General features: G+C 38.1%; 9 protein-coding genes and 1 pseudogene across 15 annotated transcripts; 7 read left to right on the top strand and 3 right to left on the bottom strand.

Moving 5' to 3' along the window:
* The first annotated feature begins 6,786 nt into the window (after positions 1–6,786).
* On the top strand, positions 6,787–28,674 carry LOC146512428 (5-hydroxytryptamine receptor 3A-like). The gene is made up of 12 exons (XM_085169700.1): positions 6,787–7,216; positions 8,048–8,286; positions 10,929–10,997; positions 15,432–15,595; positions 16,270–16,314; positions 16,476–16,585; positions 17,892–18,061; positions 20,115–20,278; positions 22,874–23,084; positions 23,161–23,337; positions 23,424–23,503; positions 23,718–28,674. Exons 2-12 carry the CDS (start codon positions 8,250–8,252, stop codon positions 23,943–23,945), a joined length of 1,455 nt encoding a protein of 484 aa, XP_085025826.1. The 5' UTR covers positions 6,787–7,216; positions 8,048–8,249; the 3' UTR covers positions 23,946–28,674.
* A 17,039-nt stretch (positions 28,675–45,713) lies between these two features.
* Positions 45,714–49,903, top strand: LOC146512427 (5-hydroxytryptamine receptor 3B-like; annotated as a pseudogene). Its single transcript, XR_014875808.1, has 4 exons — positions 45,714–45,717; positions 46,518–46,733; positions 46,846–47,842; positions 48,078–49,903. The product of XR_014875808.1 is annotated as a 5-hydroxytryptamine receptor 3B-like (transcript).
* Positions 49,904–55,115: 5,212 nt separating this feature from the next.
* Positions 55,116–61,492, top strand: LOC146512426 (5-hydroxytryptamine receptor 3A-like). Its single transcript, XM_085171003.1, has 9 exons — positions 55,116–55,328; positions 55,615–55,659; positions 55,796–55,905; positions 56,552–56,721; positions 56,850–57,007; positions 58,537–58,747; positions 60,131–60,316; positions 60,447–60,508; positions 60,724–61,492. Exons 1-9 carry the CDS (start codon positions 55,116–55,118, stop codon positions 60,967–60,969), a joined length of 1,401 nt encoding a protein of 466 aa, XP_085027129.1. The 3' UTR covers positions 60,970–61,492.
* A 6,945-nt stretch (positions 61,493–68,437) lies between these two features.
* Positions 68,438–76,598, top strand: LOC146512425 (5-hydroxytryptamine receptor 3A-like). 2 transcript variants are annotated; one of them, XM_085169523.1, is made up of 8 exons: positions 68,438–68,876; positions 69,551–69,595; positions 69,742–70,945; positions 71,070–71,230; positions 73,450–73,660; positions 74,337–74,516; positions 74,680–74,750; positions 74,921–76,598. In XM_085169523.1, the coding sequence occupies exons 3-8, from the start codon at positions 70,876–70,878 to the stop codon at positions 75,155–75,157; spliced, it is 930 nt and encodes a 309-aa protein (XP_085025649.1). In that variant the 5' UTR covers positions 68,438–68,876; positions 69,551–69,595; positions 69,742–70,875; the 3' UTR covers positions 75,158–76,598. The 2 variants fall into 2 exon arrangements, with proteins under 2 accessions (XP_085025649.1, XP_085025648.1); XM_085169522.1 differs by lacking the exons at positions 68,438–68,876; positions 69,551–69,595 and having other exon boundaries at positions 70,850–71,230.
* A 103-nt stretch (positions 76,599–76,701) lies between these two features.
* Positions 76,702–81,703, top strand: lrrc59 (leucine rich repeat containing 59). Of its 4 annotated transcripts, none has more exons than XM_085169519.1 (8): positions 76,702–76,855; positions 77,001–77,110; positions 77,268–77,327; positions 78,299–78,457; positions 78,758–78,862; positions 78,945–79,017; positions 80,222–80,413; positions 80,598–81,703. In XM_085169519.1, exons 2-8 carry the CDS (start codon positions 77,009–77,011, stop codon positions 80,876–80,878), a joined length of 972 nt encoding a protein of 323 aa, XP_085025645.1. In that variant the 5' UTR covers positions 76,702–76,855; positions 77,001–77,008; the 3' UTR covers positions 80,879–81,703. The 4 variants fall into 4 exon arrangements, with proteins under 4 accessions (XP_085025645.1, XP_085025643.1, XP_085025646.1 ...); XM_085169517.1 differs by having other exon boundaries at positions 76,703–76,855; positions 80,595–81,703; XM_085169518.1 differs by having other exon boundaries at positions 76,709–76,855; positions 76,972–77,110; positions 80,595–81,703.
* Positions 81,704–83,898: 2,195 nt separating this feature from the next.
* Positions 83,899–88,128, bottom strand: nat9 (N-acetyltransferase 9). Of its 2 annotated transcripts, none has more exons than XM_085169524.1 (6): positions 87,931–88,128; positions 86,886–86,995; positions 86,657–86,797; positions 86,465–86,524; positions 86,203–86,297; positions 83,899–86,114 (listed from the first exon to the last, which is right to left on the bottom strand). In XM_085169524.1, the coding sequence occupies exons 1-6, from the start codon at positions 88,005–88,007 to the stop codon at positions 85,965–85,967; spliced, it is 633 nt and encodes a 210-aa protein (XP_085025650.1). In that variant the 5' UTR covers positions 88,008–88,128; the 3' UTR covers positions 83,899–85,964. The 2 variants fall into 2 exon arrangements, with proteins under 2 accessions (XP_085025650.1, XP_085025651.1); XM_085169525.1 differs by having other exon boundaries at positions 86,886–87,014; positions 87,931–88,092.
* A 2,544-nt stretch (positions 88,129–90,672) lies between these two features.
* On the bottom strand, positions 90,673–95,962 carry syt15 (synaptotagmin XV). The gene is made up of 7 exons (XM_085169528.1): positions 94,122–95,962; positions 93,318–93,460; positions 92,721–93,013; positions 91,990–92,157; positions 91,770–91,878; positions 91,441–91,623; positions 90,673–90,846 (listed from the first exon to the last, which is right to left on the bottom strand). Exons 1-7 carry the CDS (start codon positions 94,403–94,405, stop codon positions 90,707–90,709), a joined length of 1,320 nt encoding a protein of 439 aa, XP_085025654.1. The 5' UTR covers positions 94,406–95,962; the 3' UTR covers positions 90,673–90,706.
* Positions 95,963–100,707: 4,745 nt separating this feature from the next.
* LOC146512421 (uncharacterized) lies at positions 100,708–104,791 on the top strand. Its single transcript, XM_085169505.1, has 2 exons — positions 100,708–101,031; positions 102,496–104,791. The coding sequence occupies exon 2, from the start codon at positions 102,511–102,513 to the stop codon at positions 104,476–104,478; it is 1,968 nt and encodes a 655-aa protein (XP_085025631.1). The 5' UTR covers positions 100,708–101,031; positions 102,496–102,510; the 3' UTR covers positions 104,479–104,791.
* Positions 104,792–107,211: 2,420 nt separating this feature from the next.
* LOC146512420 (elastase-1) lies at positions 107,212–110,750 on the top strand. Its single transcript, XM_085169521.1, has 6 exons — positions 107,212–107,663; positions 107,744–107,853; positions 108,619–108,713; positions 108,801–109,081; positions 109,425–109,588; positions 109,687–110,750. The coding sequence occupies exons 1-6, from the start codon at positions 107,528–107,530 to the stop codon at positions 109,864–109,866; spliced, it is 966 nt and encodes a 321-aa protein (XP_085025647.1). The 5' UTR covers positions 107,212–107,527; the 3' UTR covers positions 109,867–110,750.
* Positions 110,102–115,076, bottom strand: timm23a (translocase of inner mitochondrial membrane 23 homolog a (yeast)). Its single transcript, XM_085169526.1, has 7 exons — positions 114,507–115,076; positions 114,329–114,387; positions 114,143–114,236; positions 113,129–113,213; positions 112,980–113,038; positions 112,710–112,820; positions 110,102–110,962 (listed from the first exon to the last, which is right to left on the bottom strand). The coding sequence occupies exons 1-7, from the start codon at positions 114,610–114,612 to the stop codon at positions 110,847–110,849; spliced, it is 630 nt and encodes a 209-aa protein (XP_085025652.1). The 5' UTR covers positions 114,613–115,076; the 3' UTR covers positions 110,102–110,846.
* Between the last annotated feature and the right edge of the window lie 1,177 nt (positions 115,077–116,253).

Here is a 116,253-nt window from a genome sequence, read left to right as displayed (position 1 = left end):
AGGTTGCTGGAGCCAAACCTGCTTAGTGATCGAAAAGAAAGTATTTTTACCATCAAATTCCGGTCCATAAGTCTTCATTAATAGGGGTTTTTGACCAACAAAGATCATGCAAAAACTGACAACAAATAAAGGTCTGTTGTTTGATTTAGTTAACTGGCTTCGAGTTATCTGGCTAACTTCCACACTGTATGCCTGCTGGACCTGCTAGCCGCTCCTTCCTCGCCAGACTGCTGTTACACTGCGCCTTCTTCACTGTTTTGGTCATGTGAACTGACCATGTGAGATCCTCCACCAGATGTACACCTAGGAAATGGAAGTTGCTCACTCTCTCCACAGCAATGCCGTTGATGGTGATGGGGGTGTGTGCTTTTATACATCTCCAGAAGTCCACTATCAACTCCTTTGTCTTTGTGACGTTGAGGGTAAGATGATTCCTTCGGCACCAAAGTGTCAGGGTGCTCTCTTCCTTCCTGTAAGCCAGGGGAGTTTGGACACCAAATTTGGACACCATTTTATAAATAGAATAGAATATGGCCTTCAACTTTTGCTTGAATGTATTGCACTTCTTAGTTTTAACACCAGGGGGAGCTGCTGTTGATCAAGGCAGTTGCTCCACCAAAAAGGACAATCACAGAAGAAATTTACCCCAAGTTAGTTACAAACATGGCAGAACCAAAGAAGCGAAAGGTAGAAAGTGAATGCAGAAAATTTCAGACATGGTGGGAGAGTGAATATTTCTTCAAAGAATTCAAGGGGAAGTGTGTCTGTTTGATCTGCACTGAAACTGTGGCAGTTAAGAGTATAATGTACGACGTCATTATGAAACCCAACATCAGGTCTATGCATCCTACACTGGTGCTGAGCGAGAGCAGAAATTAAAGCAAAGGGTAGCTCTCCTGCAGGGTCAGCAACAGTATTTTTTTCGTGCTCAGACGGTCCAGGAAAAGGCTACAATAGCCAGCTATGAGGTCACCCAACTCATCGCAAGACATGGCAAGCCTTTTTCAGATGGAGACCTCATAAAACGCGGCCTCGTTAAAGTCACCGAAATAATGTGCCCGGAAAAAGTGCAGGACTTCAACAACGTCAGCATGTCCAGAAATCCAGTTGTGCGAAGCATTGAAGACTTGTTAGCCAACATTACACTGAAACTGTCTGATAAAGCTGTGCTTTTGATTTTTACTCCATCGCATGCGATGAGAGCACCGATGCCACAGACACCGCACAGCTGCTATTTTTTTCCGGGGAGTGGACGAGAGCACGAGCGCTTTAGGTGAGTAAAAAATATATTCCACAGTACCCGTGTGTTAATGTGCAGGTACACATGCTTCAAATATTGCGCACCAATTCTGTCACTACCCTGCTTTTGCACACCACTTTCTTATATGCGTTTTTCCTGTTAACACACAGAGTACACACCGCTGTGGACAGCACACGCAAAGTCAGCTGATCTCATCTGATGCAGATCTGCTCCTTGATCAAGTGACATTTGTCTGGATTTTTGGCACGAGTGGCGATCAGCACTGCAGCTGGATGGCCCGATTTACGTACCCAGCGCAGCTGATACTCACCAGAATAATTTACTAAAATTATATGCACTCCTGTTATTAAGTCCAGTTCAGTCTGTTAATGTTGATAACGGTTTCAAACGAACGTTAATAGGTGTGTTGCTAAGCCTAATAACTTAAATAACAAACTTGAAATGTGTCCGTCCCATTTTCCCCTTTATTGTTTTTTCTCTGTGCTGTAAATCTTCTGTCTAAGAAGAAATCTGAGGCTGCTGTTCTGAGAATGAGCTACCAAAGCTTTTTCTGAATAAATCAATAAAGATCCATTTATGGAAAGCTGTGATGAAGGCAGTTTTGTCTTTAATTATATTCAACAATATAATATATTCGACCACTTTTAAGTGATTTTTCTAACTTTAATACACTAAAGTTAAGGTTATATACCTAATTTCTAGTAAGTGGCCCAGCCCCTCCTATATTTTTATGTATGTGGCACTCAGTGAAAAAAGTTTGGACACCCCTGCCCTAGCCTCTTGTGTCACTTAGCAGTTTTGTCTTATTATTGTCTTATTTTTGAAATGTAGGGACTGTGAGCACAAGCAGACGTATTTGCTTGAGAAGTGAACATAACCTCATTTTCAGAGGCGTCTCTAACATTTAATGGTTGTGAAATTTGTCAAACATATGCACCGTTCTTCAAGGGGTGTGCAAATGATGCCATCTCATATCATATTGCAATTGATTCAACTGTTATTGTATCCTTCCCTGTATAAGACATTGTTGCTGTTGATAAACCAACATTATATGCTGATGCCTAATGGAAAAGTATTATTTTAATGTCCTTTTAAGATATTTGCCCAGTAACCTAAGTAGAGCTGATAATGTCAGTAATTGACTAAAGTGGATGCATTTATCGTGGTGAAAGTAAATGGCAGCATGAAGGGAACTTGGAAATTGCCATGAAAGATTTTGTGCTTGATGAGGGAAAAAAAAAAAAAACATAGCTGTCTTGCCTTTCTTAAACATGACCCAGCTGGCTCTTCTGATGGAGCACTTAACTGTGGTCTCTCCCACTTCCCTGTTCTTTCATGTTGCTATTTTGACTGTATGAACTTCTGGAAGCTTTTGCCCACATCTTGAAATCTGTGGCCGAATAGATTTTGAAGTTCTGTATGTGACTCAGGACCATCGACATGGACACTTTTTACAACCAGTTCCAAAAGTGTTGAGACGTTGTGTAAAATGTTAATAGAATCCAAATTTGGAATTATCTCATAAATCCAACTAATGTTTTTCACAGCTAATGATAGAAAATATCATGTGTTTAAACTGAGAAACTGTACGATTTTAAGAAACGAAAAGAAAACTATTAGGTCATTTTAAAAATGATGGCACAAACATTGCACAAAAAGTTGGTAGTTTTACAGTGTAATATTACAAAGAAACAGCAGGGGAAAAAGTTCTCAAATCGTTAGGTTAACTGGCAAAGGGTCAGTAACAGGTTGAGCAGAGATTCAATCAGCAAGAACCGTGCCTATAAATCTGCAATGTAAAATTGTTAAGACTTTGAATATATAATCTACGCATATTATATCACGGTACCTAATATCAAAAGTCCACTACATTAAAATAGGTATGGTTAACTGGGTATCAATACACTGGCAGAGAAACATTTCCAGACACCACTGGGCTTCATTCACTATTGTTCTTACAAACAAATTCGTTTTCATAGAAAAGCCATCATCAGAAACATGATCTATGTACAGTGGCCAGTTTGGTTCTTATAGCTGTGCCTATGTTAATGAATGAGACTCATTCAACTCGATCCACAGGCCTATGCTCTCTGCCTACAATTTCCAGTGTGTGCGTCTGATGGCCCAAAGCTGACTCAGAGCCGTAACACCATCAATGGCTGCAGTATGGAACAGATGTGGGTGTGTCCTCATCTCCCAGAGGAGTCCAAATTGTCATCAAACAGCCCTACAGACACAAAAACGTGAAAATATAAACAACCAGACTATCAGCAGTGATTTAACTACTTTAAGACCTCTGTGAAAATCATTTACAGTATATATCACAGAATACTACAACTTGAGGCCAAACATACCTTGCTAACCAGTGTACTCCTCTGGATTATGGGGGTCAGATATGTTTGGGCACAGCAGCCTAGTGTAAGCACACCGTAAAATTAAACATTAAAAAAAAAAATTATGTGTGGGGTACATATCAAGTTGAAATAACAAAAAATTAGAAAGACATGTCACGCCTAAGGCAGCAGAAATGTGGAGATGTGAGTGAAGGACCCAAAAATGCAGGCACTGACTTAGATGTGATGAGTGAGCTTTATTTACACATGGTGAAAATATAGACAGAAATGGAGAGGCTGAGGACAGAGAAGAAATAACCTAAACTGGGAAAATCTAACAAATGAATCTGAACCCTAAACAGGATTACTTGCAGAAGAACACAGAGTGGAACTTGGGACGATATGCAGAGGTAATACAGACAGACCAGTGACGAGCACAAGAGAGCACACACTATAAAAACACATTCGAACAAGGAAACGAGGAAACTGCACACAGGAGGGAGACATGGCTGAACCTAATTAACATGACGAGACGGGTTGTATCCCAATTCCGGGTCTGCAGCCTTAAAGGCCGCATTTTAAGGCCGATTACGTCACAGCGACGAAGGCTGCTCGAAATGCAGCCCTCAAATGCGTCCTTCATTTCCCTGAATTTTAAGGACGTGGCGGTGTAGACTTCGTGGCCCAACATATCCCAGAATGCTTAGCGCGGTGGTGGGTGTGGATAATTTTGCCGAAAAAGAACGGCGAATAAGGGGCGCCCGAAGATTAAACTTTAAGTAAGTACTGAATATTATGTCACTTATTTATGTGCAAATGTTTAATAACGAAGAACATTAAAACATTACTGTTGGCCACATGTCGGCAAAGTTATGTGACATTAGTGACGTTTGTACTAACTTGGTTTTAAAGCCTTTACTTTAAAATATACGCCGTTCAATAGCTGACCTTAATCTTAAAGAGAATGATCAAAGCTCATGTAGAAACAAACAAACAAATGAACAAAAGATTTTCTCCTTCATTTCTGTCAAACAAAGCTGTATGAAACGTTTCCAGCTGTTAGTATCATGGTTGCTAGGCAACCTGGGCAGCGCAACGGAGGCTAGACCGTCCCATTTCACAAGCCTCGCACTTCCGGCCTTAGCGGTCTTTAAGTACGTGGCCCTTGAGGATCGTTGAGGCTGCGTACTTTAAGGCTGCAGACCCTGAATTGGGATACAGCCAGGGAGGACACAAACTGAACACGCCAACATCAGACACGGACCTTCAAAGTAAAAGAGGAAAGATACACTGACAGAACTCAGAAACACGATACTAACAGAGAACAAAGGGAAGACATGGGCAGATATGACTGGACACTAAACCAAGAAAGCACAGTAACCAAAACCAAAGAACTAGAAAGTCTTAACCAGAATAAACCCGAAATCAAAAGATAATAATAATAATCAAAATAAAACGACTGAGTCCACAGTCTGTCCTGAGTCTGTGGACAAAACATTATTTTTGACATACTCAAGATATATTTATAGAGTTTAGTTTTGCATAAAAAAAAAATCAGCAAGCAAAAGATTCCAAAACATTTTGTATGAAGAGGAAAATCAGATATATAAATTATTTTTTGTATATTTCAGCTGTGAAGTACAAATATTTTTAAATGAGGAAGCACTCACATTTGGGGCTATCCTCCAGTGGCCACTGAAGGAACTACAATTTTGTGTTGGCTTCTTTTTTCCTCTGCTTGATGTTGCTTGGGTGTACAGTTTACAGCTGACTGATGACTTGTGAACAGCATCTCTCGCAGGCAGGGAGCAGACTCAACATTGGGCAAATGGGGTGATACAGAATGAGCGACCTATGCTGTGGTGTGATGCTTTGGTGTCCTTTCATTTCCACTTCTGCTCAGGACATTCAGTTGTAGCCAAGTGACAACTCTACAGAAGCGACAGAGTGGTCTCCTGATTTAATGCGGACACAATATGAGTGGCTGTTCATAAACATGACAGTCACTGCCAACAATGCCAGTGATTTAGTTGGCCAAACAATCTTTGCTCTGATGATGGTCACTAAACGGCTAAATATCAAGGCACAATTGTACACATTTTCAAACATACTTGTGAGGTACAACAAATATCAGCACTAACAGGTAGCGGCAGAGTGTAGATGTTACTTAGATAACTGAGGTGAAGATTAATTGTCTGGCAAAACTGAAAATATCACAAGTGGAGAACACAAAGGCAATTTGGAAAACACTTACCTTTGACCAGGTAACAAAGTCTGTCAGGACAGCACGAGTGGGACCAAGCAAATCCAAACAAAGTCTAGAACAGAAACCTAGGAACAAACATGGAAAGTGATTTAAGAAGTAAGGAGAACATACACGGGACTTACAAGAGATCTGAACAGATAGACAGTAGACAACAACAAAAAGAAATCACTGTCATTAACTTTCTCACCTTTTCTAAACAGGACCTCACTCCCTCTACTGATGGAGCACTTGCTGTGGTCTCTCCCACACCACTTATTACATCTCAATATGCTGAAAATAAAGATGCAAACATGTAAAAGCATTTACCCATATCCTGATTTTACCCGAGCTAGTGAGGAAATGATTTCCCAGATACATTACGAACATCTCTCAACTGCAATTACTGCTGTTTTCAAGTCGCTTTGCATAAATATTTCAAACACACAGCGTGAACATCAGCCTTGAGTGGTTGTTGTGAATTCAAATACTTTTACATTTTAATGTATCATAAGTGCTCTTCAACTGTTGTTTGGATGGTTACAGGAAGTTCTGTTATCCTCTTAGAAAAATGCAAGACATGAATGTCTGTTTGTTGCTTGAGCTTGTTATCTGATGTATTACTTTTGAAATTCTACTACTACCTCTACTACTACTACTACTACTAATAATAATAATATTAATAATAATTCTTATTTAAGTAGCCACTGCATCACAGAATTTCCATCATCCCCTGCAGTAATTCAGCCAGCTTAAATCAAGGGTGTCAAACTCTATTGCACAGGGGGCCGAAACTCAAGGCGCACTTTAAGTCGCGGGCCAAACAAGATAAACATTTATTGAACACACTAAAACAACGTTTTTAAACATAAATATGAATAAAAACAGACAAAAATATTATTCCAGAATAAATAAACTTAGAAAAATTAAACTTTAACTTTGACTTTAAATATTTTGCTTTCCATAAAAATATATCCTGTCAAATTTATGCAAGGATTTTAGGGTTAGGGTCTTTTTTATTTTTTTTTTAAGAGGTTATGTAACTGAGATTAAACTCTGGGGGAATATTTATGCTTAAATATTTATGGTTGCCAATGTGAAGAAGGAGAGCAGGGTCCTGACCTGGAGATTGCATCCTCAGAGAGTGACATTATGGTTGATTTATTCCAGTTTATTGTGTATGTAACCCAGAGTAAAATCTGATTTACTAGAATTTAGTAATTTCCTGCACATATTTCCTGCCATTGAACGCATCAGAAATACATAACTCCAACCACATGACTTTGCTCAGCCAATCGGATGGCATGTAGGTCATAGTAAGCATGTCCCGGCTTCCTCCCGTCAGATGCGTGAAGGTAAGCCAGGTGACAGCTGTTGTAGGTTTGTATTGGCAAACACTTGCTTTTCCCGTTTTAATGCATTTTTTTTTTTAACACTAGCTAACTTATGCGATGTAGTGATTATTAAGGTTTTCCTATTCTTTTCTTGTTATTTTTCTTTGCTTTCGGTTAAATACATGGTACCTGCAAAAGCATTTTGTGTTGTGTGTATTTATTAATTACTGCCCATCAGCTCCAGTAGCATTCCTAAATCTTCTGGTTAATAATAACCTAATATACCTAGCCTGTATTAATTCATTAGCGCTTCATCAGTTTTACATGTATTTCACTTAAAAAGCAAGATGCACTGCCCTGACTGCTGGCTGGAGCAAATGGCCCCAAATGTATCTTTCGCTGCAGCTTTTCTCATTGTCATTTTATTTCTTTCTCATCTGAACTCTGATACATACAGAATCAGCTTTTCTTCATGTTTTCATGCATTGTGTGGTTGAACTTGGCATGACTTTAGACATTGTCTCTATTGGTTGCGGTGAAGTAATACTGCAGTGGTAAAATGCTCACCCAGTCTAACCTTTACGCGACATGCATGAGTACCCCTCGCTGGCATGTTTGCATTTCTGTCGCACTATGATTGGTTCATTTGGTAACTGGTTTAGGATGGAGCAAGCAATAGAAAAGAATAGGTGTCGGAGCACAACGTACTGCTTTGTATGTTAAAGGGGCTTTTGAGATTTTGGAGAAGTCATTGATTATACTGAAAGTTTCTTGTAATGAGTTATGTGAATCTGATAGAAATAATAAATTTGCATGGGACTAATTTTGTCTTGTGAATTCTTGTCTTCTGCTTTATTGCTGCAACAAATGGACAAAGGAGAGAGAAAGTATTTCTGTCTGGTTCCCAGTGAAGTGTCAACCTTTGTATTCCGGCCCACCCTCTGCTGCTGTTTGCTAGATTCTTTGGACAATCGTTTTTACATTTGCCCCACCCTCGTGAGGCATTGACTTAAATGCAGCAAGAAGCATCTTAAGAACCCATAGAGGACAAGGGTGCATACAGATCTCTGTAAGCAAAAATGATTGCTGGTTTCTTCTTTCTGCTCATAATCACGGGTAAGCAAACATTATCTTTTAATTCAGTTATTTCAGCATTTTATTTATATACAAATGTATAAATATGAGGGTTGGGACTCAAAAAAATCTCGATTAATTGCATTTAATCACAGAAGAAAATCTGCGACAAAGTGCAAATGCTTTGCTAATCTACACAATAACTGCCAACTATAGAGCTTTTTGAAGAAAAAGTAACAGTAAGTTAAAAAAAAAGTTTTAATTACCTGAATGGCTACATGAAAGTCATCAGCTTTTTGCGTTTTACCAGCTGTGATGGAGTTATAATGACTGGCTTGTGCTTTTGTTTGACTAAAGCAGCAAAAACAGCCTCTTGCTTCTTTAGTAGATGAGAAACCATATCCAATTCCACTGTGTGGAAACATCCTTCATGAGTGACTCTTTCTGTTGCCCCAGTGTTAAGTTTATGTTTGGCACAAACCTGTTGCTGGAACAGCCAAGATAATTCTACTACAATGGCAAACGCGTTGGACACCAGGCAGAACTCTTTGTGTGATCTCGTGCACGAGGGAGATAAACGAGATGAGTGCTGTTCCTGTTGCTCAAACCGCGGTCACTCTCAGTCAGCTCCCCTGCAGCACTGCTCTTTATTGAGGTTACATGAATATTCATAGCTTCATTAACATACGACATCTTACACAGGTATACACGTGAACAAAGAGTACCCGTGTTTGTGTGGGAGTCAAGATATGACCCTGTGATTGACTCCCCAAAGCTGGTGTTAGCAGTCCAGCGGACCACCTACACAAAAGGCTCTTATACTTAAACAGATACAGCGTAGGTGTCCTCCCATACCATAAATCGGAAAGAGAAGGCACAACCTCTCTCTAGGATGTGTGTGTATGCCAGAGTGCTCTGGAATGCACACAGTCTTTGCAGACAACTAAGGATCAGACATCCTATCAATATGCAATCGATTATATATCTCTAAGTATATATGAGTATATGTTTCTAAGCATACATGACAATCCAACAATATAAATCTGACTCCTAGTCTTGCTTGCTCCTGGTGTAGTTATTTCGAGTTACTTTTCTCAAAATTTTGAGTTAATAACTCGAAATTTCAAGTTAGCTCTGCCAATCAGTAATCTATGTGAATGACGTAAATTTCTTGTTAGCTGGAAGGATCTGGCACAGAGGAATGTGCACTCAAAACCAGATTGTGAGCTACCAATGTATAGCAACAAATTGGTGCTTTCAATAGTATGTTTGCTGATAGTAACACCATGTGATTCAGCTAATAACACAAGGATTTCATCATTTGTGAAGGTCACACTGAAAATACTCAGCAATTTGTGCATTCATGACTGGCTGTAATACTGGTAGCTTAGCTGTAGCATTTGTAACTGAGGGCTTCAGCGTCCGGGTAAAAAGGAAATGACGCAATTCATGTAGATTACTGATTTGCAGTGTTAATACAAAATTTCGAATTACTTTTCTTAAAATTTTGAATTAATAAGTCAAAATTTTGAGCTACACTTCTTGAAATTTCGAGTTATGGATTTTTTTTTTTTTTTTTTGTGGTGGAAACGGGCTTCCATAGCATGTAAAGTGCAATTAAATGCTTCTTTGTTTTTTAAATTTTGCCTTCATTAACAGAATTCAGACAAGGTTTTATGTATTTACTCTTTTGGAAATCTGAATTGAAGGACTTCAGTTGTTTAAACTGGTATGAAATCGAGAAGGAAGCCACTGTGGAGAGAAATATAAGAAGTAGAGAGCAGAAATGAGAAGGGAAACTGGTGTTGCAAGAGGTCTGGATGCTGGGACTGGCTCAGTTGAGGAACAGCTGAAGTAGACACCATGCTTTTGCAACAAGTAGGGGTGATTAAAACAAAAACAGTGCATTAGAAAAATATGGTAGTTGAAAGATGGCAAAAGCAAGTCGTGTGGTTAATGTGCAATGTATGAAGGTATTTGGAACTGTCGTACTTTTATTTTGTAGTCTACTATGTGCAAAATGAGCTATGTAAAAGTATATTTAATGAGCCATTTTGAATTATTAAACATATAGTTGTGTATTGAAAGCGGCTAGATGTAATGTATCCTCATGCCCATAGAACATTGTGTTTGTTGTTGAATTAAAGCTGGCATAGCTGGCATAGTTTTACTACTGCCCATCCCACAGTTTCTTTTATGACCTATGTTTTGTTTTGGAAAGGAAATGTTGCACCACAAGTGAATTCTTTTGCAGTTTTGATGATCATGATAATGTGTCACAAGATGTCCAAATGTGAAATAAATGCATCAGCTTGTGGCTGTGTAAGGGTTGAAGTGACATCTCAAGTACAGTATTAGTCTTTCTGTGAGTTCTTTCGTTAGTGATTCCTCAGGACACTATAATATGTTATTGCTTATATATGTCCAGCGGTTGCTGTTTATTAAAATTCCCAGGTCTGTTTCCAAATCTTGAAATTTTTGGTTTGGTTGTTTGAGCCTTTCCATTTGGCGGAGTCACTTATTTATTTTAATTGTAAGCTGAAAATCTATTTAATTGTTTTTTTTAGGTTTCTGTTTTTCTCATCATGTGTTCTTTCAGTTCATCTATAAATATAACCAACACTTATGCACCTAATTTTGTACATATGTATAACTTGAACTTCTTTTATGTTCTCTCATGTCAGGTGGATATGTCTCCAATGTAGAGCTACCAGATGCTGATAAGCAAAAAAGCAATGGGACAATTACTGGAGGTATTATTAATTTATTATCTCAAAGCTTATTCGGTGGATTTCAGTTAAATTTGGCTAAAATCAACATGGATATGCAAAAACAGTATGTATATGAGACATTTACTGTTTTTCCATTGTCATGTCTACGTCCCTGAGTTTATAAAGTGTTTTTTTAAACAAAGGAATAAATGGTATTAACATACAAACATGTGACAAAGAAACCTGATACATTAAACCTTAGAAATGAAAGATGTTGTAGATGCTGTATCTTTTATTTTTAAGGTGTAACATAACCAAAAAAAAAAAGAAAAATCATATAGTCCATACCAGGTGCTAACGTTAATTAAACAAAACATCAGATGAACAAAAGCATATGATATTACACCATATTCTGCTAATTATGAGGTCTGCCATAATGTATATCATGCCTTCCTGAGTTGATTGATCTAAAATATAAAACAATTTTATAAAGAGTACGTTACATGTATTCTACGTCCCATTTTTAATATTGACTGATAAGATAAACCTTGCAGACATGGCCTCTTAGTCAACAAAAAGTCCTGTGCATATCAAAAGGTTCTAAATTGGTGCCTACTGCCACTTCTCAGGAATACAGCATTAGTGCAGATGTACATTAGCTTTGATGGATGTAAGCATCCAGTGTATGGAACGCCAGGACTGCAATAATGAATTAATTAAATACACCATTAAATAATTAATTAAATGTGGCAATAATTAATTTAAATTGGAATTAATTAATTAAATAAATAGTTATGACACATGTAATTAATTAATTATTGACACATTTAATTAATTATTTATGTATTTCACATTTTAATTAATTATTGACACATTTAATTAATTATTGACACATTTAATAAATTAATTATTGACACATTTAATTATTTATGTATTTCACATTTTAATTAATTATTGACACATTTAATTAATTATTTAATGATATATTTATTTATTTCATTTTGGCAGTCCTGGCGCCTGGCTCTCACCATGAAATAATTTTATCTGTCAACCTCACCCATCAAACGCAGGGGGCGGGGTTAACGCTGCCCATGCAGCTTCTCTAACATTTGATTGGTTGCCGTGCAAAGTAAGTCAAAACAGGTCGATCCTAGATAATCGATTGCTTGTGTAGACTTGGGGCAGCCAGGTATCCTAGAATGCATTTCAAATCACAGGCAGCAATGTTGGTGGTGTAGTTTTAAAATAGCCCGTTTTTCTGTCACCAACTACACTTTTAACAGTGTTTTAGCCGCGAATGTCGAGCTGTAATCTTCACATGTCTGGTCAGGTTGTCAACATAGAACGTGTTTGCAAAAGTGCTCAGATGTTTTCAGAGATGTCACTTGCTCTGCTAACAGTCAGCATGCAGAGTGCACCGAGGGGGTTACGTTAACCGGTTTGTTTACATATTCCACTTTCCGTGTTCCACATGTTGCATTCGCAGATTCTCATTTTCACCAAACGATCGTCTCTTTCCACCTGGTCTTGTGTCTCTGTGCTTCTGTAACATAAAGAACGAGCTGACATTTTTCTCACGAAACCAGCGATAAGCTCAACAGACCCTCAGTTTACCTGCGTGCATCCTCCTCCTCACCTGTCAGCTGTTTAACACCTGCTGCTAATTCAAGAAACACGCCCACGTTACCAGTTTAACTGGGCAGCCGGTGCTCGATATTATGCAACGTCAGCACATTTTTCTGCACAAGATGCAGAGCTTGGGAAACAAGCTCCAGCAGCTCTGAGCTTGGGAAAAACTATATTTACTTGTTTCCCAACAGAGCACTTTATAGGCGAACCCACTTTATCAGCGGCTGATGTCCAATCACCGGCACACAGCTTTGAAACCTCACCTGAGTTTTAGCTCTCAGTGTTAAACGCTGGACTTAATTCACTCAGGTTTTGTCTGTCGGGTCACGTTTACTCGCTGTTTTATTTACAACTGAGCAAATCGGTTTGGCTGAGGTTAAAGTTACGTTTCAGAACTGCACAGTTTTACAGACGTTTAATGGTTCCCTGGCACATGTGTTAGACTGAACTATTTATCTGGTGTGTTTTGGATTTAACAGTGAAGTTTGAGATTAAACTGACTTTTAAAATGTTTTTATACAAAGAGGAAAGAGAAGGCGCATTTCCACCGATAGGAGCAGAGTTTCCAACTACATGTTCATAATGCAGACTGCAACCTGGACAGAAATATTATATCATCTGTTTTTTAATAGTTATTCAACTGTATTCTAAGCACCAGCGATCTGTTAGAATTTTTAGAGTTTACTTAACTAAAAATAAATGAGGTTAACATATAATTTATGTGATTTCTTTTCTCTCTCTCTCTATTTATTTTTTTGCTTTTTCGGTCATGTTATGTTTACCTGTCAAAGGTTTGTACAAACTATGAAACACATCGTGCAGACTTCTGGATGTTAGAAGAAAACTAATACTGCTCATGAATGAGACGAAAGGCAGGAAGGTGTCCTTTAAAACTTGCTTTATGAAATAGCACGTGTATTTCATTAATAGCCTACTGATTTTGGTGTAGTGGTGAACAGTCACACAGCTCACGTGGGTGTTATCTGTGATACTCCTTAACTATAATTTATCCAGGTTAACTTCAGTTAACTCTGAGCGGCTGGATCGACGGAGGTCAGACAACAATTTTACATGTATGATCTTAAAACAGGACACAGCCATTATCCGTCCTGGCCTCATATCAAATGTGAACGCAGACTGAGCTTTATATCTAATCTTCCTCTCAAACATTTAAACAGCAGCGAGTCTGCAGCTGAGGGAACACAAACTCAAATTGTCGGAACCGGTTTGCTCGTTTCTTGCGTTCATTTGGTAATTTATTAAATGTATAACTGTTATAACCGCTGAGTCTCTGACGCTGATGAAAATGCAGAAAACACAGATCACGAACACCTGTTCAACTAATCGCTTTCATTCCACTTTGATGTGTGACAAACTGACGGTTCATCTCCGTTACAGTGTTGCGTTAGACTGCTATATTTTTGTGTTCTTTATGCTGTAGATTTTCACGTCTCTGGAATAGTTGGCAGTATTAAGGATGCTTTTCTGTAAAATCATATTGATATGACCCGTGAATTATTCGTAGATGACAGTTAGATTAGTCAGCTGGGAAACTGGGTTAACTCATAGAGCTGAAGATATCGTGGATATGCTGATCTTGCTCCGTGGTGTACAGGTCCGTTTACCCTCATGATTAATATTCACAATAAAATATTAGCCGAACATCATAAAGTCTGTATGTGTGTCATAGTTTCGAACAACCTTTGTACAGTTAAAGCAGTTACTACATGAGGAAACACCAACGTTATCTCTTTTATGCGTTTATACACAGGTCACGCTGATTACTGAACAAAAGCCCAAAGATCAGCTGTTAATCGAATTTATTTGCTCTCTCTCCTCCTTAAACATGTTTTTAATGTTAGTTATAATTCAGAATTGGCGACTGAAACACGTAGGACACATAAGAACATCAGGAAATAAATCCCCGATAAATATAACCTCAGTAAAATAAGTCCGTGTCAGCGGGGATTATTACAGCTGTGTACCGGGGCCTGCGCTTTGTCGGCGGTAATAATAGCTCGATTGCTTGCGAGGCGAGCGGGTCTATCCCCCGCTTTGCCGTGAGACTGGGCAGACATCTCCGAAATCATCGAAGCACTATTGCAAAGAGGCTGTATCTTGACAAACCGACCAGACACATGAAGATTAAACCACTACATTCTCGGCTAAAAAAATATTAAAACTGTATTTGGTGACACACACAAACAGGGTTTTTCAAAGTTCAGTTCTGTTAGTTTCCACATGCTGGTTGTTGTGTGCTAAAAACAATGGCCACCAGGCCAAAGCAATGGTTTTGAGTCGATCAGCGTTAACCCCGCCCCCTTAGTTTGATGGGTGAGGTTGACAGATAAAATTATTTCATGATGAGAGCCAGGCGCCAGGACTGCCAAAATGAAATAAATAAATATATCATTAAATAATTAATTAAATGTGTCAATAATTAATTAAAATGTGAAATACATAAATAATTAATTAAATGTGTCAATAATTAATTAATTAAATATGTCAATAATTAATTAAATGTGTCAATAATTAATTAAAATGTGAAATACATAAATAATTAATTAAATGTGTCAATAATTAATTAATCACATGTGTCATAACTATTTATTTAATTTATTATTTCCCATTTTAATTAATTATTGCCGCATTTAATTAATTATTTAATGGTGTATTTAATTAATTCATTATGGCAGTCCTGGCGTTCCATACCAGTGAGCATGTGTTTTTTTTTTTTTTTTTTTTTTTTTTTTTAATTGAAAATCAGGAATGAAAAGCACAGACGTTGTCTATTGTTATTTTCTAAAACAAATCTCTAATGGAGAATGCATTTTGATATCATTTCAGATAACAAAGATGAAGAGGAGAAAGTCTGTAATTTTCAGGCTATTGTCAATCACCTGAATCTGAAAAAAGACGAATTTAAATACACTATGAGCCGGCCCATTATAAACAACAAAGATTATACAGAAGTGTTTGTTACAACAAGACTCTATGCCATCTTAGATATGGTAATTTGTTTGGGAATTCTTTTATTATTAATGACAATTAATGTTTTCTTTGGCAAATGTGTTTGTGGATATGTTTTCTTGCTCATGAAACATATGTCACAGCACTCATCCACAAAAGAACAACTCATTATTATTATTATTATTATTGTTATTATTACTTACTCTGGCTTGTTTCTTGCCACGACCCGTTTTCCTGTTTGTAACTTACAGTTTCTTAGATCAGTGCTGTTTCATTTTTATTTAGGTATTTTTTTTGTTTTAGTTTTTTCTGAGACATTTATTTGACACACAGTACAGAGATATAGGTTGTGAGTTATGACTCCATGCTAATACATGACAGGTATCACTGGATTACTTCTGCTGAAGAAATCTTGAAAAAATTTTAAGCACTACTGTCCATCACTTCCAATCAGAGATGATATATGTAGTTAACTGTCTTTGGTCCATGTCTTTATAATATTATTATTATTATTATTAGTAGTAGTAGTAGTAGTAGTAGTAACAATAATTATATTGCTGCATGAGGAGTTGGCTTGGAGGAGAAACTGTCTATTTACCAGCAAAGGATAATTGCTGAGGCATTATCTGATATGAGTTAACATTAGCTAACCTGCCTGTTGAGCTTGACATGTGTCTGCCTCAATAAACACTATGTTCAAATTCTTTATTTACAGAGAGAAATTGACCAGACCTTAATTACTTACATTTGGGTTAATTTGGTGAGTTTTCTCTTAAATATATCATAGGTATATATGGTTTTCCCTGTATTGTTAAAATTCTATACTACTATTACTATACTATTTTTTTTTTCAATTATTTATTTTATTTGTTTTTCATCATCTCTTCTCATCTCTTTGCCTTTTTGTACCCTTGAGTGTAGTTGTGGCGCAATGAGTACATTAAATGGAAACCAGATGATTTCTGTGGAATTAAATATATAACAATTCCTACTTCATATCTGTGGATACCAGATATAACTATTGAAGAGATGTAAGTTTGACATATACAATATGCCCATAAACTCACACTCACATGTAGTCATTTTATAATCATATATTTATAAACATATGCTACTATTGAAACCATAGGGTGACAGAAAATGTTTTCCTTATTGTAATCCATGAAATAATTTACAAATCGAAGAAGGAAAAATAGCAAAGACATGGTTAGAAATAACCATTTTTACTTTAAATAACTTTATTCAAACAGAGTCGGAGGATTTGAGCAATTATCAGCTGTCTGATGAATTTATAAGTAATTCATCTCAAGCTGTTTTGAAGCACCTTTCACAAGTTGGATTGGTTTAATAGGCAGTTCACACACTATATTGCCAAAAGTATTAATTTGCCCATCCAAATCACTGAACTCAGTTGATCCAATGACTTCCATGGCCATGTGTGTAAAAAAATAAATAAAATTAAGCAACTAAACAAGCAGACTGTTTCTAATCTGCTCTGATGAACTCAGTGAATTTCACCATGGTACCATAATAGGATGCCACTTGTTCAACAAGTCCAAATTAAACTTGCTTGCTACTAATTAATCCCCAGTCAACTGTATTATAACAAAGTAGGAACAACTGTAACTAAAATTACATAGGGAGGGGAGGTAAGCAGATGCTGAGGCACATAGTGTGCAGACGTCACAACCTTTTATGCACATTAAATTGCTACAGACCTCCATACTTCATGTGGCCTTCAGCAAAGCTCGACAACAGGGCTTTCCAGTGCAGCTTTCCAGTTGCTGCTTCCAGCTCAGCACAACACATGCAGCTCTCCTGTCGGGTCCCGGCATCCTTTCGAAATGGGAAAGGTATGACCAGGTGATGGAGAATAGCTGTGTGCATCAGCCTCCTCTGACACCACACCTCGAACCCACGGATCCACCCCTCTTTTGAACTTTAAAAAATATATATATATTTCAACAAAATCTATTACGATTGGATTTAAAATAATATTGGATCATGTAATGGAAGACGTTTCAGCATACAAAAGCAATGACAAAATATAACACATCCGTCTCTACTGCAATAGATCCAAATACTGGTTGGAGGATGTGTTTGTGTCAGAAAGGGGGGGATTTTCTTGTAAAATAAAGAAGGGCCTAGCAAAAACTTAGTTTGGGAACCACTGGCCTAGTCAATGGTATCTCTCCACCTCTAGTACTAGCAGGTTTTACTAAGGTAAAATAAGATATAGCTGCAGACATAATAAATAGTCATTTATTGCATGATGCAAACTTTTTTCCATAGTATGATAATACATTGTTTTCATTACAATCATATTCTTTTATACAGGACAGAAAAAGATAAAGCGTCTCCGAGTCCATATCTCAGCATAAATCACAATGGCTGGGTTGAGTTCAAGAATGACCAGGTGGTGCAAAGCACCTGCAAGATGCATGTTTACAAATTTCCTTTTGACACCCAGAGCTGCAACCTCTCCTTCAAGTCTATCTTTCACGATGGTGAGTCCATAACAGTTTCTGTTTACATGTCCTTTGTATGGTCTTAAAAGCACAACATTAGATATTTTAAAATGTACTGCCTGGCCAAAAGGAGGGGCTCTAATTTTCTGTTTCTGCTTCAATGATCTCATGCATAATTTCAGGAAGGTTATCCAATGCCAAAAAAATAATTTTCATCCAAATTTGCACATATTTTGGGCCAACATCTTATTTTGATGATGTTAGAATTGGACAACTGTGTGAAAAGCAATTGGGAATTTCCAAAGAGTCACATGAATCCCTGGAACTGCTATAGAGAGCCGTACACATAAGCTGGATCCAGTTCTGTTTAATATTAGTTTTTTCTTGTTAAAAACTCCCATTAGAAAGATTGGATGTTGCAAGTAAGCAATAAAATTTGCATTATACAAATGCTGGGATTTCATTGCTATTTAATCAATATTCCACACTAAACAGAATGAGCATGTTTTTATAACATTTTAACTTTTAACTTTAGTGATATTACTGTTTTTCTTGTAGTTGAATTAGCTGATCTGCAGTTTTTTTTTTTTTACTGAGTTTGGATAAGAACTTTAAAGTCAGGTTAAGTGTCTGAGGTGGAACTGCGAGACAGTGGACAAGTAATCATCAATGAGTGGATCTGTCTGGATTCGTTAGGTTGCATCTGCTTCAAAAGTGAGACATTTTCCCTGGAACAATTAATAACTCCAACATAACAATCACAAGCATTTATGGCTCAAACACAGATGACCGACCACACATTCTATCATAACTTCTTCACATCATTACAGGATTTCTCCACATCTGCCATAATCATAGGTAGAAACTTTAACACAGTTATCAACCCAACAATAAACAGCTCAACAAACTCACATCATACCCAAAACTGGCATTCAGCCCAAATCATACCATAGCATACCAGCGTTATTTATAAATCACTTTAATATAAAGCCAGGGTTCACAAAGTGCTGTACAAATAGCATAAACACAATAAAATAAAATAAAACATGTTAAAACAAGTTGATAAAACAAATTGAGTCAACCCCTTAAAGAGTGCCAAAGGCTTCAGCAAATAACTATGTTTTAAAAAGAGTTTTAAACTCAGAAACAGAAGAGGCCTGCCTAACGTGCAAGGGCATTTCATTCCACAACTTTGGAGCAGCTACAGCAAAGCCATGGTCACCTCTAAATTAATACTTATTTTTGTTACCTTAAGGAGCTGCTGATTGGCGGGCGCAGTGTTGGGGAGTAACAGAATACATGTACCAGTGTTACGTATTTAAAATACAAAATATGAGTAACTGTATTCCGTTACAGTTACCGTTTAAAATGGTAGTATTCAGAATACAGTTACTTTGTTGAAATAAAGGGATTACATGGCGGTCTTTTCCTGTTTCCTGTTTTCCTATGCCCTCTCTATTGTTGGTAATTTTCGCACCGGTGGAAACCCAAACAAAACATGTATTACAGTCGCTTGCAAAAGTATTCGGCCCCTTTGAACTTTTCCACATTTTGTCACATTACAGCCACAAACATGAATCAATTTTATTGGAATTCCACGTGAAAGACCAACACAAAGTGGTGTACACGTGAGAAGTAGAACGAAAATCATAAATGATTCCAAACATTTTTTACAAATAAATAACTGAAAAGTGGGGTGTGCGTAATTATTCAGTCCCCTGAGTCAAAACTTTGTAGAACCACCTTTTGCTGCACTTACAGCTGCCAGTCTTTTAGGGTATGTCTCTACCAGCGTTGCACATCTAGAGACTGAAATCCTTGCCCATTCTTCTTTGCAAAACAGCTCCAGCTCAGTCAGATTAGATGGACAGTGTTTGTGAACAGCAGTTTTCAGATCTATCTCAATAACATCACACTAACATCATTACCAAAGCAACAGTTAGAACAACAGAATCTTAGATACCCCACTTACCCCAGAATAAGAAAGAGCACTACAAAAAATGTAAAACAATATAGCACTTTGGTCCTTGTTGGTCTGCTCACATTTATATTATTTGTCCTTTATCACATTTCTTTTTATATTCAATTTCAGATAAAGAAATATATTTGCAGAACGGATATATTAACAATTCAACGGTCACAGAATTGTCTCGTAAGATGATGCACACGCAGTATGAGTGGCTGTTCATCGACATGTCAGTCAACAACGAAATTGTTGAAGATTTTGTATACAATCAAACTGTGGTCATTTACACTGTAAGTATTTCTGGAAACAGAAAGGAAAACTCGTTCTTTTCCCTTTATCCATCTACTCTAGCCACCTGGTTTCAGGTCAGCACTGATCACGTTTTTCCACAGCAGGTGATGGATGTGCTGAACCATGCTGCTGTGTTTGGCCCAGTTCAGTTGTAGGGCAATCTTTGAGTTGCCAAGTTTGCAGTGGACAATATGCTATGATGTACTTCAATTAAAATAATTTTTATTCAACAGATTTATCAGCCGTATCATTTAAAGTTATCATAATTTGCAGTATATATTTAGGTGTGTGTAGGATCAGTAATAAAAGTAAGTGTAAAAACAATAACCACAAACAGTAAACAAATTGTCCTATGCAATAAATAAATAAAAAGATATCTAATTTGTCAAACATTCTCACATGCACCCTATCCTTGGGCTGTGCATTTAAAGCCATCCTGTTTCACTAAAACAGTACAGGATCATTTATGCACAGTATATTGTACACTATAATCTGAAAATCAGGCGGTCTCCCTGATTTTAACCATTGATAGCAACGAGTTATCATTGTTAATGTGAGGTTTAAAGGACTTGTATTCAGCTTTAATGGAAGATAAGTCAGGTTTTACTTTTGATACTTTATACTTGGTTTTTAAATAAGTTTTATTTGTAGTGATATTTTTACACAGTGTTGTTTATTTCCTAAAGGAGTGGTTTGAATTCCTACACCACTTGTCACTGACAGCTAATAGAAAATATTTTTTTGGTAATATATCAGATATTTATTTAACTATAGAAGTACTTTTTTGCAATTTTTCAGCCAGGAAGGAGTGCATGACGGTGAAGAAGTCCATGTAGAGTGCAGCAATAATTTGTCAAAGGCCACTGCACGCCACTGCCTTATATACAGTTGTGTTCAAAATCATAGTAGTGTATGTTAAAATGTGAGTAAAGTTCAAAATCCATATATTTTTTTAATTTCCCTTCATTTGGAACACTGCACATTATATTTTTCATCAAAACACGGAGAAAAAAGTATCAATATTTCAATTACTTGTCTGCATTTTTTCATTACAAACTCAAATATTTACTCAATAAACTAAAAAAATGTTAGGATTTAGCATTCCTGTGTATCACTAAAGTAATATTTAGTTGTATAACCACTGTTTTTGAGAACTGGTTCACATCTGTGCTACATGGAGTCGAACTTCTGGCACCTGTAAAGTATGCCAGCCCAAGATGATTTGACAACCTTCCACAATTCCTCTGCATTTCTAGGTTTTGCCTCTAAAACCACATTTTTGATGTCACTCCCCAAGTTTTCTATTGGATTAAGGTCCGGGGATTGGGCTGGCCACTACATAACAATCCTTTTTTTTTTGTCTGGAACCAAGATGCTGCTCACTTACTGGTGTGTTTGGGGTTGTCTTGTTGAAACACCCGTTTCAAGGGCATTTCGTCTTCAGCATAAGGCAGCATGACCTCTTCAAGTATTTTGATATAAGCAAACTGATCAATGATCCCTGGTATAAGATAAATAGGCCCGACACCATAGTAAAAGAAACAGCCCCATATTGTGATGCTTGCACCACCATGCTTCACGGTCTTCAGAGTGTAGTGAGACTTGAATTCAGTGTTTGGGGGTCGTCTGACAAACTGTCTGCGGCCCTTGGATCAAAAAAGAACAACCTTTCATCAGCACCACAAAATGTTTCTCTAATTCTCTTCAGGCCAGTTATGTTCTTTGGCAAATTGCATCCTCTTCAGCTCTTCTGTTTTTTTAACAGTGGAATTTTGCGGGAGCTTCTTGACTCACACAAGCGTCCTCTAATTGTCACAGTACTTACAGGTGACTTCAGACCATCTCTGATTTCACTGGCTGAGTCATTCTGGCTATTGTTCGATCCATTCGAATGGTAGTCTTAAGTTTTTTTTCCACATCTCTCTGGTTTGGCTTTCCATTTTAAAGCATTGGATATCATTTTAGCTGAGCAGCCTAGCATTTTCTGCACTTCTTTATATGTTTTCCCCTCTCCAATCAACATTTTTGATTAAAGCATGCTGTTCTTCTGAACAATGTCTGGCACAACCCATCTTTCTAAGGTTTTCGGAGAATATTGCATGTACAACATGTGCTGGCTTCATCCTTAAACAAGGGCCACATGAATGACACCTGTTTCTTCACATAATGAATGACCTCACTGGTTGGACACCACACTGCTATTATTGTGAACACGCCCCTTTCACTTAATTATTCAATTACACAGACTCAGGTGCATTCATATTGTGAATGTTGAGTCTGTTGGTTTCTCTGACTCTACTCACCTACTGGTAAATTATTTGCCATATAAATTATAATAAAATGATTCATATCAAAAACACTGATCTGATTCGTCATGTTGGACTGCTATTATTTTGAACACAACTGTGCATCCTGTGGTGGTGTTACAGACACCGAAAAAAACATTAATAACACTGCATGGTTTGGCACATTTACACCACCCAAAACTTGCTAACTCCTTTCTCTTGACTATTTTAATACAAATTCACATAATACTTCTTTGAGTGTAAATCTGTTTCTATTGTACCTAACCACCTGGGGAAACAAATTCACAGATTACCATGAAGAGGAGGTCTGTCCTCTATGTTGCCAATTTCCTCCTGCCAGTGCTCTTCTTCTTGCTTCTGGACTTATCCTCCTTCCTGATCTCAGACACTGGGGGCGAGAAACTCGGCTTCAAGGTCACTGTCTTGCTTGCTGTCACAGTGATGCAGCTTCTTCTCAATGAGATTCTGCCGAGCTCTTCAGACAGTGTTCCACTTATAGGTAAGGAAGCGTGTTTGACTGCACATATAGTCAATACTTTGTCCACAAATGTAATAATACTGTCTGCCCTCCTCAGCTGTGTACTGCATGGGAATTTTTGCTCTGATGCTGCTCAGCCTCCTGGAGGCAATTTTGGTCAAGCATCTGATTGAAAAGGATTCTGCAGTTGAAGATGAGACAGATGGAGACCGAAGCCTGGGGGAGAACTCTGGTAACAACCAGGGCAGCCACAACTTCTACAGCTGTTTTAGAGGTGAGCTTAATCATAGCAAACATTCCACAAATCTGCATGCAGTTTTAGTTGTGTTGCATTAATCTTTATGCCTACTGTTTTCCCAGAGATTAAGAGATGCAGTCACCATACCTCTGTTGATGAGGTATCTTCTCATGAAACACCATCTGTGTCTCTGTCCCGAAAGGTTGGGAAAAATGCACATTTTTTCTCTTTTCAGAAACACCAGGAAAGGATGTTTGCATTGCAGAGATTATCCTGTATCTTAAACTGTATATCGGAAGCAAACATTTTTATTAAATCAATGTAGAAACAAACCAGTGTGTCAAATGTTAAAGCTATCATGAACCTTATTGGCCTAACATCTTGTTGATTGCCTTTCTACAAAACCACTCTTTCAGGGCAGCAACAGTATACTGACAGAGGTGTCCTTTGCTCTGGAAAAAGTGTCAGATGAGCTGCAGGAGACAAGGAAAACAATGTCTTTGCTGAGCAGCAACAGGAAGCCTGGATACTGGACCAGAATGGCTAAAAAAGTCAACAAGGTTTTCCTAATTTTTTATTTGACTGCAGTCACTGTGTTCTTAACATATATTGTTTCATTGTGGAGCAGTGCTGAGGGTGAGTAGGGCTAAAGTTAAAAAACCTAAAAGACCTAAAGCAAAAAAGAAAACACACAAACTTATTTTTTACTCTGTGTTATATATTTGCAGTTAATTTCTATTTGTCCAAAACAAAAACATTTTAGAAACCAGAAAAAAATTCTGAAATTGTACTCTGATCTCAAGTGTTAGGAGTGTTGTGATCAGTGTCAGGTCATGGTCGTAAAGTAATGTATTACATATATTACCCAGAACACTTTTCTTAAAAGTAATGCAATAAATTACTCCAATTAGAAAATAATTAATTATACTGCTATTAACATTATTTTCATCTTATTCTGTAAAATGACCTGAAACAAACTCTTTCATAATAACCATTTAAAAGTATAAACTGAGGCTACAGTCCGACACAGCAACACAAATCCCTATCGCGATAAGGACGCGCATATGATCTTTCTCTTAGTATTTAGGTATGAACACAAAGCTGACAGTACAAGCAAAGATGAAAACCAGCATAAAGATTGTAAGTAAAAAAAAAAAAAACATCGCCACAGTGATTCTAGAATTCAGAGAAAAAAGTACGCATTGTTTCACAATTTATAACATGGCGCATTAGTTGTATATTCATAGAGTTTATTATTTAAGTGTAGCTCCTGACCTGATGCTTTCTTGTACAGTTTGCCCCTGTCGAGTTTGAGTGTATTAGCTAGTTCCAGTTTTATTTTTCCTACTTTATTTATTCTTGTGGTATTGTGTTTAGTTCCCTTCCTGTTTCCACTCTCTGTATTTGCAGTGTATTTATAACCTTACCCTTTCTTTGATTAGTATTAGAGTATTTTGTATCAGTATATTACCCAAAGAGCTTTTTGTCTAATTAACATGGAAATCAAAAATCATTTAGTGGTCATTAAAGTGTGTTCAGATTTATTTATTTATCACATTTAATATATTTAACTTATTGATGATGATTTATCTCATAATTTGTGAAACAATGCTGACTTTTTTTCTTGGAATTCTGGATGAAAAAAAGACGTCCCCACTTTGTTTTGTTTTTTCCAGTGTCTCCAGTTCTCTTTTGTACATAAGCTGGTTTTAAAAGTTAAAAAAATCTAAGAAGTTCTAAATCATTAGTTTCAGCCTATCTGAATAAAAGACTGGGTATAACATGTTCTAATATGCTAGTGCTTTCTCAATAGAGAATGCAGGACATAATGTTCAGAGTGAAAATATAGCAGATTGTTATTGTTACATATTTATTACAATATTATTAGAAGAAAATTAGCCTTTTCTCTTACAATTGTAAAAGAAAACAACAAACAAAACAAAACAAAACATACGTATACAAATACGTATACGTAACAATTACACATCAGTCATATAAAAAGGTTCTGTTCAAAATGAATCATAGGTGTTTTCATACTGGCTTTGGCCAAACTTTCCTTGAGCAGTGTCTTTGCATGTTTTATGTACTTGTATACATGTATCCCATAGTCCTTAATTATGTGTCTGTTTGCAATAGTATGTTTAATATACTCATCTTAAGGATATAATAAAAGGATATGATAATATTCACTTGTTAAGAAATATACAGACTGTTGATGTTCTTTTAAATACATAATGAATATGTTTAAAGTATACTGTACTGGAAGTTTAGCCTTTTAATAAACAATTAAACATAAACGTGGCAATATGAAGTAATGTACTTGCGTGTGCTGTATATCTTTCATTTACATGTGCATCCTACTAGAACATTGCAGTAAACGTTAGAAACATCTTGCTGCTCCTTTCATATATTTTTGTGTGTGTGTGGCACAACCAACAGATTTAGAGTAATTAGAGTGTAAATTTCCATGAAATGAGGTGCTGCAGGTAAAGGCAAGTTTTTAAACGCACAAATTGCATAATTCCTCCAAACTTAACTACCTTTCATAGCAGTACATCCTGGTTTGAATCGAGGTGACGAAGAAAACGTTCATGTTCTCCCGGCTGCTCTCCTTGGAAAGTGACAGTATGATGGAGTGAGTGAGTGTCCGCTGAGTCTATGGTAGCCTGATTGTTCTATCATGTACTAATAGAATGATGGACTCACTCATAGGACACTGGGAAAAGGTTAACACAAGTTTATTTACAGAATGTGATGCGGAAAAAAAACTAAACTAGAAATACACCGTCTCTAGTGCTGTGGGTTGGAGGGCAGAGGAGATGCATCTCAGACAGAAAAAAATAGAGGACAGTTTTCCAAATCTTTAATGAATGTATGGTTTTATGATAAAAGGCAAACATTTTCAAATGTGACAGCTTTTACATACTGGAGAGATAAGACATTTTTAAAAAGGAATAATGGAATGCAGATAATTAATGTAAAATAAGCTGCTATGAACAGATCCAGATGTGATGAGCTGAGAAATGATTGGCGCCAAAAATTAATGACCTATTTACCTTTAAAAGGTACTTGTAAGGATGTTTGTTTCCTAATATTAGTTTTGTTTTTTGCAACAAAGAATAAAATACAGTCAGTCTCTAATCCTGCATGCCACATCCTTCTTGTTTCATGATTTGGTTGGGTCCAGGTGCCAGCGTTCTTACATTATGCTGAGCATTAGAGCGCTAAGACAGTAGGACGGCCCTGTTAAAAGTAAGATCTGTGTTTCAAAAGAGAGTGAGTCAGATGGACATTAGAAAATTTCTTAAAAAGAGCAAAATCTCATGAGGTTCATGGATGTACTGCAGTAGGACATGAAGCAGGTTGGTGTGACAAAAGAGGATGCTAAGGATAGAGGTCCACATTCAGAGGTGCAACCTGCCCACCAAGTCTATTGTTACGAAATAAAAACTGTGTATGTGACGTATAGCAGAAGTATAGATATGTATTTTGCCTGGCAAGGCTTTCAGAACTGGGGAACGTCTTCGCAGAGACAAAGACGTACCCCTGTCGCCAAAAGAATTCAAAAGAACGGAATTGAATACTATCCAGCAGTGGTGAGCCCATAATATGTTCTGTTTGCATGTGTTTTTCATGGTTTCTTAATCACACCATCATATATCATGACATATATTCCATCTGTAAGATAAACAGAGTTAGAATTAAAATTCATTCAGATTTACCTGCTTAGAGCCTCGTCACATGATGCTGACGTAGACACAGTACAAGTGGTTATTCATCACCATGACAAAGAAATTATACCTGAACCCCCAATTCTGCCATTAGCCACATTTGTTCACACCCTACCAAGTTGTGATCACACATATTTCCAATTTAACCTTCATAATGAAAACAAGTTGCTAACAAAAGTTGCTATAATTTAAGTTCATTTGTTTATCCATTTTCTTCTTATTCAATTCAGGATTGTAGGCAGGCTAGTATTTAAATCCTTAAATACATCAAGGTGATGAATTCATGGAATGTATGTGTGACGGTCAGTTGAAGGATGGGAAAGAGCCAGTCCATCTCTCCACCTAAGAAAGAGGCAAGAGAGATAAAACAAAAGGAAATAAAACCAGCCTGTCTAGAAAAGTCTATTCATTTTACAGACAAGCTGCACTCATAAAATTTTCATACTAGCTCTCACAATGGAATTATCTTGTTATTATTAAACCACCAGCTTCTACTTGAATAAAAAAAACTTATAGGCAATTAATTTAGGTAAAAATCAGATAACTGCAAAGGTAAACAGCTAAAGGTAATATGTCTATCTGCCAGGTCATTTTTATTATAACTGCTTCGTATTTTAATGTTGTTGAAACAACACTGCACTGCTTGTCACAGGAGTCACTTTTGCTTCTAGCAGCATGCAAGGGGCTGAGTACTGTATGGCAGCTGCTTATTCCTTTCTACTCCAGGCTTTTTTGGTTTTCTTTTTACTTCAGCATAATGTGTCATTAATTCATTGTAAAATGACATTCTGTAAAAATACAGTACAGTGTACTGTATAAATGTGAAGGAATTTTCTCTGTTAGTTATCTACAGGTATTGTATTTCTTAAATATTGCATTGCGGTAGCAAACCCCAAAAGGAGGCAAAAGTAAGAGGGAGGCCAGCCATTGCACTGACAGGCTTCATTTTAGTGCTAAATATTAAAGCTTTTATTAAAATAATGTTTTTCAAAAGACTCGGTGTTTTTATCTAGAAATAATTGTTAATATCTTTGTTAACTGGATCTGCCAGATAAGTCTGGAATATTTTGCTGTCTCTTTTTGAAAATAGTCATGATTTAAGTTTAAAATGACTTAATCTTTCCATTCTAGCCAATACTACAATTTTTTTTTTATTTTATTGTTTATGATACCACTAGTTTTAGCCGTGAGAGGCTGGTGTTCAGTCATTTTAGCATACAACTCAGAGTAGCATACATTGCATTAATTCGCATATGCGTTGTACAATAATTTCACCATGTCAATAGGAGCTATCAGTTTGGCATACAGATGACAGACGGTAAGTAAATTATGTTTATTTTAATATAGGCACATTCTTCTTTGACTTTACAGAACACTGGATAAAGCGCAGTATTCATAAATACTATAATTAGCTGCCTGCTTCTCTCTGGGCTTTAAACAGCTTTGACTGCTAGTTGGCTAATGAGCTAAAGTCAGTGTTGTAGATCAGTGTTTCCCAACCACTTGTGCCGTGAGAAATGATCAGGTGTGCCGTGGAACATTACCTGGTTCCACCTCATTAGTACTCTAAGCCAGTGGTTCTCAAACTTTTCACAGTGAGTACCACCTTATAACATATATGGCTCTTCAAGTACCACCCTTATGACCAGTGTTGGTCAAGTTACTTGAAAAAAGTAATCAGTAATTAATTACTGATTACTTCCCCAAAAAAGTAATCCCGTTACTTTACTGATTACTTGTTTTCAAAAGTAATTAATTACTTAGTTACTTAGTTACTTAGTTACTTTTTAAAAACATGATTTACAACCTGAATAGGTGATAAAGCGATAGATCTTTCAGCCCAATTCTACTTTTTACAGCAGGTGGGATTATCCTGGTGAACCCTGCTTCTGGCTCAAAATTACTCTGCATTTATTAAGGCAGAGTATTATTATATTAAAGGGGGAAATGATCAATATGTTTTTTGTGAAAAAAATGTTTTTCGTGGTGTGCTGTGTAATTTTTCTAATGTGAAATATGTGCCCTGACACATATTCCCAAAACACTAATGTAGATAACTGGGAAAAATTATCGGCTTGTCTGCGTTTCATGGTGTTTTGGTTCTCTGTTTTCTCTCTGCCCTTCACCCTGTTTTGTCATTATTTTCAGGTTTGCTCTTAGTTTTTCCCAGTTTAGGTTCCTTCAGTTATTTGTCATGCCTCATTGCCTGTTTTGTCACTCCGCCACTTTGTAAATAAACATCACTCATGTCAACAGTCTACTGCCTGCATTTTGAGTCCTCATTCTCACAACACCCCACGGCTCGCCCCGACAGCCGTGACAGTCTTCATTCTAACTTTTGTTGAAAATGTGTTGTTTGGTATAGTAATCTGTCTTTATCTGTTTTTATTTTAATGTTTTATTATGTGGTTTATTATTATTATATGGGGAACAAGTCAGGCTTGTGTTGAGAGGGCTGTGGTCATCCATCTGTTTTGTTCTAATAACCCAAATTTCAGGAGTGCCTTCTTTAGATCTGTTCAGTTGTATAATTTTCCATTGTATAGTTGAAGTAAATGTCCATAAATAGTACAGAGAGTGTACTGTAAATCTACAGAACTTTCCATTTTTACCACTTATGGCATAGGTGTCAAACTCTGGCCCGCGGGCCAAATTTGGCCCGCAGCCTAATTACATTTGGCCCGCGAAGCCATACCAAATTACTATTAGAGTTGGCCTACTGGTATTATACAGCTAATATATATATTGTTTAGTATTAAGCTTTGCTTGTTCCATATTCAGTTTTCCAGCAAAACTTATTTGAGTCCATAAGAAAAGATTCATTCTTATATCTGGAGGAAGATTTTTTTTATTAGCCCGCAACTTTGTTCCAGTTTTGAATTTTGGCCCACTGTGTATTTGAGTTTGACACCCCTGACTTATGAAAAGGTCCGTGAACTATTCTAAAAACATAATTTTTAATCTATTTTTTTACAGTGTAACATATGCACCGTTCTTCAAGGGGCATGCAAATACCATCTCATATCATATTGCAATTGATTCAACTATTGTTGTATCCTTCCCTCTATAAGACATGTTTTGCTATTAATAAACCAACATTATATGCTGATGCCTAATGGAAAAATATTATTTTAATGTCCTTTTAACCCTCTCAAGGCAGGCGTTGCCGATTTGCAACAGTTATAAACTAACAACCTGATTACCCCACATACATATTTTATGAGGTTTTTTTTACTCAGAAATACCACTGCAGGACTTGGTTGTGCATTAGCAACACAAAGTTTAATTTGAGACTGAGAGGGTTGATATTTGCCCAGTACCCTAAGTAGAGCCGATAATGTCAGTAATTGACTAAAGTGGATGCATTTATCGTGGTGAAAGTAAATGGCAGCATGAAGGGAACTTGGAAATTGCCATGAAAGATTTTCTGCTTGAGGAGGGGGGAAAAAATGTAACTGTCTTGCCTTTCTTAAACATGACCCAGCTGCCTCTTCTGATGGAGCACTTAACTGTGGTCTCTCCCACTTCCCTGTTCTTTCATGTTGCTATTGTGACTGTATGAACTTCTGAAAGCTTTTACCCACATCCTGAAATCTGTGGCTGGACAGATTTTGAAATTCTATATGTGGCTCAGGACCAACGACATGGACACTTTTTACAACCAGTTCCAAAAGTGTTGAGACGTTGTGTAAAATGTTAATAGAATCCAAATTTGGAATTATCTCATAAATCCAACTAATGTTTTTCACAACTAAAGATAAATAATATCATGTGTTTAAACTGAGAAAATGTACGATTTTAAGAAAAGAAAAGAAAACTATTAGGTAATTTTGAAAATGATGGCAGAAATTATTGCACAAAAAGTTGGTAGTTTTACAGTGTAATATTACAAAGAAACAACAGGAGAAAGACTTTGCAAATTGTTAGGTTTACTGGCAAAAGGTCAGTAACAGGTTGAGCAGAGATTCAATCAGTAAGAGCCCTGTCTATAAATTGTGGAACAGAATAAAGTTCTGCAATGTAAAATTGTTAAGACTTTGAATATATAATCTACGCATATTATATCACGGTACCTAATATCAAAAGTCCACTACATTAAAATAGGTATGATTAACTGGGTATTAATACATCGGCAGAGAAACATTTCCAGACACCACAGGGCTTCATTCACTATTGTTCTTACAAACAAAATAATTTTCATAGAAAAGTCATCAACAGAAACATGATATATGTACAATGGCCAGTTTGGTTCTTAAAGCTGTGCCTATGTTAATGAATGAGACTTGTTCGACTCAGAGCCTATGCTCTCTGCCTACCATTTGTATTTTATTCCAATTCAAACAGTAGGCAGTGATTTAATACTTGTTGATCTCTAATCTGGAACATTACGTCTGCAGCATAAATAAGTATGATGATCTACCCCAGTACCCCATCTTTGTGATGTTGAAAGTTACCTGTTTAACATGAAATCCTGCTGCATAGCATAGACCTCTCAGTGCTGTACACTATATAAAGCACTTTGGCTTGCTTTAATACAGATCTTACTTGCTGTCAAATCTTGTTTATTTAGGGGTTAAGCTAGCTTGGAAGTTGTAGTGGGGTGAGCTAACTTATCTCAACTGTTTATATTTGGTTTTAGGAGCAGGCAAGTTATTTACTTGGAGGTCTTTCTTTTTACCTTTCATTATCAGGTATGTCAAATTTTGTGTTGGTGTTTTTTCATCTTGTGTCAAATATGTTTCATGTAAGTTTGTACTTTATGTTTAATGTAAAAATAATACGAGCCCTTTTCTACAATTACCCTGCGGGAGAGGAGCTGGAACGGGCAAGTTATTGAGTTGGAGGTCTTTCTTTTTATCTCTCACCGTCAGACACAACCCAAGAACACATTGGTTACATAAAGACATCAGACAAATATATGCCTACATCCAGATAATATCTTTTTAGGGAAATACCTTGCTATTTTACAAAGACAATAGTAAACAACAGTGGTGTGCAATACTGCAGATCTTGGTAATAATTTAGCACCAGATACCCAAACCGATACTTATACTTTTAACTTATAAAGGCAGTTTATGCAGGGTACCTTTCAGGTTTTCATGCATTCAATATTTTAATTGATCTGCCCGCCTCTAGTAAACAACATGCTTTATCTATTACAACAGCATGGCCTTTGAAATCCATTGAAATTTCACTATGCTACCCCAGTACTGAAGTCACTTTATAAGTATAATATATGAAATGCACTATATAAATAAAATATCCATTGGACAGTCCTGCCCGCAGTCCAGACCTTTCACCAAGTCAAAACATTTTGTGCATCATGCAAAGAAAAGTCCTTGAAAGAGTCAAGAGTGTTAAGAAGATAGAATCTTATACTATGTCCGACAAAAATGGGACAACATTCTGCTCCCAAAAGTCCAATAACTGGTATTTTATCTAGATTTATGGACTTTAAAGAGGGGACACTATACAGTGGTAAACATGGCCCTGTCTCAGCATTTGAGTTGCTGTAATCAAGTTCAATTAATGGATCAAATGCACTGAAAAGGCTGTTTTGTTGGGATCAATAGAGGACAATTACTGTTGTTTTTTTTTTACATTTGCCCTGCCCTAGAAGAGGGCAGGGCAAATGTAAAAAACAACAGTAATAGAACAGCAAGCATCTCGAGAAACCAGAGGACGAGGATGCTCATTAATCTCTGAAAGCCATGATGATAGCAAGTTTCTTCTTTCTGATCTTCTTCACAGGTAAGCTGATAATTCCATCTAGCTTCATAGAGCTGACTTATGGTGCTTTTAAAATGTAAGTAATCAACACTTTATTTTAACTTCATAAAAGTAAGTAGTAAGTATGTATTTCAGTATAAAGACTGTTTTCCTCTGAAACCAGCCATTTACCACCAAAGGACAGAAATATCCTGTTGATAAATTACACATTTTTCCGGCTCCTACTAAAACCAGATTTTTAAAAAAGAATATTAATGGATCAGGGCTTTTAAACACATTAATAAAAACAAAATGCATTTGTGGGAGGAAGACAAAACAAAAAGCAAGATATTTGATTAAAAATTCAAACGTGACAAGAACGTAACAAGAAAAAGCACAGAATAATGGCATGGAAACACATAGGGACTTACTAGATGCTACCAACTGAGAGGAAGAACAAGACTATTTACACACAGAGTAATCAGTAAGTGAGCAGGAGGTAAACAATACACAGCTGAAATCAACAGACAATGGCAGGGGAGGAAATATAACTCCATGTAAGACACCGGGGACAAATAATAATTTTTCAAAAGGTTGTAAACAACCAAGACTAAATAAAGTTTATCTTAACCATGCTGTTTAAAACAAGAGATAGTGTACACTTGGGAACAAAGCAGACATGGAGACAATTAAAGCAGGGCAGACATTCACAGAAGAAAGTGTGAAAAGTCTTTGTTTGGTCTTTGTTAATCTGTCTTTGTCACTGTAATGCTGGGGTTTGTCGATCACTTTAAAACTGGACGGTGTGGAGGAGGGGTTGTTTAATTGAGGTGCACAAGTGGTTCACCAAACTGACAGGCTGAAGTCAACTCTGTTCCCTCTAAATGTGCTTTTTGTTCAACGATTTAGCTGTACAGACCAAAAGTGGAATCAGCTGTCAAAGTATATCTCTACAAGATGCGATCAGTACTATTATAAGCAATTTTAAGATATGACTTAACCACCATTTATATCAGGATTAAGTCTTTTCCTAGTTATACCCAACCAGTTTATAACATAATAGGTTACTACATGTAACTACACAACCACCTTAAAACTCTACAATTTCTTTGTCTCCAGCTTTGTCTTTTTCTCCTCATATACCAGCACTGATTTAGAGCTTTTGTCTAAATGACAACACAGTCATTCAGGACTAGGGATGCACCGATACCGATACCGCTATCTGCCTCGATACCACATTTTCTAAAGTACTCGTACTCGTTAAAAGTCCCCCGATACCAGGGACCAATACCACGGTCTGAGACATGTCTATGTTTGAGTAAGAAACAGTATATATGTCATAAAGACAATACATGTATATGAGAAACTTGTTTGTCACACACATATATTTCAGATCATCAAGCAAATACAACATTAACATTACACAACAATAACCAGAGTAACTACAAAATGCAGTTTTTAAATGATGATTTCAGGAGTGCAAGTTATGGACAACCTACCTTTGTCCCACCCTCAACAGCAAGAATTGCAATCAAGCGTCAAGCAATCACTGTGGGGGGATTTTGGTTCACTCCTCTTTGCTGAGTTGTTTTAATTCAACCACACTGGGGTCTGATTTAAGTCTGGATTTGCAGTATGCAACTCCAAGTCTTCATTTTATTATTTGAGCCATTCAGAGAAGTACTTGTGTGTTTTGGATCAAATACTTCACAGTGCAAGTCTGGTGGCTAGAAATTCTCATTTTGGGTAGAAAAGAGAATTTATGGTTCTATTGATGATGACAAATAAAGCAGCAAAGCAGCCCCAGACTGTCATACTACCACCACCATGTTTCACTGTTTGTAAGATATTGTTGGAAGAGGACCAGGTTTGTTTGGAGAACCTTTTTTCCCCTTGATGCATTTCTTATTTATTCAGGTTACTGATCAGAAACAAGTAAGTGTGACAAATATGCGAAAAACTAAGAAATAAGACGGGAAATAAAGACTTTTTCATGGGATTCTACATACATACAGTTGTTATATACACTCATCGTATGCAATAGTATCTATTTATTTATTCCAGGTGGAAATGCCTCTGGTTTATTGCCACAAGATGTTGATCAGCAGATATCCAACGGGACCTTTAACAGAGGTACAGGTCTATTTTTAAATACGTGCAATAATTTGCTTTCTCTGCCAATTTATTTTTGATTCATTAAGCAGACTATCTGAAAATAAACTTCAGATTCAGTCAAAGATTCACTTAAATTTTGTGAAAATAAACTCTATTTATAATTTTCCATATTTTGTTGTACATGACTATCAACAATGAAGGGTAATGTGCAGAGTGGTGATGATTAAATTGATTACTAAAGCCAAGCTATTTCTTCCCCCCTAAGGACCTTGAGAAGATGATTCATGCATTCATTACTTCGAGACTAGACTACTGTACCTCCCTTTATTTTATTTTGGCCTCCCACACTCTTTTCTTAACTGTTTGCAATTAGAATAGATAGAATAGAATGCCTTTATTGTTTAGTGTTTTTGGGAACTATGTTTTCATTGTGGAACAGTGAAAACTACTAGGGCTGAAGTAAAAAGCAAACAAAAAGTCATTAAGATCAACATGAACTTATTTTTAGTGTGTGTTCACCCCTGCTGTTCTTTTCCATTGGTCCAAATAAAACCCGTTCTATTAAGGTGCAGGTTGATGATGGTTCACAGTAATTTACTTTAAAACCAGTCAGAAGTGTTTAAAGAGGATATGAAACACGACACATATAAAGACTAATTTACGGATGGAGCCCTACTCTCAAAAACTGAAAGGGATGTAACAGTGTCTGTGAAGCTGGATTTAAGAAATAAGTGCTTAAAGTTTTAAAAGGATGTTTAGCACCATCTTCTGTCAGCACGGGATGTTATGTCACCAGGTTGGTCGGTTGGTTGGTTGCAGCAAATACACTTACATTAGTTTATCTTAGCTAACTAGTGACAGAATTGATAACTTGGAGGAAAATAAGGACACTAAACCTAAAAATCAGTTTAAGGGGATCAGTTTCAGGCTGCCCCTGGCTGCAAGAAACCAACTGTCCACTTTGACTGTCTTTGTCTCTAGCAGTATTTGGCTCCTTGTTTTTTGACTAGTTGCACTGAAAAGGGAAAATCCAGTGGTTAGCTGTAATGTAACTAACAGCTAGCAGATACTGCATGTTAGCTGCAATGTAATATCTGGTCCTTAAGCTTCTTAGTCATTAGTTTTATTTTGTATTCTGTTTTTGGTTGGGAATACTATAGAGACTAGTTTAGTCTAGCCTCTCTAGTATTTCCTCCCATCTTATTATCTATTCTATCTCTGTCTTAGATATTTATGTTGTGTTATTTACCTTTAATCCTGCTGGCTTGCCTTTAAAGTCTGTTTTTTTAGCTCCCTTTGAATACAGTTTATAACATATTTACACAATGGGTGAAGTTAAGACAGTCTAACACATTGTTTGTGTTGTCTGGTATGCAGTGGAATGGTGAATTAACTTCTCCACCTCTTTTAAAGATTTTCTTTAAGCTCAGTTAAACTTTGCATTCGTTCGGACAGGAACTTGAGCAATGTCTGCCTGTAATGGAATATTTCATTTCATTAATTTTGACACCAATTACTGATCTATGTGCATGTTTGATAAGTAATAAACAAAATGCTAATGTTCTGCCAATTCTAACTAATGAATATATTTAAAGTACAGTGTATTGGAAGTGTAGATCTTTTATGACTTGTGTCAAATATGGTAAATGGACTGGATCATAAATAGTACTTTCCTACTATACCTGAGCAATCAAAGTGCTTTATACAACTTGCCTTATTTAGGCAAAAGAGAAGGCAACGTGGGGTTAGGATATTTAGCATGGAGCAGCCCTGGATTGAACCACCAATCTTCCAACTAGTAGATGCTCTACCTCCTGCGCTACAATAGCCACACCTTGCTTATTTCTGGCATCAACATCAAGCATTGTAGCTCATGTTTCCTGTAAATCTATTTGCTTCCTAGATACTTTGTGTATTAGCATGAAATAATCAGTCCTGTCATCTGGTTCTAAAAATGTAAAAAATAAATAAATAAACTTCTCCTTTCTCTGTATGTTTCTTGCACAACTAACACATCTTTCCAGCAAATTTAGAATTACCGATGAGACTGTCATGTTAAAGTGGCTAGCTTCATCTATAAAATTAATACATTTACAGACTAGTCCAAACTTTTGATGTCTATAACTAACCCCACTTCAAGGCAACTATTTAAATTGTTAAAAGTTGTCTAAGGTTTAAATCTGGGGGTGGTGACACTTGGGGGGCATTGGGCTGGAGGCTGGCTATACCCTGGACAGGTATCCAATCTGACATCAATTTGTAGTTTAACCTCAATAAATATCATGGATTCCCCTCCAATACTTTCCAATCATATGAAGCAGCGTCACTATCATCTACAAGGGCATTTTACACCTCACACATGGCTTATGTAATGCTTCAGTTCATGAAGAACAGTCTCTGCAACACCACTGAGTCCGTAATCCTCAGATATACTATAACCACATCCATCCTACACTCCTACTCCTACAAAGCACTTCAGCTGAGTCAAGTGCATCCTTTAAATCACATAGAGGTGGAAGAGGAAGAGGTTTCTTTATTACCAGTCTCCAGAGGGAGAACTGTGGTGTTGTCTGTAAAAGAAATTTATACACCCACATATCTCTCACATGGTCTCTATCTCTCTCTCTCTCTCACACACACACACACACACACACACACACACACACACACACACACACACACACACACACACACACACACACACACACACACACACCACCTACCATTTGTCGCTGCAGTGCTCTCCAGTCTTCCCACTGAATAAAAATCAAGGATGACAGGTTAAGGGTTCAACCTCCAGTTTCATGGTGGTCCAGAAATAGTGACAATAATCAGCTCCTACCAATGTCCACCCTCCTAGTGAGAGTGCTTTAACTTTTAACTTAAAACACACCCACTGGGAGGAGTCTTGTGACCTAGGGGTGGAGCAATACAAAAAGCAAAGGGCAAAACACCCACACACTCATGTGGGTTTTTTTTAATTATCAGGTGACTTTTTTTTTCATTATGTCCCAATACATAGCACTTTACTGTGCAAATAGGCTACACATAACTGTATGAACACAAATCAGTGTAAATACATGTGACTATGTCATTTGGATCCCTGATGACAACCAGCGTTCCAGTGTTTTTAATGAGAAAAAAAATGAAAGCATGGAAATTGCTTCATTGTTTTAATTTAATCTCTGACACAGCATGTGTGATATGATTTCTGAAGAAATGGAAATGAAGTAAGGACAGTCAGAAGAGACCTATTATGAACCACACTCATTATATTGCAGAAGTAATCACTGAAATGAAACCATTGATTAATTTTTTTTTTTGATGGTTTTCATATTGATGTTTCCTTTGCCAAATATTTTGTGTGTTTCTTTTGCTTATAAAACCAATGAGTGTTCAAGGTGTCAAGAACACATACAACCATATACCACAATATATATATATTCCTTCCTGATCTGCTCAGTTATTTTTACATTCCTGTTTACATGTAGGAATATGATCGTGAGAGTATCTCCTCATTAACATGTCAGTCACTAATAACAGTGTCAACCATTTTGGCTTCAGTCAGTCTATAGTTGTTTACACTGTAAGTATTCCTGGAAATGTCATTGTCCATATTCTACCTACTTCACTGTAGATGCAAAACCTAATTGCATATCTTAACATCCATTCAGCATGGTTGCACTACTCACAACTCTGAATGTACGAATGTGTACTGTTCCTATTAGGGCCAGACTACACTGTCACATAATAATTCTTTCTTTTAACATGAATGTATTTGTTTTGCTTTTTTCAAGTGCAAAGAAAACACAATTTTCATGCTTGATTTTTTTAAAGCACTGATAGCTTAATGGATAAAAATGAATACTGACATTGGAACAGCAGTACGTAATGAACTTGAATATTTTCAGTGATTACTGATAAAGCAACAATAAGATCACAGTTATCAACTTTCTCTTTTTCCCAAATGGGATCTAACTGCGTCTCCTGATCGAGCACTGAAATATGTTTTTCTTCTCCTCACATTCATATTTTGCTGCTTTGATTGATGAATATCTGAACATCTGAAAGCTTTTCAACTCCCATCCTGTTTCTACCAAAGATGATAAAGAAATGTTTGGCTGGCTAGATATAATTCAGTTTTGTATATTCCGGTGACATAGGAGCTGTTGTTTGCAAGTCTGATACAGTTTTACAACATTTACACAACCTGGACATGAATTGTGGATTCACATGCCTTTATTACCTGGATGCTCTAAAATGCTCTAAAATCATCAAGCACGCCAATTCCACAAACAAGACCAGTACAATGAACATTAGTGAAATTTTATCTGTAGAAACATCTATTTAAAGACACATGCAGAAGGAAATAGACAATAAATTTAGAAAAAATGTTTTGTTTTCTTAATTCAATCATCCATAACACCAGCACATTTTCAATTGTTTTCTATTAATGTTTTTAATTAAAAGCCAGAGTTAAAGCTCTTCTATTGTTTAGATCAGTCTGATTCAATTACTTTTAATGATTAAATATTGATACTGTTAAAAAAGTTAACTTATATTCAAAATAGAAAGCAAATACAATAATCAACCAGATTAATCACAGGAAGGTAAAAGTTTGAGCTGGAAAATAGGATATCAAGAGTTTGGTTGAATGCAGGAAAAATATTAATTCCATGGCTTTTTTTTTTTTAAACAAAAGCTTAAACAAATTAGTGCTTAAGCTTTTGTTACCACTCAGTTAGGATAGATACAATTTGCCCCACCCTCTGTTGGGCAGGGCTATGACATCAATAGAGGAAAATAGAAAACTCTCTAGACACCACAGAAAGGGTGAAAAAGCTCTCTGGTCTCTCAAGGCTACAATGATTGCAAGTTTCTTCTTCCTGCTGTTACTTGTGGGTAAGCTGAGATTATTCTAATTAAATGGAGATGACAATTTATACCATTTAATTTACTTTATTTTTGCTGTTTTATATTTTATTTTATTTTATTTTAATCAGTAACACTGCTTTACTTGTAATAGATTGCATTTCAGTGCAAGAACAGGTTCCTCTATAATTGCCCAGTAAATATATCTTGTTTACTAAATTAAATTCCACTTTTGTGTAATTAATAGATCAGTTTACAGAGATATAAAATAAAAAAGAAAGAGAGAAAGAAAGATAACACATCTGGTATCTAGTAACTCAGATGGATTTAAACTCAAAGTATATTTAATAAAGTATATTCAATATGAAGATGTACAAAATGTTTTCAGATGGACTGCAGGCAGGCATTTTGGAACCTGGACTCTTTAGCTACAAATGTGTTGCTATAGATAAGTCTTAAATTCCCAGAGGTTTAAGATTCTTAGAATCTTTTGATGATATTATGTCCTGTAGATGATGAGACATTCAAAGTCTTCACAATTTTATATTGAGGAATATTATTCTGAAGTTGTTCTAGTATTTAAAAGACAGTTTTTTTTTTGTAGATTATTGATTTTCTGCCCAGCTTTACTTCTGAGAAAATCTGCTTTTCTCAGACGGTCTTTTTACATCTAATCATGCTCACTGACTTCCTGCTATTAACCTAATGGTTTGCAAAATGTTTCTCCAGCTGGTTCTCTTTTGTTATTTTACTATTTCAGCCGTTTGTTTCCCCATCCAGCTTTTTTCAGATGTGTTGCAATCAAACTGAACTGATAATTGTCTGTGTCAACTGTAAAATGACTTAATTTAAACATTTGTTCTCTAGCATATCGAGACTATCTCTCCACACCTTTACATATTCCATATGTACGGGGTACGAGCCCCCTTGGTCGTGGCGTGTGGATATTTCTTTAAGACACTCCGGCACGCCCGGCTACGCCCCACAGCTTATGTATAAAACAGCTGTGAGGACATGACACCAGTGTGTGTGTGTTTGTGTTTGTACGTGAGAGTGTGTGTGTGTGTGTGTGTGTGTGTGTGTGTGTGTGTGTGTGTGTGTAAGAGAGAGTGAGTGAGAGAGAGAGAGAGAGAGAGAGCCTTGAGAGTGGGGTATGAATGTGCGTCCATCAGGAGCGTGCTTCGGCATCCTCCGTGGGCGCTGCCTCTCCCCTGGTAGCCCTGGTATTCCCTCTGTATGTCCTGGTGTTCCCCGCTATTCCCCTGGTATCCCTTAGCTTGGTACCCCCTAGCTATAGCCCTTGCTTTCCCTTGGTTGGTCCCCCTTCCCCGGCATATCGCCTCGAAAAAAAACGGGCTTAAGTGCCGGTCGACGCTTCATTCATTTTGACCATTCATTTTGTGAAAAAGTGAAAAATTAGTATCGTTACATTACCATTCAGTTTGGGGGTTACAACAGAAAATTATATATTTATTGCTCACGGGGTATCAGATGGGATTATTTTAACAAACCATTAACATTTTGGCTGATAACTATTTTTATTCTCCTGTAACTTTACTATATAAAGAGCTAAATCCTCCAAAGTTTCAGGATTAATGCTTCATAATAATAAGTGATTGTGAACTAAAACTCAGCAATGTGGGATACTGTTTGTCCGTGATTTACACAGGGGAACAAATTGTGGCAGGATCAGCCTGATATTATTTGTATCCCACTATAACTTCGTTGTATAAAGAGCTAACATCTCAAAAATGTCAGAAGTAGTTAGTCATTATAAGAAGTGTTTGTAAACTAAAAATCAACAATGTGGGATACTGTTTGTTCGTGATTTGGACAGTGCGCGTTGTCACTGACTCCCCTCTCTCCTCACGGTGTGTCTTACAGAGTTACCCCGTACATATGGAATATGTAACGGTGTGGAGAGATAGTCTCTCACTAAGAGAACCAAGGTTACACCGTAACCGTACGATATATTTTCCGGTGATATCTAACATCCATGAGTGTCATAATCCCTGAGTCTTAAACCCGAGGTTTTCAGTTTTGTGGTTCAAGGTTTGCTTTGGGCTTCGTGAAAGGATTTTATCAAAGTTGTTGTTTTCTGTTTATGATTTTATTCTTGTGCTTTTATGTCTCTGATATTTTTGCCTTTACTTCTTTGCTCATAATGTTTCCTTATATTTGTTAGTTCTCTTTCATGACCCCATTCTGTTCCTCCAGTCTTAACTCTGTGGTTGTTTTTGGACACCAAGACACCAAAATCAAACCGATTTTGGTGTCTTGGTTTCTTGTGCTTTTCATTTCATTTCATTTCCTTTGTCTCATTTTCACTGATTTGTTTCCCACCTGTTTTACCTTGTGTAAATATTCTCTCCTCTTCCCCTTTTCCGTGTCATCTCACTTTGCTGTGTGCTCCCCTGCTCTGTGTTTCTTGATTCCATTATTCCTAGTTTTTAATTTTCATATCTCGCTCTGTGTGTGTTTTTGGACTTCCTTTGTTTGTCATTGTTCAGCAATTGAATTGAGTTCATACTGTTTCCAGAGTTTCCAGAGTAAAGCAAGTCATATTAACACATTTTTTTATTTTTAAAAATTAGTGCACTCATTGTCAGCTGAAAATGCATCCAGTTCAGAGCTACAGGAAGATCAACAGATGACCAGTGAGACCACTATAAGAGGTACATAACGTCTCTCTCTCTCTCTCTCGCTTAGAATCTTTTGCCACCTCTCATTTCCAGTCTCTCAAAGTTTTTCTCTCCTTGGGAGTTGTTTTCATTCCAGCACTTCCACCTAACCATTTTCAGAGGCACATTTTCTTGTTTTCTTAAGCCTATGAAAGAGTATAACACAGTTTGACTGACATAAAATAGTATTTTTGCACCAACAAAGCAATTCTCAAAGAGCTATTAGTCAAAAACCTGAAATGTCTCAGCATACCGCATAGTCTGCTCTTAAAGATTTTAAGAAAACTGTAGAAGTGTAAGACAAAGGTTGAATTGGCAAGTCTAGAAAAACATCCGAACATGAGCACACAAACAGTATCTTAAGTTCATGGCTTTAAGACACAAAAAACAATCCAACAAAGATCTGATACAGGGCTAAAAGATGGATCTGGCCCTTCAGCCCCACCTGCTATTCACCAAAGCCTCAACAGAAATGGTCTCAGTGGAATGGAGGCTGTGAAGAGGCTCAGGGTGAAAAGGCTGAGGTATGTCAAATTACACAAGAACTGATAATCAGTCGCAACAAGTCTTGTAGACTGAAGAATCCAAAACTTGTACTTTTGGATCGAAAACTTTGTCTATATGTATAGAGGAGCTCAGCAGAGAGGTACCACAGCCAGCTGTGAAACATGATGGAGGTTTTGTTATGATGTGGGGCTTCAATTAAGCCAGTGGGGTTCAGGAGCCAGTCAAAACTGTTTGAAGTATGAATGCAAAAAAGTACTGTCAGATTTTGATCAGGTATACAGGAGCAGCTGATCAGCATCTTTATTATTATTATTATTATTATTATTATTATTATTATTATTATTATTATTATTATTATTATTATTATTATTATTATTTTAGCTTGGCAACCACACTGCTAATGTAGTAAAAGAATAAATGGATACAAAAGCACAGAATGGAAAACTAACAGTCAAGGATAGACCTCGAAATTAATTAAATAATGTGAAATCATTATGACCGATAATAGAACAAAAGGCCACTAACATCCAAAGAAGAGCTTTGAATGTCCTTAATGAAGACTAGAAAACTACTACTGAAGACTACTTTAAGAAATTACAAGAAAGTTTGCCTAAGAGAGCTCAGACTATGTTGGATAATATTGTTTTTTATACGAAGTGTTGAATTTCAAGCTGGAATTGTATAAATGACGTTTTTGCTTCATATACAGTAATTACATGTATGCTTGCTAACCTTTCAATTAATCTCTTCACTTTTAATAGCAAAATATAAAGAAAATAAAGATGACTGAAGGCTTTCCCACAGTACTGTACATGCCAACAAGTGATGTCGTCTGTTTTTGTTTTCTTGACACAGTTATCCAGACCTGATCCAATAAATTGAAAATCAGAAATGAAAGCACAGAAGCTGCTTTATTGTTTTCATATCATAACATCAATCTCAAGAATGTCTTTTTATGTGTCCTTTTAGATAATGAAGTGGAAGTGGAGAAACTCTGCAATTTTCAGGCTATTGTGCAGCACCTGGCTCTAAGTAAAGACAGTATTAAGTACACTGTGAGCCGGCCCATTTTAAACAACAGTCATCATACAGATGTTGTGCTTGACATGAAACTCTACGCTATCCTGGATATGGTAAGTTGTTCAAGCTACTTGTGTATGTTTGTGTGTTTTAGTTTGAATAAATAATAATGGATATTTTTGTTACCAGAATTCAATAATAAAATAATGTCAAAAATCTGCTTCATATGCATAATTTCAGTTTTCCATTTCATGTATTCTCTCAGTTTGGCATTCTCTTAATTATGGAGATCCATAAGCTTCATCTATGAATACATCAATGTCTGTCTTTTTTGTGGCCTTCTATGCTTCTGTTAGTTGTCTAAGACCATTTAAGACTTCCCAGATGTTGGGTTTTTCTTGTCTATTGGAGGCTGCATACTGTTGATCTTACCCAGGTCTTTCTAGGATTACTGTGGCACAAGTCAGGCTCAACCACTTGAGCTTGAACACTGCTTGATTTCTTTGTTCACAGAGAGAAATTGACCAGACCTTAATTTCTTACATTTGGGTTTATTTGGTGAGTTTTCTCTTGCAAATACATCAATTTTCACAGTATTGTTGAAATTGAAATAGCTTGAAATTACGTGTTTTCATCTTTTGTCTTTTTCTCCTTGTTTGTATCTCTTTCCTCTTATTTGTATCCCTCTGACTAGTCATGGAAAAATGAGTACACTAAGTGGGAACCAGATCAATTCTGTGGAATTAAACAAATAACAATTCCTACTGAATATTTGTGGATGCCAGATATAACTATTTCAGAGATGTAAGTTTAACATATATGCACATAAACTCACACAGACCATACAGTCATTAGCAATAAGGCATTAAGCTACAGCTAAAAAAACAAACAAAGCTGAACATTTATAATTCATTATTAGAAACTTATATGCTGCTCTTCAAAATCTTAACATCATTAAATTTTTTATCCTTGAAGATATTGTATAATTCATTAAATATGTTGCAAATTGAGCAGCAAGCCCTTCAGGTCCATGTGGTCATGTTGAGCCCTCCAAGACATTAATAAAGACTATATCTATGTTGACCATCCCATTAAAAAAGAATAGCAACTAAATGCTGTTTTTTTTTCTCAAAACTGTCCTGGATAATTTTGGAGATGTGCACTGGATAATTGTTTTGTCATGGTGCAATCAACTCAAACCAAGCAGGATTCATGAGGTACATCGTGGCTTTGAAACATGAAATGATAACCTTCCTTTTCCAAGATCCATTTTGTCCAGCACATATCTATATGGATGCACCTGAATATTCAGTTATTTGGATATCCCCCTGTCATTTAGATAATCTTGCAGTGATATTCCTGCACTTGTTCATCCTTGTGTTGCTAAAGTTTTAGTGTTTTAGTTTTAGTTTTAGTGCTAAATCCTTTGCAAACCCCCCCAAACCTATGGACAGTTCTGGATTGCTTGCCCACTGCTCCATTTCTCTTTACACACCAAAAACAACACATCCAAAAGATATTGTGTTAGATCTGCCTTTTCCTACAGACCAGTGGCTACTTTTTCAGTGATGAAGAGTTACACATCCTGCACAGGGAGGAATGCAAGTTAGAGTAGCTCCTTTACATAAAAAAAAGAAAGACCATGTCTGAATCAAGGAAGAGGCCTATGGGTACATCTTTCACCATCTTACAGCCATTTCCCAACTTTCTCTGAATGGTACTCATGGCTTATCCAGTAACTACAGATTAAATCCTTAGTTTTTCTTATACTACGAAAATGGGTCAGTTCTTAATGGGGTACATTCTCCATAGTAACAGATGCTGTATTCTCCAGAGCAGAGATGAAAAGGTATGATTTGCTCTTGAGGGCATGTGTGGGTATTACCAGTTGGACTCTGTGTGTAACAGCCCTAGGGTTCATTTTTGTCCCACGCAGGCATGTTTGTGTGGGTCATTCGTATTGATCCTGGTGGTCTGAGCTTGATGAGGTGTGGATAAAGGCGTGTCTGAGGACAGTTGGGAGGGGAGAGATCATTGGTTACCAAACTTTGTCATAATTTCTAGTCCATCATTTCTAGCTGAAATTATTAAGTAATTTAACACAAACTCTGGTGTAAGTCGCCACTTGATGTTACAGTTTTTATCTGGATTGTAACATAAGCGGGTGACCGTGGCTCAAAGAGTTGGCAGTTCGTCTTGTAACCGGAAGGTTGCCGGTTCGAGCCCCGGCCCGGTCAGTCTCAGTCGTTGTGTCCTTGGGCAAGACACTTCACCTACCGCCTACTGGTGTTGGCCAGAGGGGCCGATGGCGCGATATGGCAGCCTCGCTTCTGTCAGTCTGCCCCAGGGCAGCTGTGGCTACAACCATAGCTTGCCTCCACCAGTGTGTGAATGTGAGAGTGAATGAATAGTGGCATTGTAAAGCGCTTTGGGTGCCTTGAAAAGCGCTATATAAATCCAATCCATTATTATAAGTAATTAAGACATGGTGGCTTAATGCATTAATCCTCCTCAGCTGGAGAGTAAGATTTGAGTAGGATTCTGCCTACGTATTTGTCATAACTGATGCTGCTTTTTTGAGTTGCTATTATTTGTGCCATAACTGATTGTAATTTTCTGCCTTACAGGACAGAGAGAGACAAAGCCTCTCCGAGTCCTTATCTCTCCATTGAAAGCGGTGGTTTGGTTGAATACAGAAATGACCAGGTGATCGTAAGCACCTGCAAGCTGCACGTGTACAAATTCCCTTTTGATGTCCAGAGGTGCAACCTCTCCTTCAAGTCTATCATGCACTCTGGTGAGCCCATAGCATATATGCGTGCCGTTCATGAAGTCATAAACCCAAACCATCAGATACCACAATATATACTTCTTTCTTGCTGATCTTTTATTTTTATGTTCCACTTCAGATGAAGAAATAAAGTTACAATTCAACGAAACCAGTAATACGGTCACAGAATGGTCTCGAAATGTGATGCAGACACAATACGAGTGGCTGTTTATCAACATGTCAGTTACCACCAAAACTGTCAATGAATTTGACTTCGACCAACTTATGATTGTTTACACTGTGAGTATTTCTGGGAGCAGCTGCTCAGAAATGGGGAAAAAAAAGCATTAATCAAGTTCGTTGCTTTTTCGTTACTTTCCTTTTTGTTGCCATAATACATGTCCAATATAGAGTAGGAGTAGGATGATTAACCACCTCACATGCAAATTGACAGATTACCATGAAGAGGAGGTCTGTCCTCTACATTGCCAATTTCTTGCTGCCAGTCTTCTTCTTCTTGTGTCTGGACTTAGCCTCCTTCCTGATATTAGACAGTGGAGGTGAGAAGCTCGGCTTCAAGATCACTGTCCTGCTCGCTGTCACAGTGATGCAGCTTCTTCTCAATGAGATTCTGCCCAGCTCTTCAGACAGTGTTCCACTTATAGGTAAAGAAGAGCATATTTGACTTCATGCAGTGAATTAATCAAGCTATCAAGTCATCAAGTGATTTGTCCACTTTCATGCTGGATGCCCTCCTCAGCTGTCTATTGCATTGGGGTTTTTGCTCTGATGCTGCTCAGCCTCCTGGAGACAATTTTGGTGATGCATCTGATTGAGAAAGACTCGGCAGCCCAGGATAATGAGACAGATGGAAGCCAAAGCCTGGTGGAGTGCTGTGAGGAGAAACAGGACATATCCAACTTTCACAGCAGTTTTAGAGGTGTGCTTAATTGTTGCAGTCATTGTCTGTCACCTATCTATGTAATTCTAGCTGTGTTGCATTGATCTTCCTGTCTATGTTTTTTATTCCAGACATGAAGAGATGTAGTCATTGTGCATCTGTTCATGATGTATCTGTGGATGAAAGACCAACTGTGTCTACATCAATCAACAGTCTGCCACCATTGACTATAAAGGTTGGAGTTAAATTGGACTTTTAAGTGTTTTTCAAGTGAAATATAAAAACTGATGAAAGAGATCATGTTGCATGAGAGAGAGATTATCCCAAACCCTAACATGGGTGTTGAAAGTACACACTTTCACTAAATCAATGTGAAAACAAATCAGTGTGTGAAATGTAGCAGCAACTAGACCATAAATGGATGTATATGTAATCTTATTGATTACATTTCAACAAAACTATTTTTTCAGGGTTGTAGCTGCAACCTGATGAAGATGTTCTTTCCACTGGAAAAAGTCTCAGATGACCTGCGGGAGACTAGGAAAACCGTGACTCTGCACAGTACCAACAAGAAGTCCGGCTACTGGACCAATATAGTAAAACATATCAACAGGGTTTTTGTCATTTTTTATTTGACAACAGTGACTGTGTTTTTATCAATTATGATTTTATTGTGGAACAGTGCTGAAGATGAGTAGGCCGAAAGTTACTTTACTTTAAATCATTAGCATGAGGATTAACTTTACTTAACTAAAAGTTTCTGTTCCTTTAAGTCCAAGTCTAAAGTATGCATTTAGACTAGGGGTGGGTTTTGATTATCGATTTATCGATTAAAATCGATTCTAGCTTGGATAACGTGATATCATTCATTAAAATCCTGAATCGATTTTTTTAATATAAATTTATTTTATTCTCATGTTAAACCTCACAAAATTTCAACAACCATCAAACAGCTAAAACAGTAAATGAGAGCAGGTACACGGATTCTGCACAAAGACGTAAACACGAAGCGCAGACCCGCGGACGGATCAGAATCAGCTAGAAGTCGCCTTTCTCACCCGACGCCACGGACACGGTCGGGGCTGAAAGCCGACGGCTCTCTGATTCTGATGTTTCGACCGGTCCGTGCTTTGTGTTTAGCGCTAGATTCTGAAGCTGCAAGTTTTATTTCTCTCCAAACAATATTGACTGAACCAGCAGCAAAAGAAGACCCAAACTATGCTTCACATAAACATCGTCATGAACTCCCTCTTACTTTTGCTGTTTTGCTTCCACCAGGATAAAATTACACTTCATGCACAGCTCTCTCTCTCTCTCTCTCTCTCTCTCTCTCTCTCTCTCTCTCAGTATACATCAAGAACAGTTTCCCGTCTAAAAATCAGTTTTCTGCATTATTTGCTTGCTTGTTATGCACAAGTCTACCGTTGTGTACAGTGCTGTCCGCCGCTGTTTTTTCCTTTTCCTTTCTTCTGAAAAGAAAGCCTAATTTCTCCTGTTCTAGGCTACTGAACAAATTTAATCTTCTTAAATTTATGCAAAATTGCAAAATGCTTAGCTGTGTCTCTGATGCTGCTTCACTTCAGCAGCATCAGGTAATGTTCATATGTTGATTAACGTTTTTCTTTGGTTTTTGATCTACTGCAGAATATTTTTATAAAATCCGAGGCCTGGAAAATCGCCTTCATGTTTTTCTTGTGTTTTATCTTCAGCTAATTTGACACAAAGGCTTCTGCTGTGATGCTCACACCTTTGATAAAGTCTTGCAAGTGTCAGCTTTCTTATTATAGATATAAAGATATGGAAATGTACCGATGCATGATCTGAATTATAATATTTCTGACTGTCTGAGGCAAAATTTCCCCGACTTAAATCTAAACGAATCAAATTGAATCGAACTGAATCAAATCACAGATCGAATCGATTCGATTTGACCTTGTGAATTGGAATTGAATCAATTCTAGACGGTACCCAGCCCTAATTTAGACCCTTTTCCTACACTTTATAACATTTGTACTGTGTGATGGACCTCATATTTCGGTCCACTTTGAACTCACATTTATTCACTGTAACTTTAGTTCACATCACATTATATGCATGGCAATATAAAGCAATGCAGTTCATGAGTGTTGTATATCTTTCATTTACATCTGTATCCTGTTGGAATAAACATTAAAAAGCTTTCTATTTTTTTCTTTTGTATATCTCTGTGTGTTTGTTGCACAACCAACTGACTCTTTGAATTATAAAGTGCACTCCATGTAAAGGTAATGATCATGAAAGTTTGTTTCCCATTTCCGCTCAGCATTTCTATAAGTTCTTCTATGATTATATTGGAATCACAAATATAAGTTGAAGAATTTGCAGATGGGACTAGTCTAGGGTCGAACCTTAGACCAGTTTTTTTTTTTTATTTATATTTCACATTTGAGCCACCTCCTTAAACTTTTTATTATTATACTTCACCTAACAAACTAAAAAAGGTATCTTACCTCAGTGGATGTTTAATTATCATCAAAAATTGGATGTTTAACTTCATTAAACTTTGAATGTGGCAAAAATGTCAATGGGCTAAGGAAGCCAGTCCCTTCAATTGCAAAAAAATCATATAGTTAAGCTTTTCCCAGCTTCCCTTCAGCTGGTCCAAAATAGATTAATCTGGCTGCTAAAAAAGAAAAAAGAAAGCCTGGTTGTTGCATTTCGGTCCATTAACTTTCAAATTAGGACCAGGAGTTTAACCCCTATTCCTATTTCCCTTTAATGACTAAATGACTGACAATTAGCTAAATTTTCTTTACCTCTCTGACTTCATTAAAGGGTTTCCAACAGCTTCCAACAAGTGTGCAATCAGTTTAGCAGAAAAAAAATGTCAGTTTCAAATGTTGAAAAACATAATTTGCTCATTTGTTATGTAGATCAACTACTCAGCACAGCTAAGAGGGGAAAATGGATGTACAAACTTCACAAAATCTTGCTGTGTTTTTTTATGTGTGATTGTGAGTATGTTGGGGTTGGTGTTGCTGTGGCTCAGGATGTAGAGCAGATCACCTACTAGTTGGAAAGTTGGTGGCTTGGCCCCTGTCTGCTCCAGTCTGCATGCCAAACATCCTTGGACAAGATAGAAAGCACTTACATATGAAAAGCATTTTTTAAAAAGTGCTTATATGAAAGGGTGAATGAGGCAAGTTGTATAAAAAAGTGCATTAATCTCTCAGAGAAACGTGCTAAAGAACCAGTTATTTGTGTTTGTGTGTTTCAAGGTAACTGTATTTATACCAATAGGCAAGGTAAATTTGCTTTACAGAAAAATGATAGCATTTGGCATCCCTTCAAAAGCACACATACCTAATAAAAAATATAAACCTCACTGTAGAACATATATAGTAATTTAAACGTTTCGAATCAAAAACAAAAACAGTTCTTATTTATCTTATTCAGTGACAGCAACAGGGACAAAGCTGTTTTTATAATGCTTTGTCCTGCAGCTTGGAAATAGAAACCTCTGTCCTGAGGAAAGAAGCTGAAATTCACCCCTTAGAGCAGAGCTTCCCAAAGTGTGGGGCCCGCCCCCTAGGGGGGCGCAGAGCCATTGCGGGGGGGAGCGCGGTATGAAAAGGGACGAACACAAAAGAAAAACGCTTAGACACTGCTAGCACAGGACGCCTACACAAACGCAAAGCAGGAGATGAAGCATCGCTGAATATGTTTCCAAACCAACTTCATTCTAAGCCAAAGACAAGAAAATATGATGAAGCAAATCTTCCCTTTGGTTTCACCTGCACAAGTGCCGAGGTAGGTCTTGATGGTGATTACTCTCTAAGGATGGATGTGGTAGGCCCACAGTTGGTGATTACATTTGCCCCCCCCCCCCCCCCCCCCCCCCCCCCCCCCCCCCCCCCCCCCTTTCCAGTATGTGGCAGTGACATTAGCAGAACAGGAAGCCTCTCCAGACAGCACTTAGAGCATGACAGGGCTCATTGATCTCTCACAGCTATGATGATTGTATCTCTCTTCTTTCTCCTCATCCTCAAAGGTAAGTTTCACTATTTCTGTAAAATGCATGCAGCTTATCATTTAATTCAGTTAAGAAACACTGTTTTTGCTTTTGACCAATAAAATCTTTTTCAGTGTAAGACAATGGCTTATGTTACCATCTAGTAGCTACCAGCTGACAACCGTTAATTAAATGCTTCAATTTACTAAATCTGTTGTGTTGTGAGCTTCATTCTTTAACACAATTTTAATTGGTTATTAGGAGGATCGGGACAACATAATGATGAGGTGGTAACATTCAGATACTCATCAAGAAAGTTTTATTCTTTTCTTTTTTTCTCCATAGAAACATTTATTTAGTTTGAATAGAAGCTCTCCTGCTTAATCTGCTTGATATGAAACTCTGATATAAAACCTACTGTCCAAATAATCTTCCTACTTTTCTCAAATAATTATAAAACACAAAAAACATTGTGAAAAAAATTCAAACTAATTAAAAACAACCTGGCCATGGTTGAAGAACCCAGAAACTGAGAAGGAGATCACGAAACATGTTATTTCAGTCTTTATTATCACTAAAAGAAAACAGGAGAATCTGTAACTGGAGATGAGCTGGGACAGTGCAGGCTGGACTAAACACTTGGGCTGGTACAGAGGAACATTAGGAGTTAATCTTTTCAGTAATTGGAAACCAGAAGTGAGACTCAGGGAAGCCAAGCAAGGATTTATTGATGTTGCCAGGTTTATTGTTTGAAACCTAGCCAAAAGTATGTATTTTTTTACATTCTTGCATGTTTTCCCCATTTGTACCTTCTTGGTTTTTTTGTGAGCCTTTTTGTCTATATCCTTTGCACATTTAGGCATGTCGGGCCTATCCAGCATTTTTTACTTACCACCAGTTAGCTGACAGCTGAACTGTTCTCTTTACTTGAGTCTCCACGTACATCCAGCTGCACATCCGATGGTGCAATGTAAAACTAAACTTCAGTCTTTGTCTGACGGTTTTGGGTGCCAAGTGAGCTTTAGCAACAGCCTTGTGGTCAAACAGTGATTAGTACAGAAGCTTTATACTAGAAATAGGAGATGATAGGAGAGAGGAAGAGTCTAGCTCTTCTACGGCTGAGTTGTTTCAGAACCAAGCTATGAGCAGAGGTCAGATTAACTAACTTTTGATAAATAAAAGTCAGCTCACCACTGCTGAATACAAATAGATCCACATAGCACCAAATTTCTACCATTCATTGTGTAACTGGTATGCCCACTGGAGGGCAGGCTCATGTTGCTATTCCAGTCTGGATCCAGCTCAGGCATGCAAAAACACTGCGGGAACATTAAGAGGGTAATTCTTGAGGTGATTTTTTAACATTTAATAGCCCATACTTCTTGTGAAGATTATCTGTGGAAATTTAAAATAAATAGTGTTAAAAGATGACATGATATATACTGCAACACAGTAGTTACATTAAAAAAAAACAGGTTTACTATTTTCTTTCAGGTGGAAATACCTCCACTTTAGAGCTACAAGATGATGCTCAACTGATGCCCAATGAGACCATGACCAGAGGTAAGTAAAACTAACTTTGAGTTCACAGAAGTTATAGATGTGTGCATTTATATTTTTCTCTTGTAGGCTGATCACCCGCAGGAGGCACCATATAGGTCAGGTGCAATAAGTGTTCAGTGGCAGTGCAGGGCAGAGATCCTGGCAGTTTGGCTTGTTGTTAGTTCCTGGAACATGAAACATCAGCACTCTTGTGAGAAAGGAGCCTGACCTAATGAAAAGGTTGAGAGACGGTGACTAGATATAGTCAGGCTCACCTCAGTACACAACTTCGGCTCTGGAAGCAATCTGGAGCTGTCTAGTTTATGTTTCCAATGTGGAGTCACCCTTGGTGAGAGGTATGTTTGTTTGCTGCCAGTATGTTGGGGTTTTCCCCAGGGGTTATGGAATAACCAAAGTTAGTCAGAGGACTAACCAAGAAGACTAACTTACTCTATGGACTAACCATACTTGGTCCATAGACTAGTCCAATGTTTCCCAACCACTGTGCCGCAGTACAGAGGTGTGCCAAGAGAAATGATCAGGTTTGCTGTGGAAGATTATCTGGTTTCGCCTGATTGGTACTCTAAACGACCGGCATGAGTAACGGGCAGAACAATTACATTCTCTTCCTCTAGAGGGCAGTATAACTTCTTGCTCCAATTAAATGGGTTGCCAACTTACAGTAAAACGGAAAAAGACAAGGTAGAAATTACATAATAGTCATCCTGTGAGTGAGATGACAGCGCATAATATCAATAGATAAATATTTGAAAAGAAAAAGTAGTCAGTCTGACCTGGGTCCTGGAGATAATTCCGACCCAGATGAAGGTCCTAGCATGGGTAGTGGTTTGAAGAAAGCAAAAAAGATATACTGGGGACAAGCCAAGCCAATTCCACTATACCTGGTGCACGTGGAAAAATTATCAATATGCTTTTTGTAACATTTTTGTTTGGTGGGGTGCCGTGTGATTTTTCTAATGTGAAATATGTGCCGTGGCTCCAAAAGTGTAGGAAACACTGGACTTGTCCATATTTACCTTATGGACTAACTATGGTTTGGCCATAGTTAGTCCACCTATGAATATGAGGTTACCCTATTAGGACTAACCTATCAGCTCAACTTAGTCTATGGACTAAACATGTTTGAGCATAAGGGTGTTCCTAAGTTCACAGGTTGCTGATTGATTTAGTAATAATTTCATCAGTCCAGCAATCACATTTCTTGGACTTGGTTAGAGAGACAAGCTGAGCTGTCAAACAGTCACCACCTGGTGTTAAGTTGGATCAGGTGGGGGAGGATGCAGGAGACTCCTGGCACTCCAAAACTTATTATGAGGGTCACAAGACCCCAAGACTCACAACACTTTGATACCAATCCAACAGAGACATCGTCTGTGAGTGGACAATGTTCACAATTCCATTGCTGAAGCAGCTGTAAGAAGCTGCAGCTGTAAGATTGTACTAATAGCAGGCGGACGGGGGGCAGCTCTGACAGTAGCTGTGGGGGGAATATGGTGAGGCCATGAAACAAGACTTTTGTTCAGCCTCAACGCAATTTAATTATTATGCCAGGGTTTCGTTGTGTATAGTATTCAGTTCCTGTATTAATTTTAATATTAATAATAAATAGATTATTAATGAACCCTTTCTGAATGTATGTATAGACCTTTATATTTCAGATAATGTAATTAGAGAACTGATGAGACACATCCTGCAACCCAAGCCTTTTAGTGGCCACAAGAATCAGGATATCGGCTTTCATTTGTGAGTCAGTGCTTTTAATAGATTGATAAAAGGTTTCTGAAGCAGTCAATATCTACCCACAGAGATTACTGTGTTTGTCATGTTTAATACAACGTATGTTCAGCAGATCTGAAGAGAACATATATCAATTTTAAAGCCTGGATAATCACCAGGACACTGCAGTTTTTATTGAAAAGCATAATTGAGTGTGTTCAAGTTTCCTTTTTTTTTTATGCATTCCTCTCATTGCCTCACTAATACAAAATCTAATCTCATTTCAGATAAAAAAGTAGAAATTGATGAACTTTGCATTTTCCTGGCTGTTGCAAACCACCTGAACTTGACTAAAGACAATAATAAGTACACCATGAGCCGGCCCGTTAGACACCACACTCACCCTTTGACAGTAGTGCTTGAAATGAAAATCTATGCCATCTTAGATATGGTAAGTTGTACTTCTTTAGAGTTTTTTTAAAGGATTTTTTTTCTTTAATTAACGTATTAATTTGACAAATGACATTTATTAAAAATAAATGTGGTGTGTGTATTTTCCATGCAGCCATTTAACAGTTAAATGGGCAGCCGGAAAGCTTTGCATACATGTTGTATTGTATTTGGGACCACTGCAGTACAATTAAAAGAAAAGTATTTTCATAAGCAATAACTTATATTTGTATGTATATTGTATTTTATTAAGCTTGACTTGTGACTTGTGACTTCTTTGCTGACAGAGGGAAATTGACCAGACTTTAATTTCTTACATTTGGGTTTCTTTGGTCAGTATTCTCTTCTGTTAAAATACACAATATTTCCTGTAATGTGGAAATTCAAATTATTTATTTGAAAACGTGTCTATTTGCCCTGTCTTTCTGTATTTCTCCTCTTATATATCTGGTACATCTCCATGGGTAGAAATGGAAAAATGAGTACATTTGGTGGGACCCACATCAGTTCTGTGGACTTAAATACATAACTGTCCCTACCGGATATTTGTGGATACCAGACATAACAATTGAAGAGATGTAAGTGTAATATATTTGCACATGCACTCACACTGACAGATCCACATGCAGTAATGAGAGAACATTCATTTATTTTTAAAAATGTCAACAAAGCTAAAACATTATTGATTCACTTGTATAAAACATAAAATAATACACTACATGCTCCAAACTCAAAAAAGCCTATCCATTTATTCACTAAGGTGCACACTGAATCTAGAATATGGACGATACTAGATTGTATAAAAACTATTATTTGAAATATTAATTTGGTCCAAACTAATAGTTTGTGTCTTGTGTAGATATGCTTAAGCCTGTTCTTTGGCCTACTTGCATGCTGTACGTGCAAACTGACAAAAATAACAACTTTTCAAAATGACACCCCTTTCGGCAATTCGCTTAGCCTATAGTTTAAAGTGATTAACTCACAACTCCTTATCCAGATCTAAGTACCAGTCAGTGACACCCTGGCAACCAGGAAAAAAAGTGTTTATTGTTCTATTGATCTAGTTTGTGTTTGTTGGGTTTTTTATTAGATCTTTAGATTTGCCTCCTGGAGCTTTACATTGTAAACTGCATCTCACACCACAATGTTACTTGTTTTTCATGGTCTGTAATATGGTAAACTACAAGTGATCTCATTTGTCCCATATTTGCTTTCTTACAGGACAGAGAAGGACAAAGCTACTCCGAGTCCCTATCTCAGCATTAGCTCAGCTGGCTGGGTTGAATTCAGAAACGACCAGGTTGTGCTAAGCACCTGCAAAATGCATGTTTACAAATTTCCCTTCGATATTCAGAGCTGCAACCTTTCGTTCAAGTCTATCCTGCACACTGGTGAGTCCATAACATGTTTTGTTTAGGTGAACCCACACCATCAGATATCATATAGGTACAATATACATTATATACAACATATTTCTTTATGTTTGAGTTGGTCACAGTTATTTTTATATTCATTTCAGATGACGATATACAGTTACACTACCAGGAAAACAACACTTTGATCACACGGTTGTCTCGGGAAGTGATGCACACACAGTACGAGTGGCTGTTCATCAACATGATAGTCACCAACAAAACCAACCGCTTGAACTTCAACCAAACGTCTGTTGTTTATACTGTAAGTATTTTTCAAGCAGAGACACATCAATGGAAACTGTCCCGTTTGCCTATGTTACAGGCCTTCAACTGGGTCTGTTTTACACAGAAAAATTAGCTCAAATACATCTCCATAGTTCCAACTAAAAACCAGTGCATTTGGTATGTAGGCTCTTCTTCATCTGTTTATTAATACGATTTTTACACCATCCTTTTCTGTTTATTTACACATTCTTCTATATTTTCTTGATAGATTTGTCTTGTAGCAAAAACCACAGGTTCACATCTTAACCCGACTTGCTGACCTTATTTTTTTATGCATCAATATACAATTATAATTACCTTATATCTGTCACGATTTGTGAGGGCAGATCATGTGGAGAGAATGAGGTGTGGACCAAAGTGCAGACAAACAGAGATGGAGGTGGATTTTTTTTTTAAAAAAAGCAAGTCTTTATTGTCGGCTGCACAAAACACTGCAAAACAAAAGGCCACGGGGAGCTGAGATAAACTGAGAAAAACCTAAACTGGAAAAGCTAAACATGAAACTTCAAACACAAAACCTGAAATATAGAACTAGAAAAACCTGAAACGTGGAAGAATAGCAGACAAAATGCAGAGGAAATGCAAAGGGAGATACACAGACGAGCCAACGAGGAACAAAAGAAAACATAGACCATGTATACACACAGAGGGTAATGAGGAAATAGGAAAGAGGAAATACACGAACATAGAAACAAGGATGACTAGAAGTAACGCAGGGGACACAAGGAAGGCACAGATATAAAAGCTAAAGACTAGAAATCAGCGAAACACTAAAGGATGTTCCCAGGACAGCTGAGAGATCTCTTCAGCATGTCATGAGGCTCCGCCTGGGCCCCCTCCAAGTAGGCTCTACCCAAGAAACCTCACCTAGGAGGCATCAATTAAACACCCTGTTCGGATTCCCAAATCACCCCAACTTGCTCCATGGAGGAGCAAGTTGTTAGTCAGTCTGTTAGTCTGTTTGAAAGGCTGAGCCTAGTAACCCTTCATATGAAGCTCATTTCTCCACATGTACCCAAAATCTTCTTGCATCAGTCACCAGAGCTAGTTAACATAAACGAAGATAAGAACAAAGACCAACAAGTAAATCAACAGCTTCCCCACAAGAAACTTTAAGATGTGGTTGAATGTAGTTTTCAAGTCCACAAAATATAGACTATCCAGTACAAATGGAGGTGTTTCTTTGTCATGGATAACTGATTAATTATCCCTAGATAAATATGGAAAAACTGCTTTTTTGATGTAATTGAATAATTCAGTTCAGATTGAAAAAAGCCTGCTTCTCAGTAGTTATTTTAAACATTTAGACACTATAGTATATCATTTAATATGCACAATTTTGTTAAATTTCCCCTTCTGGTAATCTTAACATTCACTACTCTTAGTCTGGTCATGGTAAAACCCTAATCCACAAAGAGCTAGTTTATACAGGGTAAACATGTTACAGTCAAACATATATGAGGATAATCAATATATCTGATTAACCAATTGAACATAATTTCACAGATTACCATGAAGAGGAGGTCTATCCTGTACATTGTGAATTTCATTCTGCCAGTCCTCTTCTTCTTGTGTCTGGACTTGGCATCATTCCTCATCTCAGATACTGGGGGTGAGAAGCTCAGCTTCAAAGTCACCGTCCTGCTGGCTGTTACAGTGATGCAGCTTATCCTCAATGACATTCTGCCCTGTTCTTCAAACAAGGTTCCACTTATAGGTAAAGAAATGTATTTAACTGCACATAGTTACAGCAGGTGTATATTCATGCCACAGTTAATTATAAGGATTTACATATCAGAAGATCATCTGTTCCGGACCAGTTAGTAAAATTTAGTTAATAGAACCCCAGATGAACAGCAACACATGACATATTTCACTGTCATTATTTATCTGCTCAACTAGGAAACTAAGCCAGTAGCTTGTAGTCCCCCCTTTAGCAGCCAGAACTTAAAGTAATTGTTTTCTCTCTGACTTTATCAGTCTCTCACAAAATTTTGGTGGAATTCTGGCTGATTTACTTCATTAAGGTTTACAGGCATTCATTTATGCACAGTTCTCCTAAGGTCTTGCCACAGCATTTCAATCAGGTTGAGGTTTTTGACTGGAACATTGTAGCACTGATTCTTTTTCGCCCATTCTGTTATAGAAATGCTGAAATTCAGTTTCAGACAAGATCAAACTGTCAAACAGATAATCTCACTTTTGACTCTATAATACTTTGGTATACAGAGGAATTCATGGTGGACTCAAGGACTACAAGGTGCCTAGGTCCTGTGGCTGCAAAACAAGCCTGAATCATCCTTCCTCCACTGTGCTTGACAGTTGACATGAGATGTTTACACTAACATGCTCTGTTTGTTCATTTTCCAAATATAGTGCTGTGCATTATGTTTAGTATCTCCACTTTGATTATACTGGCCCAAGGACGATGTTCCAGAAGTCTTGCGGTTTCTTTAGATGCAACAGGCTTTCTCTTGGCAACCATTCTAAGCTTGTTTGGTCTTTTTCTGACTGTACTCCCATAAACTCATGCTAACTGAGGCCTGTGACTGAGTCTGAGATGTAATTCTTGGGTGGCAGTTTCTCTGAGTGCTACATTGTCTGACCTCGGGATGAATTGGGACATCCACTCCTGGCAACACTGGCAATTATCCTAAATGTTTCCACTTGTAATTAACATTTCTTACTTTAGAAAGTTGGACTTTAAAAAGTTTTTTTCCAGACTGATGGGCAGCAGCAATTGCTTCTTGTCTGAATTTACCCTCAATCAGTCGTGGCAGATGACTGCCCCTCCCTGGTTTCCTCCTGTTACAAAATAAGTTTTTCCTTCCCACTGTCACCAAGTGCTTGCTCATACAGGGTTATCTGATTGTTCGGGTGTCCTCTGTAATATTGTAGGGTATTTACCTTACTTTGCAACGTAGTGTAAAATGTCATGCATTATTGTTCATCTGAACCATTTACCTAATTTTAGCACCTGGTAAGAACCACATTACTTTTTATTACCTCTGTATGTAAAACCTTAGAAGTTAAAAACCATGTACTTTCTTTTTACAATGACTGTATATCCACATTTAATGACACAGCCTGCTCTCCTCAGCTGTCTACTGCATTGGGATATTTGCTCTGATGCTGCTCAGCCTCCTGGAGACAATTTTGGTGATGCATCTGCTTGAGAAAGACTCTGCAGCTCAAGATAATGAGACTAGTAGAGACCAAAGCACAGATGTGAACTGTGGTGACAAATCCAACCCACACAGAAACCTTGAAATTTCTAAAATTTCAGGTATATTTTGGATGTATAGTTATGGTTTATATACTCACAGACACATTAATAATGGTTCAATGTACAACTAATTCTTTATATAAATTTAAATTGTGTTGCCTTTATCTTTATGCCTAATATGTTTTTCCAGATAGTCACTGTGCATCTGTCTGTGATGCACCTGCTGAAGAAATGCAATCGGTGATCAAAGAGGTGAGGATTATATTACACTTTTAAAGGATTTTTTCAATTTCTTATTTTTTAAGTGTAAAAAAATCTTAACAGACAATGTGTTTGCATGGAAGAGATTATTCTTAACATTTTTGTATATCTGGAATGATCTCTTTTGTTCCAAATGGAGTGGGGAAAAAACCATCTGCAAATATGCACTGCTAATGTTAATTATCTTTCTCCAAAACCGCTTTCAGGGGAGCAGCAGTAAACTGACGGACGTGTCCTTTGCTGTGGAAAAAGTTTCAGATGAACCAGGGGCAACTGAGAAACCAATGAATCGACTCAGCAGTAACAGGAAGGAAGAAATGAAGTCAGGCTATTGGACCAGAGTGGTTAAAATCATTAACAGGGCTTTCTTGATTTTTTATGTCTCAGCAGTCACTCTGTTTTTAGGGGTTATGTTTATAATGTGGAACAGTTCTGAAGATGATGATGGGTAGAAGAAAAACCCTCAATAAATAAATTCTTAGTTTAAAAACAAAGTTAAACATTTTGAAATCCTTATGTAGTTTCCATGTATTCAAACCAAAGAAGACAGAACAGTCATTGATGCAATGTAGGCTGGTGAGAGTGCATACTGGCATGTTACAAAGTAATCCAAAGATGTAAACGTGGAGTCTGATCCACACTGATAATGTAGTTATGTTTAGTTATCTATTATGCATCATCAAATTTAAAATGACCCACTGTAGAAAAGACTGACTTTTAAAGCATTATTACAAAAACTTGGGGGACAAGTCTTGTCCTCAGTCTGCTATCTAGTGTATGTTTAAGCTTCTAAAGTTCAAACTGGTCGCAACTTTGTTATATTTATTAATTGCTTTTTACAGTTAAAGTTAAAATGTACCAACTAGATTAATATCTAGTTGGTACATCTGGTAAAATCTTGCATATTATTTTAAAACACATTGGGTCTAACCCAGTCTGACCTCAATGATTTTGGTCACTGGATTTTTGACTGGTACTCCTCTATATTGTACTTTCATTTTCTTTGAATTTTAAATTTAAATTTAAATTTAAAATGTGTATTTATTTTGATGAGAATTTTAGTAAAGGGACATCTGTTGCTGTAAGTCTGGAAGTCATTTGATGGGATGTTAGTTTGTGTATGTATATGTGTATGTGTATGCATATTTTTATGTGATAATGGCTTTTCTTGCTGGGTTAAGGTTAATTATATGATTGGAAAAATGATTTAGCCAAATATTGAAAATGAGAATTTAGCCATATACAGTACTTCTTGTGGATGAGATTGCCTTGGCTTCACAGTTACACTGTGAGGAAACCTGGAGTCATTTTTGCCCAGGACAACCTTTAAAAATTTGCTTTCTAACTAACTGTTTTCTTTCATCTCTGCCATATCAATAAAATTAGAAACATTCTATCTCAGAATGATATTAGTTCAACCTAGTTCATCCATGAATCACTTCTAGACCACACTGTCATAATTCTGTATTATTTGGATGTTCTAGAAACTCCCTGAAAAGCTGTAGGAAGTGTACTAACATGGACTAGAAAAGAGAGATCATATTTCCCTCTATATCTGTTTACTGGGTTAGGGTTAGGTTAAGGTTAAATCCAGAAATGACACACTCTCCATTGTTATCAAAAGGATAAAACTTTCAGTTTTCAACCAGACTATTTCTGGTTACATAACATATATCTTCTGATGTGACTTGGACAGAGTCATCGAAACATCAGACACCCTCAGCCAGCCTGTGATGATGAGGCCCTGGCTTGTGTCCAATTCATCTTCCAGGCCTTGGAAAGCTTCCAAACCCTGCTCATCCTGATGCCACTTTTCCCATAAACTTGCTTGTGCTGCAACCACAATTCAACCTGGTTGATTGCCCCATGTCTTCCACTTTTAGCTGGTTCTGACCTCAATGCCTGCTGCAGAGACTTTGTTGTTGCTGGAGTCCCTGTATAGCATCACTTGCTTGGCAGGGTGACCATGAATTCTTCCAAAACACAAGGTGAAGGGAAGTTTTCAGCTTGTTCTCGCTGACAATCTGTGCAGGTAGTGCCTAATCCTCCTCTCAAATCCTTAACATGGGTCAGTGGAAACTCATAGACCTGCAGTGACCAGAGGAGCTGAGTTGTATTTAGGTCTGGATTAGGTGACCCTGAAACACCTTTAGTTATTCTGGTTTTTAGTTTTCACTGCTTTTCACTTTCCATGTCTTTACATGTCACTGCAATAAATGATCTCTACTCTCTCCATAGTATGTACTTTGTCTTTCTCTCTGTGCTAAAGCCACTGCTGAATTTGCACACATGGACTATGACAATAATTATTATTACAGTGGTGTTACATTCAGTGGTGAACTGAAGGGGTGCCCCAAGACCGAGTATAAGATAAGTAAAGATTATTTTAAAATGTAAATTATGTAACTGACACTTTTCAGTCCTAGAATAAAAATATTAAGACTATTTGAAAGGGTACACCAAAGAGTGTCAAGAAAGCAGGATTACTGAGCATGCATCAATTTATAGTAGTAAACAAACAAACAAAGTGACTGTAAAGAGTGACTGGCCAGTTGGATGGAGATGAGATTGTAGCCAAGCATTTCACTTCTCCTTCTTTCTTTTCCATCCACCTTTATTGCAGACAGTGGAGAAGCTTTAACTATTATGTTGGACTGTTAAAAGTGGAAGTCCACCTTTAAATTTATTACTTTGTGTTTTCCAGTTATGACCACGCTGGTGCAGAGCACATTAACTACAACAAGGTAATTGGGAATAGATGCAAACAATGATAAACAAATATCAAGTGGAGGGAAATTAATTCGCTTTTTTATCTTTTTGAGTTTGCCCCCTTCAAATCTTCCTCTGCTGGAAGATGAAGCTAAAGTTTCTAAAAAGTCCTTCACCACATCTACAGTGGGGCAAAAAAGTATTTAGTCAGCCACCGATTGTGCAAGTTCCCCCACTTAAAATGATGACAGAGGTCAGTAATTTGCACCAGAGGTACACTTCAACTGTGAGAGACAGAATGTGAAAAAAAAATCCATGAATTCACATGGTAGGATTTGTAAAGAATTTATTCGTAAATCAGGGTGGAAAATAAGTATTTGGTCACCTCAAACAAGGAAAATCCCTGGCTCTCACAGACCTGTAACGTCTTCTGTAAGAAGCTTTTCTGTCCCCCACTCGTTACCTGTATGAATGGCACCTGTTTGACCTCATCATCTGTATAAAAGACACCTGTCCACAGCCTCAACCAGTCAGACTCCAAACTCCGCCATGGCCAAGACCAAAGAGCTTTCGAAGGACACCAGGAAAAGAATTGTAGACCTGCACCAGACTGGGAAGAGTGAATCTACAATAGGCAAGCAGCTTGGTGTGAAAAAATCAACTGTGGGAGCAATCATCAGAAAATGGAAGACATACAAGACCACTGATAATCTCCCTCGATCTGGGGCTCCACGCAAGATCTCATCCCGTGGGGTCAAAATGATCATGAGAACGGTGAGCAAAGATCCCAGAACCACACGGGGGGACCTGGTGAATGACCTGCAGAGAGCTGGGACCAAAGTAACAAAGGTCACCATCAGTAACACACTACAACGGCAGGGAATCAAATCCCGCAGTGCCAGACGTGTTCCGCTGCTGAAGCCAGTGCATGTCCAGGCCCGTCTGAAGTTTGCCAGAGAGCACATGGATGATACAGCAGAGGATTGGGAGAATGTCATGTGGTCAGATGAAACCAAAGTAGAACTTTTTGGTATAAACTCAACTCGTCGTGTTTGGAGGAAGAAGAATACTGAGTTGCATCCCAAGAACACCATACCTACTGTGAAGCATGGGGGTGGAAACATCATGCTATGGGGCCGTTTTTCTGCCAAGGGGACAGGACGACTGATCCGTGTTAAGGACAGAATGAATGGGGCCAAGTATCGTGAGATTTTGAGCCAAAACCTCCTTCCATCAGTGAGAACTTTGAAGATGAAACGAGGCTGGGTCTTCCAACATGACAATGATCCAAAACACACCGCCCGGGCAACAAAGGAGTGGCTCCGTAAGAAGCATTTGAAAGTCCTGGAGTGGCCTAGCCAGTCTCCAGACCTCAACCCCATAGAAAATCTGTGGCGGGAGTTGAAAGTCCGTGTTGCTCGGCGACAGCCCCAAAACATCACTGCTCTTGAGAAGATCTGCATGGAGGAATGGGCCAAAATACCAGCTACTGTGTGTGCAAACCTGGTAAAGACCTATAGTAAACGTTTGACCTCTGTTATTGCCAACAAAGGTTATGTTACAAAGTATTGAGTTGTATTTTTGTTATTGACCAAATACTTATTTTCCACCCTGATTACTTTTTTCAAGTAATCAGATTACAGTAGTAATCTGATTACTTGAAAAAAGTAATCAGATTACAGTAGTAATCTGATTACTTGAAAAAAGTAATCAGATTACAGTAGTAATCTGATTACTTGAAAAAAGTAATCAGATTACAGTAACAATCTGATTACTTGAAAAAAGTAATCAGATTACAGTAACAATCTGATTACTTGAAAAAAGTAATCAGATTACAGTAACAATCTGATTACTTGAAAAAAAGTAATCAGATTACAGTAACATGTTGCTGTAATCTGATTACTTTTTTCAAGTAACAAGTAAATTAAGGGATTACTATTGCAAAAAAGTAATAAGATTACTGTTACTTTACCGTAAGTACTCTTCATTACTGCATTACTAAACTGTCGTGATTTTGTTTGTGAGAGTGTCTCATGACAATGACGTACGAGCGGCGTCCGTGGCAGCAACAGACGTGTGCAGATCAACAATGGATAATGTGGAGTGCAGGAGAGAGGACGACCGTGCAGCATTCACAGCGTGGAAGTACTGACATTGGTTTGAGTTCGGTTCTGTAAAAAGTGTCAAAAACATTAGCGTCTGCTGTGCACTCTGCATGGGAAGAAAACTTTCTACAGCGAAAAATAAAACACCGAGCGCGCTGCCACGGTGAAATTCACAGAGAAACCCCCGGATCCCCCCACTGACATGACCGCTGCAGCACCGGGCAAACCTTCACTAATGGGGGTGGAAACATCATGCTATGGGGCTGTTTTTCTGCCAAGGGGACAGGACGACTGATCCGTGTTAAGGACAGAATGAATGGGGCCAAGTATCGTGAGATTTTGAGCCAAAACCTCCTTCCATCAGTGAGAACTTTGAAGATGAAACGAGGCTGGGTCTTCCAACATGACAATGATCCAAAACACACCGCCCGGGCAACAAAGGAGTGGCTCCGTAAGAAGCATTTGAAAGTCCTGGAGTGGCCTAGCCAGTCTCCAGACCTCAACCCCATAGAAAATCTGTGGCGGGAGTTGAAAGTCCGTGTTGCTCGGCGACAGCCCCAAAACATCACTGCTCTTGAGAAGATCTGCATGGAGGAATGGGCCAAAATACCAGCTACTGTGTGTGCAAACCTGGTAAAGACCTATAGTAAACGTTTGACCTCTGTTATTGCCAACAAAGGTTATGTTACAAAGTATTGAGTTGTATTTTTGTTATTGACCAAATACTTATTTTCCACCCTGATTTACGAATAAATTCTTTACAAATCCTACCATGTGAATTCATGGATTTTTTTTTCACATTCTGTCTCTCACAGTTGAAGTGTACCTCTGGTGCAAATTACTGACCTCTGTCATCATTTTAAGTGGGGGAACTTGCACAATCGGTGGCTGACTAAATACTTTTTTGCCCCACTGTAGATTTTAGCAAAGCTGATGAGGAAGTGGATGGCTGCCCACATGCATTGAAGAGATTGCATGTTCTCTACGACTCCTCAAAGGTAAAGTGTGAAATGCAAAGAAAACACCAGTCTTTTATTTGAAAAAGAAAAACACTCTTTTACAGTAAAATAAATTATTACTATGGGTTAAATGCCTTTACTTTACCACATAAAGTAATAAATGTGATAAACAAACATGAATCACACATTGACCAAGGAAAGATTTTGTTTCTATCAAGTTTCTATCAAAATATATTTTTGCAAAGTATTTTTCTGCTGATTCTTATCATTTCCTCATTAAATAGTTCTAAAAATCTGTAATATATTCACTTGTTTAAGGTAATCGTCCCTTTGATACCACAACAACCTAGAGTAGTCCTTAAGTGGAATTTATACAGCACCAGTACAAAACAATGATTATCACATTTTATTAATTTCTACTAATAAATATTGATTTTGCTTTGATTTTGCTCTGTTTATTTACTTTCACATTCAGGCAGTTTTTTTTCACTGACTTTGTAACAGCACCATTGGTGTTACTGGTTGCCAATATGCTGCAGCCATTACGCTCTTACAATTGATGTGGACATAAATGTGCAGTAAGTCTTTACATTTTCCCCGCCCTCTTCCAGTGAGGGCAGTGAGATTAGTGCAGCATCTGCAGACAACATAGAGAGGTTAACACACTCACAGCCATGAGAATTGTGGGTTTCTTTTTTCTACTCCTCCTCAAAGGTAAGCTGAGACGTTATTGTGTACTGCATGTGTGTTAAATTTATTGAAAGACTGTTTTTACTTATTATAAATATTTTAGTCTAGGGTAGATGCTTGCTTCTCATCTTGTAGGCATCTCTGTGATGTATCCAGTTGGAATAATTTACTGACAATATTTACACAAATGAGTAAGATAAACCTTCATGGCAAGTTTTGGTTGCTAAATTCCTGCTCAAACAAACTATTACTTTTCAAAAAATATTATATATAAGATTTGCCAAGTGGATAAATGGTATAAACTGAGCAATTAGCTGATCTGGGCTGGCAGTAAAAGAGGCAGCCCAGATCAGTCATGAGTGCAGCTTTTCTTTGTGGCTTGCATAAAATGGCAAAATGGTTGATATTTGTAACTATTGTCATCTTACTGTCCTTCCTGGATGATAAAATATGTAAAGTAGGAAATTTTGCTTTTCATTTTTGTATTAAAAACTCATTTCTTTCAGGTGGAAATGCCTCCAGTTTAGAGATACAAGATTATGGTACAGAACAAACACTTCAAAACTTTTTCGCTCTGTGTTTGCCCTGTGATGAGCTCGCAACCTCTCCAAGCTGTGCCCTACCCTGCCAGCCCCATAGTGACAATGAATTGTACAAGTTGATAAGAAAATAGTTAGATGTTATTAACAGATGATAAAATATGAATAATCTAAGAGATGTGTATTGTTTGTTTATTTGTTTGTTTTTTGCCAGATGGAAGTGCTTCCAGTCCTGAGGTACAACTAACTGGAATGTCAAGTAAGAATCTAATTATATAAATATTGTGTAATGATTAAGCTTTCCCATTTCTTTAGTCAGGTGGTGTTTTTGTTGTGGATAATTTTCCTGACTAAATAAAGAAGAAATAGTAAGTACACATGTACTTGTGAGCATTTTAAATGGATTTGATGCCATAAAATATAGCTGCTCCTCCCAAGGTAAATATACTAACAGATAAATAAATTAAACCAACACTTACCAAATACCATATACTGAAAAATGTAGAAAATAACATCCCATATGTTCTTCTTTCAGTTAATTACCCTGCAGAGATAAAGAATCCTGAAGATATTCTGATCTTTGAACAAATGCGAGGTATGAAACAAAACCTGCAAAGCTTCTTTTTCTTCTTCTTGTCTTTCTTCTCAATCTGTCTAATATTGTAGACTGTGAGTATACGTGCAGACTGAACCAGGTTATTGTTTTAATTCTGGGTTGAGTGTTTATGCCTGTATTGAGTCAATAACAACTTGCTGAAACTTATGCGTTTAGAAAACTGAATTTAAATGAAGACTTGTTTTTAAATTGAATTGTCTGCTCAGATTTTCACATTTACAATAATTTCATTAGAGAATTGATTATATATACATGCTCAATTCAGGCCTTTTTGTGACCACAAGCCCCTAGATACTGGGTTACATTTGTGATCCCATGCTTTTCATGGCTTGTTAAAAGGTTCCTGAAGCAGTCTATACGTACCCACAGAAGTGTTGTTCTGTTGTTCATTGACACCATTAGCTCATAAGCATTAACATGGATAAACATGAAGTTTGAAGTCTCGATAACCACCAGATCACTGAAGTGCTTTTTGAAAGCAAATTAAATTAGCATGGAAGAGTGGAAGGTGGAATTTGTTTTTTCTTTTTCTTGCAGGAATTTACTCTCTAATGCATTATATGTGTATTCATTTCAGATAGACAAATGGACACTGATGAAAGTTGCAGTTCTCAAGCTGTTGTAAACTACCTGAACCTAACCGAAGACAGTGACAAATACACTGTGAGCCGGCCTGTTAAACGCCACAATCATCTTACATGGATATTTGTTGAAATGAAAATTTTTGCCATCCTAGATGTGGTAAGTTATTTTTACTGTTTTGTTTATTTTTAATGACTGCTCTTGTTTTTAATGCTATTTCCTCTGTAGCTGATTAAAAGGATCACAGCGAACCATCTTTTTCAGCTACATTCACGTAGCTGGAAATTTTTAAAATACTGCATTTCATTCTGGACAATTTAAGTCAATTAATTACTGTCATTTCCATCTGTATGTGACCGACCCCCCCCCCCCCCTCCCCTCTCTGACTACATGGAAAGTTGTTGATTAAGTCAGAAAAGGCATGGAAGGGGGAGTTGTGGTGGACTCTGGTTGCAAAGTGGTTTGCAGATGAGTGTGTCTTTTGTCCTGTCTTCCTTCCCTCACCCCCAATTAGTCATGGCAGTTAGCTACCCGTCCCCGAGCCTGGTTCTGCCGGAGGTTTCTTCCCGTTAGAAGCGAGTTTTTCCTTCCCATTGTCACTAAGTTCTTTCTCAAAGGGGGCCGTTTGATTGTTGTTGTTTCTCTCTATTAATTTAGGGTGTTTACCTTACAATACAAAGCCCCTTGAGGTAACCATTGTTGTGATTTAGTGCTATATAAATAAAATTGAACTGAATTAACTGTATGCCATTAGCCATCAGATGATGTGAGATGGCACTGAGAAAAGCTCAGCTTCTCCCCGAAGTAACGCTGCTCAATTTCTTTGCTCACAGAGAGAAACTGATCAGACCTTCATTTCTTACATTTGGGTTTATTTGGTGAGCCTACTCTTAAAAATACATAATTTCTCACTCTATTGGTGAAATTAAAAGTATTATTTTTAAAATGACATTTTCATCTTTTCCTCGCTTTTTTCCCCCCTCTACTTGTACCTCGTCTCTCTTTTTGTCATTCCTCTGTGCAGAGATGGGACAATGAGCACATTTGGTGGGATCCAAATGAGTTCTGTGGACTTGATCATATATTAGTTCCAACCAAGCTTTTGTGGATGCCGGATCTAACTATTGAAGAAATGTAAGTTTAATAAACACTCACTGATTCACAAACAGTCACTACCGAAGAAATTAAGTTATTGTTTAGAAATGACAAAAGCCTGAGACATTTAGATTCATTTGCAGAGAAAACATACATTTTCATCAAGCTGTAGCCTTTCAGTCATCAAATAGCTAATGGAATAGAAAATATAGCTAATAAAAAGGTTAGAAAAAAACAATCTTTACCCGAGACATTTTGTCTTTGAAACTTTGAATCACCATACAAAAAAACAAAGAGGAAATATGATGCAATGATCACAGTGCATCCATTGTCTTGATGGTGGTGATTTTGTCAGACATCACTGCTTTGCAGACAAAACTGTTTAAGTCCTCTTTGTTCAAAGTTTTTACCGGTAGCATCCTTCTTATTATTAATAATAATATTATTAACGATCCACTATCTCACCTTATAAGCCTCTTGAAATCTCTCTCAAATGTAGAAGTGATATTTTTCAGGTCATTTTCTTCTGTAATATTCTTTTCTGTGCTGTATCTGAATGCAGCAGCCTTCTAAGGATCTGCTAATGCGAGTGGTCACAGTACAGCAGTTATGTTTAAGCCATGCGTAAGACTTGACCGAAGATTTTAAAAAATATCAAAATGTGTTTGAACTTCAGAAATTAGACTTTGGTCACCCTAGTTTCTTTTTAGTTCATAGCAGTTTAAAGCAGCGCAGTGAGTAACTAAGATGTGGCGCACAGAAATCTAGATGAATCTTCCATTTAAGCCCCTCCCACCAGTAGCTAGTTAGCTGTTTTATGCTGTAGATACTAAACAAAATACCATTCTTATACCTGAGAGTTTTTTGTTTACATAGTAGGTGTACTTAGGTTGTTACAGTCCGTAACAGATAATATACTATTTTTAGTTACCATAATCTAATTTGTTCTCATTGGTTACTCAGGACAGAGAAGGACAAAGCCTCTCCAAGTCCTTATCTCAACATTAGGAATTACGGTTGGGTTGAATTTAGGAATGATCAAGTAGTGCTAAGCACCTGCAAGATGCACGTGTACAAATTCCCCTTTGACATTCAGAGCTGCAACCTCTCCGTGAAGTCTATCATGCACTCTGGTGAGCCCATAACATTTTGTTTGCATGTGTTTTCAATGGTCTGATGAACACACAGCATCAGAAACCACAACATGTATACCTTCCTTGTTGGACTGCTCACAGTTATTTTTATATTTCACTACAGATGAAGAAATTCTGTTATTCTACCAGGAAAACAGTACTTTGATCTCAGCGTGGTCTCGTGAGGTGATGCACACACAGTACGAGTGGCTGTTCATCAACATGTCAGTCACCAACAAAACTGTTAACCATTTTGGCTTCAACCAAACTACGATTATTTACACTGTAAGTATCGCTAAAAGCAGAATAAAAAAATCGGGTACATTGCATACTTTAGCCACACTATGATGACTCATATTTCCACAGCAAATGAAGGATATCACTATCCATGCTTCTGCGGTTTAGTAAGTTGTAGCAATGCAGTGTGCTTGTTGCCAAGTTAGTTGGTTCAAATTAGCAATGATAAATTTCAGATAAATACACTTTATTAAGGGGGAGCACACTCTGGCGACAGTGGGAAGGAAAAACTCCCTTTTAACAGGAGGAAACCTCCGGCAGAACCAGGCTCAGGGAGGGGCGGAGCCATCTGCTGCGACCGGTTGGGGTGAGAGAAAGAAGACAGAATAAAAGACATGCTGTGGAAGAGAGACAGAGATTAAAATCAAGTAGTATTCAGTGCAGAGAGGTCTATTAACACATAGTGAGTGAGAAAGGGGACTGAAGAAGAAATATTCAGTGCATCACAGGAATCCCTCAGCCACCTACACCAGCAGCATAACTAAAGGATGATTTAGGGTCACCTGATCCAGCCCTAACTATATGCTTTATCGAAAAGGAAAGTTTTAAGTCTAATCTTAAAAGTAGAGATAGTGTCTGTCTTTTGAATCCAAACTAGAAGCTGGTTCCATAGAAGAGGGGCCTGAAAACTGAAATTCTCTCCTGAGTTCTCCCCATGTTTGCATGGGTTCTCTCTGAGTACTCCTCACTCCACAGTCCAAAGACATGTAGTTAGTGGGTATAGGTTAATTTGAAACTCTAAATTGCTCATAGGTGTGAATTCGGGTGGAAATGTGAGAGCGAATAGTTGTCTGTGTCTATGTGTCAGCCCTGTGACAGCTGGGATAGGCTCTGGCCTCCCCGCAACCCTGAAAAAAATAAGTGGAGGAGAATGGATGAATGGATGGATAGTCACTTTATTAATATACATAAATTACTCATATATATATTTCATTTGTAAAATAGAGTGTAGGTGTACAGAAATGTTCCTTTAAATTTAGCATAACAATGGTGACAGGAATAATGCTAAGATCTTTGCAAGTCAAAGTTACATACCGATCAAACGGCATTGATTCTCAGAGAAAGCAGACATTGTTAACTACCAAGTAAAATAACTGAATGTACAGCACAAAATAGATAGATGGAAGGCCTCAGGGCAAATAATCTGCAGGTGATCTCTACAAACCACAAGTTGCATCAATCAACAAAAATATATAGCCAGTCCAAACTGAGGCAGCGGCGGCATGTATATGACTCCTACCTATAACGGCTAGGGAACAGCTGAGCAAGGGAGGGATGCTCAGATAGAAGATGCTATTTATAATTTATAAATAAATATAATACAGAAAAGGGCCATCAGATTAATACATAATGCAGGGTACAGGGATCATACAAATAGACTATTTTTCAAAATGCAAGCTATTAAATTCCAAGACTTGGTGGAGTTTAAAACAGTGCAAATTATTTTTTAAAGCAAGAAATAAAATGCTTCCAAAAGAAATCTGTAAATTGTTTATAGAAAGAGAAGGTGGGTATAACTTAAGAGGGAAATGGAATCTAAAAATACAAAGTGTTAGACATACTTTTTAAAGTTGTTCTATCTCTATAGCAGGAGTTAAATTATGGAACAGTCTAAGAGAAGAAATGAAAGAAAGTAACAACATAAACCAGTTTAAAATGAAATATAAAAAACACATTTTTAACAAATATAAGAATGAAGAAAACAGGGTTAACCAGGGCGGTAATGTTGCTCGTGATAGTGTTTTAGTTTGTTTGTCTCATAATTTGTCAATCTGCAAACGTTCAGTCCTTCTTTATATGAAAGTAACTATACTGTGGTGGGGCTTGTTTATTTGTTTGTTTGTTTGTTTTTGTCTTTGCTTTACTTTTGCTTCATATGTTGTTTGCTTAATTTAAGGCTAAAAGAAAATTAAATCAATGAGAGGTAAAAGTTGAGGGGGTAGGGACTAATAAGTGTATACTTCTGCCTCCTCCTTTTCAAACAAAAGAATGGAATAATATTTTGTAATGATTGTGAAGGCACATGTTTGAAATAAAAATGAACTGAACTGAATATAATATTCTTTTTGCTACTGCACATTGTCACATAATTTTTGTTTATTGCAGCAAAGAAAATGTTTGATATTGTTACTCACTCTGTGGCTATCTTGTTAGCATATGTATAGTTACCTCTATCCAACATAACCACCTGACATAAAATTTGGCAGATTACCATGAAGAGGAGATCTGTACTCTACATTGCCAATTTCTTGCTGCCAGTCCTTTTCTTCTTGTTTCTGGACTTGGCTTCTTTCCTGATCTCAGACAGTGGTGGCGAGAAACTGGGCTTAAAGATCACTGTCCTGCTCGCTGTCACAGTGATGCAACTTATTCTCAATGACATTCTGCCCTGCTCTTCAAACAAGGTTCCACTTATAGGTAATGCAGCTGAATCTTTGTTTGACTGTGCATAGCGCACCAGTTTTACTGCAGAGTTGAGATCTTTTATCACTGAGCTATTTGTTTTAAAACACAATTAATTTTAATAATGACCAAAGCAACCAAAGATGTACTGATCCACCCGCAAAACACTTCAAGCTGCTCATCTCACTGTAACAACAAGTAACTTTGCTGACTCAACACATTATGTGTCATTACTGGGATTCTGGCCTTCACTCTAGTGCTCCAGTCTAATTTCACTTCAGTTAAGTTCTGTTGTATCACATCAAAATACCAGTACACAGCCAGTACAGTTAGTGCTTTGAGCAGTCCAATCGTGTCAATTATACATCCCCTGGCATTTCAAATAAAGGAAACAAACTAGTATATGAGTGTTTTTGTTATTTTTCAGGGCTAATTGTTGTGCAAACCTTAATAAGTCATATCTGTATGATTTTAATACTCTACTCTCAAAATGTTGCACTCTGAAAAGGAAAAGAATAAAATACAAATTAAAAAACTGCAAAATTCATACAATGTTTCTTTAGTAGACACCAATGGCAGTTTTTAAATTTAAAAAATGGTTATGTGCTGCTGTAGACTGTTGGTTAATCTGGCTTACAGACTCAATAATTATTTACTTCTCCATCTTATTGATGCTGTCTGCTCTCCTCAGCAATCTACTGTATTGGAATTTTTGCTCTCATGCTGCTCAGCCTACTGGAGACAATGTTGGTGATGTATCTGATTGAGAAAGACTCAACAGCCCAACACAATGAGACAAATGGGGACCAAAGCCTGACTGAGAGATGTGGGGACAAACAGGGCAAATCCAACTTTCAGTGCTCTTTTAGAGGTATGCTGTCCCATAGTATCATATAAGCTTATCATACAAACCTCTATTACTCTTGCAGGTTTGTATGTGTAGGTACGGTTTACAAGCTCAGACTGTTTCAGAGCTTACTATACACTGATTGTTTGTATCATTCTAATGGTGTGGCGTTCTGTATGTCCTTTAGACATGACAAAATTGATTCACTGTGCATCTGTCTATGCAGCTACTGATGAAGCACCACCTGTGACCAAAGAGGTTAGATTAAAGTACAACAGCTATTATATGCATGGAAGAAATATATCCCTATACTGAATGAGAAAAAAATTACATTAGAAGGAAAAAAATGTTTATTGCATGTAGCAGCCACTAATAGACCATATATGGCCTAAAACCTTGTTAATTGCCTTTCTATGAAACCACATTAGGGTAGCACCAACAAACTGATGGAGATGTCATTTGATATGGAAAAGATCTCAGATGAGCTGGAGAGGATTGAGAAAACGGTGAATCTGCTCAACAGCAATGGAAGCAAACAGGAGAAATCCGGCTACTGGACCAGAATGGTTAAAGTCATCAACAGGGTTTTCTTAATTTGCTATATCATAGCAGTCACTGTATTTTTAGGAACTATGTTTTTATTGTGGAGAACTGCTGAAGACTAGTATCTCTAAAGTCCAATGAAATAATAATAATAATTAGAATAATTAGAATAATTATAAATATTGCTGATTACATGTACTTATGTGTGGTCTTTGTTCACACCTGTAGTTCATTTCCTTTGGATTAAACCAAGGAATAGGCCAGTTAGGTCAATTTTGTCTCATCTGATGCATCTAATATTTACTGACCTGTTATACATTACTGTATGTATTACACTCTTTTGATGTGAAAGGCTCAGTTTATTCTTCAAGTACACAATTAATTATTTAAAGTCTAGTGTTTTGTAAGTGTAGCTGACAAATCGAGTTAAAAGCTCATCTGTGGGAATGTAAAACAATGTAGCTACTGCTGCTTTATGTGCACATTTACAACTGTATGCTCTTTTAATGCGTAGTCATTATGTCTTTCTATAACAACCAAAAAACCAACCAGGAGCATGTATCAAAGTATATCAAATGAAAAAAGTAAAATAAATGGAAATTGGAATGTACAATCAGCGGTCTTTATGAGGTACACTTATTTAACTGCTTGTTGTTGTAAATGCCAATCAAACATAACCAGCCAATCAACCCAGCACCTTTGGGATGTATTGAAACATTATCACATCATGGATGTCCAGCTGACAAATTGACAGCAACTTTGTCCTACTATCATGTTAATATGAACCAAAATATTTGAGCAATGTCTAAATGTGTGTCACAGAGAATTAAGGAAAGTGTTCCTATTGAGTGTATGTGTGTGGGTGAGTGTGCAGTCCAGAGAGATCTATCTCCACGCTGTAACTATCCAAAATGGTAAATACTTTTTCTTCTTTCTTCTTCTTCTTCTTATATAATATATTTAAAATTTGGTGCAGTGTTAGACTATTGCCAATTTCTAGAAGGTTGGCATTGATAAAACATTGGTTCTGGCTATTTCTTGATGTTGTATTTTAAGTTGCAGGTGGTGGATTTTTTTTTTTTTTTACCAGCAAATGTGTACAAGACACTTTACAAATCACAATGTAAATTTTCACAAATTCTGAATTACATAATTTCTCAACATTCAATTTAATAGCAATGCCTGGTGAAAGATATAGTAGATAATTTGTCTTTGGGCTCAGCGCTAAAGGGACTCTTTCATTAATTTTTCCATTAGAAACGTTGCACAATTGCAAAACTTTTCATTAAAGCTTCCTCTTGTACAATCAGTTTAAGCCTCTTAATTTCACATCTATGTAAATTTAAGAGAAGATGCTGAAGTTTGGGTTCTTTTGCACTTGAGGTATGTCAAAAAGAGAAGCATGGATTGACATATCAAATATAACTGCCATTTCTATTGCCCCCACAAACTAACTATTTTAATTTGTTTATAATTATTATTCACAATTTATATTTTATTTAATAATTGCATATTATTATATTCATCATTTATAATTTAGTATATTATGACCTTTAAGAATAAGATCAAAGATAGCACTGGTTGCAGTGCGCTGTTTCCTCCGTTGCTACAGGGGGCGCTGTTTGCTTCAGTATCTCCGTATTGTCGCTCAGTTAGTGACGTGGATTTTCATTGAAGCAGTCAGTGCTGCCAGAAGCAGTTTCTCCAGCCTTATAGAGCTCTCCTTCTAACGCATTTTAACCACATTTACAAGGTGAATCCGTCGCTCTCTTTCGTCGTTTTTCACTTTTAACACAGTTGTGCCGCAGCTGTCGAAACAGGTGAGCAGGTCGCGTAAAATGTTCACATTGCAGGGTTTTCCTGTTGCTAGTTCAGAAGTATCTGCAGTAAAAAACTACAGAAACTGGCCACTCATGTCAGTATTTCTTTGTCACAGTCCCTGTGATGTGTGTTTACTCACCACAGACTCCAGAATGAGTAAAAACAGCAAAGTGTTGAACCTGAAGGATAAAATCAGTGGGAATGAAGTGGACCTGAGCTTGTGTAATCTCACTGAGGTGCCAGTCAGGGAGCTGGTAAGTTACTCAGCTGCTTCAAAGCATACTGTAGTTTTACACTCACCGTTACTCTGCTGTGGTTTGTTCCCATTTCTGTTTCTTGGTTAAAATGCTTGTTAAATAATTACCTGCCACTAATGTCAAACTTGACTTGTAATGTGATGTTTTCCAATAGGCCCTGTTCCCCAAAGTAACAGTTGTGGACTTATCTTGTAACAACATTACCTCCCTTCCTGTGAGTATTGAACACTCAGATTAAACATTTTGTTTGTTTTTGATCAAGTTGATGCGCTTAATAATATTTTTTTTTTTTGCAAAGACTGTTTGTTTGAGAAGTTTTAGAGGTCAAAATTATTTTATATTATTAGGTATTTGATCATCTTCAAATGTTTTAAGTATTTCTTTGTCTTAGTTACTTTTTCATTGTTTTAAAAAGTAATCACTCTTGCTTTAGTGAAGTATTTTCAGTAACTTACATTTTCTGAAACTCTGGGAGCCACAAGTTGAATTACCCTGCATGCATTCAAATGTCTTAATTAGGGATGCACCGATACCGATACTGTAAAATGTGTGTGTACTCATACTCGTAAAAGTTAACCGATACCATGAACCGATACCAACTTATTTCATTAATCAGAGGGTGGCTTGTCATTTCTGTTGTAGTTTTTTAGATTGGCCACTAGGGAGCCAATTATTATTTTATTTATTATTTATTTAATAATAATTATTTTGTTTGTTTGTTTACAATATGGACACTCTGCAATAATTTAAAAGTTTATTTTATTCACAAACCTAATTTGTATTTATTTTATTCCAAACAGAAGTGTTTATTTATTATTCTGAAAGCTCGAGACAGTGCCAATAGTTCAGTGATATTTTGTTAAATTACAATGTGGAGACTCTACAATAATTTAACAGAAGTGCTTATTTTTCACTTGAAATTTTTTTGTGGTCATTTTTATTAAGATTTTATTTTTTATCGACAGGGAATATAATAAAACCTGTCTTCCAATTAATTGTATTTGTGTGTGTGTGTGTGTGGTAGAAGTATCGTCTTTTGTACTCTGTATCGGCAAGTACTCAGATCCAAGTATCGGTATCATATCGGTTTGAAAAAATTGGTATCGTTGCATCCCTAGTCTTAATGAATGAGCTGGGATGTTTATAACTGCTGTGTGTCTCTTTGACTGGGTTATCCTCCTGCAGCCAGAGTTCTGCAACCTGACCCACCTAGTGAAGGTGGATCTGAGTAAAAACCAGCTGAGCAGTCTGCCAGATGACCTGGGGAACCTAGTGAACCTTCAGCATCTAGACCTGTACAACAATAAGCTGACAAATCTGCCAGTGAGCTTCTCTCAGCTCAGGGTGTGTGTTCTTTGATAGATGTGCATCCATTGTTTAAGTTAGCCTCATCCAGCAGCTTTAGCTTAGCATAAAGAGCTAAATTCATAGCCAGAGTTTGAGCTACTGGATGTAAATCTCCTAAATCTCAGGAAGAAGCTAGTATATGTGTTTCTAAACAAAAATCCTTTGCTTTTTTGTTAACCTTTGCTGCTGCTGATAACTTGCTGTTTTCTTACTTTGTAATTACAAGGTGTAAAGCATGTGGTTGTTGAGGTTCCAAAGCTCAGTTTTAGCTCTTTCTGTGTGTGTCTTTGTGTTCAGAGTCTCAAATGGTTGGACCTAAAGGATAACCCACTGGAGCTTGGCCTGGCCAAGGCAGCAGGAGACTGTCTGGATGAGAAACAGTGCAAACAGTGCGCCACTAAGGTGACAGAGAGAATGACAAGTCAGCAAATTGATGATATTACCATAAATGCGTCCAAATACTAAAGATCGTGGGGTTTTTTAGGTTCTGCAGCACATGAGAGCCATTCAGGAGGAGGTCGATCATGCTCGAGAGAAACGACTTTTAAGAGAAAAAGGTAGGCAGCATAATCATTTGAGAACTTCAAAAAAGTAATACAAGGAGAAAAAAAGCTATTTTAAACTAACAAGTATACTGTTGCATTTGGTTGAGAAAGCTGTTTGATACATTAAAAGAAACTGATTTGCAAAGTGGGGTCATATTCTCCCCAAGTGTTACAGGAACATATCTATCCTGCGTATCGTCCACACAAACAACACATTTTTGAAGTTGTGTGAAATGTAGCGGAAACTTCATCTGTAGCTTTAAAAAAACAAATGCAGTGGAATACAGTGAAGTTAAGTATTTCTTACTGAGATCCAGGGTTGTAGAAATTATGAAAAAGCACATTTAAAATGCTCTGCGTACAGTAAGGAAACTTAGATGTTATCAACCATTAGTATTCACACCGATTGATGTACATTAATGAAGCACGAGTCTCACTGTGCCCTTGGAACAGACTATAAAAGGATTTGAAAATGTTGACTGAATAAAAATGGAGGATTATAGAATTAATACTACAGAAGTGCTATTAAAACAAAAAAACCAAAAAAACAGGAAAAATAATAATAAAAATGAATAATAAAAAATAATTCTGATGAAAATGTGGGACTTTGAGGGTGAATTCTATCACAATTAATATTGTTCTTACTATTAAAACATTATGGTTAAAAGTTGCAGTGACACAGAATGATTACATGTGTAAAATAAGACTGCTAGTACGCTAGTTTATTTTTACACAGACACAAGTATGTTATGTTCCTAGTTGGGGGTTTAAAACACAAAAAGTCTAAATAGTATGAATCTAAAAATGTGACATCAAGACAAATTAAACAAGGAAAACTATACTTACGACTTTACTGTAAAGTGTGTTCATGAATTCATTCATTCATGCATGCATTGCTCCACCACTCAAATCTATTATTGTTAAAAATCAGAGTTTTCAGATAGATAAATGTATTAAAAGGTTAGTGCAGACTCGCACAATAATTTTGTGGGTTGTTTTTGTTCTGGATTATTTGAAAAAGTATCGCAAACAACAGACCGAGAGGATCGTTGTTAATGGGAGTCTTGTTGCCACTGTGAAAAGAAGTAAATGCACTTCATCTCATTTATGGACAGCAGGAAAAAGCTCCCTGAAATACAAGCTTATAATGTCCCAGCAAGAATAAATCTGTGTAATTGCATCTCTTCTGGCCACATTTCCTTCATCCTTTAATCAGAGCTGGAGAGGAAGAGGGAGACGAAGCAGAGGGAGCGGGAGGCCAGAGAGAGGGAGGCTCGCAAACGGGAAAAGGCAGAGGAGAAGGAGAAGAGGAGGAAAGAGTACAATGCTCAGAAGGCAGCACTGGCTGCACAAGAGCAACAGAAGAAGAAAAGTGAGGAGAAGAAGAAGAAGAACGGACCGGCAGCAGGTGGTAAATCTATTGAAATAGAAAGTATCCGTGTCTATGTTTGAAGACTTTATTCAGCTTGTAACAGGCCTTTTCTTTTTTCCTTTTTCTTTGAAATGCACAAATCACTCAAAGTGGTCAGAAAATCTTTTATTTCTGGTTTGATGAGTCACTCTGATGTCAAACATGTGTTTCATTACAGCAGATAAAAAGGTCGCTGTGGAGTCTAAGCCTAAACCTCGCCGTTCTGTCATTGGTCTGATCTTCAAGCTCCTTCTCCTGCTGCTCGTGGGATTGGCCGGAGTCGCCGCTGTCTGTCGCCTGACTGACCTGCAAAAGGAAGCTTTCTGTCTGCCGATAAACACCGCAGTGGACGACGGCCTATCCTGGGCCAAAGAGCAGCAGGTTGTGCTCAGACAGCTGGTGCAGAATCTGTCGACTGCAGCGAAAGAGCTTCTCGAATCCACACAAACATCTAAGAACTAAATACTCATGCGTCCATCAAAGCTCAGAGTTCCAGGTTTTCCACTATCACCTGTGAACCAAGGGATTTTGTTTGTTTGTTTTTTAAATATGAGAAATCATGAGTCTCATTAAAGTGGGTAACCCTGCATCTCCTTACCATGTTTGTGATGCTGGGGAGGTGAAAGGTCTGTACAGATAAATGACAATGGAACAGGTGTGAAAACCATCTTAAATTCCTATGGAATTGTCTCTCTTGTACCCTCTTTGTACTACAGTGTGTTTTTTAAAAAAGAAGAAGAAGTAATCATCTTAAATGTCTCCCTGTCGACCATGTTTTGCACTTTGACCAGCAGCCAGCTGGTTTGTTTTCTGTGCATTACACGGAGCACAGGCTGTATTTGAGAGACGTTCAGTGAAGTGTCAGGGGGCCCTGTCTGTGCTGCACCAGTCACATGTTAGCTGCCAGTCACAGTTGTCCATTTGCCAGTGTTAGATCAGGCAGTCTGAGCATGTGCAGTAAAAGCTGTGTCAATACAAAGCCTTTCCAGCCATATAGTCAACCCTCCTTAATTTTGCACTTTGGAGTCCAAATGATAGAAGTGGATTTTATGTTGTCACAGCTTATATCCTCAGCCGGTAAAACGTTTTCAGTCACACAAATACCAAAGATATCAGAGGTAGTTAAGAAAAAGTGTCGGTATTATCCAGCAGAGAGCAAAATATCTCATGTAGTACATGTTTCCTGCTTCCAGATCTTTAACAAGAGCAAAAATCCCCTTTCTGATGGTGTAAAGTTGCTTAACCACAAATCTAATCCCGTATAATAAAAGAAAAGGGCAATTTCAACAGCACATCTCGGTTTTTCTGCACAATAAATAAATGCTGCTGTAGTACGTGCAAGAAATCTGTCTGCACAAATAAAGAAAGAAAGTGTAATTCATTACTTTGATGGTGTATGAATGTCATGGGAAGAGATCTTTATCAATAGGAAAGGATGGCCTCCATCCAGTGGCCCAACAACCATCTTCCAAGATCGAATTCGATGTCTTCCATTTCACTATAAAGCTCTGTTTCCTTTATGTGCATTTATAATAAACAACACCAGCAAATCAGAAAACAAACGTTTACCTTGAAAGCTCAATGTGCAAATTTAGAAATACTAAATAATTTCAGTTCTGATATAAATTAAAGCTCAGCCAATGCTGATGATTCTAATACAACAGGTCATTTTAAACTTGATAACACTTTTTTTTCATAAATCCTGCACAGATTGTATCATTTCAGATTTTTTCCTGCTTCCCAACTGTGAGTATTTTTTGCAGACCTAATTTTTCAGTAACAATGTGCAAACTCTAAATTTGTCTTTAAACTGGACTACCAATAAACAAGCTTTGCTACTGTCGCAATAAATTAATGTTTAATTCAGATGCAGCGGTGAAGGACAAATAAAACTCAGATATTCTGTTTCAAACCTCTTTAGTTGTGAATTTGGCATCACTTTGTTGAAAGCGTGGTGTGCTGTTTTTAAGAGCGTGGCATGTCTATCTATGTCTATCTAACCCCCAAGACTGCTAGTTCAATGTGCATATTGAATTAGCAGTGTAAATAAAAAGCCTTTTTTTAAAAAAATCTGTTCTTTGTGTAATTTTCCTGTCGGCATAATTAAATGCGCTGCAAAACATATTTGGCTCGTATATTATTTGTGACAGAATAACACCTTGGTGACAAGAAAAAGCTGTCAATAGGTTCAGGTCTAGTTTTGTCTTTGTTAATGTAAAATATAGTGTTCAGTCTCTGCACTGCCATTTCATGATATTAGCTGCAGACATACTTTGGGCAATAAATAAAGGCAGGACTCGTACTATGCATTTTTTTTAAGTTCCATCTCTCCTCTGCTAATTCGACGTATTTCAGCTTTAGCATAGCATTCAAAATAGTGTTGAAGGTGGTGCAATATGGAATAGAAGAAATGGTCAACATCCTGGTCATTTATGTAAATGCTGACACATTTTTTTAGAGTTATAACCCCAACAAGTTGGAGAGTTGGCTTTCTGGGTTTTGTAGTTTGGTGAAATGTTTAACATTGTTGTAAAATGTTGTGAAACATAAAGTACTCAGGTGATGGAGAAAGTAATAGAGAATCAGTGTGTAATGAGCCTGAATGTAGCTTCACTGGAGCTTCTGACTTTATTACATCAATGTGACAAAGAGGTGGAGCTCATGTGATTATTTGGTATGTTATATGTTAAAGCACCAGGATGGGCTTGGTGGTGAAATGCAGCTTAGAAGGTCAAAAAAGAACTATAATGCTCATATTCAAGTTACACACTGATGATCATTGTTAGTGTTTAAAAAAACCCATCTTGATCCACTTTTACAGCTGCACTAAGACACCTCAGGGGACTCTGTGCTGTTAGAGCCATTCTCCAAAACTAGACTAAAACTGAACTAAACTAGCTAGAAATTGCAAACAATACCAAAAACATTACTCAGAATGCACTCCTTGGACAATTGAAACCTGAGACTATAAACCACCTAATTTGACCAACAAAGCGTTCTGTTTTAGCTGCCATCCATTAGCTTTTTGTCTAATACGACCATTCTGCGTGAGTGAAGTCTGGGAAACCACAACAAATACATTTTAAAAAAAAAGAAAGAAAATGGGTGGAAAGTGCCTTTAGTGGCAGTTCATGTTTCCTAAATCTGATTTTCCAAAATAGGGTTGGAAGGAAATTCAATTAAAGGTTTGGTGTCACAACTGAAGTTAATGTAGCAATTCTTCAAAAAAAAAAACAAAACAAACAAGTACCTCTCAGTTCAAGTCTAACAAAACAAGACTGAAAGAAATGTAACAATCATTCAAGCAGCCACACTTCAATCTGATTTTCAGTTAGGTCCATGTTTTTTGGAAAAATTACTTTTTCGGAGGGTAATTTTGAAAAAAGAAGGGCCTCCCTATATGAGGGTGTCTATTGATAATGGCTGAAACACCCGATGAGTCCAAGGTCCGCTACTGACGATGTGTCCTAAATTTTAAAATGATAATCTTAATGATAAGGTCTTAAATAATCAGGCCCCATCTTATCTTAATGACCTTGTAGTACCATATCACCCTATTAGAGCACTTCGCTCTCGCTCTGCAGGCCTACTTGTTGTTCCTAGAGTATTTAAAAGTAGAATGGGAGGCAGAGACTTCAGTTTTCAGGCCCCTCTTCTGTGGAACCAGCTTCCAGTTTGGATTCGGGAGACAGACACTATCTCTACTTTTAAGATTAGGCTTAAAACTTTCCTTTTTGCTAAAGCATATAGTTAGGGCTGGACCAGGTCACCCTGAATCCTCCCTTAGTTATGCTGCAATAGATGTAGGCTGCCGGGGGATTCCCATGATGCATTGAGTTTTTCCTTTCCACTCACCTTTCTCGCTCACTATGTGTTAACAGACCTCTCTGTATTGAATCATATCTGTTATTAACCTCTGTCTCTCTTCCACAGCATGTCTTTTATCCTGTCTTCCTTCTCTCACCCCAACCGGTCGCAGCAGATGGCCCCGTCCCTCCCTGAGCCTGGTTCTGCAGGAGGTTTCTTCCTGTTAAAAGGGAGTTTTTCCTTCCCACTGTCGCCAAAGTGCTTGCTCATAGGGGGTCATATGATTGTTGGGTTTTTCTCTGTATCTATGAAGCGCCTTGAGGCGACTTTTGTTGTGATTTGGCGCTATATAAATAAAATTGAATTGAATTGAATTGAATTAATCTAGATCAGATCTCTAATCCCTAAACCTAACCAAGGAAGGAAAATAGCAGATTAGCCTGGGTAAAAGACGAGGCACAGAACGATGTGTGCTGCTGGCAAAGTTTCTGGGCTGCCTTTCCTCATGACAGCCATCCCTCAAGAGTCTCTCCATCTAAAGCAATGCACTATTTATTAGTTCTTTATTTATCCAGGTAAAAAAATCTCATTGAGATTAAAAATCTCATTTCCAATCAGGGACTATAACATCTAGTCCTTTTTCCTGAATCTCAAGACCTCATGAATGTCTGTTGTTGACTGAATAGGAGGACAGTGAGATTTAGGAGTATGAAGTATAAAAATAAACATGGCAATAAAGCTCCCACAGCTGGCATTTAATGTTTGACACCAACCAGTTTTCAGCAACAAAATTAAGAAAAATATGTGACATTAAGAGGAATATGAGACTTTAATGTATAAGAGATGTGTAAATAACACATTAGGCTGTGGTTTTTAATGGCTGTGCATCAGTAAGTGGAAAAAAGCTCTTAATTTCATTCTGGGGACAGAGTGAATAATTAAAAAGAAGTAGCGCCTAATGCTGCTGAAAGCTGGTGACTAAAACCATCAGTTTGGTCCAATTAGAAGTTTAGTTTCAAAAAGTCAGAACTGGTCAATAGAAATACTGAACCAAACATAAAAACATCACCTTTCAATTTTAAGTGTAAATCTTCTCCAAACAAAGGACACTAGAGATATTAACTTGGTTTATAGATAGAGAAGCACAAATCTTTGCGTTGGCAAGTGATTTCTAGTTTGCTAAGGTGGTACACAATCAATATAAAGTGAACCAGCTCCACTAGAAACATCCGCCACAGCATCTTTCATTTCATTTTACTCCGGGCATCGGAGATGACAACGGTTAAATCAATGTCTCGACTACAGTACACGATTTGATGCGTGAGGATGAAAGTGTGATGTCATATTCAAACCTATGCATTTGTTTTTCAACAGTGTTCAGGTTACAATTTGCAGGTTTATTCCTCCGCAAAGTCCAACAGCCAGCAAGATCACGCCAAAACCACCAAGACGAATTCCACAAACCTGGTGAAGCGTATCCAAAAAGGAAGAACCCATTCAACTCTATTGTGATTCTGGATTTCCTTATTTAAAATTGTATGAGGTATGGCTTTGTCCTTGTCTGCCTCTGTTTGTCTTATAATCAGAATTTTTTGCCACTACGTGACAGAAAATAACATTTCTTGTGACTCGAATAAAGGATTCTGTTGCAAGTTTTCAGATTCACATGTCATCCTGTCACATCATCCTGCTTCACAAGCTGAAGTCTTTAGAAGGTGAGTGAGAAGCTCAGTACAGAACCTCACTCTGAGAGCAGTTCATGTCCGCGGCTGCAGGTCTGTCTGTAATCTCGTTCCTTCATATGAGCTGCATCGTCCAGCAGCTTCGTCCGAACGGACTCATCTATCGTCAGCTCGAGTGTCACCTCTTTGAACACTGCACACTGCGACACCTGCAGCAAGCAAGACGACTTTGTATTAAATTCCCAAACAAAAGGTTTATTTTATAGAGCACAATTCCACACAGTGAGATCTGGTTACCTCTTGGAAGTGGAGCTTCTTGAACATGGTGATGCTGACCTGGTTCTCCAGTCCGATCTTTGCTTGGAACTTTCTGACCCCGAGTTTGGTGACTCCTGATGGAGGAAAACACACTGATCACCACCATAAAATAGCTGTTTTTTACAAATGTAATGTAAAAACTGTACTGTACTGTCTACAGTACTTTAAAAAAGGCTGAAAAAATCTTTCATTTCCATACAGAACTCTTTAAAAGTCTGACAGACTGTTCTGGCTGCCTCACCATAGCACATCATCATACGTGTCACCTCCTTTCCGACGCCCTTGCCTCTGTAACTGGGCTCTGTTAAAAAACAAACGATAAAAAACACTTCTTCTTTATCACAGAATCAAAACAATGTAACAACTGAACAAAAAGTCTGCACCGAGCATGTAAAAATGCACTGGTTACTCTCTTATAGATGTTTTTAAGAACCTGCTATCATGATCTCCAGCTCAGCCAGCGAAGGGTCTGTTGGATCAGTCAGGAAGATGTTGACATCTCCCACCATGCACTGCTCCTCCTCCACACTGGGGTCTGCCCACCGCTGCTTGTCCAAAATGATGAACGTGCACTCTGGAAAGGCAACATAAAAACACACAAACACAATGAAAATGCTTTTCTCGGCATTGCTTTCCTATCATGTCTACTGATGGCTCCTCACTGTCGTCATCTTCCCTCCAGCTCCTCTGCATGTCGTACTCCTGATCCAGGGTCAGCGGCTCTGAAGCGGTCAGCTGCTGCAGCTCCGGAGACTTCATCCACTCGTGATACCTGGATGAAGTTAAACTCACTAATCAAGACGCCCAGGAAATATGAAATAACAAAGACAGCTGGTTACTATGATCAAACTAAAATACTCAGAAATTGAAACATTTGCTGTAATAATAAAAAATAAATAAATAATGGGTTGAGAAAAATCTATTATTGCCAGAATTAATTATGAACTATATGTTTTAATACAAATATGATATGGGAGGTATTTGTGATTTTGCTGTGAAAAAGGTTTTAATAGAAGACAACTGTGGCAGATATGCATCTTGTTTCTGGCTCAACCTGTTCAGGAGTTCTCCAGCTGGCTATGTCAATAAAACTGCTGCATGACAAACTATTTAACTAACTTTTACAGCCACACTCACATGTAAAGAAGCATCCGATGGAAAAACATACGATGCGCTGAATGAGAACTCAAGCATCTGCATGACTGTGTGGCTCAGTCATTTTATTTCAGTGTTATATGACAGGTTATCTCTAACACTCATTTAGGGGGATGAACAGTTTAGAAACACTCTTATAGTGCAATACATCTTAACGAGTTGCAACACAATAGTTAATAGTGCAAAGGCAGAGAAAAGGCTAAGATTATGCCTCTTTTTTGCAGGTTTCACACTTCGCAAAGCCTTTGGAAGACCACATATTTGATACCTCTGCCTTAAAACATACTCTTTACTAAAGACAAATAATGTGTCATTAAGCAGTAAATATGACCTGAACGGATTAAACTATCTTTATTCTTTGTATTGCCTTTCCTTGTGCAGTTGTAAATGCTATTTGTAAAACAAATGTTTTATACTTAGCACTAAAAGACTGTCACATAGAGACACACATATTGTAACAAGAAGTGGTGATAAGAAGAGGAATAAAAGGCGGAGAGGACAGTTAACAGCTGTGATGCGGGGATCGCTTCCGCTAACAGCTGTTCACGTTACCTGGGCACGTGGTTTACGTTGTAAGGAACCAGCACGACTCTGTGTCCCTCCAGTAAAGTGTTCTCGTTTATCTTCATGGCATCAAACCGCTGATGAAATTGTAATAACTTTAAAAGCGATCCACGTTTCTGCTCAGACACCGCTTCCGCATACAATATTCCTGCAGCTGCGCACAGGAGTCACACAGACAGGAGGCGCCACCTGCCGGACAGAATTAGGAAGCACGAAAGGGAGGGAGGTTTTGTTTTGTTTTTTCAGAACTTTAATTGAAATTGTAAAGTGAACAGTCAGTCATTCCAGTTCAGTTTGTACAGCAGACATTCAGGGCAAATAAGAGTAACAATAAGCAATACAATGAAAATGAAAATAGGAAGGGTAAATAAATAAAGAAGATAAAAGTGATCTGACAGACTTCATAATAGCCTTGTGCTTGAAAATTATATCTGTGACATCTCATTTGTTGAAAATTTCTGGATGAATTTCAATTAATGATAAACCTTTTTAATTTGAAGTTCATTTAAGAGAATTTAAGTAAAATTCAATTTCCATTAAAAACAAACTAAATATTGGGATTGAGTTTTGAAATTTACATTTATGTATGTGTAATTTCCCGAGTAAGATTGACAATGGCACATAATTTATTTTCTTTGGTTTCAAAGTAAGTGATAATGTCCTTCCGGGGAGTTTAAACTTCTAACACTAACCTGTGACTCATGGATGAACCAGTCATGTGCTTACACATAACTGACAACTTGGCAGAGAAACTATTTTAAATGATTTTAAATTGTATAAAATAGCATTTTTGTATCAAGATATTAGCATAAAACCTCCATGATGTACAGTGTGCCCTTAAGTTTGAGGAAGCTGGACAGTGTGGACAACTAAAGAAGTGACAGGTCTAACCAACTATCAGCAGCTTCTGAAAGTCATATTCTTGAGAAATATCCCAAACAAATCAATGAAAGACCTGAAACAGAACCTGAGAGATGCATCAGGCCCTTCAGTTCATCTGTCTGTTCACCCTCAGTGGAAAGGTGGCTGTCAAGAGGCTAATCTCCAGCGAGGGGAGATGGGGAGAAAAGGCTGAGGTATCCAAAATTAGACAAGAACTGGACTGAAAATCAGTGGCAACAGGTCTGATGAAGTGATGAATCCAAATGTACATTTTTGTACATTAAATTATTATCAGAGGAGAGCGGTACAACAGTGAGTGTCTACAGCCATCTGTGGAACAAAGCTGAGGCTAAATCATGGTTTGGAGTTGCATGTCAAGCAGTGGCGTCGAGAATTTTTATTTGCCAACATGTAATACCATCTGGAAAGGACCATGTCTTTATTTCTGAGCAATGACATTGATACCAAACATATTGCCAATGCAGTAAAAGCATAGCAGGGTGAAAAACACACCTGAACGCTACCAGTCATTGATTGGCCTCCTGCAACGTTATTGAAACAGTTTGTTATCATCTTGACAGAGAACAGAACAAAAGGAAGCCAACATCCAAGTAAGAATCTCCTGAATCCTGAAGATCTATTTCTGAAGACTACTGAGATAAATTACAAGGAAGATACCTAAGAGATTTCAGGCTGTGTAGAAGAATAAAGGCAGTCATACCAAATTTTGACTTTAGTTAGAATTTTCAAGTTACAGTATTTTCATCTATGTTTGCACATATTTTAATAACTTGCTGAACCTATTTCCCATTTTCTTATGAGTGGCTCAAGACTTTTGCACAGTACCGTAAAGATTATAAAAGTGTTTTCTGTTTTTCTAAAGAAAAGAAAAAAAAAGAAAAAGTGACTATCCCATCCACTTATTTGTACGATTTTTTGTAATAAAAATAATAATTAATAATAATTACAATTTGTAATAACTAGTCATTTTAAGATATAATATAGTATAATATAATGTAATTTTAAAAACACACAAAAGAAAATCACGGAACAACACACTCAAGACCATTTATCCCAGCTTGATATGGTATGCATGCCTCTTTCTAACGTTGCTATACACAGGATGCACTCTGGAGTTCACTCTGAAAGATCTGAGGATAAATCATGGAGGTTGAAAGACGAATAATAAGCAGGAACATGAGAATGTTTATATCAAAGTCTATATTTTGTGTTTGGCTGCTCTTATGTCACATGTTGGAGGTTTAGACTGAAAATATCTCTACATTTGAAATGCTTACAAGCTAAATAAGACTTTCCTACTCAGGCTGTAAGATGATCTATATTAAAATCTGAGTCTTATTACAGCATTTTTTATTAAACCCTACCATCTAATTGTTATATTACATAACAGTTTCTCACATTAGAATTCATATTCCTTTGTTTTAAAGTAATACATGAATGAGAGAATTGCACAAAAAATGTCACTGAAACTTGTAGGAGCCTAAATATTTATTTATGTATTTATTTATTTTTTACCATTTGGGGGCAGCAAAAACTCAACTTCGTGCTGATCTGATGAATTTAAGTCCAGTTTTTTTTCCTCTTTGAGTTCTGATTTGTTCAATATCAGCTACAGAAGATAACACCTGAAAAATTAGCTAAATGTTGAACAGCAGCAGCTGAAAACTACACTCTGAGAGCAGTGAACGAAGAGAGTAAAGCTACAGGTCAAAAAACTAAACAATGGGCTTTTCTCAGCTTTTTTCCTTTGATGTATTCCAGAGTTTCCTGTAGAAATTTTTTCTTAACAAATGGTAGATGATTGATTCATACTTATTTTATTTCGTTTTTGATATTTACTCAAATGAGGATGCTTTTAGCGTTATGTGGGTCTGCGCAGTCCGTGCCACAGTGTGACGGGCTCCTGTGCCGTGTTGACCATGTCTATCCAGTGCTGCAGCTGAGGACCCCTGGAGTACATGAAGGGACCCAACACCACCACTCCCAGAGGGGTCGGAGGTTCTGAGAGGAAAAGAAACCGAACCAGTGAGAAATGTTATCTTCTGAAGATGCTGTTTTTACTTTTTTTTTTAAATAATAAATTCCTAAAAGGAAACATTTTTAAAAAGAGAAAAAAGAAGGTTTTTTCTGTTACACATAAACTTTGACTAAGAACCTTTATTTCCAATGGACAGTTCGTAAAAATCCATAAAGCATTAAAGACAAATTAACAGTAATGCCAAACCTTGGACTCTCCAGACTGATAACATTTTATTAAATATGATTATACCTCTACTAATAAACAACTCAAAAAACTCAACAAATATAAATAATATAACTATAGACAAGAAACATGCTTTTCAGTATACTTGGAGCTTTTCTAACATTTTACTTCTTTAAAAGAAGCCCTAAAACACTCGACATTCTTTAAATGTCAGGTAGGTATTATTATGGTATTATTATTGTTATTGTCAGAAGTTAAAATTTTAAAATGACAAAGATGAGTGTTTGATGAAAAGCTTTTAATGCCTATCTTATGAAACACTGACACATTGATCATTTCCATTAATCTCCAAACAAAGTTTAGATCTGAAGTTCAGCCCGTCCAACAGTCACCTGAGCGGACGCTGCTCGGCTGCTGCAGCTCAAACCTCACGCAGGCCTCGTCCAGGTGCTGAGGTCGCAGTTTAAAGGTCGTCCTGAAGTTGAAGTAGGGGTCATTTTCACCTTTCACCACACAGCTGCGCTTCATCTTCACCACCTGAGTGTGCTTTTGTAAGCTCACCTGGACACACACACCTTGGAAACACACACACTGGTGCTGTATTACCGGACATTCCTTTGGTCATAACCAGATTTATCTCATCCTTTCTTTCTTTTGTAGATAAACGGTGGATTTGTGTACTCCACACAAGCTCCATCCACAACCATAAATCACCTCGTACCTGTGTCTGTGAGCAGCTGTATGCCTCGAGCCCTCAAAGCCACCACTGAAAGGCGCTGCAGGGACGTACTGTAGCTGAGAGATATCTGCACATCCCCCAGCTCTGAACACTGACAAGCACAGCAATCATGAACTTTTAGCTTTGCACTCATGTACAGTACGGTGTTTGTGTGTGTGTGTGTGTGTGTGTGTGTGTGTGTGTGTGGTTGTTTGGTGTGTACCTGTGGGTCTTCCTCGGTCTCAAGGTCTCTCCAGAGCACCCTGCCAGCCTGACCGAACTCCCCCTCCAGAGAAAACAGCACCCTACCCACCACATGGCGTTTACCATCCTGCTCCACACTCAGCACACACACACTCAGGGTGCTGTGAAGCACACGCAACGCTGACACCTGTGGAGCCAATGCACTCATTCCTCAACATCAAAAAGCAGATTTCATTTATCCACAATATTTATCTGAGCTATGACCTCAGAGTCAGTCTTTCTCTGTGTACTGAATGAACTCTGATAAATTGTTGTTCTTAGTATTTAATCACTGACGAATGGGAACAATACTGTTGCCAATACAGAAATTAGACCTTCACCCATGATTCTGAAGTCAAGTGTGAAATTGCACAGACTGCGTTCAGTTTTGTTGCTCCTAACTCCCAACGCTCCCTTTAAACTTTCAGAGAATAATATCCTTCGAGAATTTTACGATCATTATAAAAATTAAATTAGAAAAATCTCTGTGCCCATCTGACCCTCCATTTCTTCTTCCTCTCACTCAGTGGGTGTATTACTCGGGACCTGGGTATCAGTATTCGTCCCCTTTCACATCTCCAGTCAAAACATTATAAAAACATAAATGATATCAACTTTAAATAAAAGTTAAGGAAATCATTTTTGTCTTCTCTTTTGTCTCTAAAGTTCTAACTTCTAGATGTGAACTTCTGGAAACTTTTCTGCCCTCACCTGGAAAATGAAGCAGTCGGTGAACTCGGGGTCTGGACCCGTGCCCCGTGCCTTGGCTTGACGGGGCCGCCTGTCATCAGGGAGAAGTCTGAGCTCCACCATCGTGATGTTGCCATGGAAACGTGGAGGGAGGTTGCTGAGGCGGAGCAAGAAGACCATGAGCTGTTCGCTGCTGTGTCGATACTCCACGGAGAAGCAGAGGCGGGAGGCCATGCCGGGAGGGGGGGCCACCACCTCATTTAGAGGGGGTGCAGAGTAGAGACCAGCCAAAACCGTCCCCACTGGGTACCAGCCTGAAGGAAACAGCAAAATATCACAGTTTTTCTTAAACTTAATGAAAGCTATGTGATACTTTGGTGTAATTGTCAGGCCCAGGAGTGGCCCTGTTGGTTTGAAGGAGTGTAGGTGAGCTGGTCCACCCCAAAGCGCCACATCTGTCCAGACTGAAACATCTTAACAACAATAATATCTTCTTCAGGTGATCGTAGGTGAATGCTCTTATTATCCTCTTATGTTTCCCCAAGCATACAACCAGCACCAACAAAGTGGCTCTAACTGTCTTGATACTCTGTCATATAAAAAGAAGCAATGACCTACTCCTCACTGAGAGCGACCCACGATGAGCCAGTACGTCCCGCTGGGGATCCTTCTCCTCTTTCTTGTCCTGCTCGTTATTTTTCCGATCTCCATGGTTTTGTGTGATGAAGCGAGGAGGTAGAGTGAAAGCGATATCACGGGGCCTTCCACACATAGAGACAAATAATATTAAATGAGTGTTGAGTGGTGCTGCAACTGCCTTTAGCAAATAGCTGTCGGTGGTCAGAGATGTCAGTAAAATTCGGACTAAATTCCTCACAAACTGAAAATAAAAGACGCTGTGCCTTATGTCAAAATGTTCTCACACAAAAAATCTTGGAGAAAAAAAGGGAAATATGGGTTATTAAACAACATCTGTTAAAAACTAGAAACAAGATCTAACAGATAAAGATTTAAACATATAATAGCAAATAGAAGATATGTTGGCTTTATGTCGTGAAATACATTTTTAATCTTTAGTCTATAAAGATTGATATTTTCTCAGTACTCATGGGCCCAATCACAACCCAAATTGTTATAGTTTTGTCACTGAGCTTTAGTGTGTGCTGGCAAACACCTGCTGAAGAACTCAAATCTGCCTTATTGATTCCTGCTACAGGAGGTATCTCCAGGACCACACAGATTCACAAGTACAAACCAATATGAGCCATAGTGTAATACTGGGAACCACCTGCAATCACTAATGAGGACTGCGTGACAAAGCGGAAAGCCTCTGAGTCTTATTAATATGTAATATTTTTTGAATCAATAAATTAATGCTTCAAGAGCCCGTATGTAGATATTTTATGTAAGATGCTCACTCACGTGGCCCAGGAGCCCTGAGACACCAGGATCACTGGGGCAGAGCATGCTGGGACTGAAGGCACTGCAGAGAGCAGCTCTTCATACTGCATCTGCTCTTTTTTCCTCCTCCTTAGGTAGCACACTATCAGAATCAGCAGCAGCAACAGCAACAGGACACCCACAGACAGACCAACAGCAAGCTGTAACATGTGATCTGAACAAAACACAAAGAGGAGGAACGATAGGGTGTAATACAGGTGTATCACAGGCAGTAGGTTTAATCTAGATTCCTGCTCACCAGCCATGAAGAGGTCAGCTCCAACACGTGAATAACTTTTCTTTCCTTGTCAGCTTTGACTCAGACAGACTCACCAGGAATGAAGCTACTGCTTAGCATTCATTGTTAATGTGAGAGGTTACCGTTTGTGACTCCGCAGAGCTGTGAGGGTGCAACACATCTGGCTGGTTCCCATGCTGTTATATGCATGGCCGGATTAATCTCCTGAGGACCCACCGGGCAAAAATTTACCGTTGGGCTCCAGTGAAGCCTCAAATTAATTCTAAGTTAAATTAATTCACCAAACACCCAGAAACTAACTTGAGCTTTAGAGTGGAATTTATTTGTTAATTGTTTGCTTTGCATAAATTAAAAGATGAAACATTTAATAAATAGTTTTGTCTCATTTTGTCCTTGCAGAGAGACATTTTTTGTTGGGTTTGATGGTGCAGTCTGGTTTTAAGGATTTATTTTTGTTCTTGTTCATTGTCAGAACTGACAATGAATGCATGGATACAATGCAGGTTTTCTGTGTTAACTAGTTGACATTAACACAATTTTATAAAACAGCTGTGAAATAATTCAGCTGAAATGAAGTGTTAAAGCTAGTTTTTGATGTGGAGTCCGACTGTAAGAAAAATATATCAGTACTGGAAACTTACAATAAATTTTAGATCCATAAAATTACACTGAAAAATTAGAGCATGGAGTGAAAACTGGGTCTTTTGTGATCCAGCTTAACCCTCTCAGGCTCAAATTAAACATTTTGTTGCTAATGTACAACCAAGTCCTGTAGTGGTACTTCTGAGTAAAAAAACCTCATAAAATATGTATGTGGCAACGCCTGCCTTGAGAGGGTTAAAGACTGGCAACTAATGGCATTCATTAACTTCCTTAGTGAGCCATTGCTTCAGTTTTACACATGAAGGTCAGTTTCCCAACCATGACGAGCACCCAGTCATGCAAAATTGCAGATCTGGAAGAGTGTCCTCAAAAAACGTCACGAAAAAAAACCCTGTTAATGTCATCAAGCTGTTAGCTGTGTTGTGGTAAATTATTCTTAGAATAAGTCAGGATATTTTGGTCTCAGCTGCATTTTTCTCTTGTTTGTGTCTCTCTTACTTAAGTGCTGAAGTGACTCTGCTGCATCACATCTTAAAACAACAGTATGTCTTCTGTTCTTTTGATCCTTTATTAGACTTTGAATCTAAGGGAACTTGTTTTATTCAAAGAATTATCCAACCTAGTGTCATTGGGGGCTCTGTAGTACCTCATAGTTAATATAAGAGTAGGGACAGTAAGGTCCATGAGATTTTGGATAAAGGCAGGATTTTTGTGATTTCTCTGTACACCTCTACAGTTGAGTTTAAATCAAACAATCAGTATGTGACTCCCAGGCGCCCTTAAGTATTCTCAAGGGGATAAAAAGCTGGTCCAATGTTCCAGCACCAGGACAAAAACCACATTGTTCCTCCTGAATCTGAGGTTCAACTGGTGAACCAGGGATTCATTTCGGAGTGACTGACTCAGGAGGTAGAGTAGACCATCTACTAATCAAAAGGCTGGTGGTTGGTGAGTCTGCATGCCAAATACCCTTGGGCTAGATTGTGTGTGAATGTCAGATAGAAAGCACTTGTGCATTTATGCAGAAAAAGCACTTCATACTCAAAGTATAAAGTGCTTTGAGTGCTCAAGTAAAGTAGAAAAGCACTATATAAGAACCAGTTCATTTACCGATAACTATTCAACTCTTCTCCAGCACCCTGCCTCAGACTTTGCCGGGGGGGGCAGACATCTTAAAGATGGGAACCACCACGCCAGTCTTGGATAACCTTATCTACCTTATCTACCCCAGGGGCTCTGCCACTGAGCAGTTGTTTAACTGCATCAGTAACCTCACCCCCAACAAGAAGCGGATGGTCACTCTCTTTCCCAGATTCTGGTTCCATTACAGAAGGCAAGGCAGTGGGATTGAGGAGTTCCTTAGCGTTCCTTTAACTGCCTGATTACATTCTCAGTTGAAATCAGCAGCATCCCACCCCACTATATACAGTTTGATTAGAACATTGCTTTACCCTGAAATGAAGATCTTGTGGAAGGGGCCTCTATTCAATTCAATTCAATTCAATTTTATTTATATAGCGCCAAATCACAACAAAAGTCGCCTCAAGGTGCTTCATAGATACAGAGAAAAACCCAACAATCATATGACCCCCTATGAGCAAGCACTTTGGCGACAGTGGGAAGGAAAAACTCCCTTTTAACAGGAAGAAACCTCCGGCAGAACCAGGCTCAGGGAGGGGCGGCCATCTGCTGCGACCGGTTGGGGTGAGAGAAGGAAGACAGGATAAAAGACATGCTGTGGAAGAGAGACAGAGGTTAATAACAGATATGATTCAATACAGAGAGGTCTGTTAATACATAGTGAGTGAGAAAGGTGAGTGGAAAGGAAAAACTTAATGCATCATGGGAATCCCCCGGCAGCCTACATCTATTGCAGCATAACTAAGGGAGGATTCAGGGTCACCTGGTCCAGCCCTAACTATATGCTTTAGCAAAAAGGAAAGTTTTAAGCCTAATCTTAAAGGTAGAGATAGTGTCTGTCTCCCGAATCCAAACTGGAAGCTGGTTCCACAGAAGAGGGGCCTGAAAACTGAAGGCTCTCCCTCCCATTCTACTTTTAAATACTCTAGGAACAACAAGTAGGCCTGCAGAGCGGGAGCGAAGTGCTCTAATAGGGTGATATGGTACTACAAGGTCATTAAGATAAGATGGGGCCTGATTATTTAAGACCTTGTATGTGAGGAGCAGGATTTTGAATTCAATTCTGGATTTAACAGGAAGCCAATGAAGGGAAGCCAAAACAGGAGAAATATGCTCTCTCTTTCTAGTCCCTGTCAGTACTCTTGCTGCAGCATTTTGGATTAGCTGAAGGCTTTTCAGTGAGTTTTTTGGACATCCTGATAATAATGAATTGCAGTAGTCCAGCCTGGAAGTAATAAATGCATGAACTAGTTTTTCAGCGTCACTCTGAGACAGGATATTTCTAATTTTAGAGATGTTGCGCAAATGGAAGAACGCAGTCTTACATATTTGTTTAATATGTGCGCTGAAGGACATATCCTGGTCAAAAATGACTCCAAGGTTCCTCACAGTGTTACTGGAGGCCAAGGTAATGCCATCCAGAGTAAGAATCTGGTTAGATACCATATTTCTAAGCTTTTCAGCGCCGAGTACAATGACCTCAGTTTTATCTGAGTTAAGAAGCAGAAAGTTAGTGGCCATCCAAGTCTTTATGTCTTTAAGACATTCCTGCAGTTTAACTAATTGGTGTGTGTTATCTGGCTTCATGGACAGATAGAGCTGGGTGTCATCTGCATAGCAGTGAAAATGTATGCTATGTCTTCTAATGATGCTGCCTAGGGGAAGCATGTATAATGTAAACAGAATTGGTCCTAGCACTGAACCCTGTGGAACTCCATAATTAACCTCAGTGTGTGAAGAGGACTCTCCATTTACATGCACAAATTGGAGTCTATTAGATAGATATGATACAAACCACTGCAGTGCAATACCTGTAATACCTACAGCATGTTCTAATCGCTCTAATAGGATATTATGGTCAACAGTACCGAATGCTGCACTAAGGTCAAGAAGGACAAGCACAGATATGAGTCCACTGTCAGAGGCCATAAGAACATCATTTGTAACCTTCACTAAAGCTGTTTCTGTGCTGTGATGAACTCTGAAACCTGACTGAAACTCTTCAAATAAACCATTCCTCTGCAGATGATCTGTTAGCTGTTTGACAACTACTCTTTCAAGGATTTTTGATATGAAAGGAAGGTTGGAGATTGGCCTATAATTAGCTAAGACTGCTGGGTCTAGAGATGGCTTTTTGAGTAAAGGTTTAACTGCAGCCACCTTGAAGGCCTGTGGTACATAGCCGATTATTAGAGATAGGTTGATCATATATAAGATCGAAGAATTAATCAATGGCAGGACTTCTTTGAGCAGTTTTGTAGGAATGGGGTCTAAAAGACACGTTGATGGTTTGGAGGAAGTAATTATTGAAGTTAACTCAGAAAGATCGATTGGAGAAAAAGAGTCTAACTTAACATCAATGGTACTAAGAGTAGCTGTAGATAATATTACATCTGTGGGATGATTATTGGTAATTTTTTCTCTAATGATAAAAATTTTATTTGTGAAGAAGTTCATGAAGTCATCACTAGTTAACGTTAAAGGGATGGTTGGCTCAAAAGAGCTCTGACTTTTTGTCAGCCTGGCTACAGTGCTGAAGAGAAACCTGGGGTTGTTCTTATTTTCTTCAATCAGTGATGAGTAGTAAGCTGTTCTGGCTTTGCGGAGGGCTTTCTTATAAAGCAACAAACTATTTCTCCAGGCTAAATGATGATCCTCTAAATTTGTGACACGCCATTTCCTCTCCAGATTACGAGTCATCTGCTTTAGGGTACGTGTTTGAGAATTATACCACGGGGTCAGGTACTTCTGATTAGAGACCTTAGTTTTCACTGGAGCTACAGTATCCAGAGTCGTATGTAGTGAGGAGGTGAAATTATTAACAAGATAATCGACCTCTGTTGGGGTAGCGTTCAGATAGCTGCTCTGCTCTGTGTTGATACAGGGCATTGATGATGATAACAGTGGCTGGATTATATTCTTGAACTTAGTTACAGCGCTTTCAGAAAGACATCTACTTTGATAAAGTCCACTCTCCACTGCTGCGTAATCAATTATTGTAAATGTAAATGTTATCAAGAAATGATCAGACAGGAGAGGGTTTTCAGGAAACACTGTTAAATGTTCAGTTTCTATGCCATATGTTAAAACAAGATCTAGAGTGTGATTAGAGTGGTGGGTGGGTTCTTTTACATTTTGAGAGAAACCAATTGAGTCTAACAACAGATTAAATGCCATGTTGAGGCTGTCATTTTTAGCATCAACATGGATGTTAAAATCACCCACAATAATTATTTTATCTGAGCTCAGAACTAAATTAGATATAAAGTCTGAGAAATCAGACAGAAACTCTGTGTAAGGCCCAGGTGGACGATAGATGATAACAAGTAAGACTGGTTTCTGAGTTTCACAGCTGGGGTGGACAATGTTAAGCATCAGGCTTTCAAATGAATTAAAAGTCTGTCTTGGTCTTTCATTAATTAATAGACTGGTGTGAAAAATTGCTGCCACACCGCCCCCTCGACCTGTGCTTCGAGATTTCTGGTAGTTAGAATGACTCGGGGGTGTTGATTCATTTAAACTAACATAATCATCCTGCTGCAACCAGGTTTCTGTAAGGCAGAGTAAATCAATTTGTTGATCAATTATTAAGTCATGTACTAACAGAGACTTGGAGGAGAGAGACCTAATATTTAATAATCCACATTTCACTGTTTTACTCTTTGGTTCAGATGTGGATACTGTATTGTTCTTTCTTTGTAAATGTTTAAGTTGTTTGTTGCTGGTTTTTAGTTTGTTTTTTGTCTTTTTGGAAGCTGACACAGTCTCTATGGAGATGGGTTTTTGGGGGGGTAGCAGGAGGAGAGAAGCTGCAGAGAGGCGTGTAAGACTGCAACTCTGCTTCCTGGTCCCAACTCTGGATAGTCATATTTTGAGGGGTTTAATAAATTTGCCGATATTTCTAGAAATGAGAGCTGCTCCATCCAAAGTGGGATGGATGCCATCTCTCCTAACAAGACCAGGTTTCCTCCAGAAGGTTTGCCAATTATCTATGAAGCCCACATCGTTTCTGGGACACCACTCAGACAGCCAGCAATTTAAGGAGAACATGCGGCTAAACATGTCACTCCTGGTCTGATTGGGGAGGGGACCAGAGAAAACTACAGAGTCCGACATTGTTTTGGCAAAGTAACACACCGATTCAATATTGATTTTAGTGACCTCCGATTGGCGTAACCTCTGCGCTGCCCTAAAATGTGGTATCAACATTTATGGTATCAGGTGACTCTGACTGATTTTAATGAAAACACCCGACTTTACCTTTGTAACCATTAGGAGCTCAAAGTTTTTACACATTCTGTAAAATATATATCTCGACTGGTTGACTTTCCCACATAATTAATTTAAACATCTATATGATTTCCTTTGCTCATACAATAGTCTGCACACACATACAATGGTGGTTATGACAGCTGGCCTGACCTTAACTCAGAATCAAAATAAGCCACTTGCTTACCCACTGATCACTTACACACACGCATTCATCCACACGCTCAGACTGCTCAGAGATTGGACGGCAGCTAATAAGATGATCGTTAATCCTCTGGGCTAAAGGTAGAGTAATGGCCCCCTCTGTTTCCCCCGCACGTGAACATACCAAAGAACTCAAATTCACAAAAGGAAATCATCACATTTACACCGATGCCAGCTTCAAATGAAGTCCAGCTAAGACAGAGAGGAAGATTAAGCTTGAGCAAATTGACAGCAGACAGACACAGAGTGCGAAGCTGTGGGTTATTTTAATGCTAGAGACAGCAAAGGTGATCTTATTAAGAAGTGAGGGAGGAAGCAAGAGGAAGGAATGAGGGGAGGAAGGAAAGACACCATTTAGGGCTACCCACTCCGTGGCATGGCAGAGGCTAAAACAGGACATAACTTGTGAACTTAAAGGTAGGACTTTACTATTTGTTTACTATTTTATTTCTGTCTTATGTAATACTGTTTTGTTTACGTGAATAACCATTATGGGTAACTAAGAGTTTATGTTGTGCAGATTAGGTAGTCTGGGTACCATCGGGTCAGTTGTGGTCAAAATACTACTAGGTCAATTTGGGACAGAGCTGGACAGAGCCAGCTAGGTAGTGAAATAAGAATGCAGGCTTCTTTTTTTTTTTATCAGAAATAGTAGCATTATAGTTATGAATCATGAATGAATAGAAGAAAAAAAGAGGAAAAGCATGAACAAATCAAAGATTTAAAAAAGGTTGATTGTAATTTATTCTAAACTCCACCATCCACTGTAGTTATCATTCTTTGTCTCGTTTGGGTCTTTGTTAAATGAGTCGCAAACAGGTTTTGTACTTCTGTCTCAAACAATTTACCTTTTGTCTCGTTGACCAAATAATCTGGATTGTGTAATCTTATTTGGCTAATCTGGAGTGCCTGCGGATCTGTGGGGGTGAGCATATACGTGCACTCACTGTGAGCATCGGCTTTCTCATCCAAGTCTTGGCATGCATTTCCTAAAATGTTGAATTTAGTTTTAGTAAGGTGGTCAGATGTGATGTAAAACTAGAGTTACACCGACTACCTACTTTTTTGAGTGGTTAGTTGGGGAACAATTTCTCTACCTCTCTACTAGAATCAACTTGCTACTTGTTTTAACCTACATACCCATGAATTTAAACTGTAATTTGAGTATGACACCATAAATAATACACATTGTTCCAAACAACCTTAGTCCGCTATGCCTGCAAATAGCTTTTTGACTGATGACCAATGACTTTTACTAACTGAATGTTTAAATCATCATAAAAGTGTCCTGACATTACTGCACAGAGTTGTTAATTATTGTTGAAAATTCTGACATTTAACACTGAAATGTTTGATTAAGAAACACACACAAGACTAGTTCAATTCAATTCAATTCAACTTTATTTATACAGCACCAAATCACAACAACAGTCGCCTCAAGGTGCTTTATATTGTAAGGTAGACCCTACAATAATACATACAGAGAAAAAACCCAACAGTCATATGACTTCCTGTGAGCAAGCACTCTGGCGACAGTGGGAAGGAAAAAATCCCTTTTAACAGGAAGAAACCTCCGGCAGAACCAGGCTCAGGAAGGGGCGGGGCCATCTGCTGCGACCGGCTGGGGTGAGAGAAGGAAGACAGTAGTTTCAACTATTTATAAGAAAAATAATCAAAATATAGTAAAGTGACTTTGATTGGGTAATCAACAGGGTATTTAGTCATGTGTAAACTATTACATATAACCTTCCCAACAATGGTGATGATACTATATGTCAGTATTGTGTCATAGAAGTGTTGCTTCTTCCCTCTTAGTGGTCAGTACTTTTGCATCAGTGAAAAACAGTGAATTAATGTTAAAAGGTGTGTCTTCCCAAACAGGTCAGTGCCGTTACCATGGCAAGGGCTGGGCGCCCTGCATCTGAGAGCTACCAGCCAGCTTGCTTTTCTGTCAGTCAGTCGCTCTCTTACTCCAGTGGAGCTCCAAAGGTGGAGGATGAAGATGATCGGGCACCGATTTTCTCCCTCTCTAAGAGCTCCATGGATGTTTTAATGGCTGCAAGTCCGCCACACAAGCGTGATCCAGCGTGGACCAGACTGGACCTGAGGCGCAGCTCAAGCACAAACACCCACTATGAGCAGAACTCCGTGACGCTGCAGCCGCTGCACGCTTACATGTGGCAACACGTCAACACCACCAACAGCCACCAGTTAGCATCCACAACCAATAATGTTGACATCAATAGCTCTCCTGCTCTCTGCGAGCACTGGGTTTCCAACATGCACCGATGGAGCGGGTGTAGCGGTAGCACACATAGCCGCAGCAGCACTCCGGACACAGTTGTGTCACACCCCTCCAGTCTCATCCATGAAGCTACTTGTTCTACAGCACCAGATTCTCCGATGTCCAAACTGACCTCTCCAGAAACCACACCCTCACCGTTCATCTCCCCGCTCAACACGCCTACTTTACCACCTGTACAGACTTCTTCTTCACCACTTCCACTGAACTCACTGCAGCAGGGAGATTTACTAGAACTTTCACCTACATTCTCATCCCCAAAGATTGACAACTCTTCAAGCTTTCAGTTCCACTCTCCTGATACACTCCAGCTCACCAGCACAGAAGATGAATGCTTCTTGGAGAATAATTCCCTTTCATTTCAGTTCCCTTCCCCAATCCTGTCCTCTGTTAGTTTAGATGAAGCAGGAGTGTCTTCAAATCCCAAATGCCTTGTTGATGACATGATAGAACCGCTCTCCAGCCCTACAGGAATACTGGAGGGTGAAGAAGCAAGAAGCCCTGTGCAAATGCTTAGCTATCTGACACCTGATTCTCCAAAGCAGCAGTCAAAAACAGGACCATCTGTCTGCTATCTTGAGCTGCCGTGGCAGCCAGAGCAAATCTGTGCAGCAGGTCGAGGTTGGGGGTCACCACTTGTCTCTTCCCTGAGTGACTCACGGTTGGGTGACACTTGCAGGTGCTGCTTAAATGCCAGAGAGGGCACTGAAAAGACCATGAAGGTAGAGCTGTTCAGGCAAGAAACTCCAATGGTGTTACGGCCAGAAATGGCAGATGCAGCTGTGCAGACGGTCTCTCCTGTTGGCTCATGGTGGGACCTCAAGAGGAAGATTTCCACATCCAACATGGGTTCCCATTCTATCTTGGGCTCGCCACCTGGATCCAGACTGAACCTGAAGTCTTCAACAGGGTCTAACTCCAATCTAGTATCAGCATCTTCCAGCATGTTCCCAGTTAGCAGTGCAGAGGAGGAGGAAAAACAAGTCGAAGACCCTGCATTGGAAGTTACTTCTCCTTCTTCACATGATCTGGAGAGCAGGAGGCCATGTCTGAAGATTCAGGCAGAGGTTAGGGATGAGCTAGGTGGAAGGAGGAGCAGTATGAAGCAGGTGCAATGGGATGAGGATGGTATGACATGGGATGTTCATGGGGCATCTGTGGACCCTGAAGAGCTGAACACAGCCATACTAAAACATCTGGAAAGCAAGAACAGCCCAGAACCACCGAGACGTTCCTCAAAGAAGAAGAAAGCACCTAAACCTCCTCAAAACCTTGATATCACTGTGTCCCCTAAGAATGAAGGAACAGCAGAAGCAGAACAGGGTAGAAAAGAAGAGCAGGAAGGAGGGGGAAATAAGATAGAAATAGAAGAAGCTTCACAGAAAAAAAGCACAGCAGAAGATGACAAAGCAAAAGAAAATGAGCAAGAGATTCGTGGAGAGGAAGGCAGCCACCATTCTAAGTCCCCTTCATCTGGGAATGGACACAGCCGGAAGAAGAATGTGTTAAGGTCACTGAGGAGGCCAAAATGGTGTGGAGCCTCCACAAAGGCAGATGACTAATATAGCGGGCTAAATTAAATCTACGATAACAAATTAAATCCTCAGGTTGCACAATATTCATAACCTTGGATTGAAGCTGAAAGAGTTCCAGAGTTCTGTTCAGCTCTATTCTAGACTTTCTGTCAGCATGTTTTCTGTTATTAGGTACATTTTTCAACAGGTGCAACATTAGTAATGTTTTCCTCTCTCACTGGTATTCACTGTTTAGTTGAAGATAGATGTAACTCTGCTAAACTTTTCATAAAAGTCAACAGTCATCACTAAAACTTGTTCCTGTAGATGTACAATAAAATATTGGTGTCCATTGCTGAAATTCTTTGGTTTGTGAGTGACTACTACAAATGAGCAACACAATGGACACAAGGATCAGAAGTGAAGGGTAAGAGTTTTCTCTGTGCAAAGACATGCTTTTTGGGTTCATTCGTCATTCTAAATCGAATCTAAGTATTTTTTATGTGTCTTATTGAATTCACACTCTCCTTCAGACATACTTGTACTACTGGAAAAACTCTGTTGTTTAGGTCAGGGAGTTTCCTTGATGTAGCCTTTAGCAAGGCAGTACACACGTTGTCCACTGGTTGGCAGTGAATGCATTATTATTCTCACACCGCTACAATCTGACATTACTTTGACTTTGTACAAGAGAATTGGCGTGCTACCATAAGACCAGTTAATGTCTGATCCACTTGGCCATTTGTATTTTCAAATGCACCGCTGTGGGTAAAGTCAAAAGTACATGTGTGAAAACAGCCTGTGTTAGCCCTTTGAAGGTTTTGTAACTGTCCAGGGCTCTAGCCTCACTGAGCCCTATAGTGTAATAACCAGATCAGAAAAGAGATTGATGGATGGATTGATGTTAGAGTCCCATACACATTGGAGTTGGGGGCCAGTCGAACTATTGCCCAACTCTTTTTGCTTAGTTTGCTTAGTTCAAGCAAAATAAATACATACATTGACATTTCACTGCAAATAAATGTTATGTACTGGGCAGGTTGCTGGTTACCAACCACTCCGCACATTATGACTTTAATAAACACAACCAAGGAATATACACAGTAGCTAAGTTAGCTCTCTGCACAAATATGTGTTTTATGTTATTAAGCACGAATCCCTTAAAAATGTATTTTTGTGTTAAAACTATGAACGCACGAATGTGTTTGTAAATGGTTTTATTATTTAAAAAGTGCTACCTGGAGTAAAGGTCTGAGTCCTTCAAAACCTATTACAAAAATCTTCAACAACAGCAACAACAACAAAATAATAAAATGAAAATGTTTCAGAAATTCACATTTGATAATTTTGGTCTCTTTGCTAAAATGTGTAATTGTTTGGCTACTTTGTTGTTTGAACTTTTGAAGCAACACGTCACCTCACTCAACTCGTTCACTGCGGGGAGAAAAACACACACACAAAGTTCAACTGTATGTAAACTTGGTGAACCACAGTTGTGAGTTTTGGCCATTCAGGCATTGCCATTCAGATGAGCAGGCACATTCTCTCTCATTCACCACGGGTAAAAAGGCTCAGCTCACTAGTGGCTTCTACTGCAGTTATTGTTGTCATATTTTCACAGATCTGGATTTGTGTGTAGAAGGAGCAGGAGGGTCACTTGTATTTTTATGAAAATTGATAAGCCAATAAGTTATAAAGAATTTACAAAGTAGTCAAAATAATTTAATTTAGGTGACATAAACACATGAACATGTTGTTGTTAATATTTGGGTGAACCGACTGTAGTAGAATCAATAATGGTTCTTTAAAGCTGATATATTTTGTGCTATTTAAAAGTTCGTAAAATTTAATAAAGATGTAAAGTATTCAAACACTTGTGGCTTTTAACGTCCTTCACCAAAATACCCACGAGGTGAGTGACAATTCAAAAATAAACCTAGCAGCTCTGTGAGGCTGGAAGTGTGATTTGGCACACAAGTGCAAATAACAGTCAAGGTCCATTCACAAATGAATAGGAAAGAAACCCTCTCAGCCACCAGAGAAGACCTCAATATAGGAGCTCAAACTGCTTTCCCACCAGAAAGGTAACGTTTCCCCCCCTTCGCCTCCAAACCATCATGGCAGATGGCTGCAACTCTCAGACCTGGTTCTGATGGAGGTTTCTTCCTGTAAAAAGAGAGATTTGCAAAACTATTAAAATTATAGATAATGCTATCATTAGTTCAACAGATATTTAAATGTAAAGCAGTGGAATTTTGACGTCATAATCGGGAAGTTGACGTAGGAATCATCCTCTGTGAAAAATTCATGTTCACACAAAATATTATGCCAGTCTAGCCAAAAGCTATTTGTTTATTTTTCATGTATTTCCGTAAATAGCGAGAAATGAATTTAATCTTATTGAAAATTTGTATGTGTAAGAAAACCTGAAAATCTAAAAACCTAAAAATCAGAACAACTGAAATATTTGACATCTCTTCACAATGATGTTGACAGCGTGAGATCTGTTACGTGTTCTAGCTGACCAGAGTAAAAGTTTGTTTGAGTTTATATGAGTCACTCATACACTGGTTGTTGTATTTTGTCCTCTAGAATCTACCCCAGTTTTTATTTTCCCACTACCAGTTTTGAGGGACACTACTAATCATAGGAGCTCAAGGTAAAAACATGTTTTCTTCTAGGTCATGTTTACACAGTGAGAACTACACTGGTTATTTGGAATACCAGTTTCTCTAAATAGTCCACATGCAGAGATAAAGGTCATTTTCAGGTCACTATGTCACTGCTTTAAGTCACGTGACATGATGTGATGTTTGTTTGCATACAGTACTATGTTGTCTTTGTCTTGCATGCAAATTAGTGTCATGTGAGCAAACTATATGTGTGTGAAAGTGCTGATGGGACTCCCCAAAATCCCCTGTTTTTCATTTACAGTAGAAACTCCAAAGCTAGAGGAGAACTATCCAGCGCTCAGCCTTTGTTGTGACACGGCTCATTGTCCCTGGAGGTGTGTTGTTTTTGCGTGTGTGTGTACATCTGCATGTGCTTGGTATAAAAAGCGTGGAACGCAGGCCGGCCGGTGATTCTCTGGAAGACGATGGCTGCACCAGGACCTCCTCTGCTTCTGCTGCTGTCTCTGTTGCTGCCGCTGCTGTTGAGCAAGGCATCCCTGCCTGCAGCTGCATACACACTCACCTCTGAACGACAGCCACAGCATAAAATCCTTCACCTGGGTGAGGACTTGAAAACACTTCTAAATATATGAGGAAAACAAAATATTTGGTGCTCATATTTTCTGCCTTTCTCTTTTTAGACTGGCCTAAGGATTGTGGTATGGCCCACTTCAAGCCCAACATGGCTGAAAGGATTGTGTCTGGAAATGAGGCCAGGCCTCACTCTTGGCCCTGGCAGGTTTCTTTGCAGGTAAACCTCTTTGACGTGGCTCAGTATTCAAAGAATCTGGAGGTCTTACATTGACCTAAAAAGGTCATATCAGTTCTAGACTGTAACTAATCATTATTTCCATTATCATTTTAAGTGATATGTCTAACCTATCTGTATTCTTAAGGAGAATTCAATTGTGGTTTAGGGATGGGAATTTTAGGAGCTTCTGAGAATCACTGGTTTATTCAGAAGTGACCATGAAAAGCCTTTAAAGCACACAGTCTTCACTTTTATTGTCATCTCAAGTAATATTAATCTGCCAAATTGGCAGAAAATAGTCAAAAGTCATAGATGACCTGAACATTTAGCCAATTACCCAGCACATGCCTTCCACCCAGAACTACATAATTTTTAGACTCTAATTTCCACTCAGGTTTTGGACCACCACACAAGGAGGAAAAATCACAAACAAATTTATTTGATCAGCAGATGCAGTTTTGTTTCTGATTCGCACCCCAACCAGGCGAGACAGATGGTCGCCCACTCGGAATTTGGAGACTCTCCTCTTTACTGCAGCCAATTGCTGCTCACAAGGGAAACTGATGAGTTCATCTATGTAATATTTAATTTATTTGCTCTGGAACTACTTTGCAGAACATAGTATTTAAAATTTACATTTACATTTATTAGTGATGAGAGAAACATGTATGACTAGGCTCATTTTTTAAAAAATAAGGAAAGCCGGTTAATTTCAGTATCTGAACAGTAAGAAGCCACATTTTTTGAGCTGGTTGTTTCTCACAGGTTCGGCCTAGAGGAAGTAAACACTTCATTCATGTCTGTGGAGGCACTCTCATCCACAAGACCTGGGTCCTTACTGCTGCTCACTGTTTCCAAAAGTAAGAAAACATTTAGTACACTTATAATTTCATGCTTATACCAATTCAACAACTACACAAAAACTACACGTGTTTTTCGTCTATCAGGGGTAAAGCTGAGGATGCTGGGAGCTGGAGGATTGTCCTGGGGAAGCACCAGCTGAAGCGTTCAGAGACAGCAGAGAGGATTATCCCGGTGAAGAGGATCTACCGGCACGAGAACTTCCGCTATCCCGCTCACAGCGAGCTGGACTACGACATTGCCCTGGTTAAGGCTGCCACGGATATCGTCCCCTCAAACTTCATCCGCTACGCCTGCCTGCCGCACAAGCAGACCAGCCTCAAACCAGGACACTACTGCTGGGTGACCGGCTGGGGAGACACCCGGGGTGAGTAGTGCAGAAAGGTACTGAGATGCTGTGCAATGATAGAACTTTGAGCTTAAATCTTAAAAGCAACTTAATGCCTTTTTTAGGAAAATTGCTAGGGTCTAGGGTTATTGGTAGAGGAACAGCAACACCTTTTTAAAGAACGATCCTGTTTGGTATAATAGGCTAAATATTTTTAGCCTTCTATCTCAGATTCCACAACAGAGCTGGTGCTTTAAGGGATGTCAGAAGTATTCATGCACCGAAGAAAATGTCCATTGACATAATGTAAACACAGCTAAAAAGTCAGCAAGAGCAGAAAGACGTTAAGAGATATAATTTCTTAAATCATGTCATTTTTCAGGTGGGAAGGAGAACGTGTCTCTGGCAGAAGCCCTGAATCAAGCCCGTCTACCCATCATTGATTTCAAAACCTGTCGGCAGAAGAAATTCTGGGGAGACCGCGTCCGAGACTCCATGATCTGCGCCGGGTTCAGAGACACTGAGGATCCACCAGCTGCATGCCAGGTAGGACTAAACTTTCAACTATCCTGATGTCAAATTTCATTCACCAGACTCAATTCTCACCTCGTCTTCCAACACCTGTCTCCATCCTCCTTCCTCAGGGTGACTCTGGCGGTCCTCTGCTGTGCCAGCTGGACCGGGACCGCTGGGAGGTGCACGGCGTGGTGAGTTTCGGCCCCATCGGTTGCACTGTGGAGAACAAACCCAGCGTCTTCACCCGCACCGTCGCCTACATCCCCTGGATCGAGGCAACGCGCATCAGGGACTTCTTCCTGCACTGAGCGCTCGCAGCAAGCATAAGCTCTGCCGTTAAATGTCCGACGTCTACAGACAGTCTCACAGCCAGTTCTTTCCACTCCATGATGTTAATTCATGTTCTGAATGTGTTGTCATCTTCTTACAGTATATACTTAAACTCTGGTGAAGCACTGCATAGTACACACTGCTCACCACCTTTTACATCCAATCTCATTTATGCAATAAAATTGGTTAAAAGCAAAAGCTCTGAACACCTCCTTTGTTTTTGTTTTTTATTTTAATCTATAATACAGTGGGTTTGATGGACACATTAACAGCATGCACTTCAAGGTACAGTTTACAGTGATTTCTTCTTCCACAATGGGCCAGAAGCCAATACGTTTCAATAAATAGAAGAGTAAACTGACCCCAAGGCTTCCCTCTGACTGCAGGTCTGAGCTGTTCTTCTATTACAGAAGAGTCTTTCAGTCCAACATGAATCAGAACATGAATCTGTTGTTATCCAAGGGCTAAACAACACGACAGATGTTGGAAGTCATCTTACAAATTGACTCACTGAACCCAAACATCAAGGGTGTTTAAAATCTAGCGTAATAACATGTGTTCCATTAACAATCATCACAAAAAGTCATATTTTTATACCGCATCCTCACAGAGTGCTCTCATTACTGATCAGATCAGTGACAGGAACACCTCAGAGAATCAACATAAATGAAAGGAGAACTGTCACACGGATGGTCTACGTCTGGATTTCATTTTAATTCAGTTCAAAACTTTTCCAGGACACATCTCATAGTTCCCAGAATGCTCCTGGAAAACAGCTATGATGGGAAACCAGTGAACTGCGACCAATTCGCACCATGAAAAAACCCCCAAAAAATCAAACAAAAATGAAAAAAAAGAAAAAGCATTTGACCAGAGTCTAATGCCTTTTAGCGCTGTGGTTAAAGGCTGTGTCCTCAAAATATTTGGCCCTAATGTTGAAGCAGCTGTGTGGGGGAGTTTAGTACAGCCTCGATGAAGGAGAACCGGAGAGATGGTCCCAGTTGTTGTAGAGAGCGTAAGCACCAGACAAGGCTAAACCGACCAGACCTCCACGGGCTACGCCCTTTAATCCACCTGAGAAAACAAACAGAGTGAGTCATACGGCTTAACATGCATCACAATAATCATTTTAATTACAGTAAACAATAATTGCTTCAGCTTAGCCAAAGTACCAGGTGGGCAAAGATAAACCTAATACTTCAAACAGCACGAAGTAAATTAATAACACAAAGTTTAGGTGCTTTCCAAAGATAATCTCAGTGCCTGCGCATTCACTGTACTGCCCTTTGTAAGTCACAACATGCCCGCACAACATTTATACAGCATAAGATGAAAAAGTCAGTGCAGTATTAATGATTACGACATGTGGTTCAAAATTTAGCCTCGATTTAATATAAAAGAATCCCTGCTAATAGCTTTTCAAATAAGAGAATATGAACACTGTATGTGTCAAATTTAACACATTCTTTGAACAAACTATCATTTTATTAGGATTTTAAACGTCTGCTAACTGACAACTTAAACCAGCATCCTCACTGGCCCTTTTATTTAGTATACCTGTTCACCTGCTTGTTAACGCAACTGTCTAATCCGCCAGCTGAATGGCAACTAGGGCTGTGCGATATGACCAAAATCTCATATCCCGATATAAGAATTCTATCGTCCCGATAACGATATAAATCACAAAAATGTAACATTTTCTGTAAATCTCGGGCAGCTCGACTTGTGGGAAGTGTTTCCAGCTGCGCGTCATGTAGCTGGAGTCGAGTGTTTTAACTGATGCATGAAACTATACATTTTTAGACATAAGTTGTAACGGCCGCCGTTTTCTTTGTGAGTATTTATTACACGGCGTGCTGCGGGGAAAAGCCTGTTCTAACGTTTGAGTCTAAGGTTTATTTTTTAGCACCTGGCGGGTCTTTTTTACTTCTCATCCGTAAATAATCTGCTCTTTCACGTGATTCAGTTTATTTTGAAAAGTCTCAACAGGATCTTGAGCTTTATTATGAAAGGTTTATGTGGAACATAAACAAGCGGACACGCGATGCTGTCACCGTCGTTGTTGCTAACGACAACGCATAAAAACAGGCGCTTGTCCGTCCGTAGTGTGGTTATATTACATATAAGAGAAAGAGAGAACTTTAAGAAATTAATATAGCCACTACAGAGACCATCAAAACGAAGAAAAAATATTGCCGTAAACAGTTTATTTTGCGACACCACGAAACAAACGATAGCGTAAAATGAAACGATAGATGTTTTTATATCGTCATCCGATATATATCGTTATATTGAACAACCCTAATGGCAACAGTCACCAGATCTTAATCCAACAGACCACCTAAGTGATGAGTCATCGTGAAAGTGCAGCTGACAAATGCACAGCAACTGTGTGATACTATCATGTCAGTGTGGACCAAAATCTCCAGGACGTTGTTGAATCGATGCCATGAACAATTAAGGCAGCTCAGAGTAAAATGGGGTCCAAGTCTGTACTGGCAAGGCTTACCTAACAAACTGAGCATTTCCATACATGTTTGCGTTTACTTTGTTTATGTTGTCACCCATTTCGTAAACAAGGACCTAAGAAATTTTCAGTCTTTATCAAACTGCAGAGCAAAATAAATGACAAATAACTGATGAACACCAACATTGGTAAATGCCATTTTGCTTGCTGGCAGCCTGATATTTGCTAAAACTAATGTTTGGATCATTTATTGGTAAAAACTAATATTTAAAAGGTTAAAAACACACAGAGGTACATTAATATACATTAATGCCAGATATAAAGTAGAAGCAGAAAAAAGGAAAAGACACCAACCGCCGGATTTAAAGAGCATCCCCGTTAATGTCCCAGCAGCCACTGTGTTGATATCGTCTTCTGCTCCTCTGGCTTTCTCTATTGCAACACCAAAAGCACTATACAGCAAGGCTGCAGTGACATAAAGAAAAACAAAATAATTAAAGTATGATTATATACTGATTTAGCAAACTTAAAATCCTGTAAATACATCCAACCATGGGATTTATAGATATTCTTGTTACAGTAACACCTCTACATCATTTTTTTTAAGTAACAATAAAGCTTTACCAATAGAGCCCAGAGTGTTGGCCCATGAAGCGCCCTGCCTTGTCACCATGTTGAGAATCCTGGGGAGGGAAGATAAACATTTGAACAACATGCAACCCAAATCCAAGCGTAAAACCATTCGATAAACTGAATTCTGTAACCAAACTTACTGTACGTTACGTGGTTTGGACCATGCCATGTCTCTGGTCTCCTTCAAGCCCATTCTAAAGCCATTTAAAGCCCCAAATGTCGCCCCTGCATTTCAAACAAAGATGCAGAACAGGTCAACAAAGGGTCAGTGAAAGAATTATTTCACACTATTCCACCTGCATCATGCTTTGGTTTTAATAAATAACATGGACAGATTTATATGCCATTACCTGTGTGTGTTCTTGTTGTTTTGTTGTTTTGTTTTGCTTTTTAAACATAGCTGAACATAGCTCAAGGTCTGGAAGATGACCAAAACGGTCACCCTCATATGACAGGAAATTGGTTAGCACGTTTAGGAACAACCTAGGAACCACCAAGGCTCAAGCCTACCATGAACTGGAAACCGAAACACCAGCCTCACTGTCCATAAGTCAAATTCAATGTAAAAGCCAGTTTTACATTACCACGGGCTGAGAAAGTGCCAACCATGAAAGATCCCCTGCTCCAAAAACCTTCAAGCTTGTCTTAAATTTGCAGTTACCCATATGAACATATCCGTGAATGTTACATGAATATGTTCCAAAGTTACAGACTCTGCTTAAAAGCCAGGTCCATGCGGGAAACAACAAATAAACTCTATCAATTCTGCCAAGAAGTGTCATCAAATATCCAGCCACAGTTATACCAGAAGCTTGTTGATGGAAACCAACAGCATCTGATCCAGGTGGAACTTGCTAACCAAATAATAGTTGGTATACTATATTTGAGCCTCTACGTGTAATTTAGACTCTGTCAAAAATAAATTAAATCTTGATTTCATTAAAGATGTACGCAGTGCAATCATTCCTCCTTTATGTAATCTTCTGACCACAGCTGTCGCTCTCAACAGGAAAAAATGTAGATCAATTCGACAGACAAGACAAAACAAGGACATCAACATACTTCTACTTAGTCTGTACTATACAGTACTTTAACTTGTACTTCCAAGTCATATTGAGCATTAAACCCATTTTGTCAGTGTACCAGTTTCTTACCAGTCATGCAGGAGCCTCCGATGGTAAAGAAAGCCAATTCAAATCTTCCTCTTGTCTTATTGGCCCCTGTAGGTAAGATGAATTCATCTGTGTCCTAAAACACAAGATTCAAACAGTGATGCCCGGGAAAAAAAATCCAAAACATTCTCACTCACAGCAAAGAAAAGGAGACAGACTCAGCTTTACCTGAACCAGATAACGTGGGTCCACGTTCAGATAAGGGGACAAAGGGCTCATTCCAGTCACTGTAATGTAAACGATCAATTATCGACTGAGTTGATTTTTCAGATACTGAATGACAGTACAGCAACACTGAAGTAATGTAACAGCAGCTAGCATCACAGTTAGATTACATGACACTTACGTGGGACACCTGCGAGCTCTGTGTTGGAGTATTGAGGTGCACCCCCTCCAAAAAGACTCCCCAGGCCTGCTTTAACTCCCCCTGATCCTTGTGAGTTGTTATCCATGCTTGGATAAATGTTCCGAGTGTCAAACAGGAGGCTGAAGGGGAGCTGCTACAGCAGCCGACTGGCTAACGTTAGCAAGATATGTCGAAACCCTTAAGCTATTAGACAAACGTATATCAGACGAGCTCCTGAATTCACTGCTGCCAGAAGGAAACGTCAACACAGGTCGTATTTGTTGGTCTTGCTGGATTTTTGGAGCGAAAACTACGTCTTTTTTGCTTCGATATTACCAATCTCGCGTTATCGTCATGCCTCTGACCTCCAGCAGCACGCTCCGCCGTAAAGCGATGACCGGTGCTGCACTGTCGTTACGTCATCAAAACCCACAGTAACTTGTGAAAAATGAGAAAATAAATCGTCTCAGACTTATTTTTAACACCAAAAGTTCGTACTACTGCGTATCTATTAGTGATAAGTCGACTCAAAAGTCTTTCTGGTGTCGTTAATAAAACCACGGTTTTACGACAGTTCAACAGATCTGGGATCTGTTGACTTAACTGAAGGGCAAACTTGAGGAGCAGGCAGAGCATAAAAAACTGACTGCAGGGTAGTTGTGGACACGAGATCCATTTAACCCTTTATAGGGTATGGAAATTCAGAATTTCAACCCTATAGAGATCATATAATATAATGATATATGTAATATTCTGATGAATCAGTATTCTGATTCATCAGAATATTACATATACCAGTGACAGGCTTTGTGATACTTTGTGAAACTACTGTAAGGTAGTAGTATCCAATAAGACAATGTGGTTATTATATATTTACACACAAACTTGCATATCACCAGTCACAGCCAACTGCTTCATGGTACTTGGTGAAGCTGTTGTAATCTCAAGTAAGAAAATTTGGCAAATTATTTATACATTTCTTCAAATGTTTAAGTTAATGTAAGTTCATTCACACTGTTTTGTATAAACCCAAATATGTTATGTTATTCTCTTGCATAGTACTGAAAGTGCAAGCTTCCATACAAGAGCCAAGTAGACCACTGCAAAAAAAAACAAGAAAAAAAAAATAGATCTACCAAAAACGAAATGATAAAATACTGACGCAGAAATTTTAAATATATAATACAAAGTGAAAAAACATTAGAACAACTGGTGGTACAGTTTTTTTTTCTTACATGTAATGAAATCAAAATTAAGTAAATCACAAATATTGAATTACTAAATCGTTTTTAGCATTAATAAGACTAACAGGGAAAATAAACACCAATATATGCAATTTAAGTATAATAAAAACTGCTAAAAGGTTAAAAAAAAACGTAAAATTACACATATTTAATTATTATAGCCTGAAAATGTCTGTAATACAAAATAAGTACGGTTCACAGATCCATCCGGTGTATGTCAAAAAATGTTCTTACCATTGCTTGCACTAGTTTCAGGTGAACAGGGCCTGTGATCAAATAAGGTGCCACCATTTTTATGCCACAAAAAATAGAACAACTTACCACTGTTAGTTTCAATGCTATGACCGCAGGTGTGGGAGTAGGTAGGGGGTAGAAAAATCCAATTTCCTGAAAGAACGCTGAGGTGTGAAATACCCCAGGTCACTGCTGATTGATTGCATGCAGTAATGTCATTATCTGTCACATAGCCTGATCTTTGCTGATTGGCTGGGATAAATCCACAT

This window comes from Neolamprologus multifasciatus, chromosome 8, assembly GCF_963576455.1.
Source record: "Neolamprologus multifasciatus chromosome 8, fNeoMul1.2, whole genome shotgun sequence".
Classification (NCBI taxonomy): domain Eukaryota; kingdom Metazoa; phylum Chordata; class Actinopteri; order Cichliformes; family Cichlidae; genus Neolamprologus; species Neolamprologus multifasciatus.
The sequence above is the reverse complement of the archived record's forward strand: the minus strand, read 5'-3'. Positions and strand labels throughout refer to the sequence as shown.

Bases quoted from the DNA above. Each gene is read 5' to 3' on its own strand.
- LOC146512428 (XM_085169700.1), top strand. From the start codon at position 8,250: ATGATTGCTGGTTTCTTCTTTCTGCTCATAATCACGG. The intron at 23,085-23,160 runs GTAAGGAAGCGT...TGCCCTCCTCAG, and splicing joins AGACAGTGTTCCACTTATAG to CTGTGTACTGCATGGGAATT. The intron at 23,338-23,423 runs GTGAGCTTAATC...CTGTTTTCCCAG, and splicing joins CTTCTACAGCTGTTTTAGAG to AGATTAAGAGATGCAGTCAC.
- LOC146512426 (XM_085171003.1), top strand. From the start codon at position 55,116: ATGCATTCCTCTCATTGCCTCACTAATACAAAATCTAATCTCATTTCA. The intron at 57,008-58,536 runs GTAAGTATTTTT...ATAATTTCACAG, and splicing joins AAACGTCTGTTGTTTATACT to ATTACCATGAAGAGGAGGTC. The intron at 60,509-60,723 runs GTGAGGATTATA...AACCGCTTTCAG, and splicing joins TGCAATCGGTGATCAAAGAG to GGGAGCAGCAGTAAACTGAC.
- LOC146512425 (XM_085169522.1), top strand. From the start codon at position 70,970: ATGTGTTTTCAATGGTCTGATGAACACACAGCATCAGAAACCACAACA. The intron at 74,517-74,679 runs GTATGCTGTCCC...TATGTCCTTTAG, and splicing joins CTTTCAGTGCTCTTTTAGAG to ACATGACAAAATTGATTCAC. The intron at 74,751-74,920 runs GTTAGATTAAAG...AAACCACATTAG, and splicing joins CACCACCTGTGACCAAAGAG to GGTAGCACCAACAAACTGAT.
- lrrc59 (XM_085169517.1), top strand. From the start codon at position 77,009: ATGAGTAAAAACAGCAAAGTGTTGAACCTGAAGGATAAAATCAGTGGG. The intron at 78,863-78,944 runs GTGACAGAGAGA...GGGGTTTTTTAG, and splicing joins GCAAACAGTGCGCCACTAAG to GTTCTGCAGCACATGAGAGC. The intron at 80,414-80,594 runs GTGGTAAATCTA...GTTTCATTACAG, and splicing joins GAAGAACGGACCGGCAGCAG to CAGATAAAAAGGTCGCTGTG.
- nat9 (XM_085169524.1), bottom strand. From the start codon at position 88,007: ATGAAGATAAACGAGAACACTTTACTGGAGGGACACAGAGTCGTGCTG. The intron at 86,798-86,885 runs GTGAGGAGCCAT...TTGCCTTTCCAG, and splicing joins CTGGAGGGAAGATGACGACA to AGTGCACGTTCATCATTTTG. The intron at 86,298-86,464 runs GTGAGGCAGCCA...TTCCTCCATCAG, and splicing joins ACGTATGATGATGTGCTATG to GAGTCACCAAACTCGGGGTC.
- syt15 (XM_085169528.1), bottom strand. From the start codon at position 94,405: ATGGCTGGTGAGCAGGAATCTAGATTAAACCTACTGCCTGTGATACAC. The intron at 93,461-94,121 runs GTGAGTGAGCAT...TATGTGTGGAAG, and splicing joins TCTCAGGGCTCCTGGGCCAC to GCCCCGTGATATCGCTTTCA. The intron at 93,014-93,317 runs GTAGGTCATTGC...TGTTTCCTTCAG, and splicing joins TGGGTCGCTCTCAGTGAGGA to GCTGGTACCCAGTGGGGACG.
- LOC146512421 (XM_085169505.1), top strand. From the start codon at position 102,511: ATGGCAAGGGCTGGGCGCCCTGCATCTGAGAGCTACCAGCCAGCTTGC.
- LOC146512420 (XM_085169521.1), top strand. From the start codon at position 107,528: ATGGCTGCACCAGGACCTCCTCTGCTTCTGCTGCTGTCTCTGTTGCTG. The intron at 108,714-108,800 runs GTAAGAAAACAT...TTCGTCTATCAG, and splicing joins GCTGCTCACTGTTTCCAAAA to GGGTAAAGCTGAGGATGCTG. The intron at 109,589-109,686 runs GTAGGACTAAAC...CTCCTTCCTCAG, and splicing joins ATCCACCAGCTGCATGCCAG to GGTGACTCTGGCGGTCCTCT.
- timm23a (XM_085169526.1), bottom strand. From the start codon at position 114,612: ATGGATAACAACTCACAAGGATCAGGGGGAGTTAAAGCAGGCCTGGGG. The intron at 113,039-113,128 runs GTAAGTTTGGTT...TTCCCTCCCCAG, and splicing joins TCCAAACCACGTAACGTACA to GATTCTCAACATGGTGACAA. The intron at 110,963-112,709 runs GTTGGTGTCTTT...TTGTTTTCTCAG, and splicing joins GATGCTCTTTAAATCCGGCG to GTGGATTAAAGGGCGTAGCC.